Consider the following 121,896-nt stretch of genomic DNA (forward strand, 5'->3'; position numbering starts at 1 on the left):
ACTTCTTTATTTTACCAGAGGATAAAAACTTAGTGATGGAATAGTAGGATCTGAGAACTGAAAGAAATCATCTATCTCAATTCCTTATATGGCTGAAGAAAGTAAGCTGAAAATAGGCTAAATAACTTTTGTAAATCTTTAGTCACTCTAATTTTTATACAGCTTCCCTCCACATAACTGAAAATATCAATGAGAACAGATTTAAACCTTTTTCAGTATAAGAACAACAAAGACAAGAGCTAATATTTATTGAACATCAACATATGCAAGATACTGCTTGAGATGCTTTTTTATCTCCTTTATCTCTTTATATATTTTATCTCATTTAATCTTAACAACAACACTACATGTTGGAAATGTCATCATTATCTTGTAAAAGAAAAAACTCAGTCATTGAAAGGTTGTCCACAGGCACTGATTATGTAGCTATCAAGTAGTGGGTCACAACATTTGAACATAGGTAGTCTAGTTCTCTAGATCCTATAGACTCTCTCACCACAATTAAATCCCTTCTCATAAGCACAATATATCTAACCCTATCTATTCCAATTAAGGAAGCATATGTGAATATGCATGAGCAAAATTTGTAACCTTTCTATTCCACTGAAGGAAATATTTATGACTATGTATGAGCAAAAGTAAAGTTGTAAGACTGTGTGCATGCCCACTGTGTGTGCACACATGTGTGTAAGTATGTATGAAAGAGGAGAAAGAATGAGAGATACATGATTTGACTTAAAATCAGGGTCTATTTATCAAAATCATTTCAGGTTTTTGTTTAAAAGTGAGGAATGTATTTAATTTGAGCTCAATCTTTATGCCTAAATATTTAAAGAATGGGATTTTAAGGACAGTAGTCCTTCTCAAGAGGTGATCTGGAACCTCAACTTTTATGAAACCTGAGAATTTCTCTCATTTTTACTGAATAACAGCTTTTATAGAGATCTAAAAGTAAGGTTCCTTACATTTCTGTTCACTTTTGTGATGATCAGAAGTCCTAGTTTCCCAGATCATTCATATCACAAGGACACATCACCATATTGTTTTATACATAATCTAATGTGGTTCTATTAAATTTCATTTTCTATTAGCCCAAATATTTTCACTCTAATCTCTGAAGTGCATAATCTTTCATCATAAAGGCAACATGTGCCCTCAATTTCCTTTCTGAAAGTTTCCTTCACTTTTGGGTCAACTGAATCCTGGCTGTATGCTGAGTCTCTTTTTCACTGCAGCCCTCTGAAGTGAAGAATGCATTTTCCCACATCCTATTCACCTTAGAACCTAGTGGTTGAAGATGTTCCATTTATCCTGTTGCTATTCGCAAATCATCTGGTATTTTGGCATTGTAGTTGAAAGTACTTCCACAAAAGATAATTTCAGACATTTGATGAATGTGATGAGTACATGATAATTAAATGGAATCTCTTTGTTATGAGGCAAATATTTCCAGCCACAAGTATTAATTTAATCATATAATGTAACTCATACTTTTGCATACTGATGTCTTTATACACAAAATATTCTGCCAGTTTTGTCTTCTGCTATAGTGATAGCTCACATTAGAACACAATAGGATCAATACAATGACAATTAATTATAGTGTAATACTATTCCACCTAGACATACCAACTCACTCTTGATAAGTCCCAGAAAAATATGTAACTGTAGAGGGAGAGCATTGCAATTTAAAAGTAGGATTCTAGAGTGCAAATTCCCAAAACCCCAAAATGATACTTTTTGTTTTAGCAAGGGAAAATAGACATTTCTAGAGAGTTTTTTTTCCATAGACAGATAAAACTTTGGCAATTATAGAAGAAAACTAAAAAATAAAGTTCTAATGCCCCCAATTAGTCAAATTGGTCAATCCAAAATTATATTTTAAGGATTGGCATCTTTTTCATGTTCTAAGTCTGTCCCATTTTATGTTTTCACACACACATTCAATTATATATAGTCAGTGTATATTTTGTATATTATATTTAATATAATTTTATGTGTATTATAAATGAATTATATATATATTTAACTCTACTTCCTTCTTGCCTACATAACTGATAGAATAATAGATCTTGTTATCATTCAGAATTTTTTCAACCCTAAAATCCATTTCTAAACCTATTCTTCTTTCCATTTCATTATATCTATCATTCTTGTCTTCATTCCAATTATACCTTTTTACTAGCCCCTGTACTGTATGAATGGGTTATTTTTCTTCCATATCTACAAAAGGCTAAGCATATTATCAATTCAATGGCTGTTTTTATAACAACTTATTCTCCTTAACTCTCTAGTCTTCCATTATTTTGCTAAGAAAAACTTTATCCCCGATTGATTCAAGTTTTATCACTTCTACCTTACACATAAATACTAAATGTAGCTGGAGAAAATTATACATTATCTTTAGTTGGTTTATAAAAATATGATTTCTGATGCCAAAGGGGAAAATAATGAAGAACAGATGTTAAAACAAATAATCTTGCCTCTGGAAACAGGAAACAAAGTTAGTGTTATCGGTTGCCCATTCATTTGTATGTGAAAGAGGAGCCAAATTACTGAAAAAGTGGAAAGAGTGTGAGAAATGTTGTAAACAGAAAATGAATATGGAAGAAATAAAAATTATCTTTTAATTTTTATAGGAAATATAAATTATTTTTAACTACTTTTATCTCTATTTCACCATATGTGTATGTCCGTATATGTATGTGTGTTTTAATATGTACCACATGCAGCTATTTTCTGAGACAGAGCAAGAAAGACAGATGACATTTACCCTCAAGAAATTTAGGATTTATGAAGGGAGATCAAAATTGTAAGGGTTGGAATTAGACAAACCTTTATGCACTTATATTTGTGATAAGCGCCTCAAAAGAAAGGCAGAATGTATAGTGAAGAATGACATGACATGTCCTGGAGTCATTTCCTGAAAACTGAAAAGAAAAGGTTGGCCTTGTTAAAAAGAGAATATCACGAAGTAGGAGAAAATATTTCAGCAATAAAGGCTAGCATGTAAGAAGGTAATGAAATAAGTGTTTGCAAATAACTTAAACAGAAAAGTGTCACGAGGCTGGTAAGCAAGAAGAAGGTTGTTTCACAATGAAACTGGGGTGTTTGGCAAGAGGTATGTTTAAAAGTATGTTTAGACTTTTTAAGAATTTGGAAAGTGTGCTGAAAAGGCATTTAAGCACTGCAAACAAGTGAGTGAAATGGAAATATCTACATGTGAGCAATTTAATCTAGTTGTTCTATGCATAATTATTCTACAGAGAAGACAGCATCATATAGATAGACACTAGTTAGTAGGTACTTGAAATAATCCAAATAAAAAAGTGATGATGGATTCCTTAAAGAGAGTGCAGGTAAAAATGGTCTTTCTTTGTCTCCTGTTATTCAGGATGTAATGCCTGAAAGTTGTAGCTATCTTGCAACCGGCCTGAAGGGGAAGCCACACCATGGATGGCTGAGCAAGAGATGGAAAGAACCAGAATCTTTGATAACACATCACTGAATCCTTGAAAAAAAAAAAAAAAAAAAAAAAAGCCTGAAGCCAACAACTGAGGTCCAGAAAAAAGACTTCTATGTAGAGAAAGGACTGTAGTAAAAGCTGTCCAAGTATAATTTCTGAGAGAATGAGATTTTTTCAGGACTTAAGATTTGTTTTTGTTTTTGAGTGAGAAAAAACCTTAAATGGTTTAAGCAATGCCTTCATAGTTTAAAGAATAAGAGATATTTTCGAGAGAGTGGAATGTTTTGATTAGAGATTTTGTGGGTGACAAGTTTTGAATACTGATAAAGGCCAAACTACAAGAAAGGGTAACTTCACTAAGGACAAAGTGGTCAAAGGGACAAGGGATTTGAATTGAATAGATGATCAGTGTGAAATTTGAACAGATTTAGGATGGTAGCAAATAAAATTGTGGGAAGGAAGAGTATGTGAGTTCAAGTTAAATAATGAGGAAAAGTGACAAGGATCTAAATAAGTGACAGACATAAGAAGGAGAATGTAATTGTATGACCATGAATCTCAATAGAGGTGGAGGACACATCAATATAATTGGAATGGCAGTAATGTCAAGACCTGGATGTATATGAGATATGAAAGAATGCACTGATCACACTTGAAAGAGCACTAAGTAAATGGTGTTAGTGAAAGCCAGTTGACACTTGGCGCTCACAGATAGAAATAAAATTCATAGGTACTGCAGAAAGGACAGTTAAAAAAAATTGTAGCAAAAATTCTGCAAGACACAAGAGAAGATTTAGCTAGGATGGGGAGGATACAAATATTGGATACAATGCAAGAAAGACCAAATCATTCTAAGGATTATTGTAGACTAGAATATAAAAACTAAGAAGGGTGTTACTACATTAGTCATTGACTCATGATAGATGCATCAGAATTCTGGTGGATTTCTGCTTGATGATGTCTTGAAAGATTTGTTTTATGATAAATTGTCTACATTCTGAGAAAGAAGTCCTGCTGTGTGTTATGGAGAGAGGTATAATTTTCTTCTGCAGGAGTTGGCATCTGCCAGTAACTGTGAGTGGCTGGGAAAATATGTGTTTTATTGGTCATTGGAAGAAATTTAATGTCTCTAAGAATATTACCTATAGATATCAAAATAAATTAAAATTAGATTGTCAGTACTTTACTGTTAAAAGTCTACATACTAAATATTATTGATATGATTAACATGTCATTATATTTCAGTGTAGAATTTGTTAACCCTCTCTTGGTGTCTGCTTGTAAGAGGAATCAAGCTAACAAAAGCACCAATTTCCAATAACATTATTAGACAAAAAAGCATCATAGATCCTAAAGATAATGGCATGGACAGCATGCCAATTACTTTTTAAATTCAAGTAAAGTTGATAAGTTTGTTGAAAAAAATCTCCCACATAAGTTGAATTCATGTTTAAAAATTTCCAAAAAAATTTAATTCCAAGTCCTTACATCTTCACAGCTGGATCCCAAAAATGTAAAGAAAACATAACACCAATTTCAAACATTTTTTTTCCAGAAAGTGAAAAAGGAAAAAATCCTTGTGTTTAATTTTATGTGGGCTGAATAAACTTGGTACCAAAACCTGATAAAGATTTTTACATGAAAACAAAATGTATGCCAGTTTCTCTGATATATTTAAATGCAAAATTCCAAGCAAAATATTAGCAGATGAAAGCAATATATATATATATATGGTAATATAATACATATACATATATATGGTAATATAATACAATTATTTTGGAAATACAAGGTTTATGTTCATTATGTTAACAGAATATAAGAAAAATTGAATGATATCCACAATAAATGCAGGATATCCATTTATGATAAAAATTCAGCAAACTAGGAACACAAACTTTTTAAACCTGATTACAAACATCTCTAGCAAAACATCACACTTAATTAATTATTATAAGTTTTCTCCTGGAGAGTACTGGAATGATATGTCATATTTATGTTGGAACAATCAATATTAAGATATGCCTAATTGTCTATTTTAATCTATAAAATTTATGCATTTCTATATTAAAATATCAAGGATTATTTTTTGGTGATAAAATTTTTAAAATTAAAATTTATGTAGAAATTCAAACTAAGTTAGAATATCCAAGATAATCTTGAATACAAAAAATAAAACTGCAGAATAAAATATATTAAAGAGCTAAAATAATTAAGATTGTATCATGAAGGACAGATAACAGACAAATTGTATAGAATAATCAATCCAGGGATGCCTAGATGGCTCAGCAGTTGAGTGTCTGCCTTTGGCTTAGGGCGTGATCTTGGAGTCCCAGGATGGAGTCTCATCCTGGAGTCCCAGGATGTCCCTGCGTGGAGCCTGCTTCTCCCTCTGCCTGTGTCTCTACCTCTCTCTTTTTCTCTCCCTCTCTCTCTGTGTCTCTCATGAATAAATAAATAAAATCTTAAAAATAAAGAATAATCATTCTAGAAACAACACACAGTCACATGATAGATCACTTATAACAAAGAAAATGCTGCAATACAATAGGATGTACATAGGAAGTACTGAAAAATCAATTTTTCAGTAATTTTGCTGAATGACTTGCATATTTACTTGGACCATTACCTCACGCCATATGCATAAATCAATTCCAAGTAGCTGGTAGATCCAAATGCGAAAGACAGTACAGTGACAGTAGAAGATAAGAAAAGGCATTATGAGCTAACTTCATGACTATTAAAATTCTTAATCTAAATGAAACTAAACTACAGTGTCAGTAAAGTATTTGCAATATGCATATATTTACATATATATTTCCTATAAATATTTATATATCACATATAAATATAGAAATTGATATGTATCTCTAATAAATTAATTTTAAGGAGCATATAAAGAACTAGGCACTATACAAAAGGATATATCCCAATGGCCAAAAAGAAAAAGAAAAAGAAAAAAGAAAAGGTATTCAATATTAACTTTTTTGAAAAAAATTAAATTAAACTCTGTACAGCTACCAAAATGGCCAATATTGGAATATATTAAAGATACCAAATTTTAGTAAGACATGGAGAATGATAGGGAAATGTGAAAATAGAAAACCTATTCATGCTTGTTTTAGAGGTCATGTTTAAATAGTATTGTTAGCTACTTTATTCATAATAACTAAAACCTGTCAACAATGGACTGGATAAATTAATTGTTGTATAATGACAGATAAAATACAACTATGAGAATGAAGCAAACAAACAAAAACCAAACTAACCAACCAAAACAAATGAAAACCCAAAACTATTGTTATGTTTTACAACATGGATAAATCTCACAAACAGTGGTAATCAAAAGAAGACAAACACAAAGAAATTTATTGTATAGATCTACTTATATAAAGTCCAGCATAATAAAGACTAATAGAGTGTTAAAGTTTAGTTTCTATATAGTAGCAACTGTAATGAGACAGAAAAATGACTTCTAGAACACTAGTAATGTTCTAATTTTTTTTATATGCATGGTAATACTTGGGTTTGTTCTCCTTATGAAGATTCAATCTACTACGCGCTCATGAATTGTGAACATTTTGTATGTACGTATTAATTAAACTTTTATTTAAATTAAAATGAATTATTACAGCAAAAATTCCACAGCTACTTTTAGAGTGAGAGAAATTTATCAGAAGATTCCAATAGAATTACTATCTTCTCTAATTGTCCAACATGGTTTTTCATGAGCATTACTAGCCGTGTCAAGGGAATGGATTTATCAGTTTAGCTTGAGCTAATCAAAATTCATTCCCTGGGGAATATGGCTAGATGACACAAAACAATATTAAGGTTCTGTTAACAAGGAAAAATTACTGTAATGGGTTTTCATATATCATATAAAAATTTATACTCTCATGTACAATTTTATAATAAGACACTTTTAGCTTTGGTTTGGAGACAGAGATCATAAGATATACCCTAGGTAGATGATCTGATTTATGAGCACTCACATCTTACTATTCTCTTTTATAAAATAGCACCCTCTTTATATGATCCCTTCTGTCTTTGTCTCAACACTGCTTCCTGGAGGGTTGTTTAAAAATATATTAATATATGTATTTGAATGGAAAAGTGTGTTTGTATTTCTGCAATGAAAATATATTGCCCTGCCTGTACCATATTTTATTTGTAATAATTTTATAGTTATAGAGATTAATGCCTTACCTATCAGTTAACTTGGTTCCATTTTACTATTTTTCATATTGTGCATATTTGCTACTTTATTCAGTCAGCACAGACTCTGCTATACACAGGACCAGTTTTGACTCAATTGAGTGGTTACTGAGTGGTTTATAATGGTAACTAGTTCATTACACACTAAAAATAATTTCAATGTGTTTGCATGGAGGTGTATTAACAAAATATAATTTAAAGAAATTTATATTTGTACCTGCAATTCTAATCCCCAGAGGTGAGGATACAGTCAATTTTAAATTTTCTTATATTTCATTTGTTTAGCAAATACTTATAAAGAAGCTAATATATCCAGGTACTCAACTAGGTCTCTAGGATAGAATAGTGAACAAAAAACAAAACAAAAAAAAAATGTCACTCTCTTTGTAGAGTTTACATTTCAATGGAAAAAGGCAGACAATAAAAATACAAAAATCCAGTTGAAATAGTACAGACCCTTCTAAGGATGGAATATTTCTGATGTGTTAAAAGGAGGACAACAACAATGCCATTTTAAATGAAGTGGAGTGATCAAGAGGGAAAGTAGTAAAATATGAGTTTAGAGAGTAATTGGGGGCCACCTAAGGCCATTAGAAATTTGACTTTTCTGCTCAGTAAAATAAATTTTGAGAAGAGTGAGATAAATTGAATTCTATTTAAAAATCATCAATTCAGCTGCTGTGTTTCATAGAAAGTATGAAAGAAAGGGCAAACATAGGAGGAGCTGTAAGAAGATTACTTCAGTAATCCAGACAAATAAGGATAATGTTGCTTGGAGAAGGATAAGAGAAGGATAGGTAAGGCGTTGTTACATTCTACATGGAGTATTTTAAAGACAGAGCCAATAGAATTTCCTAATGTATGAGGTGTGAGCAGAAAAGAAAAATGAATGACAATTTTTTGGACTATAAGTTGGAAAAATGAAGATATTATTAAATGAACTATGGAATGAAGTATTGAAAATATAGTATGAGATGGAAAATATGTTGTAGTCATTGGTCTATAGATGGCATTTCATAGTATGATAATGAATTAGTTCATCAAGAAAGTGAATGGGCTTGAGGATAGATTAGCACCAAGGACTAATAACTATAGAGCATTTCAATTCTAAGTGGAGAACAATAGGAAGAATTCATAAAACTACTAAGACAAAGTTGAGTAGTGAAAAATTTGGAGTGGCATGATGTCATTGAATTTTAACATTGGGTATAATTTGCATGGCACCTTATGCTTACATTTTTTTAAATGTTCAGTGTACTTTATTTTTTTAATATTTTATTTATTTATTCATGAGAGACACAGAGAAAGAGAGGCAGAGACACAGGCAGAAGGAGGAGCAGGCTCCATGCAGGGATCCTGACGTGGGACTTGACCCCGGGTCTCCAGGATCAAGCCCTGGGCTGAAGGCAGCGCTAAACCACTGAGCCACCTGGGGCTGCCCTTATGCTTACATTTTAAAATCATATTTAATCCCTAGCTTTGTCACTTTTATACCTTAATACCTTATACTGCCATATTAAAATACAGCTTTTAAGAAGTAGTGAGGTAGTGAAATTTTTGTTTTATCCTCCAAACCCTAACTAAATTTGCCACAATGACCTTCAAAAGGGTGTATATAAAATCTGTCTTGAAAGTTGAATGATGTCTACAATACTATTTGCTAAATTATATAGTAGAATACCAGTTTAAAACTCTTGTTATGGTAAAAACACATTTTATATATGAATGTCAAAGAATCTAGGGCAAATACAAAGTTAACATGTGATACATTCTTGAAGGTGTATTTTTGTGTATTTTTTCCTGTAATCTACACTCTTTGAAAAATGTAGATTAAAAAATCATTGTCATAAATGAAACAGATATGAGAAAATATACTTCAGGAAACAAAACCAATTGTTAGATAAATATCAGCAAGAGACTATTAACCAAAATAAACAAAGAACTCTTAAGACTCAATAATAATGGGTGTATGGCTGGCTTATTTGGTAGAGCATGCAACTCTTGATCTAGGGGTTGTGAGTTCAAGCCTCACATTTTGTGTAGGTCTACTTAAAAAAAAAAAAATAAGAAAACATCTCAACAGTAAGAAAACAAACAACCTGATTAAAAAATGGGCAAAAAACCAAAGAGATACCTCACCCAAAGATATACAGATGGCATATAAGCATATGAAAAGATGTTCAACCTCATGCATTAGGAAATTGCAAATTAAAGCAACAATGAACAGTGTGATGGTTTCTCACAAAACTAAGCATATTTACCATATGATGTAGCAATTGCTCTTCTTGGTATTTGCACAAAAGATTTGGAAATTTATGTTCACACAAGTAGCTGTACATATGTGTTCATAGCAACGTGATTAATAATTGTCAAATCTTGGGGTGCCTGGGTGGCTCAGTTGGTTAAACATCTGCTGTCAGCTCTGGTCATGATCTTGGGGTCCCAGGACGGAGCTCCGGATCAGGGTCCCTGCTTAGTGGGGAATCTGCTTCTCCCTCTCCCTCTGCTCATCACCTCTGCTCGTGCTCACTTACTCTCTCTCTCTCTCTCTCTCTCTCTCAAATAAATAAAATCTTTAAAAAAATGATTGTCAAATCTTGGAGGCAACTAACATGTTCTTCAGTAGATGAAATGGATGAATAAGCTGTGGTACATCAATGGAACATCATTCAATGCTAAAAAGAAATGAGATACCAAGACATGAAAAGATATGGAGAAAACTTAAATACATATTACTAAGTGAATGAAGCCGATCCACAAAGGACGGTAGAATTCTAATTACATGACATCCTGAAACAGGGAAAACTATGAAGACAGTAAAAAAATCAGTAGTGTCAGGGTTTGGGAGAAGGGAAGGATGACTATGCAGGTTAGAGGGGAGTGGAGGGCAGTGAAACCAGTGGATGTGCCACTATAATGGTGGATACATGCTATTGTACATATTGTACACAGAATGTACAACGCTAAGAGTGAACCCTGATGTAAATTAAGGACTTTGAGTGATAATGTGTCACTATAGGTTCATCAATTGTAGCAAATGAACCACTCTGGTGGGAGATGTTGACAGTGGGGAAAGCTGTGCAAATGTGGGAAAAGGGGATATTTGGAAATTTTCTGTATTATCCATTCCAGTTTGCTGTGAAATAAAAACTGCAATAAAAATTAGGTTCCATTAAAAAGTCAATCAATAAAGATAATCCTTTGATGAAGATTTAAATATTCAAATTGTAGTTAGAGTGATTTAAGCCATTTTATATAAAACTTGCCTCAAACAAATGGATTATTCATAAAAAAGGCTCATGGTGAATTAGCTGAAGGGTTTCTCTAGGGTCATTATTTTTTTAAAAAAGTGCCTAAGAAATCCATTTTTCTACCTATTTAATAATCTATATGGGAGAAGTGGTCTTTAAAATTGTTCTAATTCTCTGAGATATGAAGAAAGTAACATTAGCTATATCATTGGAACACTTGTTTTCTTACTTCCAACTATCTGCTTTGCAAATATATCAGTGTACAAGAGCTTCATTTATTAAATTAAAAATATAAAAGAAATACTGTTTAGCAAACATCAGTAGTCAGACTCCAATGGTTATCCAAGATTTGATCTGCTTTAAATGTATATGTTCATCTAATGACTTATTTTTTCCTTTATGCTCTATGATCAATGCACTTTTATGACATTGTACTTATTTGCACGGTCTTAGAGAAGGCATAGAAGCTAATTGCAGAGGTGAATCCCACTCACTCATAATATTAGGTCTTATTTCCTCTGAAATGACAATTTGCTTCTTTGAGTCATGGAGATCTTTCAGCTAAATACTTCTGATTGTTTATTCATTGTGTTCCAGATGCCTTTCGGGATTTGATTTCTGACTTGAATGACGTATCATCCTCATTAGTATCTCTCAGATAGCACTCTCCTTATTAATGTCTTAGACAAATATAGTACAGGCATCCCTCAGAGATATTGAAGGTTCAATTCAAGACCAACTGCAAAAAAATGTATCATAATAAGGCAAATCAAATGAATTTTTTTCCCAGTGAAGGAATATAAAAGTCATGTTTACCCCATGCTGTAGTCAATTAAGTGTGCAATAAAAATTATGCCTAAAAAAGCAATGTACATATGTTAATTAAAGAATACTTTATCACTAAAAACTGCTAACCATTATTGTAGCTTTCAGTCATTGTTATATTTTAGCTCATGGAGGGTTTTGCTTTGGTATTGATGGCTGCTGACTGATTAGCATGGTGGTTGCTGGAGTTTAGGATGACTGTGGTAATTTCTTCAAATAAGGCAACAGCAAAGTCTGCTGCATTTACTCTTCCTTTCTTGAATGATTTTTCTGTAGTGTGCAATGCTGGTTGATAGCATTTTACCCACACTAAAACATTCTTTAAAACTGGAGTCAATCCTTTGAAACCCTGACACTGCTTTATCACTAGCTTCATGTCATAACCTAAAGCCTTTGTTGTCATTTCAACAATCTTCGTAAGATCTTTACCAGGAATAGATTCCATCACAAGAGAACACTTTTTTTGCTCATCCATAAGAAGCAACTCCTCATCTGCTCAATTTTTATCATGAGATAGCAGCAATTCAGTCCCATCTTCAGGCCCCTCCTTCTATTTCTCTTTCTCTTGCTATTTCTACCACATCTGCAGTTACTTCCTCCACTGAAGTCTTGAGCCCCTCAAAGTCAACTATGAAGGTTGGAATCAACTTCTTCCAAATTCCTTTTAATATTGATATTTTGACCTCTTCCCTGAATAACAAGTGTTGTTAATGGTATGTAGAATGAAGAAGCCTTTCCAGAAAGTTTTGGATTCCCTTTGCCCAGATCATCAGAAGAATCACTATGTATGGTAGCTTTATCTTACAAATGTATTTCTTAAATAATAAGACTTGAAAGTTGAAGTTACTTCTTGATTCATGGGCTGCGGATGAATGTTGTGCCAGCAGGCATGAAAACATTAATCTCATTGTACATCTCCTGCAGAGCTCTTGGGTAACATTGTCAATGAGCATTAATATTTTGAAAGAAATATTTTTTCTGGGCATATCTGATTTCTGTCATCCAACAAGTCCAATTTAGCATAATTCTTAAAGGCCTTAAGATTTTCAGAAAGCATTGGTTTCAACTTCAAGACATCAGTTGCATTACCCCCTAACAAAAGAGTCAGCTTGATTTTTGAGGCTTTGAAGCCAGGCATTGGCTTTTCCTCTCTAGCTATGAAAGTTTTAGATGAAATCTTCCTGCAATAGAAAGCTATTTCATCTACATTGAATACCTGTTATTGAATGTAGCCATTTTCATTGATTATCTTAGCTAGATCTTCTGTAAAATTTGCTGCAGCTTCTATATCAGCACTTTCACTTTTATGTTATGAGGCTTTTTTTCTTTCCTTAAATCTTATGAACAAATCTCTGCTAGCTTCAAACTTTTCTTCTGCAGCTTCCTCACCTCTTTCAGCCTTCATAAAATTAAAAAGATTTAAAGCCATGTTCTGGACCTGGGTTTGGCTTAAGGGAATGTTGTGGCTGGTTTGATCTTCTATCCAGATCACTAAAATTTTCCCCATATCAATAATTAGGTCGTTTTGCTTTCTTATTCCTGTCTTCACTGGAGTAGCACTTTTAATTTCCTTTAATAATTTTTCTTTTGCATTTACATCTTGACTAACTGGCACAGAAGTCTTAGCTTCAGCCTATTGTAGCTTTTAAAATTCCTTCCTTCCTAAGCTTAATCACTTCTAGCTTTTGATTTAGCTTTTGATTTAAAATGAACGAACTAGGGGTGTTGGAAGGGGAGGAGGGCGGGGGGTGGGAGTGAATGGGTGACGGGCACTGGGGGTTATTCTGTATGTTAGTAAATTGAACACCAATAAAAAAGAAAAAAAAAAAAAGAAAAAAAAATAAATAAAATGAGAGGTGTGAGGAGTACCTAGGTGGCTTAGTATCTGAGTATCTGCTTTTGGCTCAGGTTATGATCCCAGAGTCCTGGGATTCAGCCCTGCATTGGAGTCCTTACAGGGAGCCCCTTCGCCCTGCGTCTATGTCTCTGCCTCTCTCTCTCTGTGTCTCTCATGAATAAATAAGTAAAATCTTAAAAAAAAATGTGAGAGGTGTATAACCCTTCCCTTTACTTCAGAGTCCATACTAAGGTTATTAATTGGCCTAATTTTGACACTAGGCCATTATGTCTCAAGGAATAGAGAGGCCTGAGGGAGGAAGAGAGATGGGGAACAGCTGGTCAGTGGAATACTCAGAACATACACAATATTTATAAATTGAATGTGCTATCTTATATAGGTGTGGTTTTGATGCAATTACAATAGTAATATCAAAGACCACTAATAATAGGTATCTATAATAAATATAATAACAATGAAATAAGTTGAAATATTGCAAGAATTATAGAAGTGTGACTCAGAGACACAAAGCGAGAAAATGGTGTTTGAAAAAATGGCACCGATAGACTTGCTTTGTGCAGGATTGCTACAAACCTTCAATTTGTAAACAAAACAAAACAAAAGACAAAACACAAAACAAAACAAAACCCCTCAGTATCTGCAAAGCAAAACAAAATGATGTATGCCTATAACTTCCCATAATGGAGTTGCATAAGTACATAAGCGCGCACATAAACATGTGTTCAACATCTACACTTCTTAGAGCAGATGTGCTTAGAATTAATGACTGGCTTTTTATATTACTTCTAGCTCATCAAGGGTTAACCCATTTATGAAGAGAAATAATCTTAGATGTGACTCTATAAAAAGAAAAAAAGGAAGCGATGTAATTAAAATTCACTGTAGAGATGTTTTCAACAAGGAGGAATTCATCATTTATATTTGGGATATAAATAATAAGTTAAATCTGGTTTGAAAAGAAAGGTGTAGAAGGTTTCCTTGAGATTGTTTTATGCAAGGTCAGTTCAGTTACAATAAAATATGTATTATGCTTTAAGAAACCTTAACTATATTTGGTATGCTTTTATTAGAGAACGTTGTAGTGCTTAATTCACAGATTAAATTCTAAGAATCTAGATCATTTTTGAGCTCTGCCTTTTCTTCATGTACCAGAAGAAATGAGATCACAAAATGAGACCACTACAGTGGTGCCATTGTTCTTGATTTCTTCTTTTACTTGTACTAGGTTAGTACTTATCTGCTCTTCTATTCCTGAGAAACACACAGGGATTAATTATAGGGATTGCATTTTCTTTTCTACAGTCAGACGCATAGATTAGAAAGTCCTCTTAAATTGATATACACCTCTCCTCTCAATGCCGGATTCTAGTAAAGCTAATTATCCAATTCTGGCATCTGCAAAGAGAGTTGTATATACTGAAGGCAATCTGCATAAAAGTGATCTTTGCTCCTACTAAGATACTAAGAATTGTGATTCCTGGGAATTTCAAGATCTGAGAGCTTTCAGGACAATGTGTTAGTTGTAAAATTGTCAACTCCGGTTCCAGTTCCTTTCCCATATTGGTGTGTAGGACTTGGAAATATTTACAGCATCCTGAGGGTGCTGAGATAGCCCTGAAGGATGTTCTTATAGCTTGCTACAATACTTAAGGATGTCCTGGAGGATGCTCTTAAAGTTTGCATAAATTGTTGTTTTGTTATTTTAGGCCATTCCTTAGGAGTCTACATTGCCACCAAATAAATATCTTTTCAGCTCCAATTCCAGTGATTTTCCTGACATGCAATAGATGTTTTGAGTTTTTATTTTTTTGGGTCCCACCTGAAAGGCAGAAAGTGAGGGATTTTTTTCCTTTTTTTGGTGAGAACACTTATTTTAATACTTATAAGAAATGTATTTTCTTCCAATGAAAAAAAAATGAGCCAAGGAATGCATATAATGTTCCCTTTAGTTACTTGCAGGAATAAGTAATAGTTTAAGCTGAAGAAGGTGACATATTGAATTTATTTTATTTTTATTTTTCTAAAAATATTTCAGATCAATTTTGAAACAGAAAATTATCTATCTGATGAATTTTACTATAGTTTGCATCCACAATCACTGCAGTTTTCTTATCCCTTGAGTTACCACAGGGGTTTTAAAAACTATCATTGAGGTTTCAAGGGCCAGTGATTTGGAAAGTGTTCTGCTAAGCTGCATGTGCAGATCATGGATATGCCACTACTCATGAAAGAAAATTAATAGACCATCCTAATGACCCTCTGATTTTCCCTGTTGTTCAAGCAGCTGATTCAATCCCCAACAGCTATAATTAAACAGAGCAATCTGTCAAGGAAGATAGCTGCTCTTGTTAATTCTCTAAACCACCATGTTGGCTTTTCCTATTGTGCTCTGTGGCTGACACACATTCTTGAAAGCTTTTTGCCAGAGAAAACTGCCAGAGGGTAAAACTAAACAAACATCCTATGGAATAAAGCTGAAGATGCTGGTGAACTATAGCATCACCTCATGATTTTTAGTTTTGTAACAGACTGTCCTGCATCAAATACAATAGTGTGTGTAAGTAAAAAAAAAAAATAAATTCAAAATTAGAATAACAAAAACAATGATCCTGGCATAATGTCTTCTGTAACTGAATTTCATGATAGATCAGTTGGAAGTTATTCTTTTATAATACTGGGGACAGATGTTTTAGCAGTTTGTTTTCTTGAAAACTATTATCAGGTACATCAAATTCTGTTGTTAAAGGAATACTTCCTATTCTTAAATGGACTCCCAGTTTCCCTTTTTACTAGATTGCAGCCCTCACTTATAGTCCATTTTACTCAGGCAGCTCCTCCATGAGAACCAATTTATATGAGATACAGAAATAGTTCAGTCCAGTAATAGGGCCAATTTTATGTGCATATTTCTTAACATATAGCAAAACACTATACAGCACAGTTACTATGAAATGTTTGTGTTTGCTTCAGGGTGGGTAAATAGCAGTGAAAATCAGAAAGAAGCTAAATCTCTCCAACTAGGATAACTTCTAGGAATTCACAGACCATACATATAAATGAATTGCTGAGTTGAGTTTGCAGTTAGTGATTTTATGATAGCTTTATGATTCTGATTGAGGGCATCACAAATAAAATGAGAATTAAAAAAGCTGCCTCTTTCTGAGTCACATAGTTTTAAGAATATGAAATTATTATTCCTATTAATTCACATAGGTTGAGTTAGTTTCCATTGTCCTTTTCCCTCTCGCTCTTCCTTCTCCATATTTCAGTTTCCATGTGATGACAAGTGGAGTGTCATTTAGTCTCCCTCTCTACTTCTACTACCATTGTTTGTCACCTGACTACCTTTACTTTTGGCCTTATTGAAAATAAAGAGAAACAGGCAATTATTGGTTATAGAAATATATTCCACATCACTTGAAAGATCAGAACTCACAAACAGAAACTCCATGCATTTCTCTTTATCTGTGAAAAAGATTTTTCTCAATTTCTCTAAAAAATCAGAACTTTTTGCCTTGTCCCATTTTAGAGACATTATCTTAGTAAAAAACATATTATTAAGGACATTCCATTATAGGAAAAGAAAACTGACCCTCTAAATAAAATATATGTATTTCATACATTTTCACTAGCAATGTAACTGGACAGAAAAATCAATTTTAATGAATATTTTTCTGGGCATTTTTGGGTCATTTTGATTGCACTGTGGTTGTTAAAACAGGAAGGAAATGTTGGCAGACACAAAGTGACACATAAATTCATTTTTCATAAATAATTTTAGAACTGCTGCATAAACTTTCATCTTTAGTAAGATAAATCCCCCATAAAACAATTTTATACTATCTGATATCCTGACTGTCCACGCAATAGATTTGTATGAGTAGTGAGTGGCTTATTAGTTTTGTCAGTGTGCACTTTAATGTTTCTTAAGTATTCCAGATAAAAAAGAATTTTTTTTAGATAAATTTCTCCAGAGAAAACAGTATGTAGGAAACACTTGAAAATTGTGTGTATACAGCATCTATTTAAAATCTAAACCTGAGCATCTTACATTACTCTCTAAGGCCTTTTGAACAAACTGTAAAAGTGAGGATACTGCAGCACTCAAAATCATAATCAACCAAAGTTGTTAACTTGTTTTTCTATATCTTCAATTCAGTTTCAATCTGTCTAAAAGATTTTTAGACAATCTTTTCTTTCATTGCTCCTACTTAGGGTCATTGTTGTGTTAGTAATCACTTAAAACTACTCTTTTCACTTCTTGGTAACCACAAAGCAAAACCATGCAGTAGATACAAAAGACAAAGAGAAGGGAATCAAAAACTACTATCATCAGTTCACAAAGGAAGTCAGGAAGAGAAAAAGAAAGGAATAAGTGAATTACAAAACAGCCAGAAAACAATTAATAAGATGGCATTAGTAAGTCCTTACTATCAAAAATTGCTCTAAATGTAAATGATTAAATTATCCCATGAAAAGATATAGAATGGCTGAATGGATTTAAAAAAAACAAAGCAAAAACAAGACTCCACTCCATGCTGCCTGCGGGAGCTCCCTTCAACTAAGGCTCAATGTGAATGGATGGAAAAAGACACAACGCGCAAATAAAAACCAAAAGAGAGCAGGGGTGTCTAAACTTAGACAAAACAGCCTTTAATTAAAAGCTATAATAAGAGATAAAGAAGGCCATTATATAATAATAAAGGGGTTAATTCATCAAGATGACCTGATAATCATAAATAAATATATGTACCTAACATTGGAGCACCTAACTATATTGCAGAAATACTCAGAGATCAGAAGGGAAAAATAGAACAATAATAGAAGGGGTTTCAATACTCCTTTTTCAACAATAGATTGATCATCCAGGCAGAAAACCAGTAAGAAAATATAGGACTTGAATTATATTTTATTTTTTTTAGTAAGCTCTACACCCAGCATGGGGCTTGAACTCACAACCCCAAGATCAAGAGTCACACGCTCCACTGATGAGCCAGCCAGGCACCTCTATGAACAATACTTTAGACCTATTGGATGAAAATAAAATATTACATACCAAAGTAGCAAAACACATATTTTTCTGAAGCACACATGGAACTTCTCCAGGATATATCATATGTTAGGTAACAACTCATGTCTTAACAAATTTAAGAACATTGAAATCACACCAAGTATCTTTTCTGACCACAGTGATATGAAACTAGAAATCAAATAACAGGAGGAAACATGAAAAATTCATAAATATGTAGAAATTAAATGCAGTGTTAAATAACCTGGGGGTCAAAGAAGAAATCAAAAGGGAAATCCAAACATATCTTGAAACAAATGAGCAGAAACATAGCATACCAAAACTTATGGAATGCACAAAAGTATTCTAATAGGGAAGTTTATAGCAATAAACGCTTACATTAAGAAAAAAATCTCAAGGAACTAGAGAAGTAGAAAGTAGTTCATTAAGGAACTAGAGAAAAAGACAAACTAATTTAGCAGAAGGAAGGAAATAACAAAGATCAGATGAGAAATAAGTGAAAGAGAGACCAGAAAAAAAAAAAAAAAGCAATAGAAAAGATTGAGAAAGCTTGGATCTGTTTTTTGAAAAAATAAATAAAATGGACCAACCTTTAGCCAAGCTAACAAAGAAAAGGGGAAGACTCAAAAAAAGCATCATAAATAAAAGAAGAGATATTACAACTAACAGAAAGACAAAGGATCATAAGAAACTACTCTGAACAAATATGTGCCAATAAGTTGGATAACATACAAGGAATGGACAAATTTCTAGAAACCTACATAACCTACCAAGACTGAGTCAAGGAGAAATAGAAAATGAGAACAGACCAAAATGAATAAGGAGAAAAAATTAGAATAAAAACCCTTAAAACAAGTTAAAACCCAGGACCAGATGGTTTTTCACTGGCGAATTCTACCAAAAATGTGAAGAATTAACAGAGTTATTCATAAATTATTCTAAAAAGTTGAAGATGAGAAAACACTTCAATTTCATTTTATAAATGAGCATTATCCTAACACTAGAGCCAGATTAAAAAAAAAAGCACTATAATAAAAGTAAACTACAGAACAATAGCCCTGATGAATATAGATGCAAAAATTCTCAGCAAAATATTAGCAAACTGAATTCTACAGCACATTAAAAGGATCATATACCAGGTCAAGTGGTATTTATCCTTGGAAAGCCACTATGATTCAACATATGCAAATGTAATATACTACATTCCTAGAATGAAAGATAAAAATCATACAAATCATCTTAACAGACTCAGGAAAAGCATTTGACAAAATAGAATTCTTTTTATGCAAAAATCCTTCAACAAATCAGATATAGAAAGGAACTTACTTCAACATAATAAAGGCTGTGTAAAACAAACCTATGGATAATATACTCATCAGTGAAAGTCTTAAGGTTTTTCTTTTAGATCGAGAACAAGAAAAAGTTACCCACTCATCACTCTTATTCAGCTTAGTACTGAGTAATCAGGCAAGATAAAGAAATAAAAGCCACCCAAATCAGAAAGCAAGAAGTAAAATTGTCATTATTTGCAGATGATGTGATCTTATATAGTAAAAAATCCTATAGGCTCAACCAAAAACTGTGAAACCAATCAGCAATTCAGTGAAATTACAAGGTGTAAAAATCAAGAAACATACAGTGCTTCTGTATACCAGCAATGAAACATCTGAAAAAGAAATAAAGAAAACTATCTCATTCACAATAGCATCAAAAATAACAAGACACTTCAGAATAAGTTTATCAAAGAAGTCAAAGATCTACATGGCGAAAACTATGAGATTTTGGTGAAAGAAATTAAAGAAGGCACAAACAAATGAAAAGGTATCCCATGTTAATCAATTGAAAGAATTAATATTGCTAAAATGTGTTAACTACCAAAAACCATATATAAACTCATATAATCCTTATCTAAATTCCAATGACTTTTTTCACAGAAATAGAAAAAAAAACAGTTCTAAAATTTGTATGGAACAAAAGACCTTGGACAGCCAGAATAATTTTGAGAAAGAATAACTAAGTAGGATGTGTAATATTTCCTGATTTCAAAATATAATACAAAGCTATAGTAATTAAACAGTATGGCACTGGCATAGAAACAAACGCATTGACCAATAGAATAGAATCAAGAGCCTGGAAATAAACCCTCTATATTTATTCAGTTAATATTTGAAAAAGGGAGTTAAGAACACACAATGGGAAAAGGATAGTCTCTTTAATAAATGGGTCTGGGAAGACTGGATATTCACATCAAAAGAAATAGAATTGCTGTTTTACAAAATTTAATTTGAGATAGATTAAAGACTTAAATCTAAGGCCTGAAATTTTAAGACTCCTAAAAGAAACGGAGAAAAACTATTTGACGTTGGTCATGGCAATGATTTCAGTTGTGACACCAAATACACAAGTCACAACAGCAAAAGTAAATAAATACATCTAATAAAAATATTCTACTCAGCAAAATAAATAATCAGCAGGATGAGAAGGCAACTTATGTAATGAGATAAAATGTTTTCAAACCATGTATCTGATGGGGGTAATAATCAAAATATATAAGGAACTCATACAACTTAATAGCAGAAATCAAGCAATCCAAATAAAACATGGGCAGATTACTCGAATAGACATTTTTTTTTCCAGAGAAAACATAAGTGGTCTACAGGTGCATGAAAAGATACTCCATATCACTAATCATCAAAGAAATGCAAATCAAAGCCCCAATGAGCTCTTAGCTCATACTTGTTAGAAGGGTTATCACAAAAAGAGAAGACATAAGTTTGATGAGGATGTGAGGAAAAGATAACCTTATTCACTGTTGGTGGGCATATAAATTGTTCAGCCATTATGGAAAACAATATGGAGGTTCCACAAAAAACTAGAAAAAGAACTCTTACCTGATATCCCAATTCTGCTTCTGGGTATTTAGCCAAAGGAAATGGCATCAGAATTTTGAAGACGTGTTTTCCCCCCATGTTAATTGTAGCATAATTCAAAATGGTCGAAGCACAGAAACAACCTAAGTATCTTCTATGGATGAATGGTTAAAGAAGATGTGGTATATTACTCAGCTATAAAAAAGAAGGAAATCCTGCCATTTGCAACATTATGAATGGAAATTAAAGGCATTTTGCTAAGTGAAATAAGTCAGACAGAAAAAAGAAATACTGGATCATCTCATTTATATATGGATTTTTTTAACATAAACAGAGTAGGATGGTGGCTTTCTGAGGCAGAGAGTGGGAAAATGGGATAATGTTGGTAAAATGTACACATTTCTAGTTATTAGATGAATAAATTCTGGGGATCCAATGTATGGCCTGGTGACTCTAGTTAACAATTAAATACTTGAAAGTTGCCAAGAGGGTAGATTTTAAGTGTATACATATACCAAATTGTAATTATGTGAGGTGATGGATGTATTAACTAATCCTATTGTGGTATAATTTCACAATTGATACATATATCAAAATGTCAGGTTGCAGACCTTATACAGTACTATATGTCAATTTTATCTCAATATAGTGAAAAGAAAAAAATTAAGTGAAAAAATAAGATAAAAATTACCAACTAAAGTAATCTTTGATATGTTCACTTAAAAAAACAAAACAAAACACTGTTCTTTTAAAACTTGAGCTATTAGAGTGAAACTTCAGAGAATGGGCAAAAACTATGGAGTCAACTGAGGCAGATTTGGCACAGGAAGAGGAGTATCTTGAGAAATTTAAACAACTGTTAATTTTCAAACTGCTTCCTCCAATTCTTGCATTATTTGACTCTACAAAAGGAGTATTAGGAAAAATATTCATTAGGTTATGTCATGTGCCTACCTCTGGGCTTGGATGGGAAGGCATCTCAAATATGGGCTTACCATATTTCGACAAGATGAAGTAAGACAGGAGGTGTGATGTTAGGAGTCTCGAGTGACTGATGTATGAGCAAATTATCAATAGCAACATCCATCAACAAATATTCACAGTATTCTGTTCTTGAGGTGTTGAGCTTACAAATGTCAGATTAAAAAGAAGAAACGGTAAGAAAATGGTAAGAAAACCATTTTGTTTGTAAGTGTGAGAAATTGTTTTCTATTCATTTCCCTATTGGTAGAGAACTAAGCCCAGAGAAGACAAACATCCTTTCACATTACCCTCAACAAGAATCAGCAAGATACTTCTCAAATGTTTGGTTGTGTGTATAGTGTTTTACTATTTACAAAACATTTAGCACCTATTGTTTTATTTAAGTTTCAATGCAACCATAAGTTTAAGAGTAAAGGCATTATTTTGTTTTGTTTTTGTTTTATAGATAAAAATGACTTGAAAATCAGCAAAACACAAGAAGTGTGAAAAGGACAAACTAAAGAATGGGGAAAATACCATCTCCTTTCTACAGCAGTAGGAAAAAAAAATAGCACAGCAGTTGGTGCTGCATCACTGAGCACTCCATAGGCAGCGAATATACTATGTGCATTTACTGAACTGTTCACACAAAGACAAATCATTGCTGGACAGAAACTTCTAAGATGCTTCAGCAAAAAATCAAGACTTTACATAAAGAAAATATGTATTTACCCATTAAATCTCCTAGATACATGGCATTGTGATCCTTTTTCTTAGTCCATGAAGTTCTTCACCAGGGTTCATTTAATTAACTCTCTTGTGTGCTTGATACTTCTGTAGTCTTTCAGCACCTTTATATTTTGTATATTATTCATTCTAAGCATGTTCCTGAAGAACATTTTCCATGAGTGAACATGTGAGTCAATACTCATCATGCTGTTGTGAAAATGTAAATCCAGTTGAGTCTTGAACAATTTGGGGGTCAGAGGTGTCAATCCCTGCACAGTTAAAAATTCGCATATAACTTCTGACTCTCAAAAGGCTTAAATTAAGTATTAACAGCATACTTTTGACTGGAAGCCTTACTGATAACAAAGCCAATTAACATATTTTGCATGTTATCTGTATCATATGATATATTTTTACAATAAAATAAGCTAATAGAAAAAGAATATTATTAAGAAGATCCTAAGGAAGAGAAAATACATTTACAGTACTGTATTTACCAAAAAAAAAATCTACATGTAAGTGGACCCATGCAGTTCAAACCTGTGTTGTTCAAGAGTCACCTCTAATTCCAGATGTCAAGCCCAAACTCAGATGCAGTTATTTATCTTTCACTAATTAGGAAATGAGAAAATCTTCCTGTAACATAGAACTGACATCAAAACATTTGCCAACATTCACAGAAAACTCATTTTTCACTGATCCTACATAATATAGAACCAAATATATGAATTTTAATCTTATATGTAATAATTTTGTGAATGGAGAAACTACCTTTCTAATCATAATTTTTTTTAAGTTTTCTAATCTCAATATTAAGTCGACACAAAATATTACTTATAAAATTTGTATTTTAAAAAGAGTAATGAACAGCTATACTTACGATCCAGTTTAAAAGACTATTATCATCATTTTTGTTTTTCTTTTCTTCTTTCTTTTTTAAAGATTTTGTGTATTTATTCATGAGCGACATAGAGAGAGAGAGGCAGAAGGAGAAGGAGGCTCCATGCAAGGAGCCCGACGCGGGACTCCATCCCAAGACTCCAGGATCATGCTCTAGGCTGAAGGCAGGAGCCAAACCGCTAAGCCACCCAGAGATCCCCTTATCATCATCTTTGAAGATGCTTTATGTCCAGTCTACTTCCCTCCTTCTTCAGAAATAGCCATTATCCTAAACTTCACATATTTTTTCTTTTGTTTTTCCTTATAGTATTATTATATTACTATACACAGTAATATTATAGTATTATCATGTTAGTACTTCTAACCACTTTTTTATGTGCATATTTTTCACCTCATAAAAAAAGAATCATAATGCATTTATTCTTTAAAATACTTTTTTTCCTCTGAACATTTTGAGATTTTTACTTGATGGTACTTATATTTATAATCCATTTATTTATTTTTTAAAATATTTTATTTATTTATTCATCAGAGAGAGAGAGAGAGGCAGAGACAGAAGCAGGCGTCCTGCAAGGAGCCCGATGTGGGACTCGATCCCGGGTCCCGGGATCACACCCTGAGCCAAAGGCAGACGCTCAACTGCTGAGCCAACCAGGCATCCCTAATCCATTTATTTGTACTGGAGGGTAGCATTACACTGTATGAAGGTAGTAATTTGTTACCTTTTTTTGTGAACAGTTATTTGCTAATACAAAGAGGGATACCAAGGATATTTTTGTAGATGTATCCTGTTGCACATATGCAGTAGTTCTTCTAACGTGAATTCCTAGGGATGGAGTTTCTGATTTATAGATATGCACATCTTCATATTTACTTGAAAAAGCCTATCATAATATGTGTCTCTGAAAAGCAGACACTGAGATAAGGAATCAATTGCAAGTAGTTTATCTGGGAAGTAATCCCAGAAAGAATTGAAATAAGAAAAAGAAGGCAGCTAGTAAGGGTTGAATTTTTAGGCAAGTTACCATTGTGGGAAACTGGTGCTTAATTCTGCAGAGAAGCTATAATAACGGGTGTAGAATGTGGTTGGACCTCACATATATCCAGCCTTAAGTGTGAGCAAGCTGGAGTATTTGTACATTAACTCCCCTGTCATTGGCTGAGGGCTATTCCTAGAGCCATTAATTCCTAGCACTCTGGCCTGCCTTACATGCATGCTATGCACACCTGGGGTTAAGTGTGAACAGAGAAAACACTCTCAGATAAAAACATAGAGACGTTGGCAGCTGAGAGCCAGGCTTACATATACTATAAAGGTGAAGCCAAGGAAGATAGCACATCGGCTAAATGCTACTCTTCTCTTTCTCCAAAGCATTGTATGGATTTACATAGCTACCAACATGTTAAAAATATTCAAGTTATGCCATGTTGTCACCAGCATTTTATATTATCAGACTTTTTTCTATGTTCAATCTGTAGAAATGAGATGGAGTCTTACTCCTTGATTTCCATCATCACATAAAGTTCTATTGTGTAGTACTGGTACAGACGTTTTCAAGGAGGTTTTTTGTGAACGGCAGGAAAGCAGTAGACCTTCAGGAGAAGAGGATGTGAAGATTTGTATTTAAAGTAGAGATAAACAGGGGCACCTGGGTGGCTCAGTCAGTTAAGTGTCTGACTCTTGATCTTGGCTCAGGTCATGACCTCAGGTTTCTGGGATGGAGCCCCACATCAGGCTTCACCTTCAGTGGGGAGTCTGCTTGGGATTCTCCCTCTCCCTCTCTGTCTACCCTTCTCCTTGCTGTTGTTCTCTCTCAAATAAATAAATAAATATTCAAAAAATAAAGTAGAGATAAATAATAGTATATGTGTGCTATGAAAAATGAATGACCTAGAAAATAGGAGCATTCATGATGCATAAAATAGAGAAATCTTAGTGAAAAGATTCCTTTGAAAGTGCACTAGCAGAGATTTTTGTTCTTAGCTGGGAGGACAGATAATTCACTCTTAACAATGTGAAGAAATTCCCCAGTGAAGTTATCTGGGCCTTGATTTTTCATTTTGGGAAATTTTTTAACCACAGAATCAATTTTAATAAATTTAGTGTTATTCAAGCTGCCTGTCTCTTCCTGAGTGAGCTTTGCTGGTCTGTTTCTTTTAAGGGATTTTCTACCAATATGGACATTATAGTGCTATTCAGCTACAGATGAATCTTACAAATTTTGCTATGTTGTGTTCATTTTCATTCAGTAAAAAGTACTTTTTAATTTTAATTTCTATGTCTATTTAGAAATGTGCTGCTTCCAAAATATGGAGTAGCTCCAGAGATCTTTCCATTATCAATTTTATTATTAGCCCTAGTTTTGCTTAGGAAAATGTTTTGTATAATTTGAATGCTTTGAAATTATTGAGTCTTTGCTAGTGGCATAACATGGTGTATGCCTTGATGAAAGTCCAATCCCTACTTAAAAAGCTTATGTATTCTGTTTTAGGAAAAGAAAAGTGGGATTAAGTTAGGAGAATTAAAAGTATGGTTCAAATCTCCTATATTCTTAATTTTCTGTTTTTTTTCCCTATCAGTTATCAAGCTGGTGTTGAAATCTCTGACTATAATCATAGTTTCATCTATTTCTCCCTCCAGTTCTATCAGTTTTTGCTTTGTGCATTCTGAGGATATTCTGTTATTGGTTAAATGTTTAGGATTATGATATCTTTCAGATGAAATGATCCCTCTATCATTAGGAAATGCCTCTCTGTATTATTAATAAATATTTTTGTTCTGAAATTATTTTGTATAATACTAAAGCAGTCATTCTAGATATCTTTTGATCACTGATTATTGATAACACAGTGTGTGTTGCTTTCTTCATGGTAGAGACACTTGCTCCCATTCAGAAGATTAAAAAAACAGGGGGGAGGAGCAAGATGGCGGAAGAGTAGGGTCCCCAAATCACCTGTCTCCACCAAACTACCTAGAAAACCTTCAAATTATCCTGAAAATCTATGAATTCGGCCTGAGATTTAAAGAGAGACCAGCTGGAATGCTACAGTGAGAAGAGTTCGCGCTTCTATCAAGGTAGGAAGACGGGGAAAAAGAAATAAAGAAACAAAGGCCTCCAAGGGGGAGGGGCCCGCGAGGAGCCGGGCTGAGGCCGGGGCGAGTGTCCCCAGGACAGGAGAGCCCCGTCCCGGAGGAGCAGGAGCTGCACCGACCTTCCCGGGCAGAAAGGGGCTCGCAGGGAGGTGGAGCAGGACCCAGGAGGGCGGGGATGCCCTCGGGCTCCCGGGGACACTAACAGACACCTGCGCCCCGGGAGAGTGCGCCGAGCTCCCTAAGGGCTGCAGCGCGCACGGCGGGACCCGGAGCAGCTCGGGGGGCTCGGGGGCGGCTCCGCGGAGGGGGCTGCGGGGTGGGAGCAGCTCGGAGGGGCTCGGGCAGAGGAAGAGGCTCCGTGCGGAGGGGGCTGCGCGGTTCCAGGAGCAGCTCGGAGAGACTTGGGCGGCGGCTCCGCGGAGGGGGCTGCGCGGCCCGGGAGCGCGAATCCAACAGCGCAGTCTCCGGAGCACAGGGCGCCGGGACACAGCCCAGGATCCCGCCTCCCCCGGGACAGGCAGAGGCCGGGAGGGCCCAGGACAGCGAGGACGCTCCTGCCCCAGCTGAGCAGATCAGCGGCCCCGCCCCGGAGCCTCCAGGCCCTGCAGACGGAGTTCCTGCCGGAGCTGAATCCAGGTTTCCAGAGCTGCCCCGCCACTGGGGCTGTTCCTCCTGCGGCCTCACGGGGTAAACAACCCCCACCGAGCCCTGCACCAGGCAGGGGCACAGCAGCTCCCCCAACTGCTAACACCTGAGAATCAGCACAACAGGCCCCTCCCCCAGAAGACCAGCTAGACGGACAAGGTCCAGGAGAAGCCAAGGGACTTAAAGTACACAGAATCAGAAGATACTCCCCGGTGGTTCTTTTGTTTTGTTTTGTTTTGTTTTGTTTTGTTTTGCTTTTTGATTTGTTTCCTTCCCCCACCCCCTTTTTTTCTCCTTTCTTTTTCTTTCTCTTTTTCTTTTTTTTTTTTTTTCGTTTTTTTTTCCCTTTTTTTCTCTTTCTCTTTTCTTTCCTTCTTTCTCTCCTCTCTTTTTCTCTTTTTCCCAATACAACTTGCTTTTGGCCACTCTGCACTGAGCAAAATGACTAGAAGGAAAACCTCACCTCAAAAGAAAGAATCAGAAACAGTCCTCTCTCCCACAGAGTTACAAAATCTGGATTACAATTCAATGTCAGAAAGCCAATTCAGAAGCACTATTATACAGCTACTGGTGGCTCTAGAAAAAAGTATAAAGGACTCAAGAGACTTCATGACTGCAGAATTTAGAGCTAATCAGGCAGAAATTAAAAATCAATTGAATGAGATGCAATCCAAACTAGAAGTCCTAACGACGAGGGTTAACGAGGTGGAAGAACGAGTGAGTGACCTAGAAGACAAGTTGATAGCAAAGAGGGAAACTGAGGAAAAAAGAGACAAACAATTAAAAGACCATGAAGATAGATTAAGGGAAATAAACGACAGCCTGAGGAAGAAAAACCTACGTTTAATTGGGGTTCCCGAGGGCGCCGAAAGGGACAGAGGGCCAGAATATGTATTTGAACAAATTCTAGCTGAAAACTTTCCTAATCTGGGAAGGGAAACAGGCATTCAGATCCAGGAAATAGAGAGATCCCCCCCTAAAATCAATAAAAACCGTTCAACACCTCGACATTTAATTGTGAAGCTTGCAAATTCCAAAGATAAAGAGAAGATCCTTAAAGCAGCAAGAGACAAGAAATCCCTGACTTTTATGGGGAGGAGTATTAGGGTAACAGCAGACCTCTCCACAGAGACCTGGCAGGCCAGAAAGGGCTGGCAGGATATATTCAGGGTCCTAAATGAGAAGAACATGCAACCAAGAATACTTTATCCAGCAAGGCTCTCATTCAAAATGGAAGGAGAGATAAAGAGCTTCCAAGACAGGCAGCAACTGAAGAATATGTGACCTCCAAACCAGCTCTGCAAGAAATTTTAAGGGGGACTCTTAAAATTCCCCTTTAAGAAGAAGTTCAGTGGAACAGTCCACAAAAACAAAGACTGAATAGATATCATGATGACACTAAACTCATATCTCTCAATAGTAACTCTGAATGTGAACGGGCTTAATGACCCCATCAAAAGGCGCAGGGTTTCAGACTGGATAAAAAAGCAGGACCCATCTATTTGCTGTCTACAAGAGACTCATTTTAGACAGAAGGACACCTACAGCCTGAAAATAAAAGGTTGGAGAACCATTTACCATTCGAATGGTCCTCAAAAGAAAGCAGGGGTAGCCATCCTTATATCAGATAAACTAAAATTTACCCCAAAGACTGTAGTGAGAGATGAAGAGGGACACTATATCATACTTAAAGGATCTATTCAACAAGAGGACTTAACAATCCTCAATATATATGCTCCGAATGTGGGAGCTGCCAAATATATAAATCAATTATTAACCAAAGTGAAGAAATACTTAGATAATAATACACTTATACTTGGTGACTTCAATCTAGCTCTTTCTATACTCGATAGGTCTTCTAAGCAAAACATCTCCAAAGAAACGAGAGCTTTAAATGATACACTGGACCAGATGGATTTCACAGATATCTACAGAACTTTACATCCAAACTCAACTGAATACACATTCTTCTCAAGCGCACATGGAACTTTCTCCAGAATAGACCACATATTGGGACACAAATCGGGTCTGAACCGATACCAAAAGATTGGGATTGTCCCCTGCATATTCTCGGACCATAATGCCTTGAAATTAGAACTAAATCACAACAAGAAGTTTGGAAGGACCTCAAACACGTGGAGGTTAAGGACCATCCTGCTAAAAGATAAAAGGGTCAACCAGGAAATTAAGGAAGAATTAAAAAGATTCATGGAAACTAATGAGAATGAAGATACAACCGTTCAAAATCTTTGGGATGCAGCAAAAGCAGTCCTAAGGGGGAAATACATCGCAATACAAGCATCCATTCAAAAACTGGAAAGAACTCAAATACAAAAGCTAACCTTACACATAAAAGAGCTAGAGAAAAAACAGCAAATAGATCCTACACCCAAGAGAAGAAGGGAGTTAATAAAGATTCGAGCAGAACTCAACGAAATCGAGACCAGAAGAACTGTGGAACAGATCAACAGAACCAGGAGTTGGTTCTTTGAAAGAATTAATAAGATAGATAAACCATTAGCCAGCCTTATTAAAAAGAAGAGAGAGAAGACTCAAATTAATAAAATCATGAATGAGAAAGGAGAGATCACTACCAACACCAAGGAAATACAAACGATTTTAAAAACATATTATGAACAGCTATACGCCAATAAATTAGGCAATCTAGAAGAAATGGACGCATTCCTGGAAAGCCACAAACTACCAAAACTGGAACAGGAAGAAATAGAAAACCTGAACAGGCCAATAACCAGGGAGGAAATTGAAGCAGTCATCAAAAACCTCCCAAGACACAAGAGTCCAGGGCCAGATGGCTTCCCAGGAGAATTTTATCAAACGTTTAAAGAAGAAATCATACCTATTCTCCTAAAGCTGTTTGGAAAGATAGAAAGAGATGGAGTACTTCCAAATTCGTTCTATGAAGCCAGCATCACCTTAATTCCAAAGCCAGACAAAGACCCCGCCAAAAAGGAGAATTACAGACCAATATCCCTGATGAACATGGATGCAAAAATTCTCAACAAGATACTGGCCAATAGGATCCAACAATACATTAAGAAAATTATTCACCATGACCAAGTAGGATTTATCCCTGGGACACAAGGCTGGTTCAACACCCGTAAAACAATCAATGTGATTCATCATATCAGCAAGAGAAAAACCAAGAACCATATGATCCTCTCATTGGATGCAGAGAAAGCATTTGACAAAATACAGCATCCATTCCTGATCAAAACTCTTCAGAGTGTAGGGATAGAGGGAACATTCCTCGACATCTTAAAAGCCATCTACGAAAAGCCCACAGCAAATATCATTCTCAATGGGGAAGCACTGGGAGCCTTTCCCCTAAGATCAGGAACAAGACAGGGATGTCCACTCTCACCACTGCTATTCAACATAGTACTGGAAGTCCTAGCCTCAGCAATCAGACAACAAAAAGACATTAAAGGCATTCAAATTGGCAAAGAAGAAGTCAAACTCTCCCTCTTCGCCGATGACATGATACTGTACATAGAAAACCCAAAAGTCTCCACCCCAAGATTGCTAGAACTCATACAGCAATTCGGTAGCGTGGCAGGATACAAAATCAATGCCCAGAAGTCAGTGGCATTTCTATACACTAACAATGAGACTGAAGAAAGAGAAATTAAGGAGTCAATCCCATTTACAATTGCACCCAAAAGCATAAGATACCTAGGAATAAACCTAACCAAAGATGTAAAGGATCTATACCCTCAAAACTATAGAACACTTCTGAAAGAAATTGAGGAAGACACAAAGAGATGGAAAAATATTCCATGCTCATGGATTTGCAGAATTAATATTGTGAAAATGTCAATGTTACCCAGGGCAATATACACGTTTAATGCAATCCCTATCAAAATACCATGGACTTTCTTCAGAGAGTTAGAACAAATTATTTTAAGATTTGTGTGGAATCAGAAAAGACCCCGAATAGCCAGGGGAATTTTAAAAAAGAAAACCATATCTGGGGGCATCACAATGCCAGATTTCAGGTTGTACTACAAAGCTGTGGTCATCAAGACAGTGTGGTACTGGCACAAAAACAGACACATAGATCAGTGGAACAGAATAGAGAACCCAGAAGTGGACCCTGACTGAACTTTATGGGCAACTAATATTCGATAAAGGAGGAAAGACTATCCATTGGAAGAAAGACAGTCTCTTCAATAAATGGTGCTGGGAAAATTGGACATCCACATGCAGAAGAATGAAACTAGACCACTCTCTTTCACCATACACAAAGATAAACTCAAAATGGATGAAAGATCTAAATGTGAGACAAGATTCCATCAAAATCCTAGAGAAGAACACAGGCAACACCCTTTTTGAACTTGGCCATAGTAACTTCTTGCAAGATACATCCACGAAGGCAAAAGAAACAAAAGCAAAAATGAACTATTGGGACTTCATCAAGATAAGAAGCTTTTGCACAGCAAAGGATACAGTCAACAAAACTCAAAGACAACCTACAGAATGGGAGAAGATATTTGCAAATGACATATCAGATAAAGGGCTAGTTTCCAAGATCTATAAAGAACTTATTAAACTCAACACCAAAGAAACAAACAATCCAATCATGAAATGGGCAAAAGACATGAACAGAAATCTCACAGAGGAAGACATAGACATGGCCAACACGCACATGAGAAAATGCTCCGCATCACTTGCCATCAGGGAAATACAAATGAAAACTACAATGAGATACCACCTCACACCAGTGAGAATGGGGAAAATTAACAAGGCAGGAAACAACAAATGTTGGAGAGGATGCGGAGAAAAGGGAACCCTCTTACACTGTTGGTGGGAATGTGAACTGGTGCAGCCACTCTGGAAAACTGTGTGGAGGTTCCTCAAACAGTTAAAAATATACCTGCCCTACGACCCAGCAATTGCACTGTTGGGGATTTACCCCAAAGATACAAATGCAATGAAACGCCGGGACACCTGCACCCCGATGTTTCTAGCAGCAATGGCCACGATAGCCAAACTGTGGAAGGAGCCTCGGTGTCCAACGAAAGATGAATGGATAAAGAAGATGTGGTTTATGTATACAATGGAATATTACTCAGCTATTAGAAATGACAAATACCCACCATTTGCTTCAACGTGGATGGAACTGGAGGGTATTATGCTGAGTGAAGTAAGTCAGTCAGAGAAGGACAAACATTATATGTTCTCATTCATTTGGGGAATATAAATAATAGTGAAAGGGAAAATAAGGGAAGGGAGAAGAAATGTGTGGGAAATATCAGAAAGGGAGACAGAACGTAAAGACTGCTAACTCTGGGAAACGAACTAGGGGTGGTAGAAGGGGAGGAGGGCGGGGGGGGTGGGAGTGAATGGGTGACGGGCACTGGGTGTTATTCTGTATGTTAGTAAATTGAACACCAATAAAAAAATAAATTAAAAAAAAAAACAAAAAAAAAAAACAAAGAAACTCACCCACCCCTAAAACACACAGTCATGCACAAAAACACACACATACACCCTCCCCATGTCTCCCCTATGGGTAAAAGTTTACCTTCCAGGTTCTTGGGTTAAGGGACAAATTTTGAAGATAACTACCATAGGGATATTGGGACATATCTCCCCCTGTGCTTATATTTCAAAAAGGTATAAAACTCTGTATTGGAAACTTAAAAGATGATTGTCTTAACTTCTGCTTAGAGAAATTTATTTAAATTACAAAGGTTAAGAACCCTGGAGCCTTCCCTTTCTGTTCCAGATTTTGTTTATATTATGGAGAAAGGCTTCTTTTGTTTTATAAGGAGGGGCAGGTGTGAACAGTTGCCCTTCTATACCAGATTCATATTTGAATTATCTATTATTTCCTATAGTTAAGTTCACTATACAGGTAAGATTATTCCTCTGGGTCTCATCATGTCACCTTCACAGTACTAGGCATGGGGGATCAACTTGGTAAATCTCTGTTCTCTGACTCAGATAACTGCAGTTTCTGTCAGTATCATCTATTATCTATCCATCATCTATCTATCATCTATCTATCATCATCTATCATCAATCATCTTTCATCTACTTGGCATATAGCGTTGCAAATATAGTAACATCTCAGTCGCTTCACAACTTCTGATTTTAAATTAACCTATTTGTTTCTATTTAATGGAGCATTGTAACATGCAGCATATATTTGGGTTTTGCTTTTTCATCTAATCTGATAATCACTGTTCATACCATCAACATAATATCATTTTTTTGCAGCCTAAAGCTCTTTGATAAACATTAAAAATAATAATACAGGTCTGCTAGTGTTAAATTTCTTCAGCATTTCTATGTGTAAGAAGTATTTATTTTATCTTTATTTTGAAAAGTATTTCCTCATTTAATAAAATTATTGAGAGATTTATCTGTTTTTTAAAGATGTTGCTCCAATATCTTTTATTTACCTTTTTATTTTCCTCACAAAACACTGTTGTCACCCATATCTATGTTCTCTGAATGTAATATAATTTTTTCTTCAACTTCTATTAACATAACATCTTTTTCTCTGATTTTAGGCATTTTGCTTGTGATGTACCTTATGTAGTTCCCTTCATGTTGCTTGTACTTGGGGTTTGTTGAGCTTCTTTATTTGTGGCTTTATAGTTTTTAACAAAATTTGAGGAAAAACATTTGCCATAGGTTTTTCACATATTTTTTATCATCGCACTTTTTTTTCCTTGCCCCCTTTTAAGGGAGTCCTATTACATATACATTAGACTACTTGATATTGTCACACAGCTCACTGATGCTCTATTTACTTAGAATAGAGCTACATTTTTTCTCTATATTTTGTCTTGGGAGTGCCTATTCATATGTGTTTAGATTCATTAAACTTTTTGTTTTTTCTACAATATTTTACTTGCTGTTGGTACATCTAAAAATTTTTTTTCTTTCAGTTTTTATCACTGGAAGTTGGATTTGGGTCCTTTTAAAAAATATCTTCTGTTTTTCTCTTTAGTTTTAACATTTTTCCACTAGCTTCTTAAACATATAACATGCATTTATAATAATTATTCATGTGTCTTTGCCTACTAATCTCATCATTTGTGTAACTCCTGAATCTATTCCAATTGATTGGTTCTTCTCCTCACTATGGTTTGCATTTTCTTGATAATTAGAGTTCCAAATAATTTTTTGATGATAATAAAATAATCTATATTGTGCATAATATGTAACAGGTGCAGTGTCTTGTCATCTTAACAAATTAAAGGGGCAAATACTTAGCTCGAATTTTGCAATTGCAGAGACTGATACACAAGTTATTCAACCTTTCATAAAGATCATAAACATTGTGACATGTATTTTTTTTATAGTAAGACTTAATTTATTTATTTAATTTTTTTTAATTTTTTTTTTTATTTATTTATGATAGTCACAGAGAGAGAGAGAGAGAGGCAGAGACACAAGCAGAGGGAGAAGCAGGCTCCATGCACCGGGAGCCTGATGTGGGATTCGATCCCAGGTCTCCAGGATCGCACCCTGGGCCAAAGGCAGGCGCCAAACCGCTGCGCCACCCAGGGATCCCATGTGACATGTATTTTTGAGATTTGAACAAGTATTTTGGAAGTATTTTCCCATGCTTTTTCTATTATGCCACATTATGTTTTTAAATGCAAAATTAACAAATGTAAGTGAAGAAAATAGTAGAGATAGTGATAGTTACCTACCTAAAGCATATTATTGTAGAACACTAAAAATGGTTTCCTTTTCATTTTCTATTTTTATTTTACTTAAATTCAGAGTTAACAGATACTATATTATTATTTTAAGGGGTAGAATTCAGTGACTCATTAATTGCATATAATATCCTGTTACACTCTTAGCAAGAATGCAAACCGGAGCAGCCATTCTGGAAAACAGAATGAAGATTCCTCAAAATGTAAAAATAGAACTATGCTACGATTGAGCAATCTCACTACCAGGTATTTACCCAAATTACAAAATTACTGATTTGAAGGGGCACATGCCCCCCAATGTTTATTAGCAACGTCTGAAATAGCCAAAATATGGAAAGAGTCCTGATGTCCATCAATGCATGAATGGATAAAAAACACGTGATATATAGATACAATGGAGTACTACTTGGCCATCAACCAGAATGAAATCTTGCTGTTTGCAATGATGTGGATGGAATTAGAGTGTATTACGCTAAGTGAAATAAGTCAGTTTGAGAAAAATACCATATGATTTTACTCTTATGTGGAATTTAAGAATCCAAACAGATTAAAATAGAGGAAGAGAAGGAAAAATAAAATACAACAAAAACAGAGAGGGAAGCAACCATAAGAGACTCTTAACTGTAAGGAATGAACAGGATTGTTGGAGGGAAAGTAGGTGGAGGTATGGGGTAATTGGGTGGAGGTCATTAGGGAGGGCACTTGATGTAATAAGCACTAAGTGCGTTCTTGGTAATTTTTAATTAAATTCTGGGCAATAGAAAACTTATTGATGGTAGATTATTTTTACTCTAATAAATACACCTAAACTTTATTCTAGCATGCAAGTTAATTTACTTGAAAATGGTTTGGCCCTTTCCGGTCTTGTTTTTAAGTATTGTGAGGTGAAATAAGAACAGCATGTAGTTGAGTACTAATTTTCCTTATTACTAAGGCACAACCCTTCTGAATACTCTACCCAATGCTTTGTAAGCCTTTCCAATTTGACTTGTGTGAAGTGGTATTATTTCTGGCTCCATGTAAGCTCTGCAGCCTTTTCTTTTAAATGATTATAAGTGGTTCTTTCCTTGGGTGGTAGTTTCTTCAAATCCATATATGTATTAGTACTCAGCTAAAGTCTCTAGGAGGCCCCTCTGCAGATTCTATCTGTGCAGCTTAGTCTTTATTACTCTACGCTGTGAACTCTAGCCTTTTTCTTTCTTTCTTTTATTTTCTTTCTTTCTTTCTTTCTTTTTTATTCATGATAGACATAGAGAGTGAGAGAGAGGCAGAGACACAGGCAGAGGGAGAAGCAGGCTCCATGCCGGGACCCTGACAGGGGACTCGATCCAGGACTCCAGGATCGCGCCTGGGCCAAACCAGCCACCCAGGGATCCCCTGAACTCTAGCCTTTTTGGGTTCTCGGCACACTCAGCATTAGCTGGTCAACTCATATCTCTTCTTAGGTTCCCCTGTCTTTGTCCCAGTTGGAAATTTTCTTTAGGCAGTAAACTAGTGTAATCATAGGGTTCACTTCATGCTTCCTGTCTCTTAAGTATCACTATCTTTAATTCCCTGATGTGCATAGGCTTAAAAACTATACTCTTGGGGATCCCTGGGTGGCTCAGTGGTTTGGCGCCTGCCTTTGGCCCAGGGCGCGATCCTGGAGTCCTGGAATAGAGTACTGCGTTGGGCTCCTGGCATGGAGCCTGCTTCTCCCTCTGCCTGTGTCTCTGCCTCTCTCTCTCTCTCTATCATGAATAAATAAATAAATAAATCTTAAAAAAAACTATACTCTTTTATATATTTTGCAGGTTTGTTCATTTGTTTCAGGTAGGAGAGTAAAGTCAGTCCCTGTGTCTCTAGCTTAGTTGGGAGTAAAAATCAATACTCAATTTTTAATAAATATTTTCATTTAAATTAAGAAAGTTCATATGATCTATATAACATGTGGAAATAGAATAGAGAGGTCTCTGTTAATATAACTTTCTCTAAAAATTAGCAGATCCTGACCCTGGGTAATCGAGTCCTACTGTTCCAACTTTCTTATTGGTCATTTTGAACCATCATCATGTTTGAATATGAAACCAAAGATTGTTTAGGCAGAATGACCTGATGACTTGATGACTTGTAGGACTCCTGACAACACTGATTCCATCTTTGCCTCTCCATTTTGTTCATGCCTATGCAACAACCTCCCTTGGGGCTAGTGTTCAAGGCCTCATGGAGGCTAATGTCAACCCTGACAAAATGCAGAAAGGATTATTCTGATCTTTCCTACAGTGGCACACAGAAGGTTCCACTTTAGATAACCAGCAGAGATCCTCTGGTGCACAGATGGAGCCACCTTAGATAACTAGCCTTAGACCTCACCACAAAGCCCCTCACTCTATAAAGCTATGAATTAAGGTTGAGATTGGGTGGAGAATAGCTGTGTAGCACTTGGCTTGTTTTCTGCTCAATCCCATCAGTAAATTACCCTGAATAAAAGTCTGCCTAAATGGTATGCAGGGGGATTACTTTGTTTTTCAGTCTCAAAGTGCCTCATTTGGAAAGATACTTTCCTGTCCCTCTGCCAGTTTCTAATATGACTAAAGAGTCAAGTTTTTGGAAGACTTCTTTCTTATCAAACAATCACACTTTTGCAATCCTGCTGGATATTTATGTACACAATAAAAAAAACTAGAATTGTGATGAGAACTTTCCGACATGATACTATGAAATTATATTTGTAATGAAAGTTGGCTTTAGACAGAAATATATTGCTTAAGTTGCTTCATAATACACTAAAAAATGTTTTTAAAATGTTAGCCCAAGAATAATAATGTATAACCGATCCTTCTACCATGCACTGCTTCTATCTTTGTAGAAAAAAACTTAATAATGAAAAATATACTGATGTGATATATTTTCATTTTAGAAAAGAGTATAAATTAAACAAATTAATTCTGAAACTTTAAAAATAAAGATTAATTATTAATTTAAATATATTTTCCTAATAGATCTGGTAATAGGGCTCTATCTTCTCTCTTAATGTATAATCAATTGTCACAATGTGGACTTAGTTGGCATGATAATCTGATTTAAGGAAATTACTGATTTACAAAATATCTTCAAAAAATCTTTTTAAGTATATGTACTAGATGGAATGAAATATGAAATAGTTTGCCTTAAGGAAATTCCTTTAATAAATATATCAAAAAGCAGCCCTTCATTAACATACCCAATATTTATTTTGAAAGTCCTAAAAACTAGGATAGTACATTACATAGTTTAACTATTTGGATAAAACTTTTATGTTCAGAAAAAATAAGCCTTGGGAAAACCCAAATCCTAAATTCGAAGAATCTATTTCATTTGCAAATTAACCGCAGATAATTGAGGTTTGAGCCACTTATAATTTTATTAATTTGGAAGAATATTTATCCAGCCATCAATGAACTAGTTATAAATATCCAGGACAAACAGTCCAACAGAATACTTTTAAATTAATATGAAAAATATTCTAGCTATAAATAACTTTGCACATCATCCATTATTATGCTTATAAAAAGAAAAATTTAAATGTGTATATTCAAAAACACATTTCTTTAAAAAAGAAATCAAGGAAAGAACAAACTCACATAAGAGTTGTATCCTCAGGAATCATTGCACATCCCAGAGTCCAGGGTTTCTTATCTCCAGGAACACAGGGCATGAATTTGTTATTCTCTGGAGGCAATACTATTTGATAAATGCTCCTATTAATTGATTCCACAAATTAACTACTAATCCAGAGCTTTTGATTATGAGTACTGCTAATCAATTTATTTGATAGCAAGCTTTCAGCAGTTTGTAAATTAAAAATTGCCTACATTTTACTGGGTTGGCTTAATTAACAGATTTATCCTAGTTGTGAGAAAGCAAGATCTTCACTTTTAATTTCCTCTTGACCTGCTTTCTCTCTCCACAGGGCCTCCTTTAGAGGTTCTTCAGAAAGAGAAAATTAAAATGCTGTCAACAGATTAAAACACTATTTAGCCCAGAGGAATTTTTTTCAGGGTCTGCATATTATGTGGAGCCATTTTAAAACTGCTTTCATGAGGAAAATCTTCTTCCAGATAGCCAGGTTCTGTCAGGCTAACACATGTGGATGAAAATTGTCTCCTGTGCCAGGTCAAAATGCTGACATCATTATTGCTGCCTGCAATATCTGTTAGAAGACCAAAGAGCCTCTGACAAACACACGGACTCTCTGGTTGTTTATTCTTGTGGTTACACACCTTTATCTGCATGGAGGGCAGAGCAAGAACAAAACGTTATCAACCTAAATTTTTATTAAATTGTTCAGAGTCACTCGTCTTCAGGAGAAATGAGATTTTAGAGACCAATAATTGTGCATCTATATCTATCACTTATATCCATCACAGAGCTATTTTTGCCTGATTCTTCTGCCATTTAAATCGGCAGAGCCTAAGTGTTTCTCATTTGTTAAGTGCAAATGACATTTAGAACTTATAACTTGTCAGCATATACTCAAAATTTTATGTGCAATATAGTGAATGGATATTCACTTTTATCATAAATATGAAAATTTTACATAATTTTATATGGATGATACTTGAGACCCTTGCAACAAACATAAAGAACCCCTGTTATAGGCTCATCTCTGGAAATCTGAAACTTAAACAGAAGAGCAATTACTATGAGAGAAACTAAAACATTTTTGAAAATTTACCTTTCTAGATTTTTCTGAGGATACACAGAATTCTAAAATAATCCCAAGATTCCTGTCCCCTGTAGTACATATATCTTGTTTCAGTCATTCAGAAACACATTAATCTAGCTGTTTCTATGAAGGAATTTGAGATAAAAATAAGTTCCCAATTTAAGTGACTTAAAACTAGAGCGATTTCCTCAGTGGGCCTACACTAATCAGTTGAGACCTTAAAAAGTAGTAGGGCTCTTTCTAGTGGAAGAGACTAAGTGAGAGAGACTCAATGAAAAAGAACTCCATTTCTGGATTTGAACATGGAGAAGGCCCTATGTTAGTGAAGGATGGGTGAATTCTAGCATCAGAGAGCAACAACTGGCTGATATTCTGCAAAAAGATAAGGACCTCAGACTTATAAACTGCAAGGAACTGAATTCTGCTAACAATCTGAACAAGCCTGGAAACAGATTATTCTTTAATCAAGCCTCCAGTTGTCAATATCCAGCCAACATCTGACTTCAGCCCCGAAAATCCTTAATAGGGAAGCCAATCCCATCTCTCTCAAACTTCTGTTCTACAGAAATGACCAAAAATGGTTATTTTTTAAACCACTAAATTTGTAGTAACCTGTTATGCATCATTACAAATTGAACACAACATACAATATCTATCATCCTGGAAAGTTATGAAGAATCTTAATGGTGTGCTACTGAAATAGAAATTAAAAAATTGTACAAGGTTGTATTGGAATTATCTGATATTGTCAGTGTAATAGTTTTTCTATTGCTAAGGTACCATTTTGCTACTAACTTTGTGCCTTAAAACAACAAAAATGTATTAGATCAGAAGTTTGATAAAAGGTTAAAACCAAGGTGCTGAGAAGGCTACATTTTTTTTCCCTACAGATTCTAAGGCATCCTGTTTCCTCGCTCATTCAGATTGTTGGCAGAACAATGATAACTCTGAGGACAAAGCTCCGAAAGTAGAGCAGAGCTATTAGCTGAAAGGGCAGAACAAGGAAACAAACAGTATGATTCTTAAGCCTTGAAAACTAATGGTGTTTGCCTGTCAGGATTTCAAAATTGCTTAGGAGTAATGACTCCTTTTTCCTTCTAATATTCTCCCCGTTAGAACCGGAATATCTGCAAATGTTATAGTAGGCCTGCCCCATCATTGTATTCAGGGAACACAGAACTTGTTTTTAAGTTTCACATGTTTACAAATGGAAAGGTTTTGTGCACCAATGTGGATTACACCCATAGTCTCACCAATATCTCATCTATAAGATTTAGATAACGAGAACTGGTACTTTCGTGTTAGATATTTGGATGTGATTTTGGACTTTGAGTTTATCTTCTAATGGATTGAGATTTTTTAGACACCTGGGAATAGGGTGGCTATATTTTGCATTTAGGTTAGACACGAATGTTTGGGGACCCAAGAGTAGACTATGTAGGAATAATAATGCCCCTCCAAAGATGCCTACACCCTAATTTTTGGAACCTGTGAATATGATACCTTACATGGAGAAAATGAACTTTGTAGATGTGATTAAGGATATAAATCCTGAGATGGGAGATTATCCTAGATTATCCAAGTGAGCCTCATCTAGTAACACAAGTTTCAAAAGTGAAGAAATTTTCCTGAGTGAGAGAGAGAAGACAAAAGAAGGAAAGGGAGACGTTCTACAGGTGAAAACGACTCACCCATAAATTGTTGGCTTTGAAGTTGAAAAGAGGCCATAGCTAAGGAACACAGGTGGCTTCTGCAAGCTGGAATTGGACCTCAAATGACAGGCAGGAAATGGGGTTTCAGTTCTACAATTGCAAAAAAGTTATCATTCCTTTTTCCTAAAAGGAAGCACGTTTGCCGCTGAGTATTTTTATCAGCCCGTTTGCTGTCTGTAAAATTTTCAGGATCTGAGATTTATCTTTCTCTTTCGATCCAAGCTGGCAATGTCTCTGCTGGTATAAAATTCTCAAGTCTTTTGGATCTCCTGTGTATGTCATAGTGTTCACTAATTAGACCAGAAGCTCCTTAACAAATCTTTCCTAGATAAGTTAATCAACATTTTTTGCCTTTTGCTAAGATAACTGAAGGACAATGCTTTTTAAGTTTCTGAGATGTTTTCTGGTTTGATTGAGGAGATTTGTGTGTCATACCCTTAACATCTTTAAATAACATTTTATGAAATCGGATACCTTGACAATACAAATTTGTTATCACACAATTCTATAGGTAAGGAATCTGACAGAGGTCTCATGGGGCAAAATTCAAGGTGTTGGAAGGGCTGTGTTCTCTTTTGGAGGTTCTAAGAGAAACCAGATGTGTGTCTTTTTCAACTTCTAGACTCTATCACTTTCCCTGGCACATGGCCCCTTTTTCATTTTATGGTCAGTTTTGAATATAGTTCAGGATACAGTAAATTCCACTGTGGTTGGAGAAACAGTACATCTAGGAAGAGATTTTTAGTTAACAATACAAGTAAGACTTGGGATAAGAAAATCAAGTCACAGGAAATCTCAGGAAGAGGCAATTGTTATGATACTTTGAAGCAGGCTTCTATAGGACTTAGTGACTGATTTAATACAGTGTGAGGGAGAAGAATGAATAAAACTGCAATTTAGGAAATTTATGTTGCTATTAACAATAAACAAGATCATAAAAGATAACAGATTTGGAATGAGACAAGTGCATTTTTTCATTTTAAGGTGACAGCAAACCACCCAGCAGGCATTTGGATAAATAGTACATTTTGACATTTGAGAGAGATACAGCACAAAATGATAATACCCACATTTGTGAATACCATGATGACACAAATGTCGTCTATTTGATTATATTAACCAATACTAGAATATTAGAATAGTATTTGAATTGTAAATTGTAAGATTGCTATGTAGGAGCAAGTCATATTTCTTCAGAATGAATCAGATTATACACATTAAATCTTGAATTGCCAAAGGATTACTGTAGTGGATGAAAGTATCGGTAGATTCACAAATTTGTATATAAAGCTGCTTGAAGTGAAATATGATAAACACAGTAAAAAAAAATTCTGAATTAGACTTCAACAAATCTATTCTTGATATAAAGAGTTGAAGTTTATCAATTAAGAAATATAAAAACCTAACAGAATTTTCCCTAAATGTTTAATATTAAAGTATACACATAAAACAAGATAATTATATTACTTTGTCTAGTAAAATATTAATATTAAAATATTATTGCATGAATAAAGGTATATGCCCCCAAATCCAGCCAAGATGTATGACAGAGAAAGTTAGATTCCTATTTTACAAAAGCATGTTGCTTTAAAAGATTTGAAGGTCTATTTACCATTTTAATGTATTAATTTTATTTTTTCTATTAGCATAAAATTGGGAAAGTGGGAAAAACCCTTTGGATACTTTTATTTGTGCACTAAATCACCTGGAGGGAACCCTCAGAAATACAACTAGTATAAAAATCAGAGCTTATTTTTTTTTTAAGAGTTCTCAAAACAAAACAAAACAAAACAAAACAAAAATAAACAAAAAAAAGAGTTCTCAAAACATTCATGAAAGGGAGGTCAATTGTTCAATATCCTTCTTAAATTCATTTTATCTGTTCTCATCATGTTTTTAATAGATAATTTTCCACTTATGCAGAGATCATAATCTAAGACTACAAAATAGGAGGTATAGTATAAAAAAAAACATTTCTATTCTAATCCTTTTATGTTGAGGATAGAGTGGGATGCCATGAGGGATGTGTAAGGAAAATATTGGTACAAATCAAATAGTTAGTACTGAATTACAATTTAGTGGGCCACTTCATCTCAGTACTTTTTTCAAATAATATTTTTTATGTGACAATATAATAGTATTTCCTACTTATTTATTTCTGAAATTAATTACCTCCAAGGGATTTGAATATTAACTTGAAATTAGTATTGAATTATATATTTTTAATTTATCATAAAGGCATCTTTTTAAAAAATGCTAATACCTGGTTTGGAGTTGAAAATAATTTATGAAAGAAAGTCTTCCTTTGTATCCTCTATTTTTATTTATTTTAATAACCAGAGATAAAACTTACTCGAATGAATTGTTATGACTACTGATCAGCTTCTCTTAATTTTTTGCTTATAAAAAAATAAGCAATGAAATACATGAGACAAATAATTTTCAATATGCCACTTGTTTACTAATCTTTCAAAAATATGAGGGATTAGTGTATTTATATTAGGCTAAGATATATAACACAATGAAGGTTTGTAGTATATTCTCACTTGCATGTAGAATTAGAACAATGAAAGCAGTGCACAGATGCCCCTTGGTAGAAATGGAATTGCTCATGGATGCCAGCAATAATTTTAAATGGACATTAAGAAAAAACATATTGACTGTATGAATGACAAAATGGGTATCAAACCCTGGAACAAATGTTACTAAAAGTTTCTTCCTAGCTAGAGATTTAAGTCTAGATTAGGAAATCAAAAAATTGTAAAAGTCAATTTATGAGAAAATTAGCTGGGAAAATAGGAGTTGGTAGTCAGAGACATTTGCTTAAAATTGAGATTTTGGAGTCAATGGGTATAATCAAGGGAGTGAGCAAATGAGAACTGCTGAAGTATAAAGTCATTGGAATAAATGATTCCTTCTTCAAAACTTCCTCAATCCTTTCTTTTGCTTAATTTCTACTTATCCTTCAGCAAATGCCTTATCAGATCTTATCTCTCACCTAGATTGAGCAAAAATATCCACATTTTTTTTCTCCTAGTTTAGTCTCAAAACTCTTATATATCATCTATATTTTTTCCACAGAGATACATATTTTAAGGAATTGTTCCATTCCATCTAAGTTTTCAAATTTGTAGGATACAGTTTATTCATAGTATTCTTGCACTATCCCATTAATGTCCATGGGATCAATAGTGATGACCACAGTTTCATTCTTGTTATTGTTAATTTGTATCCTCTTTTTTTTTTTTTCCTCCTGTGTTAGCTTGGCTAAAGATTTGTCAGTTTTATTGATTTTTTAACGAACCAGTTTTTTATTTCATTGATTTTCATTTTTGTTTCCTCTTTTTAATTCCATTGCTTTCTGCACATTGGGCCAATCTTCCTGTGAAAATAACTTAAAGTGTTGGTTAAAGTATTATAAGAATGTTAAAAAATATTGGATAACTGACAAGATAATAAGGAAATGCCAAGACAAATCTGAAGTGATTGCAGGAACCCAGAAAGTTAAGGTAAGCAGGAAATGACTATTGACCTAAAAATTTTGCTAATAAAGGTAATTTTAACTTTGGTTTTTATGGCTTCTCCAGGTAAGGACAAGAATGAAAACCCATGGCCCAGCAAATGTGTGTCTGGGTATATCTAACAGGAGACTCTCCTCACATTGAGCTGAGATTGAAAGGAGTTGGGACCACATTTAAAGAATCAATATGAACCACAGGAAAACTGTGCATTCTGCTGTTATTTCATGAAATATTCTATATATGTCAATCAGATTGAGTTATAGTACTGGCTAAGTCAACTATATCATCAATTTTCTGCCTGCTTAACCTATATCAGTTACCTAAAGATGAGTTTTGAAGTTTCTAACTATAATTATAGATCTGGCTATTTTCTGGTTTTAATTCTATTCCTTTTATCCTTACATATCCTTACTGTTTTAAGTGAATGCATGCTAAGGATTGTTATGTATCCTTGGAGAATTGACCCCTTTATCATGATGTAATGCTCCTCTTAATTCGTGATAAGTTTCCTTATTCTAAAGTCTGTATAGTCTGAAATTAATATAAATACACCCACCCTCTTCTGTAGTGTTAGCATATGAAAGGTATCACATTCTCTATCTTTTTACTTTGTTGTTAGTTTTTTATTTTTATTTTTATTTATTTATGATAGTCACAGAGAGAGAGAGAGAGAGGCAGAGACAGGCAGATGGAGAAGCAGGCTCCATGCACCGGGAGCCCGACGTGGGATTCGATCCCGGGTCTCCAGGATCGTGCCCTGGGCCAAAGACAGGCGCCAAACCGCTGCGCCACCCAGGGATCCATTTTTTTTTTTTAATTAAAGTCTAGTTGACACACAATGATACATTAGTTTCAGGTGTACAACCTACTGATCAAGTCTACAGATTAAGCTATGCTATGCTATAGCTCCCATCCGTCACCACACAGTTCTATTACAAGGCCATTGAGTATATTTCTTATGCTGTGTCTTTTATTCTCATGAATTATTTATTCCATAACTGCACCTCCCATTCTTCTTCACCCATTTTGTCGAATCCCCCATTCTTACCTCTGGCAACCATCAGTTTGTTCTATGTATTTATTCTATCCCTTTACTTTTAACTTCTCTGTGTCTTTATACATAAAGTGAGTTTCTTGTTGATAAAGTATAATTGCTCTTTATCTACACTAATGATATATACCTTTAGTTGGTATACATAGATCACTAACACTTAAAATTAAATGGAGTCTCAATCTCACAGCTCTTTCATCTATAAACCAATTACTATCCTGGATTCCTGTTGATGTGGTAATGTGTGTTGGTAGTGGGGGAGCATACTGTATTCTTCTGTTTAAATTATAGTCTCTTAATGGTCATTTGTCCCAGGGCTGTGACTTCTCAAGTATCTCAAGTATCTCACCCTCTTAGGTGAGACAGGAAGCCCAGAAATAGCTGGGGTTGAGGAATTTCTCTCCCACATAGGAGAATGCAGCTCTGGTAAAACTTTTCTTTTGAAGAGTAGGGCTTTATCACTAAGAAGTCCCTTGTTTATTCTAACACAAATTAAGCCTCCAGAAATTATCAAAATCACCATCTAAATTTTTGGACAATGGCTCTTTCTCCAGTTTTTTTTTTTTTTTTAAGATTTTATTTATTTATTTATGAGAGAGACAGAGAGAGAGGCAGAGACATAGGCAGAGGGAGAAGCAGGCTCCCTGGGGGGAGCCTGATGCAGGACTCTATACCAGGATTTAGGGATTATACCCTGAGTCAAAGGCAGATCCTCAACCACTGAATCACTCAAATGCCCTCTTTCTCTCTAGTTTTTAAGCTGCACTTTGTACTGCAACCTCAAATCTCTGATAAGTACATGAAAATCATTAATTTATAGTTTGTCCATTTTGTTTGTTTGAAGGATGGCAGGGAAAACATTCAAGGTGTTTATGTATCAGAGTTGAAACCAAAATTGTTTGCAATAAATATGTCTAAATACAAATTTCATAATTTTAATGTATCTATTCAAAATTTTTCAAAAACTCTCCATTATATATAGTGTACATATAAAAGTCCTTAATATAGTATGCACCTATTTAAGACTTGAGCCTTGTATACCTCTCCAACTAATGTTTTTCACTCATGAAGGGCCACTAAAACCCTAATGTACAATTTACAATTCAATGAATGGTGCATACTATCTCATGCCTACATAATTTGATTATATACTGTTCTTTTTGTCCTCAAATACTTCTTGCCTATTGTTTATGAATCCTTTAACTCCAGCAATATATTTCAGAGCCTCTAAACTTCCTTGATCTTCATGTTTTTTTCTCTGTTATTTATTCCCAGAGCCTGTTGTGAATACTTGCATTATAGCATTTATTTTCCTACTATAATTGATTAGCTAATCTCTGTTCCTCATGTCAGAGGGTAAGAATCTTGAGGAGAAGCATTTCTAACTTTTAATCTCTGTACTATAGCAGTAGCAGAATTACAGCTAATGTTGCCAAGAATATATTTTGAGTGGCCTAAATGATAAAGATCTGCATTTAATTTGGTTACAGAATTGAGGATTAGTAAGTAAATAGCAAGGATTTGGGCTTTTATTACCAAGTCATAAAAAGTGTAAAGTACATAGTTAGTCCTTTCTTTAAAATATATCTTGACATATGTAAAATATACTTAGCTGATTCTGATTGGTAAGGCTTATTTAATCTGAAAAATAAGTGAAAATCGAAAATGTCAATCTAGACACATCAAGGTCAGTGAAGATATGTAGTTTTTTTCATATCATATTTCAGCATGATTTGCAAAGAAGTCTTAAAACTCAAAGAAACTGAGACTTTTTGTCAACCTTGGATATGGAGGATGCAAAGGCAAAAAGAACTCCACGAAATGGGGAAAAGACTATCTGGCTGGCCAATCCTAACCTGTATCAGAAGAAACCAAAGAGAAACAGCAGGTTTCTGGTGAACCAAAGTTACCAGGAACCTCAGCAAGTGGGACCAAATGGAAACGATCTATGAAAGAAGGTAAAGCTTCCTGTTTGGAAAAGACAGCACAAGGCAAGAGTACAAGAGTAAGTATTCAGAAGAAAATCCCAGTTCCTCCATTACATTCGAAACTGCCACCACCCAACTTGCTTCACTGAGACATCCTGCGGGCCTGGTGCCAAGAACTCAAGCTGAGCACCAAAGGCCAGAAATTAGAGTATATAAGCGAATCTGCGAATATGCTTACCCAGATCAGAAGAACATTCCTGTCACCGCAGAGGACGCCAAGATTCTCACACAAACACAAAGAAGATTGATGATGGACAAGGGGGAAATGTCTCTGGAAAGTGCTGGAACAAAGATACCTTCTGATGGAACCTACCCTTCTGAAGTGGCTACCCCCCCTGAGGGTCTGATGCTCTCCTGGAGGGGGTCAATACTATTGTAACAACTTTGGCCCCAGATGCCGTGTTTGCCTCCTGATCCAGAATTGCAGCCAGGGCTGGGAAGATGGAGACAGTGGCATAGCCACAGAAGGCCCACGGTGTCAAGTGGTGTGTGGTCCATGGGAGAAGTATGCCTACAGACACAGAAGGCTGGGTTCACCTGCAATTTCATGCAGGACAAGCCTGGGTGCCTGAAAAGCGGGGGAGAGTATGCACCATCTTCTTGCTCCCCGCTTGTAACTTTCCACCCCCACAGCTGGAGGACAATAAGCTGTGCCCCAAATGTATTCGCAGGAATAAGGTCTTAATGAAAAGCCTTCAACGAGCTTTCAATTGGAGGGAAAGGGACACAGCTGTGATTATAATCAATGGTACAAAGAGAACTACAATCAACTCCGTGGTGACACTGATGGCTGGACTGTAGGCTGCTCACACCCTCCATGCTTCCTGCTTACAGGGATACAGGCTAGTGCATTGCAAATGTTACCCTCCAGCCTCCACTGGGGACTGTGGCTTCATGGGTTGAGATGCAGGGGCTCTTAGGTTTAAAATTGGAAGAGCATTTCAAAAATTACCATTCATTCTACTTAATAAGAAGAAAAAGTCATTCGTACTACCAAACCTTTACCCTTCTGAAATAAAAGTGACCTTAATTTCTTTTAAAGTGGGAACCTGAGCCTCGCCTGGCATAGGGTTTGGGGTGGGGGATGGGGGTGGAGTGGAAAGTACAGGTGTGCTTCCATGCTGGATTTCTCTGCAATTCTAATTCCTCCAGAGACTACTACACCTTCTTAGGTTCATGACTTCAGGCTGTTGAGTATTTTAAACCAAAGGGAAAGCTATTATTCTTTCCCACTCCCAAAAACATACCCTTAATATACAAAACATTTTTGATGTTTTCTTAATAACCTGAGACCTCTATGATGTGTCTCTGGGATAATAATATAGAACACTTTGCCGGTATTATTTTTACTTGTAACTATCATGTGTGTTTCTACTGCTTAAAAATATTTAAAGGTACTTCTGAATCATAAATTCATAATGTATTGGATTTTAAATTGTATATAAAATCATCTATTGTATCTAGGAGGGCATATGCATTGTGGGAAAATTCTTAATATTCTTAACTCAGGATTAAGCCAAAAATCATGATTTTTTTTGGCATAATTCTTTTTTAAAACCACTCAAATGGGGCAGCCCCCTGTGGCCCAGCGGTTTAGCGCCGCCTTTGGCGGGGGTCGTGATCCTGGAGACCTGGAATCGAGTCCCACGTCAGGCTCCCTGCGTGGAGCCTGCTTCTCCCTCTACCTGTGTCTCTGCCTCTCTCTCTCTCTCTCTCTCTCTGTCTCTAGGAAAAAAATAAATAAATAAAATCTAAAAAAAATAAATAAAACCACTTAAAAGAGTTATGAGTAAGATTTTTTTTAAAAAGTGCTATACATTTAATGTATATAATTTGATAAGTTTGATTCATTTAGAATTTTTTTGTGACTTTCCTAAATTTATAGTCCTGTGGTTCTTAGAAAATATTTTTTTTCACTTGTGTTCTATGGCAGTTTCCAACATTGTTTTATTGTTGTGGATTTGGAGATTATGAAATTATCCCCCCCTCTAATGTACTGGAAGGAGTAGTCGAGTTAGAAAGTGTGTAACCATTAGGATATGGACAGATTTGGGCAAGAGTCCTCAATAAATGTTAAAAATGTTCACAAAAACTCAAAGAAACTTTATATTTTTCTCAGTATTTTTCTTAATTGCTTTAGCCTTTTTTTTTAACAGTTTCTCATTTCTCATTTTAATTTCTTGAGTAAATTGGTTTCAGAAATATTTTCTTAATAATTTGCCATATGCATATTAGTATTATTTGTTATAGAAAGATTATTCAAATTTTTTCTCTTAAAGCAGAACAAGTGACTGGGCATAGATTCCTGTAATCCATATTTTTTATTCGATGGTCTAGACATAAAGTCCTTCAGGGTGTGTAGTGAATGCCCAAGCCTTTCCTGAGTTGAGAATTTTGCATTTGAATTACTGAGTCAGCTAGAAGATGTGTTGAATCAAAATTGAACACGATTACTTTCCATTGACTATATATCAACATATGCTCTTGTAAACCATTTACTCTAGCAAAGACTGCAATAAATTATATATAGAAGAAAAGTTTCTTATGTATTTATTTGGGATATTTTAGATAATAGTCATAGAATAGTTTAACTATTAACTATTGGAATTACTCCAGCAGTGTAATAAGGATCTTATTGTCATTGTTAAAAAAAAAAAAAAAAAAAAAAAGGATACCCTTTTTAGGATGCTGCTTATACAGATGGTTTAAATTCAGCTATAAATCAGGAGGAAGTTTAAGAAGTCTATCTATATTGATGATATGTTATTAGACTTAGTATCACATAAGATATTACTCTTTTAATTTTTGTAAAATCACCACCAATAAGGAAGCATATTATTTCATGCATATGTGTCCACCTTGCACTCAGACTTAACCCCAAACCCAGATTTTGTTTGATACTTCTACATCTATCTCCCTTTACACCTTGCCTCCTTTTCAAAACTGCTGTTTTACCACTCCTGCGTCACTACTCTTTTTTTCATGTCTCTTCAGAAAATGGCAACTGTTGAAGCATGCTCTTATGTTGCTCCTTCAGTACAAAAGTTCTTTGTTAGAATTTTTTTTTTAAGATTTTATCCACCCACTCATGAGAGACACAAAGAGAGAGAGAGGCAGAGACACAGGCAGAGGGAGAAGCAGGCTCCATGCAGGGAGCCGAACGTGGGACTTGATCCTGGGTTTCCAGGATCATGCCGTGGGCCAAAGGCAGCGCTAAATCGCTGAACCACCTGGGCTGCCCTGTTAGAATGTTTTTGAAAATGGGAACCTGCTCAAACGATGTATTTGTTTGATTTTCATCAGTACTCTTATTTACACTTACAGGCCCTTTTTTTTCCTTCCTCACAGAAATTCTACGGTAGTATTTCAGAGGTTATTTTGTGAATTTGCTAAGCTAATCCACACACTTCATTTATAAAAGTGGTTTTCAATACTGGATAAACATTAAAAATATCTGTAGAGATTTGAAAAATAATTGTGTTTAAATCCTATTCCATAAATAGATTTTAATTAGTCTAAGGTGTTATAGAAGCATCCAGTTTTTTAAATAAACTAATCAGGTATATTATAGAGAGAATGATTTGTACCTCTACCCACCTCCCATCCTTGCCCCACACAAATTCATATGTTGAAACTCAATTCCTAGTGTGACCGTATTTGAAGGTGGGCACATTTGGAGGTGCTTATTTAGATCATGAGGGTAGAGCCCTTATAAATGAGACTCCTAACCTTATAAAAGGGACCCTAAGAAAAGACAGCCAACTGTGAATCAAGAAGCAGGTCCTCATTAGACACTGAAGTTGCTAGTGTCTTGATCTTGGAAACTTCAAAACTGTAAGAAATAAGTTTCTGTTGTTCATAGGCTAACCAGTCTATGATGTCATAATGTAGCATTTTGAATAGACTAAGATAAGGTGATTCTAATGTATCAATAAAGTTGAGAATCACAAGTAATATAAGGTATCAGAAAAAAGCACCTAATTAGGTCCTTTTTAAATTAATAATGTATCATTTAAAAATATGCCTTCTAAAATAATATGTAAAAGAATTACTATTCTATTTGCTACTGGAAGTTATGGCCATGATCGAATTGCTGATATTATACATAGTTTCCTATGTTAAGTATCAATAAGACCTGAATGAAATATATAAAACAATTGTTTTGGAGCATGGACCTTAGATTCATCCTGGGTTTCCCACTTAGGACATTTTTTAAAAAAGATTTTTATTTATTCATTCATGAGACACACACACACACACACAGAGAAAAAGAGAGAGAGAGAGAGAGAGAGGCAGAGACACAGGCAGAGGGAGAAGCAGGCTCCATGCAGGGAGCCCGAAGTGGGACTCGGTCCCGGGACTCCAGGATCATGCCCTGGGCTGAAGGCAGGTGCTAAACCGCTGAACCACCCAGGGATCCCCGACATTTTTCAAACATATCAGTGTAGGAAAATAAGGCCCAAAGAGACAATGACAATTTTTCTGGACAATGGAAACAGAGATGAGAATTCAGAACTACTAAGGCAACTGGAATTTGGGGGACAGGCATTAGAAAGGAACATTACAAAATAATGCAAAAGTTGCATCAAAATATTCTTTGGATCCTTGGAAAATTCCTAAGCTCTACATGTATAGGGTAAGAACAGCTGCTAGAAAGCTAAGAATGAAATGGAGTTTTGCAAGGTCACAGTGTTGGGGTAACACTACAGTTCTGACCCAGGCTGAAGTTTGGTAGCTATTCTAGATTTTAGTCAATATCTCAGAAAGTCCAAACCTCAAGAAAGGATCACAATGCTACAGAGACAGAACTAAATTAGGTCCAACCGAAGTAAGTCTGAAAAATATGTCAGCACAGATACAGAGGTAAACTTCATGGCTTAGAGAGACAGCAGAGCATCTTAGAGCAGAAATCAGTATTGAATATGCAAAGAAAGGATTCATTAGAACATTTGCAAATAGTTCTTCAGATAAACCACCACAAGAACAAAGAAATTTACTTAAGTGCACATAATTAGAGAGGCCTATCTATCTATAATCTATCTATGTGAGTATACATGTTCATATGTATACACAGACATATAGAAGTAGAGAGAGAGATAAAGTATTTTTCATCTATTTCATATGATAGTCAAAACCTGACCAGACAAAACTAATAATGGAAAGCTGATTTACAAATTTAAATTACAATTCTTATGTGTGATGAATAACGTAAGAAGAGATATATTTTATCCAAGAATGATTCTTTTTTTTTTTCACTCTCCCCTGCTATTTTATTTATTTATTTATTTATTTTTATTATTTTTTTTTATTGGTGTTCAATTTACTAACATACAGAATAACACCCAGTGCCCGTCACCCATTCACTCCCACCCCCCGCCCTCCTCCCCTTCTACCACCCCTAGTTCGTTTCCCAGAGTTAGCAGTCTTTACGTTCTGTCTCCCTTTCTGATATTTCCCACCCATTTCTTCTCCCTTCCCTTATTATCCCTTTCACTATTATTTATATTCCCCAAATGAATGAGAACATATAATGTTTGTCCTTCTCCGACTGACTTACTTCACTCAGCATAATACCCTCCAGTTCCATCCACGTTGAAGCAAATGGTGGGTATTTGTCATTTCTAATAGCTGAGTAATATTCCATTGTATACATAAACCACATCTTCTTTATCCATTCATCTTTCGTTGGACAATGAAACGCCGGGACACCTGCACCCCGATGTTTCTAGCAGCCAAGAATGATTCTTGAAAAAATAAATTCATTTATATAAATTCATTCAAATGAATTCATTTTTACTAACTATAATTGCTTAAGAAGTAATTAAAAAAAACAAACAAGAAAGTTCACTCAGTTATTAAATTCCTGTTTTTCAGTTATTAAATTCCACATTAATAAGTTGCCTCCATATTGGTCTACTTAATATTTTAAGTTTATCAAAGACAAGAATGAAGAAAATAGCTACCATAGGAACAACTTACATTTTTAAAATCTATCTCAAATCACACCTAGTCATCTATACTGCATGTTTTCAAATCAGGCCCAAGTAGTATATTAAAATATAATTAGGTAATATATAATATACCATGTCTAACTTTCAAATTTTTACCAAATGAAAGCTTTATAAGGAGTTTGTATTGAAAAGTTTTGAGAGTTGAACATGAAATGATTGAACATTGTATCCATATTGATATTGGAAATAGAAATATGCTAAAAAGATCTGCACTTAATTTTCAAAAGCTTAAAATCTGGCATCACCTCATTGATCTTATGAAATTTTGGAAATTGTTTGCCCCTATGCTGTTTAATATATATATTTTGAATAGAAATAATACATTCCTACAGCAATGTATAATTTGGAAGGAGAAAAATAGGAGAAGGATGCAAGATATTTAAAATAAAAACTGAATGTGTTATATGTCACACATTTGATATATACATATATTTGTGTAGAGACATCCCTGGCTACCATCTTTTCATATATGGTTAGAGCCAAACTTACACTGTCTACTTATAACTCTATATGTAAAAAAATGGGAGCAAATAAAAATCCTGCCTTTCTATTACTAATGCCACTGTCAGATTTTAAAGTGATCATAGGGTTATAACTAATATATCCCTTTATAGCCAATATTCATCATTTGCTTTTAATAAAGTAACAAAATGTATCTCAGTTATTCAGATGCAGCTTCTAGAAATAGTGATACATTATTTTTATTTATTTATTTTTTTAGAGTGGGAGACAGAGAGAGAGAGAGGACAGGGGTGGGAGACAGGAGAGAGAGAGAGAAAGAAAGAGAGAGAAAAAGAGATTGAGAGAATCAAGCAGGCTCCATGACCAGTGGAGAGCCTGACTTGGGGCACAATTTTCACAGGACCCGGAGATTGTGACCTGAGCCAAAATCACGAGCCAGATGCTTAACCACCTGAATCACCCAAGCACCCCAGTGATACATTCTTTTCTGCAACTTTTTAAACTTTTCTTCAGAAAATTGCTATATATGCTGGGTCTATTTTCCATCTCTGTGTCCTAGCTCTGACCAAGATATACACCTCCATCTCTGGAGTTACAGGTCTGTGTTGACACAATCCTTAATTTCCTGCAAATGTGAATAAAAGTCATACTGTCTATCTTGAACATTAGACTCATATTTCCCATTACAAAATATTTATTAAACTGTACTCAATACTATATACTACACAATTAATTGTGAACATAGAGATTAAAAAAAGTATGTAAGATTCTTAAATTCTTCTGGGAAGAAATAGGTAGGGGAGGTGGGTAGTCCATCCCTACTTCAAAATAAAGACTGAGATGGGTAGAAATGGAGTTAATCACCATTGTAATTTTTCTAAGTGTACATTATCAAGGTAGATTTCTTTATACCCTACATAATAATAGGCATGCCTTTATTTTAAAATAGTCTGTGTTCTCACTAGGAGTTTGTTTGAGATATATATATATATATATATATATATATATATATATAGAGAGAGAGAGAGAGAGAGAGAGTCTGTGTGTGAATCGTTAAATCTATTACTATGGGCCTCTTTTCTGACCCTCAATTTTGTGGTTTAAGCTTTATAATTTAAAAATGCTTATTCTTTAGAAATTTGGGTCTATTACTCAGCTAATATTTAATGCTTTAATATATTTTTGAAAGACTTTTTCCACAAGCCTGCCTCCTCCTTCTTAGTTTTAGTTCTGTATCTTAACATAGTTTATTGCACAAGATGCCTATTTATGGATATTAACCTAATTTTTAAGTATCTACTTGTACTCTTCACTGACTAATTGGCTTTGGGCAGATTACATAACTCTGGTGAGACTATCTCCTTGTCTCTCAAGTGGTGGAACTGGATAAGAAAGCTAGGAAGTTCTTCTAGTTCTAGAGTTCAATGATTCTGTTTTCTTCTCATTTTTGGCCAGGCCAGACTCTTTTTAAAATTTTTTTAAAGTTTTCTACCTGAGTACACATCAGTCTGTTTAATCATTTAAATTGTTCTTCAGTGGATTTGCCCCAATATCTCTGCTTTACTTTGCCTGAGGTGTCTGACGTAGGCTGCAGAATTGTACATATGTTTGTTGATATCTAGGAGAGTGAGCTCTTAAATTGAGTCAGAGGCAACACAAAATAAATATTTTGATGGAAATTGTCACTATAAACTTGATACTGAGGATTTCTCATTACTAAAATTATGACTTCATTAGCATTTTCTCTTTCTTAAGTTCTTTTCTACCACTTAGATTTAGGGCCTATGAAACCTAAATAAGGATAAGATCTTCCCATCACTTCTATCTATATAATATGAATTTTACTTCCTCAGAAGATAATTCAATTTTAAAAAAATCCATCACAAGTAGCAAAACCCTTACCAAAAATTTTCTTCCAATACAAAAAAAATTGTCCTTTTATGATTTTTATTACTCATGTTTTTAGTGCATGGAAAATGCATTATGTTCTACTTATTTTAAATTAATTTAAAACTAAACACACAGTTTATTGGCTATATAGAATTAACTTGATCAGGAAGCAATACAAAATTTTGTTTTCCCTTTTTAAGAATTAAACAGAAAATATATGAGAGGAAAAAAAGATTACTTAAAGGGATCAAATGCCTATTAAAAACTGGAAATTAATATTAACATGATAAGATATTAAAGTAGGACCCAAGGCAAACCAGAAGAGAGTAGCATGATATATTCAAAGTGCTATTCTTCTCCAGCTAAGAGTACTCTATCCAGCAAAGCTATCATTTAGAATAGGAGACATCAAGAGTTTACTACACAAACAAAAACTGAAGGAGTTCATGACCACTAAACCATCCCTGCAAGAAATATAGCGAATACTTTGCAAAAGAGATACCAAAAGTGTCAAAGCCAAGAAAGGAAAAGAGAAATCTCCAGAAACAAAGATAAAACAAGTAATAAAAAGGCACTAAATACATTTCTATCAATAATTACTTTGAATGTAAATGGACTAATGTTCAAAAGACATGGGGTGTCAGAATGGATTAAAAAAGAGGACCCATTTATATGCTACAATTGACTCCTTTTAGACCTAAAGACACCTACAGATTGAAAGTGAGTAGTACTTTCAAAAGAAAGCTGGAGTAGCAATACTTGACAAACTAGACTTTAAAACAGAGATTGTAACAAGAGACAAAAAAGGGCTCTATCTCACAATAATGGGGACAGTCGAACAAGAAGGTATAACAATTTTAAATATGCACCCAAAATAAGAGAACCCAAATATATAAAACAACTACTAAGAATTAATTGAAAATAATACAATAATTTTAGTGGGCTTTTACACCCCACTTACAGCAATGGATAGATCATGTAAACAGAAGATCAACAAAGAAACAATGTCCTTAAATGACTCACTGGGCCAGATGGATTTAAGAGATATATTCAGAACATCCTATCCTAAAACAACAACAGAATACACCTTTTCAAGTGCACATGGGACATTCTCCAGAATAGATCACATACTAGGTCACAAATCAGCCCTCAACAAGTACAAAAAGACTGGAATCATACCATGCACCTTTTCTGACCACAATGCTATGAAAACAGAAGTCAATTATAAGAAAAAATTCGGAAAGACCACGAGTACTAGAGGCTAAACAACATGCTACTAAACAATGAGTGAGTCAGCCAGAAGATCCAAGAAGAAATTAAAAAAAAAAAATACATGAAAATAAAAACACAATGGCCCAAAACCTTTCAGATGCAGCAAAAATAGTCCTAAGAGGGAAATACATAGCAATAAAGGCAAATAAAATCTCAAATAAAGAACCTATCCTTACCTAGAGCAGCTAGAAAAAGAACAACAAACAAAGCCTACTGTCAGGAAAAGAAAGGAAATACTAAAGATTAGAGCAGAAATAAATAATCTAAAAACCCAACAGAATATCAATGAAACCAGGAGCTGGTTCTTTGTTAAAAATAATAAAATTTATAAAACTCTAGCCTGAGACTTATCAAAATGAAAAGAGAAAGACTCAAATTAAAAAAAAATCACAAATGAAAGATGAAAAATAACCAACCCCGCAGAAATACAAACAATTATAAGAGAATATTATGAAAAACTATATGCCAACGAAGTGGACAACCTGGAAGAAATGGATAAATTCCAGACACATATAAACTACCAAAACTGAAAAAGGAAGAAATAGAAAACTTGAGCAGACTGATAACCAGCAAAGAAATTGAACCAGTAACCAAAAAACTGCCAAAAAACAGAAGTCCTGGCCCAGATGCCTAAACAGGCAACTTCTACCAAACATTTAAAGAGGAATTAATACCTATTCATTTCAAATTATTCCAAAAAATAGAAAAAGAAGGAAACTTCCAAATTCATTCTGAGGCCAGCATTACCCTGATACAAAAACCAAATAGACTCCATTAAAAAAGAGAACCACAGGCTAATATACTTCATAAACACGGATTTAAATGGAAAATGTAAATCATGAAAATTATATATTGGTTGTAATAAACATGAGATCAATTTGATAGGAACCGCAAGTATGTGGAATTGAAGAAAAATATTTCATAACAATTGGGTAAGGCCATGTGATGTTTCTCACAATTACTAAATTACTAAACATCAAGATATTATAGTCAAAGAGGCAAAAAGTTAATATTCTAGACTTCATTGAAACTCTGGATTTGAACTTGAACATCATTCTTCTTAGGACATCTCTCTGAAGCTCATTGATAAACATTAAACAGAAAGTATGAATTTAACAATGCCTTTCTTCAGGGTTTATTGAAATTTTTGTTGTCCTGGAGATGTTACCATACTGTTAGGTAACCAGATTATTGGCCAAAATATATCTCAAACTTAACATATTAACACTAAAGTCCTATTATTTGCCAGCACATCCCTTTTCCCTCTTTTATCTAAACTGTCACAGTCTTCTTTATCTTGATAAATGAAAACACTGTACTCCAAATGTTCAGGCCAAAAACTTAGTATCATTCTCATCCTTATCTTTTTATCACATCCCCTCATCTGCTCCCTCAGAAAATCCTGTTGGCTCTACCTTCAAATTATGTCCTGTGTTCACCTGCTTCTCACATCTACCATTAATTTTTACACATACAATCAATACTTATCTAGTCTAGATAATAGTAATCTACACTAACTAGTCTCTCTACATACAACATTGACCTCCTCCCTCTCCAGCAAATGTGAATAAAAATTCATTCTAATACATACAACAACTCCTTGTGGCAGATGGTATTATTAGTTTTATGCCCAGTTTTCAGTTGATAAACTAGCGTACAGAGTTTAAGTAAGAGTGGGATGGCAAATACTATATGATTTCATTTACTTCTGGAATCTAAAAAAACAAAGCAAATGAATAAACAAACAAAAAGCAGAAGCAGGCTTATACAAGTTCAGAGAACAAACTGATGGTTACCAGAAGAAAGAGGAGGCTGGCAGGTTGGGCCAAATAGGTGAAGGGGAGTGAGAGATACAGGCTTCTGGTTATGAAATGAACAAGTCACAGAGATGAAATATACAGTATAGGGAATAGTCGATAATATTGTAATAGTCCTGGATGGTGACAGATAGACTTGTGGTGAGAATAGCATAACATATAGTGATGTTGAAGCACTATATTGCATGGTGTAGACCAGAAACTAATGTAGCACTATGAGTCAACTACACTCATATAAAAAAATAAAGTTACAAAAAATAAATTGCTGGTAAGGGATCACACCACATAGTTTATAAGCAGAGCATGAACTCTTCATCATTACTGTGTATAGTTCTACAAAAAGATAAATATATCAATTCAGTCAATTCCATAAACCCTAACAGAGCAACTGCTATATATATTTGGTAGAGTGTGATTGGATACTGAAGGCTGTATGAGGCAGGTGGGAAGAATCAGGAACCTAATTTTAAGCCAGATTAATGATTTGGAAAATATAAAATATAAGAATGTTAAATGAAGCATTCTAGTTGCTGAACACCATATGATCTCTGATCTCACTTAATTTTAAGTTGACAAGTTGGATCACACAAAGCCGTCACTATACCAGATCTTTTAGGAAAAAAGAAAAATAATTGGAAATTCTGTTCACAATTAGAAATTGTGAACTATGAAGAACATTAAATGAGCTGAGGCAATTTAATCAAAAGAAAAGTGGATTAATATATCAGGTCATAACTTATCACACATTTTGGAAACTGGTGGGAAAATCATGCTGCAAATTCTTGGCACAGCCAGAGAGGATGACAGGTGTAGAAAGGAGATATTGTAAGGCATGACATGTAAGTAGCTGGGGGTCGATCAAAGGCAGGCCAGATACAAGCCGTGTAGACAGCTGGTTTAGGTGTTACTCAAGGTCAGGCTGGAGTCTGAGAAGATGGCTCATATCATGTGACAAAGGCCAGAGTTAAAGTAGCCAGAGTAGGATTCAAGCCTGGAACAGAATTACAGAGCTAACTACCTAAGACAGAAGGTACACTAAGTTAATCAGAAACATCTATTTTATTAGAAGTAAGGTTGCCACACCCTCTCCCACTACCACCCAAAGAGATGTTTACTGAATAGTTACTCTGTCACCATGTGATTTTCTAGCACTAAAGAATTATATGGAAAAGAAATGTAAAGTTATGAGATAGATTTTCCATAAAAATTTCAGAGTTGATTCGATGCACACAGAATCCACAATAATCAAAATAAAACTTGATAGAGTGAAGCAATATCAGACTTAGGAAAGAAAGTACAAAATTTTAAAAAGAGCAACTCATTGTTGAAATCAGGATAAACACAATATTGAAGGTTAACTGGGAATTTAATCATGCTTATTTTGGAAAAGGGCTATCCAAAGACAAGAATGAAGAAGCACACCAGAGAAAAAAGTATGGAGCATGTTTGGCAAATTGGAGAAACTTTTCTCATATCTTGTAGGTAAGACAATAATTTCTTTTAGAAGCTTTGCTTATTTCTAGACAGAGCCCATTTGGAATCTAGTCTATCTTAGAATTCTCAGAACTATCTATCTTCAATCTCAGAACTTGTATTGGACTTAGAGGAAAGATATTTGTCATGACAAGCTGATGATTCTAAAAGAGCCACACCACTGGCCAAGAAGTGGAAATGGGAGCACTTCAATGAGGACCCAAAGGACTTGTGTTCTGTGTGAATTCTATCAAGCAGCATAGATAGAAGGGAACTGAGGATTTGGCAGTGAAAAGATGAAGTAGATGACATATCTTTTCCATTGCTGTAGAATGTACTAATTAGATCCTAGAAGCTTCTGCATCTGAGATACTTCTTTGATTTCTTTGATCCAGCAGAGGCTCTGAGTTTCCCACGTATGTCTAGAGCCTTCCTAATCACTATCGTCTTCAACTTCAGTGTCTTCTGTACTGCCATACTCAAGTATATTCATTTTTTGGAGCCACCAATTTTTTTATGATGCTGTGATGGTATCTTGGCCGTCTTAGGATGAAGCCTGCAACTACAATGTTAGTTCCTTGAGTGTTCTTGAAATCCTATTACTCCTCAGCCAAAGATAGACACCTAGGGTGGTGATGATGGGGCAGTGCTTTGAACTAGTGAGTTTATTATAGAGGTAGTGAAAGCAAACTTGTTTAACTGAAAACCCCACAAAGAGTTACTTGCTCTTCCTTTTCCAGTGTTCTTTCTTATTTATACCTGTGCGTGACTCTAAAGTGTTTGATAATTTAAGTAGTTGTAAAAAATACCTCTCATTTACTGTCTATGTAATATGTATATGGCAGGTAGTTTATCAACTAATTTACATATGTCTGTTGCTGTGATTTGAAATTTCTAAGCCAGAATTGTCATCATTTAGAGTAATTCTAGAAGATCCCACAAAATTAATATCAATATTTGCTGACAGGAAAATAAACATGCAGTTCAGTTGTTATCTCTCCTTTGGACATTATTTTTGAGCTTTTACAAATGAATAATGGCATCCCTCAAATACAGGAATAAATATGTTTCTATCCTTCTAATGATCATTTTACTGCTAAAATGAAAAAAATGATTTTGCTTCAAAACAAAGTTAATGGGAATTAAGTAAATATGCATTTGGATTCATCTTCTAAATAATAAGGCCTTCCCTTTTCAGTTGTGAGTTTGTTTCTGGAGTGACTTAAAGATCAGCCTTTAAATAGTCTTAATAGTTTTATTAATTGTGGGCATTTGTACATTCTGATTGCAAACAAGCTGTAATATTGCTTAATATATCATGTTTTTAAAGTGTTTGATTCATGTAATTTTAGAATTTCATCTTTATTATTATATTCCTGTTTGTTTTTAAAGGCTTTCCTTTATCTTCCATGCCAAGCCATTGTAATCCAGTTTCTGGATTTGACTTGAGCTTTTTAATTGGTGCTCTCAATAACTCATCCCATTCTTTTAACACTCTCACTTTCTCTAAGATAAATGAATAGAAGTTATTTTTAATCTAGATCTCTCTGCTTTGCATTGCTGGTGAATTTTTCTCTATGTGACAGTTTCAACTGAAATGTTTTCTGTAAAAGGGTATAATTTTTAGTCAGTATAAAAATTATCTTTTGCTTTCTACTCCATCCTTTATTTTTCTTTTGAAATGCAACTTATTTCAAATTTCAACACTTTTGTATACTTTTTGCTAAACAATGGTAGGGAAGAGTACATGCTTCATATTCTCTGTAGTTCTTACTCATAATTTTATAGAAGGAATAAAATTATAATTTAAGAAGAAAATGCCACCCAAAGATGATAAGAAAATCATTCTTTCAATAAAAATAAAAAAAAAAATTAAAAAGGGATCCCTGGGTGGTGCAGTGGTTTAGTGCCTGCCTTTGGCTCAGGGCGCGATCCTGGAGACCCGGAACCCAATCCCACGTTGGGCTCCCAGTGCATGGAGCCTGCTTCTCCCTCTGCCTTGTCTCTCTCTCTCTCTCTCTCTCTCTCTCTCTCTCATAAATAAATAAAAATTAAAAAAAAGAAAATCATTCTTTCTTTAAAATATTTTATTTATTTATTTTAGGGAAAAAAGAGAGGAGGGGGCAAGTAGGAGGAGGAGCAGAGGGAGAGAGACAAACAGACTCTGAGCTGGGTGCAGAGTCCAACACAGGGCTCAACCTCATGACCTCGAGATCCTAACCTGAGCCGAAACCAAAAGTTTCGATCAACCAACTGAGCCACACGGGCTCCCCTATAAGAAAATTATTCTGTCATTTTATTAAATATATGATGACATTCTGATCTTTGGAGATTGCAAAATATGTGCAATTTTATCGGAAAGTCTGCATGTATTCCAATATATTTAAATATGAATCTATGTATACATGATTGCCCAGATAAATATGAATTCACATTTCATAGAAATGTGCTTATGTTCTTGATAGGAAGACCCAAAGGTGAGACCTGTGAATATTTCATAAATCATATATATACCTTTAAACACAGAAATAGGGAAAAGCTCAACATAAAGAATATGGTATAATGTTGGGTAAATAAATACCCTGTGTATATGCACATAGTTGTATTTATATATCATCTATTTGGAAAGATGAATTCTGAGTTTGCTTTTGAGTAAATTGGGGATAAAGAAAAGAAATAATCACATTTATCTTAGGGTAAAACATAGGCTTATCTATGTTGCTTTAATCTATTGCTATAAACATGTTTCTTTTGACATTTAAAAAAGTTATAAAACATAAAGTACTGATAATGATTATTTATATATTTCACATTAATTGCATTTGTTTGGATGTCTCTAGTTGTTTTGCAGTAAGAATTATAAAATCTTAGTGGTTTTCTCATTGGGGCACCTGGGTGCCTCAGTAGGTTTAGCATTTTCAGGTCAGGTCATGAGATCAAGCTGCTCATGGGCTTCACACTCAGTATGGAGTCTACTTAAGATTCTTTCTTCCTCTCTTTCCCTCTCTGCCCCTCCCCCTGCTCATATTCTCTCTCCTCTTTCTCAAATACATAAATCTTTTAACAAATAAGAAAAATAAAATCTCAGTGGTCTTCAAAACCAGAAGTATGTCCCTTTCCCACACTGTGTGTCTGCTACCCATTGTCCAGAATGGTGAAATAGTTTGGGGCCGCAGGATATAGTTTTCTAAGAAGAGAGCAAAGGAGTAATAGTCAATCAGATTATGTTTCTTAAAATTTCTAACAAGAAGTGACACGTATCACTTCTCATATTTCATTAAAGCACGTTAGTTTTTCACACCTGAGTTAAACACGGGCAGGATGAATACTTATCATCTGGGGCAGGACTGAAGATATGGACATTGAAGTAGGTTCTTCTCTCTGTTGCTTCCTTACCCTCTCAAATAAAATGGCTGATCCTCTAAGGCAACAAATGTACAGTAGATACATTATAGCCCCCATGCACATCCCCACTGATATACTTCGTTTCTAAAAAGTACAAAACAAAAAAGTACAAAACATGTATTAAGTGGGCTCACAGTGTGATTTAGGCTTATTGCATATGTTTAAGTGCAAAGTATATGTGGCACACTCTATGTTTACCATAAGTACATATAAAATTTCCATTTGCCTCCAATTTATTTAGCCAATTAATAAAAGGCTTTGCTTTAAAACTTTATTGATATTTTGGCATTGTTTAAAATGTTTATTTAGTCCTAAAGTATAACCATTGTTGTATAACAAAAGATGTCAAAATATACTGTTGTTCAGGTAAAATCAGAATGTGGTCAGAATACATGTACCACTCTTAATCATGTCTTGGATATTGCAGAATGTGGACAAAAAAAGAGATATATTTTATCCTGAGTAAAGCATATCCAAATTTATGGATAATCTGTGATATTGTTCCCTAATTTAACATTTCCCCTTCATGGATAATTTTATTCCTCTTAATATATTATACAACATGATGGCTTTTAAAATGTAATGCTTCAAAGTTTCAAAGGGCCATTTTATATCCTAATACTTATCGAGCACCGAAGCATGAAAAAGTCTCTGAATTTTTCTACAGTAAAGCTGCCATTATATCGAGGGGCAGTATAGGCACAGCAAAAACAATCACCTAAGAAGCAGAAATCTAACTCTGTAACCTAGCAATCTTCATATGCTATTAATAAATTCTTTGTTCAGGTAGAAATTTTATTTATCAATGCCTTAATTAGGTTTTTCTAAGTTTAGTACATAAAACTTCTATTGAAGTAAAGTTTAGATGGGACACCTGGGTAGCTTAGCGGTTCAGCGCATCTGCCTTCAGCCCACCGTGTGATCCTGGAGTCCTGAGATTGAGTCCCACATTGGGCTCCCTGCATGGGGCCTGCTTCTCTCTCTGCCTATGTCTCTGCCTCTGTCTCTATGTCTCTCATGAATAAATAAATAAAATATTTTCTAAAAATGAAGCAAAGGATAAAATGAAGCAAAGGATAGAATGATGCTTCCTTTTATTTTCTCCTGCTAAATGAAGTGATTGCTATAGCCAAGGAAATTTTTAGATACCTAGTGATACACAAAAATGGAGGGATATATTTAAAACTGGCTGTAAATAGATAATACATGATATAATGCCTCAGTAAAATAGGGAAAATGTACTATTATATGAAAAAGCACACATTCAAAGGCATATTATTATAAAAATGAATAAAATAGTTTGCCAGCACTTTTCAAGAAGGTGATAATCAGAATGAACATTGATAGGGAAGAGACAACCTGTGCTATTTGACATATTTTGTCAAATGATGGTAAAATCTGACCTTTAGTGGTCCATAGCTAAGTTCATCTCTCACTACCTAAACCTTGCATTTAACTGAGGAGTGCATAGGAAATATACCCTATAGGTAAATTCTAAGACTGACATGATACAAGAGAAGAATAACACACTTAAACAAATGAGTTTTTCTTATGTATGTTCAATAACTCTCTTGAGTGCCTTTGTGCCAGACTTTGGCCTAAGTGTACCATAGTGATCAAACAGACATGTGACCTGTTCTACATGGAGTGTACATCCTAGTGGGTTAACACTTATATAAAAAAAAACCAAGAAAACTGTAGGCCACTAAAATTAGTATTTGAAGTAAAAAGGAAACCTTCAGGGTTTCCAAATGTAATACAAAATAATGGGATAAGGGAGGAATGTTATTGTTACTATTTTTTGTTATTCACAAGATTGAAAAGATGGAGGAGAATCAACTGGATTGAAAAAAAATTTAATTAGACTCTTTCAATAATTATTACATTGATGGTAGTAATGCAAAACAGCACAATTGTGTATTCTTTCTTATATAATTATCAATTTAACTCATGACCTGACAATTCTACTTCTGGGTATCTACCCTAAAGGATAAAACTTATATCCTGACAAAAACTTGTGAGCAAATGTTTGTAGTAGCATTATTTTTAATAGTGCCAAACTGGAAACAGTCCAAATGCCTATCACCTGGAGAATTAAAAAAATAAAATATAAAATATTCAAATAATGATATATTCTTCAACAATAGAAAGGAAGAAACTACTGATAGTTGCTATAAGAATAAGCCTCAAGGCATTATGCTAAGTGAAAGAACCCAGGCACAAAAGACTTCATATTATATGATTCTGTTTTATTGGAAATGTCTAAGAAAAGTAAATCTGTAAGAAAACCTATAAAGAAAAGTAGATTAATGGTTGCCAGTACTGAAGATAGGAATGAGCACTGATTGCAAAAGGTCATAAGGGATATTTTGGGTTGATAGGTTTTAAAACTGTATTGTAATGATGGTAGCTTAGGTCTTTAAATTTATTAAAAAGCTATTGATTTTTCCACTTAAAATGGGTGAATTGTATAATATGTAGGCTATGCCTTATACGTTAATAAATTTGTTTTAAAAAGGAAGTAGGAACAAAAAGTAAGTCTACTTTTTAATTACATAATGCAATTAGCATAATATAGGATATTGAATATTTTCAAGTATAAAGATCCATAAAAACAATCTTGCAAGTAAGTATATTGTTGGTATAAAATTCAAATAACAAAGAAAATGCAAGCGGAGAATGCTGATGGACAATTTAATGAAAATTGTTTAAGTATTTAACTGGACGTTAAATAATGTATATTGCATTCAATTTATAAGATGTAATATTATTTTCTAAAAATTGGTAACCAAACACAAATTAATTACAGTACTTAATTTTCATTTTATCCTAGCTCTTTTAAATGCTTTAGTTGTAAGAAGTTAGGTTAATAACAGTAGAAAGAAAATGAAAGAAAGAAAGAAAATGTCAAGAAGAACTAATGATCACACATTGATTAAATAACAGTTGAGGATATGTTGCTACCTTTGCTAATAAATTAACATTTTTGTTAAACTGCTTTACTTTTACATTTTGCCCACCTAGAAAATATCACAAACTGTGAGCCTTTCAAAGTCATTCAATGTAAGTCACTCTTCTAGTTTGTACTAGTAGTAGAAAGTCCCAATCTCGTGGTCATTAAAGGTAATAATTACACTGCTTGCAATACTGGTCATATAGAATGTTTACTTACTGAGTACCTACTAGGTGCCAATCAGAAAGCTCAGTGCTTTATATGAAATTATTCACTTAACTCTTAAATAACATCTTTGGGAGGTCAGTGAAGAAATCAGAAAAATGAGGATCAAATATCTTAAGTAATTCGCTCTGGTCCCACAGTTAGGAAATCTAAATTTAAATATTCAAACTCAAGTGTATTTGACTCTAAAACCTGAATTTCTAGATAACAGACTTAATGACATCTACTTCCTGTTGAAATCAGTATTCCTCTGAATTAGTTAAGGTCTCAAATAATCAACATCCCCATTTTAGAAAAAGAGGTACTAAGGTAGATAAGCACTGGAGTGTTTGTGCCATATTCGTGTTATATACGATTCATACAAAAGAATAAATGTGATATCTGAGTACATTATGAAGCATAAGGATAAATTCAATTACAAAATATACTCAATTAAGGGGCAGCCCGGGTGGCTCAGTGGTTTAGTGCCGTCTTCAGCCCAGGGCCTGATCCAGGAGACCCAAGATCAAGTCCCACATCAGGCTCCCTGCATGGAGTGTGTGTGTGTGTGTGTGTGTGTGTGTGTGTGTGTGTGTGATGAATAAATAAATAAAATCTTTAAAAAAAAAAATATATATATATATATATACTCAGTTAAGAAGTAAAAAACTAATAACACCTGAAGATACCTCCTATATGCTTCTCCCTTAGCCTCTACCTTTGTATCTTTCTCTTCACTTTTAAAATGTTAATTCTTTTTGACTGAACTTTATTATAATGTTACAAGACAGTATGTATTGTATTCTGCAACTTCTTTTTAAAACTGAACTGTCCAGGGTGCCTGGATGGCTCAGTAGGCTAAGTATCTGCCTTTTGCCCAGGTCAAGATCCAGGGGCCTGGAATCAAGTCCCGCATTGGGCTCCTTGCTCAATAAGGAGTCTACTCCTCCCTCTCCCTGTGCCCTTCCCCCCTTCTTGTGCGCTCTCTCCTATACTTTCTCTCTTTCTCTGATGTAAATAAATAAAATCTTAAAAAAAAAAAAAGAATTATTTTCTATTTCTATTCCCTCTTCTGTTAAATAATTGATCTTATTTTATCTATTTTTTCTTTTGGGGTATTTTCTTCATATTGATATTTGATTTACTTATGAACTTATGAATTTTGAATATCTATTATATTAGTTAAATATTTTCTTCTTTGTAGATTGATGCTTTACGTTCTTTATAATACTTTCTCAGCAAATTATCTTTTTTTATTTTTTTAAAGATTTATTTGAGAGAGAGGGAGTACATAAACAGGGAAAGGGGCAAAGGGGGATGGAGAGAGAGAATCCTCAAGTAGACTCCCTGCTGAGTGGGTGGTCCACCATGGGGCTCGATTCCAGGACCCAGAAAGCTGAAATCAAGAGACAACTGCTTAACTGACTGAGCCACCCAGGTGCCTCAAGCATTTTTAAAATTAAATGTATTAATATTTTCTCCTATGATTTCCACTTTTATGGATTGTTTAGAAAATCTCTAATTATTATAGATAATATGTCTTGTATTTTCTTCCTAAGGATTTTAAACTTAACTGTAGGTCTCGTTTTATTTTAAACATGTTAAGCATATAATATATTGTTCAAGTCAGGTTATACTTTTTGCAACATTTTACTATGAAAACATATAACATTAAGAAACGTTGAAAAAAGTTTTATAGTTAACATCCATATACAGCATATATCCACCACCTAAATACTATCATCATTATTATTTTATTTTGCTTTATCATTTATCTATCCATTAATTATTCCTTTATTCATCTATCAAACCATCTTATTTTTTAATGAATTTCAAATGGTTCAGGTATCAGTACACATTTTCTTAAATAACTTCACCATGAGTACCATTAACTAGAATTTAATATTTGTTCACAGGTTTTTTTCCTTTGAGTTAAAATTGACTTGCAATGACATACAATGAAATTAGTATATAAAAGTATTTTAGTATATTAAATAATTTGGTGACACTTGACAAGTGCATATACCTATGTAATAAAAAAAAACTTTTTTTTTGAGAGAGAGAGACAGAGAGAGAGAGAGAGAGAGAAAATGTGCAACTTGGTTGGGGCAGAGAGAGAGAGAATCTTAAGCAGACTCCATGCTCAGCATGGATCCAGATACAGGGCTTGATCTCTTGAGCCTGAGATTATGAACTGGGCTGAAATCAACAATCAAGACACTTAACTGACTGAGCCACCCAGGCACCCTATAAAAAATACTTTTAAGATGTACAATACAGAAGCACCTGGGTGGCTCTGTGGTTGAGCATCTGCCTTCAGCTCTGGTCATGATCCCAGGGTTCTGGGATCAAGTCCCACATTGGGGTCCCTGTAAGGAGCCTGCTTTTCCCTCTGTCTATGTCTCTACCTCTCATGAATAAATAAATACTATCTTTTAAAAAAAGATATACAATATAAACCACATCCCAGAAAATCTTCTCTTGCCTCTTTCTTGTCAATCTCTACTCCTAACATCATGGAACAACCACCATTCTGATTTTTTCTACCATATATTAGTGTTATCTGCTCTGGAAATTTATATGAATGGATTATACAGTGTGGAGCCTTTAGTGTCTAGCGTTTTTTGCTCAGCATAGTACTTTTGAAATTCATCCTATATTGCATAAATCAATAATATTCTATATTTTATTGCTGAATAAAATTTCATTGCATGAATATATCATAATTTATTTAACCATTCACTTAGTTATATCCATGTGGGCAATTCTAGTTTTTCAATATTGTGATTAATCTCCTAAAACCATGTCTTCTAGTAGACAAGTTTTTACTTCTTTTGAGTAAATATCCTGGTGTAGAATTTCTGTGCTTTAGGAAGGGTGAATAGTTAGTTTTATATAAAAGTATGAAACATTTTCCCACAGTGGTTGTACCATATTGTGTACTCACCATGAATATCTGAAAAGTTCTGGTTACTCCACATGATTATATTAGATCTTGAAATTAAGTAATGTAAATCCTCTTCTTTTTCAGGATGATTTTGAATATTATAAGTCCGTTGAATTTCCATATAAATTTTAAGATCAGTTTGACAGTTTCTGCAAATATGCCTGCTGGCATTGAGATTGTGATTGCACTGAATGTAGAAATCAGTTTAAGGTGGATTGAAATAATAATAAAATTGAATTTTCTGATTCATAAAATTTGTATATCTCACAATTTATTTGAGTCTTTAATTTTATCAGTAATATTTTGTTGTTTTTAGTGTACAGGATTTTATGAATGTTTTGGGGTTTGATACTATTATATTGGAACTGTTTTAACTTTCATTTTGCAATTTTTATTGCCAGTATATAAAATTATAATTGATTTTTGTATCTACTAATATTTCAAAAGTGCTGTATTACTACACAAAGTTGTTTTGTAGACTCCCTAGGATTTTCTATGTAAGCAATCATATCAGTTGCAAAACAAAACAATTTTGATGCTTATTATTTCTTTTACCTGATTCATTGTAAGGCCAAATATAAGTGAGATAAGTGAGCGTAGGCATCTTTGCTCTTTCTCATTTTTAAACAGCTTATTGAAGTATAGTTTATAAAGAACTGCATATATTTGATGTGTACAATTTTATGGTTTTGTACATATGTTAATATATATGCTACCATTACCGCAATCAAGGTAACAGATCTATCCAACATCTTCCAAAGTTTTCTGTGTGCCCCCCCCTCAAGATCTTTCTTTTTAAATACTTAATGTGAGACTTACTCTCTTAAATTTTGAAGTGCACAATACCATATTGCTAATTATGGACACTCTGTTATATAACAGATCTCTAGAACTTATATTTTATGCATAAACTAAAACTGTATACCATTGAATAAAAACTGACCACTTCACTCACCCCGCAGACCCTGGCAACTGTTATTATATTTTTTGCAACTTTGAGTTTGACTATTTTATATGCTTCATGTAAGTGGAATCATACAGTATTTGTCTTTCTGTGATTGGCTTATTTCACATAGCATGATGTCCTCCAGGTTCATCTGGGTTGTCACAAATGGTAGAATTTCCTCTTTTTAAAGGCTGAATAATATTCCATCATATGTGTATATATGCCGCATTTTCTTCATGCATTCATCTGTTGATGGAAATATGTTTTTCCACATTATGGCTATAGTGAATAATGCTGCAATGAACATGGTTATCCAGATATCTCTTTAAGATATAGTTTCAGTTCTTTTGGATGAATGCTTTGAAGTGAGATTGCTGATCATATGGTAGTATTATGTATAATTTTTTGAGAACACTTCATATGATTTTTCATAGTTACTACACCGTTTTTCATTCTTATCAACAGTGTGAAACATTTTCAATTCTCCACCTTCTCACCGACACTTGTTATATTTAGCTTTAAAAAAAAATAGTCATCCTAACAGGTATGAGGTGATGTCTTATTATAGTTTTTATTTCCATTTCCCTGTTGATTATTGATGTTGAGCATCTTTTCATATACCTTTTGATTATTTGTATGCCTTCTTTGGAGAAATGCCTATTCAGTTCCTTTGTCCATTTTTAAATTGGTTAATAAATTAATTTTTTGTTATTGAGTAATAGTAGTTTCTTATATATTTCTGATATTAACCCCTTATCAGGTATATGATTTACAAGTGTTTTCACCAAGGACATGAAAAACTTGTATGCTGAAAACTACAAAACACTGATGGAAGAAATTATAGAAGACACAAACAAATGGAAAGACATGCCATGTTTGTGGATTAGGAGATTTAATATTGTTAAAATGTCCATACTACCCAAAGCAACCTACAGATTCAATGCAATATTATCAAAACCCACTAGTGTTTTGGAAAGAAGTAGTGAAAACGATCCTAAAATGTATACAGAACCACAGAAGACCTCAAATACTCAAAACCATCTTGAGAAATAAGACCAAAGCTGGAGGCATCACATTTCTTGATTTCAGAATATATTACAAAGCTACAGTAAGTAAAACAGTATGTTGCTAGCATAAATATAGACATATAGATCAGTGGAACTGAATTGAGAGCCTAGAAATCTACTCACATTTATTTGGTCAACTGATTTTCTTTTTTTTCTTTTTAATAAATGGCAATTGTACAAACACTTTAAAAATTATTTATTCATGAGAGACACACACAGAGAGAGAGAGAGAGGCAGAGAGACAGGCAGAGGCAGAAGCAGGGTCCATGCAGGGAGCCAGATGTAGGACTCGATACTGGTTCTCCAGGATCATGTCCTGCGTTGAAAGCAGGCGCTAAACCACTGAGCCACCCAGGCATCTCAGGTCAACTGATTTTCAACAAGGAGGCCAAGAATACAAAATGAGGAAAGTATCATCTCTCCAACAAATGCTGTTGGGAAAACTAGATATCCACATGCAAAAGAATGAATTTTTTTTACACGTACATTGGATAAAAGCTTTATGGCATTGGTCTCCACAGTGATTTCAGGGATATGACTCCAAAACTATAGTCAATAAAAGCATAAATAAATAAGTAGAATTATAACAAGCGAACAAACTCTTGCACGATAAAAAAAATCAACAGAGGTTTAAAGCAATCTGTGGAAGTTAGTGAACATAATTTTGATAACTATGAAAGATAAGTGAAAGAAAATAAACACAGAGATAAGAAGAAAAAGACCAGGCTGTCTGCTTCTCCCCCTTCGACAGACAACTGCAACTTCTGGTACAGTACTAGCTGTATCCCTGAGACACAATGGAGAAGGTAAAAGTAAATGAATTTGGCCATATTCAGTGCCTGGTCACCAGGGCTGGTTTTAACTCTGGCCAAGCGGAAATTTTTGCCATCAATGACACTTGTTTGACCTCATGTACATGGTCTACATGTTCCAGTATGATTCCACCCACAGCAAATTCCATGGCATAGTCAAGGCTGAGAACAAGAAACCTGTCATTAATGGAAAGCCCATCTCCATCCTCCAGAAGTGGGATCCTGCCAATATCAAATGAGTATGTGGTGGAATCCACTGAAATCTTCACCACTATGGAGAAGGCTGGAGCTTACTTGAAAGGTGGGGCCAAGGGAGTCATTATCTCTGCCCCTTTTGCTGATTCCCCCATGTTTGTGATGTATGTGAACCATGAAAAGTATGACAATACCTTCAAGATTGTCAGCAATGTCTACTGCACCACCAACTGCTTGGTCCTTCTGGCCAAGGTCATCCATGACAACTGAGCATCTTGGAGAGGCTCATGATGACTGTCCATGCCATCACTGCCACCTAGAAGACCATGGACAGCCCCTCTAGAAAGTGTGGCATGATGGCCCTGGGACAGTCCAGAACATCATCCCTGCTTCTACTGGCACTGCCAAGACTATAAGCAAGGTCATCTCTGAGCTGAATGAGAAGCTCACTGTCATGCCTTTAGTATTCTCCCTCTGCCCCCAAAGTGTCAGTCTTGGATCTGACCTACCACTCAGAGAAAGCTACCAAATAAGATGACATCAAGAAAATGGTAAAGCAGGTATCTGAGGGCCCTCTGAAAGGCATCCTGGGCTGCACTGAGGACCATGTTGCATCATGTGACTTCAAAGTGACACCCACTCTCCCATCTTTGATGCTGGGGCTGCATTGCCCTCAATGACCTCTTTGTCAAGCTCATTAGGAAATGTCATTGTTATGACAATGAATTTGGCTGCAGCAACTGGGTGGTGAACCTTACTGTCTGCATGGCCAGGAGAAAGAAACCCCTGGACTACCAGCCACAGCGAGAGCAAGAAGAAGACAGAGACCCTTAGCTGCTGAAGAGTCTTTGCCCCAACTCATTATCCCTCAACACATTGAAGGGCTTGGGGAGCCCTCCCTTGTCATATATCATCAATAAAGTACACTGTACCCAGCCAAAAAGAGAAGAAAAGGAGCAGTACACAACACTACTATAAGTGAACACTAGTAGACACAATTAAAGAGCTACAGGACTGAATCATATCTGGCATCTACTAAAGAGGCAGATTGCTTTTGAAGTTTGAACATTCCACTATGCCTGAACAGAAGTGTAGTAACATAATGTTACTACATATCTTTTACCTAAATAAGATTATCTACCAAAAACAACAACAACACAAAGTGGAGTTAAGCCAAAAACTGCTATGTCCCTCATCCAAATACAATTATTTATATATCAGCAATTGGCTAGAGAGCAGTGAAATATTGCATTAAAATTTGTTAAACACAAAAATTGAAAGCAACTGTATCTTATTCTATATAATTTAAAAAATTATAGGCTCCAAGTAAGCTACTTTTGATAAGTAACAAGATGGTGCTTTACAAAATAATAGTGCATGAAAAGAAAAATTTCAAGAGTTAAGAATTGTGGAAACAGGAAAAATAAATTTCATAGGTAAGAGAAAATAGAAGTTTTTCTTAAAAGCCACAGACTCTGTGGGATGTGGATAGTAAAAAGTAGTAGAGTTGAGCTTCCCAACTTTGTTTTTTGAAGTCAAAAAGGACTTTGGAAAGTCAAAATGATTTCCAAGATCACATGAGCTTAGCAACTGTTGAGTTGAACAAAATTAATAGTCTTGAGGACTTTTCAGATGCTGTAATAAACAAAATAGCAGTGTATATGATCAAAAATAGATGATAAAGTATGAGAATCCTTTATCCTTACTTAGCTACATAATGCTACCCATTAATCCATTCATTAAACAGAATGCCAATTAATATGCTTATTATTAGATAACAATTTTTTCTGGAATTACGATTTGGAAAGGACTGCTGTGAAAAGTATGAATTACCACAGATAACAAACATTAGTTAATCTTTGCAATCAAACCATGTAGCCACGTACGATGCCCATTTCTCTCTTGGACAAAAATGAGAACTCGAATATAGCCATAAATTGTATTTAAAATTACCAGCTTATGATTTGACTCCTTAAGTGATGTTTAAGTGTTGTTGGTTTTTTTTTATTCAATGCTTTATTTAAAGAAATAGCTTAAATTATAATTCTATTCAATGTGCTTGGATGAGAGGCATAGTTAAAATGTCAGTTTCTGAAACTGAACTAAAGAGAAAAAAATAATCACAATAAAGCAACAACTGGGAACTTAATAGTTCTGTGGCAGCAGCTGCAGCTGTCTGAGAGACACACCATGGCTGTGCTGTCCATCACTGTCACCAACATGGACTTCATCTTACCCTGGCTGACATGGTGGTATTCAGTAGGGTGCTTCAGAAACCAAGATTGCTGACCCAGGCTGAGGAGTAGCTATGCTGTGGTGGATGGTCAATCTCTAGGAGCATCTGCTTACTTTTGGAAAGAGGCAAGGCTGATGCTACCTTTTGCCCTGAATTCAAGAAACTAAAGTTCTAAGTGAATCTGGGCTTTCTGAGATCAAATTTTTGGAAATGACAGAAGTTATTAACTATCTCTATGGGGATTCAGAGCAGTAGATCTGTGACCCATTCCAGAAGTACTCTGAAGAAGAGAGAAGCATTTGGAGTTTTGGAGGCAGGGAGTCTTTTGATCCCAGAAGTACTTCAATGCCTGGAAGTGGTTCCCAGGTCATGAGAGATTTGCTGCACAAAAGCATGTGGATGGTAGTCCACTCAAGGAAAGGAATTTGAATTTTCTTGGTAACTGAATAGCTTTACTTCCGCCTTTTAAGAGGAGTTAAAAAATTAAATCACAGAATGGATTAAAATAAAATGAGGCATTTTTTTTTTCTTTAAAAAGAAGGTTCCAGTACTTCTTAAACAGAAGATGGGGCAGGTGAACATAGAGTAGTAAAATTTTGTATCCAGTAAAACTGGATGATGTGGGGTATAAAGGATTATGTATGCAATGGTCTGTGACAATGTAGGAAGCAAGATGAAGCATACAGTAGGCTGAGCTTTAGCATGTTTGCAGTCATGCTGTTGCTCTTGCTTCATGCCATGCCTTTGCTCCTGCATCTTCCTTATCTAGCTGGGAAACCCTATTCATCAAACATCAACTTCACAGAGCCTCAAATTACCTTCTCAGGAAATGTCAGTTCCTCTGGTCTCTATACCTTTGGGGTACTTCATACACCAAAAAAAAAAAAAAAAAGATTCCTAATATTGTCACTCAAATATAAGCAAAATGTGAAGAAATATGTGAAGAAATACAGTGAATTAATTACTCTAGCCCTAGCACATAGCTAATCATGGTATAATAAAGTATTAGACTTAAGTATGTTCAGGGACACAATATGAATATCATGAATGAAAATAAATTGTGTAGAGAGAAAAGGACACGATATATAACCCAAGAGAAGCTTTCTGGCATCTCTTTCATTAGTTATATTTGATTAATCGATTATGGCATATAAACAAGGCTGTGTTTTTTTAAAGATTTTATTTATTTATTCAAGAGGGAGAGAGAGAGAGAGAGAGAAGCAGAGAGAGGCAGAGACACAGGCAGAGGGAGAAGCAGGCTCCATGCAGGGAGCCCAACCTGGGACTCGATTCCGGGTCTGCAGGATCAGGCCCTGGGCTGAAGGTGGTGCTAAACCACTGAGCCACCCAGGCTGCCCAACAAAGCTGTGTTTTAATGGAAGTTTATTTAAAAAAATATGGGGCAAGCTATATTTGGTCCTTAGGCTATAGTTTGCTAGCACCTGTTACAGAAGATAGAATTTTATTTTTATTTTATTTTATTTATTTATGTTTTTAATCAGAAGATAGAATTTTAATTAAAAATTTGCAATATCTGCTTTAGTAAATCTATAATTTTTGCATAGGTTGTAATGATCTAAGTAAAATGTCATCAGTCATATGTGAACATTGTAAAAATATTCTTTTACACAAGAAATATAAATGATTGATTCTATAACAGCAGCCATAGAGAAAACTACCACAGTGGAAAGTTAGTTATTTGAAAAGATAAAAAAATTGAGAAACTCTATAAAAATGTGAAGGAGAAAAAAGGGAGAAAGGAAATGACAGTATTAAGAATTAAACTTGGTATATCACTATATGTGAAAGGATAAAATGAGAATACCACGTAACTTACAGCAATAATTAAGTGAAAGAAAAAAATCTCTAAGGAAAACATAGATTAATGAAAACAAAAAAATAAATGGAAAAGTTGAATAGTCTTAATAGTTTTATACCTAACAAAAGACTGAATTAGTAAATAAAAAAATTCTTACACAGATTTCCACATATGGATGCTTTTGCTAGTGAAATGTTTATGGAAGAAAAAATGCCAGTTTTCACTAAGCATTCTTAGGACACAAAGGACAAACCCCTTCCCAGTGATTTTTTAAAATAAATATAAAAATATTTCCTTAACACTGTCCCTCAATAATGTCTTGGTTGAGCCCCTACTTTTCAGTACATGCTGGGATCCTTCATCACACCATTTTTGACAAATTCCATAAGATTTCAGTTACTCTCGATTACTACAATGGTATAGTTTTCATACTTAGAACTCAGACTTTTCTATTAAAATTTCCAATCTTGAGCTTTACTCAGAGACTAGAGCACAGGTCATCTCCACTTATAACAAGTTGGTAAATAGGTGGTATGAACTGGGAGAGATGCCCCTTGCCCCCACTAAGATCTTGGGTTCTTTGCTCTTGGGCTCTGAAAGGGGATATAAGGAACAGAAGTCTCTTTTCATGGCTAGTCAGTCAGTGTTGAGGAAGAATTCCAGGACTCACATGGCTCTGTCTGCTTGCCTGGTAGCCTCTGGTGAAGTAACTGTTTCTACAAAGATGGTGAATGGCCTTCCTTGGAATCGTGTTCAATTTCACCTCCACCACTGAGAACGGTTCAGCTCTGCCAGTAGTTTCAGTCTTTTTCCTGGATTGATTATCCCGCTGATTTTGAAATGTCTCTGACTCCTGTTCCTTCACAACCTTTGTGTTTCTTCACATAAACAACAGAAACCACTAGACTTCTCTTCCACAACCTCTAAGATACGTGAAGATACTTATGCTCGTTTCCTGTCACAGATTATGTTCCCCAGAAAGCAGACACTGAGGAGGATACATGTATGCAGAAAATCTACTGGAGAGTGTTTCAGAATCATCAACCAAGATGAGAGAACAGGTAGATACTGGTACTATGATTTTTATAATTATCTAATTATAAAACCTGTGATTGTTCATTTCTACTATGTCCCATTGTTTCCTCAAGTCTCACTTCCTTTTGCATAAAACTGAGCACATCCATGTTGGGGGAATCTTCAACATGTGGCCAATAGGGTCTACTCTGCAGGAGAAGAGGCACTTCTTAATAATATTTATAGACCAGAATATATTTAATATTAAAACCTAAGTCATTACAAGGCAAGAATCTTATAGACCAATTTTCCTTAGAAATATAGTCTCAAAAAATCCTTGGCAAAATATTGGCAAGTAGAATATAGCAAAACATGGGATGAAAAATATATAATGACCATTGGAATTGAATTCAAGAAATCAAGATTGCATAATGATCAAAAATTCAATCAATGTAATTTTCCACGTTAACAAAGTTAAAGAGAAAAAAAAACAATCGCTCATCACAAAGATTTGACAAAAATCATATGGTAAAATTCACACTTCATTCACAATAAAATTTTTCAGCAAAGTAGGAGTTGTAAAGAACCTCTGCAATCTAAAAAAGTACCTCTTTAAAAACAAACAAAAAACAGCTAAAATTGTAGATAATGGTAAAATACTGAATATTTCCCCTTTGTGATTGCGAAGGAGAGAGGGCCTAATATTGTCACTTCTATTAAATAATTTGTTTAGGAGTATTAGCTAGTGCTGTAAGGTGAGGATAAAAAACATAGAGATTAGAATGGAAGAATTAAAACTGTGTTTATCACAGAAGATATTTTTGTGTTGAAAATCTTTAAGAAACAAACAAGAAAATCTTTAAGAAACTTATAAAATCACTACTAGATTTAGAGTAAAGGATATTGGTAAGAATGTAGGATAAAATCTAATAGTGATTCACCTAGTAAAAGCGAAATGTATTTTATAGAGTTGCAAGCACCCAAAAGCAAATGAACAGATGTGCATCTCTATCTTCCATCCAAATGGAGAGAGAAATACTTCAGTATTTCATTATTAACTCTGGTGTTTATCATGTTCTGGGGTTTTAGTTTTCAAGTTAGGCAACTCACTTTATTTTTTTTTAAATTTATTTATTCATGAGAGACAGAGAGAGAGAGGCAGACACACAGGCAGAATGAGAAGCAGGATCCATGCAAGGAGCCCGATGTGGGACTCAATCCTGGGACCCCGGGATCACACCCTGAGCCTAAGGCAGACGCTCAACCACTGAGCCATCCAGGCATCCCAAGCAACTCACTTTCTATTCCTATTTCACTGCAGGTTTTTATAATAAATAAATACTAAATATTATAGAATGCTTTTTCTAATTCTAGAGAAATGATGCGATTTCTTCCTTTTTTGGCTTATGTGTTGAATTAATCTTATTAACTTTCCAACCAAACTTGAATTTCTGGGAGAAAAAAACAAACCTAGACATGATACATTATCATTTGTATGTATTGCTGAATTTGGCTGAATGATTCTGTGTCTATGATTTTCCATCTATACCCAGTACATCTCCAAGATTGAAATCGGCATCTAATTTTCCTTTCTCATGCTGATCTTGTTGGGTTTTGGTGTCAAGTTTATGTTTATCTGAGAGTATCTTTACCCCAATTTTCTATTATTTAGAAAAGTTTCTATAAGTTTAGAATTATTTCTTATTTGAATTATGTTAAATTTACCCTAAAATCCCTCTTTATGACTATTCAATTTCTTGAATATTGACTATATAATTCAATTGTCAACTGAAGACCTAATCACACATTCATGGAACCCAATGAGCCTCAGGCAAGATTGAAAAAAAAAATTCTACCCCTAGAAGCATATAGTGAAACTGCAAAAAAATGTTAAGATACAAAGAAAAATCACTAAAACTATCTAGAAGGAAAAAAAAAACTCTTCAAATGACTATTGACTTCAATTTCTTTTTTCTTTCTTTCTCTTCTTTCTTTCTCTCTTTTCTTTCTTCTTTCTTCCTTTCTTTGTATTTTTATTAAGATTTTATTTATTTGATATAAATAGAGAGAGCACAAGAAGGAAGCGCAGCAAGGAAAGGGGCAAGCTGACTCCCTGCTGAGCAGGGAGCAGGATATGGGGCTAGATTCCAGCACACTAAGATCATGACCTGAGCCAAAGGCAACTGAGCCACCCAGGTGCCCCTCAATTTCTTTAATAGTTATAATATTATTAATGTTTTCTCTTTTTATAGTCATTTCTACAAGCAATATTTGTTCTAAATTTAAGTTGTGACATATATTTTCATAATACATAACTGGGGGGGCACTTGACAGGATGAGCACTGGGTGTTATTCTGTATGTTGGTAAATTGAACACCAATAAAAAAATAAATTTATTAAAAGAAAAAAAGAATGATATTCAAAATATTTTAAGACGATAAAACAACATAAAGATAAAAACAACATAAAGATATTTATAAATAAATGACACTGAAATACTCAGTTTTAGTAATGTAAATAGTAATTTAGCACCATAACTTACTAATATATATATTAGTAGTTTTATATATATATTTGTGGTTATATATATATATATATATATATATATATATATAAAACTACTAATTCAGTCATAGAAGTTATTAGTGTAAATTATTGATCAAATCATTCTAATATAATCCAATTCTTTTGTTAATTTTTGGAAATATTAGTGTCATCTTTTGTTTAATATGGCTGTTACTAATTCATGAGACTCATTAAACTGATATTCATACCATCATTTGTTGCCTCCACAGTAACAGCTTTTCCTAATATCATTAGTGAAGAAACAGCAATTCCATTTAATAACAGTCATTTAATAATAACAAATCTCTTATAATAGAGCTGTACTCAATATCTTATTTCTCTAAGTTACTATATTTGTTTCCTCGGGCAGCTCTACAAAGTGTCACCAACTAAATGGCTCAAAACAACAGAAATTCATTGTTTCATGCCTCTGGAGACTGGAAGTCCAATATCATGGAGTGAGAAGGAGTAAGCTCCCTCTGAAAATTGTAGGAGAATCTTCCCTTGCCTCTTCCTAGTTTCTGGTGATTTGCTGGCAAACTTTGGAATTTCTTGGTTTGCAGTTGCATTAGCTCTATTCTCTGCCTTTGCTTTGGTAATTTCCTGTGTCTCTGTATCTTCACATGGTCATTTTATCAGGGCACCTGTCACATTGGTGTCCACTCTATTACACTGTGACCACATCTTTCCTAATGAAGTTCGCAACAACCATATGTGAAAATGATGTTGTATTCTTTTTGAGCAACACAATTCAACCTGTAAGAGTCACCAGCTTATTGTTTTGGATTGTGTGGTAAAATTTATTTATACCTAATTCCTCAGCTAGTAGAGATACACCATGTTATAATTTAGGTATGGCTCCACTGACCCCGGGCTTTACCTTCCATTCTGACAGTTGAATTGTCACTCCTTTTGGGGGTATTTTTGTCTTTTTTCCTTCTGGATACTTTCAGAGGTTTCTTTTTTTGTATCTAATCTTTTTGCAGTTTCACTACATGCTTCTAGAGGTAGAATTTTTTTCATCCTTGCCTGGAATTCACTGGTTTTCATGAATATATAACTAGGTGTCTTCACAGATTCTGTTTTGTCCTTTTACTTTTCCAGAATTCCTGTTAGGCATATGTCAGGTGTTTAATCTCCTTTCTCCATAGTCCTTAGTTCACAAAACTCCTGCTTCCTTGCCCCTCTGTGCTGCAGTCTACATAATTTATTTTGACCAATTCTCCAGTTCTTTCTCTCTTCAGAATTTTCTGATCTTTATATCTTTAAGTAAAGGTTTTAAAATTTAAATTTAGTTCATAATTTTATACTTGTTATTTTTTAAGATTTATTTATTTATTTATTTATTTATTTATTTATTTATTTATTCATGAGAGACAGAGAGAGAGGCAGAGACACAGGCAGAGGGAGAAGCAGGCTCCATGCAGGGAGCCTGATGTGGGATTTGATCCTGGGTCTCCAGGATCACACCTGAGGTGAAGGCAGTGCTGAACCGCTGAGCCACCCGAGCTGCCCCATGATTTTCTACATGTGATTATATTTTCATTTCTAGAAGTTGTATTAATTTAGTTTCTCTTTAAGATCTGATGATTTCCAGTGTTTCCAATTTCCTGTTAATGTATTATATTGTATTATATTGTATTTCTTTAAATATAGTGATCATGTTTATATTATGGTTATTTGATTATTTTTAAAATATCTAAAATATTTGTCTGGTTGATTAGTCATATCTATTGTTTGGTGCCAACCATAATGCTTTGTTAAATATGCTTATTGAACTTTTTGCTTTCCTCATAACAATAGTTATGAAAATTCACCTAGGTACACAATAGGAAATTCATTTAGCATAGACATGCATACCTTCAGTGTAGAATGACAGGATTACTCATCTAGAAAACTTTATTACATTTATGACTAAGGTTTTTAAATACCCAGGGAATGGCAACATGGGTGGCAAGTTCTTATGAGGAGTGAGTAGGGGTTATAATTTCATAGCATTTTTTTCTCTGTTTTTCTTAGCACCTAGATAATGTTCCCTGCAGTCATTTGGCTCTATGGCATATTGGCTGTCAGATGGCCCTTGACCAGAGAGTGCACTCCTTTGTACTTCCTATTTAAGCACCTTTGGTTTGTCTTTTTTTTTACTGAGCACTCAAGCTAGTGATTTCTAGGTTCTGAAAATATTCTCAGGTTAAAAAAGTTTAATACTCTCCTTACTTCCTAGACTCCTGCTTTACATTAGATATTTGTACAATTATTTCTTCCTCTCTTAGCTATAATTTGATATTGTAAGCAGCTGTTAAAATATATGTAATCCAGTATTTTAGTTGTTTTCAGAAAAAGGATTAGTCAAAATACTATTTCAGTCTTATTACTGAACATATGATTCTTGTTTATTTTTTTGTCAGATAACTAATAAAAAATCTGAAGCAAAGAAGTAAATGCATATGTACCAAGCGGTAAACAGTCACCTACATGAGCCCTATTTAATCATTTTCTTTTATGTAGTCATACAAGATGCCAAACATAACAAGGCAGTAGCTAGATTATACATTTTAATTATTTATATCATTTTGTAATAAATAATTTACATTAAACATACTGAAAAAATGTTTTAAGGAGGATCGGTAAAATTTATATAGAAAGTTGGCAAAAACGCTAAAATAAAAAAATATTCTGGTCTTTTATTTAGATATTTCTTCTAACCATAAATTGTAAAGAATATTTAGCTACATTAATCATTCATTAAATTATGAAAAGCATTAGTATTTCTTGAGAACGAAAGATGTTTATTTAAAATTTTTTTAAATTTATTTATTTATTCATGAGAGACACACAGAGAGAGAGGTAGAGACATAGAGGGAGAAGCAGGCCAATATGGGACTCAGTCCCCAGATCTGGGATCACACGCTGAGCCAAAGGCAGGTGCTCAACCATTGAGCCACCCAGGAATTCCAAAAGATGTATACTTTAAATGGGAAAGAACTGACATGTGGAAGACAGAAACTTCATGAAAGTAGTTATCCCCTTGAAATATTTTTGGCATCATAGATATTAAACATTCACTATAGAAATAGTGTTGTGAAAAGTTTCTGTGAATGCATTCCACCAATCATTGACCTATTCCAAATGCATTTTTTAGACATCCATTAAGCATATCTTTCAGGAAGTTTTCCCTCTTCAACCCTTTTGCCTCCCCCACTGTGTTATTCTTTTTGGTGTTATTATTTTCTTTTATTTAAAATATTCTATCGGGGCGCTTGGGTGGCTCAGTGGTTGAGTGTCTGCCTTCAGCTCAGGGTGTTATTCTGGGGTCCTGGGATTGCGTCCCATGTCTGGTTCCCTGCATGGAGCCTGCTTCTCCCTCTGCCTGTGTCTCTGCTTCTCTTTCGCTATATCTGTCATGAATAAATAAATAAAATCTTTAAAAAATAAATAGAAGATTTTATCTATTTATTTAGAGAGAGCATATGAGTGGGGGGAAGGGCAGAGAGAGAGAGAAACTCAAGCAGACTCTATGCTGAGTGTGCCTGATACAGGGTTTGATCTAGTGACCCTGGGATCATGACCTGAGCTGAAACCAAGAGTCAGATGCTCAACTGACTCAGCCTTCCAGGTCTGTTGTTCCTATTTTCTTTCATAAACTTAATCAACACCCAATCATAAGTATTATTGCTTTACTTTTATTATATCCCAGAAATTTAGTAAGCATGTCATTGCATTATTTCATTTAAAAGCTAAAGGAGATCTGAGAGTTAATCTTTTATTAATACATTTTAAGGTGAGGGAAATGAGTTAAAGAACCAGTCTAATGTCACACAGTTAATGAACTGAAGATATTAACTGAGTCTTGTCTGATCTCAAAGACTGATGCTTTGCTGCCTCCATAGTAATAGATGTGTGGTACCTTTAAAGAGAATTAAAAAGTAAAAAATGAGTTTAACAGCATCACACCAATAAGTTCTCCCTCCTACACACATACATATTCACAAAAATCTCTTTTTCACAACTGTCATCTAACTGAAGCCACCAACCAGTGATCAGTGATTCCGTTTTAAGTTGCGTCACCTTCAGAGAAATAGTGCAGAAGCCAGAAAGTAATTTAAAAGGAATTTCAGTCTTTACTCACACATGCCAAAAACATTGTTGGAACTCTTAAGTCATAGCCCTGCTAAATACTTCAAATATTCTCTTTTCTCATCTTCCCGAATTCTCTTAGATACTTCTCAGAGTTTCTCCCTTCCTCTCCTTTATTATACAGATTAGCAAAATTTCATGTGGCTTTTCCTTGTGGACCTCCTTCTACCTCTATGGTCTTTACTTTCTTTTTTGTTTTCAAATTCTGAACTGGAATATTTGCATTAGGCTGTGAAGGAGAGTCTACCTTCTGGGAAATGAAAGAGGTTAGATATACATGCATGTGTGTGTGTGTATGTGTATGTGTCTGCTATAAAACATAAGTTGGGTGTGGTAATGCCTAAAATAGAAAAAAAATCTAAAAAAAAAAGAAAAAATCTGGAGTAGGGGCTGAAGAAAAAAATGAGCTTGAAGTTGCTGTGGCCATTTTGCTTATTTTACAGGAAAGCCTTACGAATAAATGAAGTGACTGAATCTAACCTACAATTTCTTCTCTGCAGAAAGGTGACCATGGCAATGGAAGATATGTTCTTTAAGGCATTTCTTCTGCTAAAACCCTAAGTGTTCTTCCCTCTCTATTTTAACTGTGTAAGCAATTCCATAATATGTACAATTAATTCATAGATATTACAAATGAATAATTTATTTTATAATGCAGCTACTTCAGAAAATATTTAATGGCATTTAGTATAAAGTTAGACATTTACTCACCAAATCCCGACAGTATATCTCCTAGATTCTTAACTAAAAAAGAAAAAAGGAAAACCGCAGGCACACACAAGCAGATTTGTAAATGTTTATAGTACCTTTATATGAATAATGGCCCCAATACAAAAACAACCTAAATGTTCAACAAATGATAAATGAATAAATCTTAATACTTCACACATTAGAATTCTACTCAGTCCTTAAAAGGAATAAGCTACTGACACATACAGTGATATGCTTGAATCTCAAAAGTATTATGCTAAGTGAAAGAAGTCACTTAGTCACAGAAAATAAATAACTATATGATTCCATTTAATGACATTCTGAAGATTCAAAATTATAGAGACATAAATTAGATGTGTGTCTCCCAGGGTCTAGGGTTAGTTAGGAGATTAGCAACACAAGGGCTGAAGGGAGTTCTTTGGAGTCACGGGACTATTACATATTTTGATAGTAGTGGTAGTGACATAGATTTCATTTGTAAAAAAATAAAAAATAAAAATGAATATTTTAATTTGTCACATATATAAATGTGTGTATTAATGTATATCTTCAAACTATTTAAAATATTTTTGATATTATCTCTAGATACACTTTTAACTCACATAGAATAATTATCAACAACTCCAAAGTTTTCCAAATTCTATAGTATTCCTTGAATTAAATTTAGGAAGCTTCCTAAACATACTAGTTTTCTGGTCCCTTGTGTTTTATTTAACATATTGTTACCTCAGTACCCTAAAGTTATGAAATTCTTTTCTTACATAAATGTTTAAAATGGAGAGCCCCAATCCACTTTGTGGTGCCTGAGTGAAAAAGTGCTTTCACAACACAGGAATACTTGGGCTTGCCTCTAATGAGCAAAATTGTACCACTGGACTAGGATTTGAAGAAAATGAAAGCCCCTGTCTTCTTCTTGGTCATATTCCCTTAACAGTAGAACAACTGGAAGTAGTTTCAGTAACTACAACCTGGGACATGGGAGGATTGAGTGTAAAGTGAACAAAGTTATGAGTCAAATGTCACAGATTTGCTGCTCTTACCCAGATTTCATAGATTTTCTTGAATAAATTGTTTCTCAAATTATTTATGCAATAGGACAATTTCCAGATAGTTTATATAGGTATTATTATTGTTTAAAATAATTTTCACATGAAAAAAATTTCCTCTGGGCAGGAGGAAGGGATATTTAGGCATATGAAACTATTTTGTATGACACTGTAATGGCGGATACATGCCATTATACATTTATCAAAATATATAGAGTATACAACACAGAGAGTGAACCTTAATGTAAACTATGGAACTTGTTAATAATAATGTAATGATTTTTGCTCATCAATTACAACAAATAGAGCACACTAATTCAAGATGTTAATAATAAGGCAAACTGTGTGGGTGGCAGGGGGAGTTGAGAAAAACTCTACTTCCCACTAAACTTTTCTGTAAATCCCAAGGTGTGTCTATTAATTGTTTTGAAAAAGTTTCTAGTGGCTTTTAACTGCTTTTTTTTTTTTAAGCTTTAAAACAAAATTTGAGCTATTCACTTTTCTTGAAGTTCCTACATGCTGTGCTTCTTATCTCTCTTTCTTCATCTTCTACCACATTTTACCTGTCCCAAATATCCTCCATTGTGTTAATCAAATAAAATAGAGCTTTCTATTTCAGGATTTCTACAATTGCTATCCCCTTGGAGATGTTTTTACTGTAAATCTTCAAGCCTTCCCTTCATTTATATGCCTTCAAAGAAGACTTTAATTACCAATTCATCTGAAGTTCTTTTTTCATAGGACTTATCAGTAGGTGGTATTTTCTTACATATGTTTCTCATGTTTCACCTGCATTAGAATTGAAATTTTATAAAACCAAGTACCTCATCTGTCCTGTCTATATCTATCACTTCACAACTGTTTCACAGTCTAGAATAATGGCCATTATGTGATATTCACAAAATTAACATTTGAATAAATTAATAATTACAACTTTATAGGTGAGAAAAATAAGAAAGTTTGACAACTTGTTAATGTCTATTCAGCTGGAATGTCATAGGAAGGCAATCTTTAGTTTCCTGCTATCTCTTTGAGCAATGGATATTCCTCTTTAATAGACTTTGAGGCAGTGCACCAAAGGATATTCATACCATTGTTGAGATAATTTTAGGGATAGAGAGGTTTTAATAAAGACTGTCATGAAGTTTTTGTCAATTAGGGTATAAAAAATGCTTAATTAAGTCACAGTGAAGATGCTATTCTGTAATATATATTAAGTTAAAATATATGAATTTTTTTCTTAAATACACTGTATGTTGATTTTCATTTACATACTTTACAAATCAAAATAGAATCTCGTGATTATGGTCTACAAATACTAAGATCTCCACATTTATTGGTCTGGGTAAGGACAAGTTCATCCCTATAGCCTCCTTGGTCACCTCTAGTCTCTGATGTCATTAGTTAAAATGTGTTTTAACAAGAGAAATTAAAATGCCTAGAATTTTTTGACCTGAGGATTGAATGGTTCTACTTATTAATCAACAGATATTTGAGACCTCTTGTGGATAAATTTATTACACTCTGGGCTAAACAACAGAAAGTGATTTATTTCTTTCTAAGATTTATGCACATTTAGGGCCATTTATATGTTAGAGTGAGATAACTAATTCGAGGAAAGGCATAAAATATATAGTAAAATTGTTAGATTCATCCTTAATTTGATGGGTTTGAAAACTTTTTGTATCATTTTTCCTACTAAAAGGTCTAAATTAAATTTGGGAGGGTATTTCATTAACTTTAAATCAGTATTTTCAACAAAATTGGACTATGCATAAATATAAAATATCAGTTTAATTGATATAACCACTTATACCAAGATAATACATATGGGTTAATTATCATCTGTTACCTATATTATAATATAGTTCTGTTACCCCAAATAATTTAAGTTGATTTTATTGAGATAATAAACATTTATTGATGAAATGAAGGGCCTATCATACATAGTGGTATAAAATTTTAGAATCTTCAAAACTTGTTACTGCTCTAAATCTTCACAATGGGATTTGAGTGTCATTGTCATTTCATTAACATTGCACATCATTTTATACTTCAATTAGGTAACTGCAGATCTTAATGAGATTTTAGTAGTAACAAAATGCACTATCATAAAATTTGTGAGCTCTTATGGTGAAATTAAGCTCCAATGCTTGTATGGAGTTGTAAACTTCTTCAGACAGCTCAAGGAAATGGGGACTTGTGCCCATGGCTGACTTAAGGCGAAATTTATCTCATATAGTTTCATGCACTCTTTTTGAATTCTTTACTCCTTCTGTACAATCAATGACCACATCGGTACTTGAGCCACAGGGCACTTGATGTCCAGGGATCTCCTTTCAGGTTAAGAGAAAATGGTAATCCCTAAATATCTAATCTATTTTCCTTATTTTGTGTAAAAAGACACTGAAACTCAGAGAGGCTCTGATCAATGCTATACAGCTAAGGTGTTTCAGAAACAGGCAGAAAAATGAGTTTTGTTGATTCATATTGCCTGTATATTTGTGTTGTGACTGTTTCAAATCAAAAGTAAGCAATCTGTAACAATATTGTGGAAATTCACTGGCCAAAGGTCAAACAATGAAAGTTTAAGATGTTAAGTCCAATACCATTTTATAAAGGGAGGGAAAGAAATATTCATGAGATCAATATAGCAGTGGTTATATGACACAAGGAAAGAAATTGGATGATGTGTGTATGTTGGGAGTGGAGGGAGGTCCCATGCTTTGTCATGCTTACCAATACCTCCATGTTACTCCATCAATATTAAATATGCATTAAAAAATATCATATTACTTGACTCCTCAATAACAATTGATGAAACTGATCACTCCTACCCTTAGTTTTCAGGATTTCACACATATCTGATTTTTTCCTCTTACCTAAGTGGTTATTTCTACTTAATCTCCTTTGGTCTTTCCTCAATCCCCTCATTTCTGGATATTGGAGTGCCCAGGGCCCAATCCTTCCTTGGATTTCTTGTTCTCTTGGTGCTCACATTTAGTATGGAACTCCTAATTGTATCTGCCACCTAAATCTGTTCCACCCATTCATTTCAGTCAGATGAAATGCTGTCTCTCTAGATGTTTCGACTAAAATTTTTGACATGATATTCAAATTTTCTCTTTGTTTTATAAATTACATCCAATCTATTAGCAAAAATATATGCAGATGCTAAGCACCTCATCGCTGTGTCTAAAGCTCTCAGGTTGATACAAGCTACAAATATCTCTTCCCTGCATTCATACCTCATTTCCCTGTATCCCCAGTTACTTTCCCACAGGCTATTTTAAACAATACATCCAAGTTATTATATCATTCCTTTGCTTAAAGCCATCCAATCATTTACTTATTTCTTCAACAAATATTTATTCATGCTACATTCAGTCATTTATTTAGTCATCAAATATTTTCATGTGGTAGATATTCTTTGGATACTTGGCATCTATCACTAAGCAAACAAAAGTGATGCCTGCCATCATAAGCTTACATTTAAGTAAGGAAACACACAATAAATGAGAAATGTGACTTAAAATAGAAATTAAAATTTTAATTTTTAAGTAGATCAGAGTAAGGGGGATCCAGAATGCCAGATCATTCATAGTGGAGAGAGGCCCAACCAGGCTGTAGTATTACTGTAGATGGTTAGAGTAAGTCTCATAGAGAAGGTGAGATTTGAGCACAGATTTGAGAGAGATTAAAAACTTCAGCATATATCTGGAGGAATAGTGTTCTAGGCAGAAGGAACAATAGGCTCAAAGGTAAAAAGGTAGGAGCCTGATCAATGTGCCTGCCCTAATCATTTGCTCCTGTAAAACTACTCCCTGACACCTAAGTTGTATTCCCATGCTCTTGCACAAGGGTCTTCATTCCTGCTGCTCCTTCTTCTTTGAAAGTGCCTTTCAGGGATCCCTGGGTGGTGCAGTGGTTTGGCGCCTGCCTTTGGCCCAGGGCGCGATCCTGGAGACCCGGGATCGAATCCCACATCGGGCTCCCGGTGCATGGAGCCTGCTTCTCCCTCTGCCTGTGTCTCTGCCTCTCTCTCTCTCTCTGTGACTATCATAAATAAATAAAAAAATTTAAAAAAAATGAAAGTGCCTTTCAGGGTATTTGCAAGGCTTAAGTATGAAACTCTTCCATATTTTTGCTCAAATTCACCATCAGAGAGATCTTCCCCTGACCACATTATTTAAAATTGCAACTTCTCTTACCAGGCACTATCCAATTCCCTTCTCTGCTTTAATTTTGACTATTCTCCTCAGTTTAATAAGTTATACCATATAATTTATTTGTCTTACCTTTTGTCTCTCAGTCCAAAGGGTAATCTCCACAATTGCAGATATTTTGTCTATTTTATTTATCGTGCTATCCCCAGCACCTAGAAGAGCATCTGGCACTACCTCTTTGGGGTACTCTGTATTTTTTTAACTTTTTAAAAATTTGCATTTATTTTTTATTTATTTTCTTTAAATTTTTAATTCCAGTATAGTTAACATATAGTGTTATATTAGTTTTAGGTGTACTATATAGTGATTCAACAATTTTATACATTACTCAATGCTCATCATGATAAGTGTACTTTTAATTCCCTTCACCTATTTTATTCATCCCCCCCCCCACACTTTTACTCATGTCTCCCTCTGGTAACCACCAGCTTGTTCTCTATATTTAGAAGTCTGTTTTTGGTTTGTCTCCTTTGTACTTTGTCAATTTGTTTTTTTTCTTAACTTCTTGTATGAGTGGAATCATATAGTATTTTTCTTTCTCTGACTGATTTATTTCACTTTGGGTTACTCTCTATTTTCATATCTAGTGAATGGAATTATTGAAGCATTGGATAAATAATCATTGAGTGAAAAAATAAAGGCTGTTGGGCACCTGAGTGGCTCAGTTGGTTAAGCATCTGCCTTGGGCTGAGGTCATGATCCCATGGTTTTGGGACTGAGCCCTGTGGCAGGCTCCCTGCTCAGCAGGGAGTCTGCTTCTCCCTCTCTCTTTTCCCTTCCTCCCTGCTCCTACAAGCACTCTCTCTCTCTCTTTCAAATAAGAACATAAAACCTTTAAAGAAATGGATGATTATTTTAGAAGCCATAAATTCTCCACTAACATTACCCATCAAAATAAAACAGATAAATACTATGGTTATATAGGACGCTAACATTAGAGGAAGCTAGGTTAAGGGTAGATCACAACTCATAAGGTTGGTTAAAGCCCTTGCATTTTAAAATATTTAAATGATAATATTATTATCAGTTGGATAGGTAAAATATGACTTCTTGGAAGGGGATCTTCTTATCATTAAAATGTATTGTAATGCTGATCAAGATTTTTTAAGGTAATTTTTTTTAATTTTTATTTATGATAGTCACACAGAGAGAGAGAGAGAGGGAGGCAGAGACATAGGCAGAGGGAGAAGCAGGCTCCATGCACCGGGAGCCTGACGTGGGATTTGATCCCTGGTCTCCAGGATCGCGCCCTGGGCCAAAGGCAGGCACTAAACGGCTGCGGCACCCAGGGATCCCCTCAAAATTTTTTTAAAGATGTTTAATACTTGGGGCATCTGAGTGGATTAGTTGGTTACGTATCTGCCTTCAGTTCAGGTTATGATCCTGGCATCCTGGGATTGAGCCCTGCCTCAGGCTCTCTGCTCAGTGGGGAGCCTGCTTCTCCTTTTCCCTCTGCCCTCCCCCAGTTGTGCTCTCTTTCTCTCAAGTAAATAAATAAAATCTTAAAAAAAAAAAGATGTTTAATACTTTACAAAAGTGGCTGATAATTTTAATCACACAACAAAGTTCTGTCCAGCTCCCTTTTCAAGTTTGAGACACTTCTGTTTCCTCTAAAATTCTATAAAATTTTTGGCAGTATTTGTACTCTTGGTGGAGTACCAGCCTTCCTGAGTAAAATGAAACTAGGAAACATAGGAAGTATGGAGTCCTTTGGTTGGTGCAGTCCTATATGCCAGATAGATTTCATATGTCATGGCTTTCATAATGCTAGGACAGTACCTCCCAGCGGTCGTTTAACAACTGTGTGGTCATAATGGAATAAGGTACAGATACTACCTATTTTGAGTTGATTTTTGTACATGGTTAAGGTAGGGATCAAACTTCATTCTTTTGAATTAGTTGTCCCAAACCCACTAAAAAAAAAAAAAAAAAAAAAAAAAAAAACTGTTCTTTCTCTTATCAAATTATCTTGGCATCCTTGTCAAAAATCAATTGTTCATAAATGTAAAGGTTTATTTCTAGATTCTAAATATAATGCCTATACCATATACAATCTGGAACACTTTGTAGTAAGTTTTAAACTAAAGAATTATGAATATTCCAACTTCATTCCTATTTTTCAAGACTGTTTTAGCAAATTTATGTCCCTTGTATTTCCACATAAATTTTAGAATGAGTTTACCAATTTCTGCTAAAAATCTAGATTGGGTTTTGTTAAAGATTGTGTTGAATTCATAGATCAATCTGGAATGTATTGCCATCTTAACAATATTACATCTTCCAATATGTGAACATTTAATTGATTCCTATGTATTTTATTTGTTTATGCTGTTGTAACTGAATGATTTGCTTAGTTTTATTTTTGGATTATTCATTGCTGTATATTGAAATACAACTAATTTTTATAGGTTGATCTTATATCTTGCAACTACTGGACTTGTTTATTAGAGATACTTATAAGGACAAAAGTACAATGGAGAGTCAACCTTAGTACATTTACAATATTTCTTTAGTCTGAAATATTAGGTTGTGAAAGCATGCAGAGTGTGTCAAGATATAGAAATCGACAATTGAATAATTCAAGAAGCCATGCCACATTCTTGCATCCTGAGATCTGGAGGATGAGGAGCCCTCTTTGGAAGATCCAAGGAAATCCTTGAGGGAGGCCAAGCCCTATACTACTTGTAGAGAGTCTTCCAAGTTCCTTGGGGAGACCACAGCTGCAAGATCACAGACACTTTGGAAGCTAACAAACTCACTGAAATAGTTGGGTCAAATCAAGTAAAACTGCAGAGTTGAGATACTGGTATAGAAGAAGATGAACTAAATAATTCCAGAATCAATAAAATTCCACAGCTATAAAAAGTAAGACAAACTAATAAGTTGTCATAAAATTAGTGACTATTGGTCTAAATATACACACATTTAATGATTTAGTATAAGACAAACCAATTGAAAATCTTTTAAAATATATCATATAGAAGGACATTTAGTTCAACAGAAGGCTCTATAACAAATTTCTTTATAACTTTATCTGTCTCTACTCTGAATGACTCTGCCATTTATCAGTTATTTACTAAAGCATCAGATATTTAATGATGTAGTCTCCTATACTTTCCCTTGTTCCTTAGTCTTCAAACTTGTTACAGAAAAAAAATCTTTTTTCAAAAGTTATTATTCAGAAGCCCCAAACCCAAAATACATAAAAACAGATTGAGTTGAAAAGTAACTAATACTTCTCTACATAAATGCTCTATTAGCAGTGATATAAATGACAATTGAGAGGCAAGAGATTACATTTAAAGAAGAAACATTTTGTTGTCTTAAAGACATTGTTTCAATCTATTAGAACAAAAATATTCATATATTATTTCTGTAATGTAAATACACTTTGAAGAATCATTATGATACAACGCAATAAGTATTATCAAATGGGCAAAGAGTGTTTGGTGTTATGGAAAAGCAAAAGCACCAGTAGCCACCTCAATCTTAAAGATTTTCCACAAGCAGCATATGTGCCTGAAGACTAAGAGATTTTTGTTAAGTAGGTCCTTCCTTTGTGGAGGGAAGAGCTGTGCTTTCTCTCAGTAGTCAATGATCACTTCTGCAGATACATCCTGTAAATATCACCATTTTGGAAAAATCTCTGTTCTGTTTTTTCCAAGCAATTGCAATTGGAACTGGCTGCCAAATAGAGACAGTAATGGCGGCTACTGCCCTCTTAATAACTCCAAGAACCTCACCCAGCTAAGTTCCAATCTCCTCTATTTTCCCTCTATTTGGTGAAATTCTGGAGTTGTTCTGGAGATAATTTCACATATTGAAGAAATTATGATTAACTCTGGAACAGAAAGGATCGGCTACCAATTTATATGGTTTGGTGGCCAAGTGGGTACCTGAACAGAAAAGGGTCTATCAATCATAGTAAGGGATTGGACGCTTGTTGGGAAGAAAGAGTAAGTTTTTGAATGGTTCATATAGGGAAATGGCATCATCATATGTATGTCCTTAAAAGATACTCACAATGTAAAGCCATTTAGTATATTGTGGCAATGAGAGATTACGGTAAATGATTTGAGTTATATAATTTACTATGGGAACACAAAGGGGGTTTTAAGGAGAGAAATTATAAGTCAGTTGAAGTGAAAAGTATAGATAAGAGTAAAAGGAAGAATAAAGAACCAGGAGCAGCCAATTCTCTACAGGGCTCAAGTGTAATGTAATTTTGTCCTTAGACACACAGTGATAGTCTGATCTGGGAGACTATAAATATTAGCTGTCTAGAACTGCACAAACGATTAATAATAATTAAGTGAAAATAATTATCTCCTTTAAGGCTTTTAAAAGTATGTTTTTATGCAAATTTGATATTTATCCCAATATCTTACATTCTCCTAAAACTGTTGGAGGTTTAAGAGATTTGTGATTTTTATTCTGGAAATTTTTGCTTATGTCAACAAACTGTTATTTCTCAAGGACTACACCAAATTCCAATCAAAAGGCCTGGGGACCAGAACTATCAATATGGTATTTCAAATGATAATCATAGATAGTATCTTCATATGCAGTGAATACGGTTACTGGATTCCATAATTTTTTTAAAGATTTATTTATTTATTTGTTTGTTTATTTATGGTAGACAGAGAGAGAGAGAGAGAGAGAGAGAGAGAGGCAGAGACACAGGAGGAGGGAGAAGCAGGCTCCATGCCGAGAGCCCGACGTGGGACTCGATCCTGGGACTCCAGGATCGCGTCCTGGGCCAAAGGCAGGCGCCAAACCGCTGCGCCACCCAGGGGTCCCTGGATTCCATAATTTAAAAGTGTAAACATAATGATAAATTAAAAATTTTCCGGGATCCCTGGGTGGCGCAGCGGTTTAGCGCCTGCCTTTGGTCCAGGGCGCGATCCTGGAGACCCGGGATCGAATCCCACATCGGGCTCCCGGTGCATGGAGCCTGCTTCTCCCTCTGCCTATGTCTCTGCCTCTCTCTCTCTCTCACTGTGTGCCTATCATAAATAAATAAAATAAAATAAAATAAAAAATAAAAGTTTTCCAAATGAAATGAGAAAATAACATGAATATTGAAATATTACTTTTATGATATACTACCTCTTTCTTTTATTATAAATAGGATGAGTGAAATACACTAAAATTAATATTTTATTTTTAATTTAACATTTTAGAAATTATTTAAAATGTATCTCTAAATACCTCTTTGCATGCCACTGGAAAAATATGTGTACTCTAACAGTTTGCCAACTTAGATATTTTAGAATAACCTTTGGTCACACGATTTAGGCTTTTTGATTTCATAGAAATTATTGTTCAAAGACAATTCTAGCATTTGTTTTTTACATTTCTGAATAAATCCTTTTCCTGGACAGCAAGTTACGTATAGATACAATTGTGGGTAGACAGAGAGAGATACAGTTATTGATGTCGATATAAATTGTTACCAGAGTTTAATCATATTCCATTATTACAGTAAATAACTCTATTTCCAAACACCCTATGTATTTTCATAGAAAAAGATCATAATAGAAAATTAGGTATGCTTAGAGAATTGTCAAAAGAGCTTGGAGGGCATGAGACAGCGGAATATATTCTTTTTGATTAGGAGGCTATGGAAATTACACAAAACCAGTTCTAATGAGTTCCTCTTTCTGCAGTACCAAATTGAGTAATTCACTCATATAGGAGCTTGGGAGTTCATACAAATTTTGTGTTGCCTACCACTGCCACAGGAAATTAGTGGCTTCTCCTTCACCTAGGACTTTCAATCTTATGTAAGTACCTCTCATTGGTATAATCTAACCCAGAATCCCACTGACAAGAGATTCTGGGAAGTATATTTCCAAGATTTCTCCCTTGTAATAATGTAGGAGAGAATAATGCTGATTTGCTGATTCACAATGACACAAAGATATAGAAAAATTAAGTATAACTATACAGATACAGAAAAAGTTAAGTGACTAAAGTTTATATATTTGAGAGATATTATGACCAAAAATTGAATGTATTTATTCAACAACAAGGAATCTCTCAATCAACAAATGTATGTTAAACAAGTACCAGTTATTATTCTTAGGGCAACTGCCCAAATAATTGGCAATTCAGGAATTTTTGATCTTATAAAAGAAAAAGATTAGGGAGACAGCCAAATTTTTGTTTTCTATTTACTGAAAAGGAAAAATGAAACAACATATTCAGATAATAAGGAAAATAATTCTGTTATATATTTTATGTATTTATTTTAAAGACTTATTGATTTATTTATTTAGAGAGAGAGAGACAGTGTGTGCAAGTGGGGGGAGGAGAAGAGGGTGGGGAAGGGAGAGAATCTCAAGAAGATTTCCTGCTGAGCACAGAGTAGGGCTAGATCTCTCCACCCTGAGATCATGACCTGGACTGAAATCAAGAGTCAGATGCTTGCAATGCCTGAGTGGCTCAGTGGTTGAGCATTTGCCTTTCGCTCAGGGCATGATTCCGGGGTCCTGGGATTGAGTCCCACATCAGGCTCCTTGTGTGGAGCCTGCTTCTCCCTCTGCCTGTGTCTCTGCCTCTCTCTCCCTCTCTCTGTCTGTCATGAATAAATAAATAAAATCTTAAAAAAAAAAAGAGTCAGATGCTTAAGTCATGGTGCCCAATCAGGCACCCCTCATGTTATATATTTATTTTATTTTATTTTATTTTATTTTATTTTATTTTATTTATTTTATTTTATTTTATTTTATTTTATTTTATTTTATTATTTTATTTTATTTTATTTTATTTTATTTTATTTTTTAAATTCAATTAGCCAACATATAGAACATTATTAGTTCCAGATGTAGAGTTCAATAATTTATCATTTGCATATAAAACCCAGTGCTCAACACATCACATGATGCCCGTCACCCAGGTACCAAATTCCCCTACCCATCTCCCTTCCAGCAGACCTCAGTTCCTTTCCCATAGTTAATTGGTAATGATGTTTATTGTTTTCCATTATTTTCTTGCTAAACTATGTTTTTATGATAATATTCCACGTTCTTAATTCCAAAATAGTTTTATTGCTATTTAATTAAATTGAAGTCATATTTACTTCTGTCTTTTAAAGCAGCATTATATTTCATTGAGTTGAATTATAAGAGTTATTCTATTTCTGCTATTGTTCTACATTTAGGCTCTTTTAACACTTTTGCCAAGTAATAGATTTAGGCATATAATATTTTTATTGTTTGGAATGATTGTTTTAAAAGTTCCTAAGATGGTAAACACAAATACTTTCATGGCATTTGATAAACATGACATTATTTTAATTTATATTCACCCTATTACTAAGATATGTTACCTGACTCATTGACATTAGGTAATTTAAGTTTATCTTTATCTTGTAATTAATATAACAAATGATATTCTGCTTTTTATTATGTACATTATTCACACCTTCATATGTATTCATGGTTCCTGCCTGATCACAGAGTTCTTGTAGTTAGGATATTTGCCCTGCTCATTTTCTACCATACACAGTGACTAAATCACAAACGCTCAGTAAACAAATATTAATCCATTTTAATTATGAGATCATAAAATATGGGAAGCTAAAAATAAAACTCAGATTATTTGGATGAAGAAATATGTCAAGGAACTCTTTCTTGCTCATCATGTATTTCCACATTATTCCTTTTAAAAAAAAAAGATATTTATTTATTTATTTATTTATTTATTTATTTATGAGAGAAAAAGAGAGAGAGAATCAAGGGAGGAGCAGAAGGAGAGGGAGACCAGCAGACTCCATGCTAATGTGGAGCCTGATATGGGGCTTGATGTCATGACACTGAGGTCACGACTTGAGCTGAAATCAAAAGCTGTATGCTTAGCTAACTCCCAGCTACTCCTCAACATTATTTTTTTATGTGTTCTTCTAGATTTTTAATGGCTTTTTTTCTAATATATTTACTTTCATTTTGTTGTATACGAATTAAAAAAATGACCTGTAAACCATATCTTGTAATACTTAAATCTAGTAAGATAAATAACCATTTTAGAAAAGTTAAAAAAAGAATATTGCTTTAAATAGTTTGCATTTGGGTGTCATAAATTAAAATACAGAAAGTTTGTATGTAGCTTCCCATAGTGAGATTGAGGTGATTCTAAGAAAACTATTCTTGTGTGCCATCTCTGAAACTTTAAGAATCTTGTTCAGTTTAATAACAGAAGGAAGGAAGGAAGGAAGGAAGGAAGGAAGGAAGGAAGGAAGGAAGGAAGGAAGGAAGGAAGGAAGGAAAATAAAGTAGGAAAGAAAGCAAGAAAGCAAAAGAAGGAAAGAAGAAAGAAAGAGAAAAAGGAAGAAAGAGAAAAAGAAAGAAGAAAGAGAAAAATAAAATTTACTTTGAGCTATCTGAAGGAAAGAAGAAAGAAAGAAAGAGAAAAAGGAAGAAAGAGAGAAAGAAGAAAGAAAAAGAAAATTTACTTTGAGTTATCTATGAGTATTACATGCTCTTCCATTTACATATGAAGGCTAGGTACAAAATATAACTATTTTCACCTTGAAAGTTAATCTTTATGCTTATGTTTTCTTCTACTATTGAAACATACTACATTCCAAACCTACTCTCTGATAACCTTATAAACTAAGCTTTTACCACAGAGAACAAAGAGACTTTTTTTTAAAGATAGAGACAGCAGAGTAGAGGGAGGTGCAGAGGGAGAGAATCTTCAAGCCGACTTCCTGCTGACATAGGGTAGTTGGGTAGGCAGAGGAAGCAGCTTGATATCACAGGACCCATGAGAGCATGACCTGAGCCAAAACCAAGCGTCAGACACTTAAATGACTCAGCCACCCAGGCATCCTGATTTTAATTTTTATAGTTAAGAAAAAGTATTGGGGCACATGAGTGGCTTAGTTGGTTAGGCATAGGACTCTTGGTTTTGGCTCAGGTCATGATCTGGAGGTGATGAGACTGAGGCTCCCATCAGGCTCCATGTTACTTTTCAGAGCTTAAATTTTTAGGCTCATTGTTTAAATGATTTGATAATCCTAACATATCTATTTTAATAGCCAAACTGTCCTTGAATTCCATGTGCACACAAAGCCTGTAATCCGTCATTCTGTTCCATTCCTTCTTACAGATAAAGAGAAGTTTAACAGTAAGGTTATCATTTTCTGTGACTACATGGTTTTAAATGGTGTCAGCATCTCAGAGCCATATAGCAGACCTTGAAGGCTCTTCTGTTTCTTTAAGGAAATCTCAAATGATTTCTGGGGAAATCATTGAAATTCAAGTGAGGAGTTGTTGAGCCATTTTAAAAATGCTTAGATGAAGTCGAGAAATTAGAGTGGACAAAATTGAAAACCCAGAGATCCCAGCAGGTGGTTCCTAAGTCTGAAGTAGTAGAGGAAAGGACTAGAAGAGCATAATAATGGTTAGACACAAAAAGACTATAGAAAAAGTGAAATATTATGGATGACAGGTTATTTCAGGAACAAAGTCTGTGATTATACTGTTTACTGTAATGTCATTCTTTTGTGTAGTTTGACTGCCATCACTAATCTGCATTGTTTTCAGAAAGGGATAAAGTACTATTTTCCTTAAATATATAAAAAGGAAAGCTGTATTTTATTTTATTTTTCATGGGGGGTGGGGTAAGGACAGAGGGAGAAGGAGAGAGAGAATCTTAAGCAGGCACCATGCCCAGTGTGAAGCTAGATCTTGCAACCTTGAGATCATGACCTGAGCTGAAATCAAGAGTCAGTCCCTTAATCAACTGAGCCACCCAGGTGCCCTAAAAAAAGATAAACAATATTTTAAATATCAACCTTATATAACATCTTAAAATTAAATATGTTCATCTAGATTCAACCAGGAGATACTCACAAATTGCATAGTATATATTTCTTCTTGCTTATTTTCTGGAATATTCCATTGGAAATTTATTGACTCCCCCCACCCCCGATCTCATCCAATTACCCTTATCCAAAAAGCAACTACTTCACTTTTAGAACTTATTTTGTCTGATGTGAACTTCCTTTTACTAAAATATTATATTCTACCAGTTTTCCTGGGAAAATGCAAAGTTTAATTAGGTGAAAAAAGAATATTTTGGCAACCAGTTTATGTAAATCTGAGCAGTTATCATGAGAGAATAAGGGATGGAAGAAGAAAGAAGAATATAAGATTTATAAAAAGAGCCAAATGCTTGCTATTAATTTTCAAAAGTTATCATGTTTATTTTCCTGGAGAGTAAATCAAAGAAAAAGTAAGAAATATCACATCCTAGCATTTTCAAATTCAGTATTTACTAGGTGATTTTCTATTTCATTTAAATATTGTAATATAACCTCACATTTCTAACACAGGTAAAAAATCATAAACATATTTAAAAGTAGACATTTATGGTCTGAGTATTCACACATTTCAATATACCACTACCCAGGGTGGCAAAGGTTAAACTTTTAAATATTTTCATATATTTTAGAATGCATTTCTGCTTTTTGTTTCCCTTGATAGAATAAATATTGGAATAGTATCAATAAAATTCTATAGTCAAATTATTATTTATTATAATTTCATACTTTAACTGGAGCAAAAGCTATCCAATACTTGTATGTTACATGTGTCATTGCAAAAAAAATTTTTTTCAAGATAAACTTATTAGAATTAACCTAAGAATTGGATCCTTATTGAGTGGAGACTAATAGTATACTGTTTAGCAGGTCATCAATTCAACAGATTCTTGAGAAATGAATTTGTTAAAGTCAAAAGTTAAATAAAAACAATTCCTTTTATAGATAATCAAGAATTATCTAAGTCATTAAATGTCAGACAAATCTAATATTGAGGAAGTTTAAATGGAATCATATTTTAATCCTGAAATAATTTAAAACTTCTTTCAAAAGGCCAACATTTCTATGTTGTCAGAAGATTATCCAAGAGACAATTCTCCAAGGGCCTCTCACCTTTTGCACATCTCCCAAAGAAAAGGATAAGAGGTTCTGTCCTACATTATTTTCTCATAGATATTTGTACAGCAAGCCATACTGGAAGATAGAGATAGTGCCACCTCTGGAGCAAAATTCAGAATTGTTTGCTGTCCAAGATAGTAAAGATAATGTCTTTCCTCTGAGGCAAAGATTGAGCAGATTTACTAGTGGCTCCCTAAAATATTGGGGTTTCCTAAGTTCAAGTCCCCTTGGCCAGAATGCAAACCCACTATATGTGCAGCACCTCCACCTGAGCCTTCCTTTTCATCACCGTCATGGGATACGAGGGACAAAGAGAACCAACATTCACATAATGCTCAAGTCGCTTGCTGTGCCATGAGTACAGAGTCCTTTATTTCTGACCCAGAAAACTTGTGACCTTTGCTAATATCCATGGAACTCTGGCAGGCCGACTTGTAGCATGCAAGCTGGGTGAACTTTCAGACCCTTTACAATTATTGACAGTGGGTAAAATCCAATTCTGCAATTGTGGATATGGACTTCTGACTTTAAGAAATTACATTTTGAGGGATGCCTGGGTAGCTCAGTGGTTGAGCATCTGCTTTAGGCTCAGGGCATGATCCCGGAGTTCTAGGATAGAGTCCCACATCGGGCTCCCTGCATGGAGCCTGCTTCTCTCTCTCTGCCTCTCTCTTTCTGTGTCTCTCATGAATAAATAAATAAAATCTTAAAGAAAAAGAAATTATATTTTGAGATCTTGTCCATGATAGTTATTTACCTGTTTCCTACACACATGCACACACACAGAGACACACACACATCTATATTCAGTATCAGAATTTGATAGCATATAGTCTGATATGCAATTGTTCCCAGTGATCTGTCCTTTCACAGACCTACCTGATGCCTGTAGCTTCATCTAGTGCCTTGCACATAGCAGGTGCTCAATTTGCAAATGAATAAATTCACCTACTATATCACCTTGCTTTTAATTTCTCATAATGTTTCTATTACCTCACTGATTCTATGACATTTATGTTTCTATAAACATGTGTGTTTCTATAAAAAATACATCTATATGCATTTCAGTGAGTTTCTAGGAATCATTTTAACCTATATTAAATTTCTGTTCATATTGTAGAAAGTTTTTGATTGGTATAGATATTTCTGCTTATTTAGAGCATTTTGAGTCTAGTCCTATACCACAATATATATGTGTATTAACAATTTTTTCTGCTCTTCTTTTCAGTAAGAATGAAAACCACTTTTGAATATCTTACAAAAAGCTGATGTAAATCTGTTAGTCTGGGCTTCACCATGCCAAAGCCTATTAAACTGATACTGACTTATGTAGCAACAAATGTTAGAAATGAATCCTTTTGTGTTAGCATGTTTTCACAACTATTTCAGAATTATTTAAGTGCTAGGGAGTATTTTGAATCCTATCATGGTACCATCAAGCTGTCTTTAAATCTGATTAGGGATGCTTTCTGTGATAGAGATAATTCAATGCAGGCAATAATGACTTCTATAAAAAAAGTTCCACTATGGCTCAGTTGTTGAGCACTTGCCTTTGGCTCAGTTTGTGATCCCAGGTTCTGGGATCAAGTCCCACATCAGACTCCCCGTAGAGAGCCTGCTTCTCCCTCTGCCTATGTCTCTGCCTCTCTCTCTCTCTGTGTCTCTCATGAATAAATAAATAAAATATTTCCAAAAAAATTTCAGCTATGAATTTATAGAACCACATAATTTCCTCATATTCATCTCCTTTATTGTGATGAAATAATTATAAGAAGAAGAAATTAACTTGCATTTATGTAACAAAGGATACTTTAGAAAAATATAGTAATTGACTTTAAATTTTTATTCAAATGTAATTGACTTTCCTATTAGTTTCAGGTGTAAAATATGATTTGAATTGTGAAATGTAGAGAATAGTGGCTAATAATGCTGCATTATATATTTGAAAGTTGCTATGAAAGAAATTTTTCATTCTTGATTGATATTAGCCTTTTTCAAAAAGGTGGGTACATTTCAAGCATATATTAAAATGTCTCTCTAGGAGAGACTAAAACGTATGAATTAGTGATGCACATAAATATTGTATCATAAGGTCTATTATTTAAAAACCTAAATTATCTACTAATAGTTAAGTAAGTTTTAAAAATTCAAACACTAATAACAATAAATATTACAGTCTTACTTCCAAGTTCCCACTGTTAATGGTGTTATATATGTTATGCTCCAAAAAGAAATCAAGCATTTATATATGCCTCTACTGTAATAATTGCTACAGCCTAAAATAGAAACACTTATTCTTGCAGAGTATTCATGCCTGGCTTACCAAGTGACCCTCAAAACTGCTTACTCAGATCCTGAAAGGATTCTAACATTTTATATGAATATTAAAAATACCAATGTATAATACAAATGATTCCATATTTTCCCCCCCTCTTAATAATATATCTTGGGTGTATTTAATGACTGCATAATAATTCTTTGTATAAATTTATCATAACCTAGTTAACCTGTTACATTGCTAATTTTTGGTTTGGGGGTTCATTTCTTTAAAAAATAATGCCACAGTAATTTCTCTACCTATAGTATTATATTTTTTCTACCTATACTATTATAAGTGTATATTTATTCATACATTCTTCTCTCTGCCCCTCCAACCTCATGTACCCATGCACATGTGCAAACATTCATTGAACTTTCTATTATGTGATATAAATCTCATTTTTGGTAAAACACAATCTTCAGTTTTGAAATGTGGGGCTTTAGAATATGAAACATAATAAAACTTCACCTTCCATATCTATGTAAAAATATTTAGCAATTATAAGATAATCTGTCCCATTTTAATTGATTGGTGTGTACTAGTTTGTGTGTGTGTGTGTGTGTGTGTGTGTACTCTGCACTAAAGTTCACCCTGTTCTAAGTTCACTTTCCTAAATCATTATCTGCTCTTAATAGTATCACTCACATTTCTAATAAAACAGCTTACTGTGCTTTTTCTTTTAATTAGCAAAATTTTGGCGTTGTGATCCCCTGGAAATGTTCTTAATTAAAGTGTAACACGATGCCAAAAGTAAACAAAACTTACTGCTTGTAAAACAGCAAGTAATTTTATTTAATATAGGATAAAATGTAGTTACCTTAAAAATAAGAGGTAAAAAATTTAAATAAGGTATATCACAGTTAAATTCTTATACTTTGTTTTTAACATGACAAGAAATGTGTGGGAAATTAAGAAAGGGAGACAGAACATAAAGACTCCTAACTCTGGGAAACGAACTAGGGGTGGTGGAAGGGGGGGTGGTGGTGAATGGGTGACAGACACTGAGGGGGGCACTTGACGGGATGAGCACTGGGTGTTATTCTGTATGTTGGTGAATTGAACACCAATAAAAAATAAATTTATTATTAAAAAAATAATAAATAAATAAATAAATAAATAAATAGAAAATGGCAAAAAAAAAATAAACATGACAACCATCAAATTCCATCTTTAAAAATAACATTTTTAAACCATAACACTTAACTGTTTTTTTAAAAGATTTTATGTATTTACTCATGAGAGACACAGAGAGAGAGAGGCAAAGACACAGGCAGAGGGAGAAGCAGGCTCCATGCAGGGAGCCTGAAGTGGGATCACGCCCTGGGCTGAAGGCGGCATTAAACCACTGAGCCACCGGGCTGCCCCATTTAACTGTTTAAATAAATGATTATATCTAATTTCTTAAGCTAGTATTAATATAATGAAATAAATATATTCTAAAATGCGTCATATCAAAACACTTCTGAAAATTGGGGTGCTGGAGTGGTTAAGCATATGCCTGAGGCTCAGGTCATGATCCTGGAGTTCTGGGATCAAGCCCCACATCAGGTTCCTTGCTCAGTAGGGAGTATGCCTTTCCCTCTGCTCCTCACCTCACTGTACTCTCTCTCTCTCTCTCAAATAAATAAATAAATCTTTTTAAAAATTACTGAAAATTTAAATATTTCAAATTTGCCAGAGTAGCTCACCATTTCAAGAAATCTAATTGTTTTGATTTAAAAGCAAAAATAATTTTGCATATGATAGTCATTGAGGACTTACTACATGCTTGCCAATCCACATTATTTCATCTAACAGGACCATTATCTTCAAAATTATTTTTAACATAGGTGAGAAAAAGTGGTAAGTCATTCAGTGTCACAGTTAATATCAAAGCTGATATTTTAATGCAGTTTTTTGAATGCATTACTCTGAATTAAGCTTCTAAATGAGCTTCAGTTCCTTTTTGTGGTGTTAATTTTGCATTTCATTTTTTATCTTTATCCAACAAGTTTATTACAATGCAGATATATTACAAATACAATCTTTTGTGAGTCAATAATAGTCTTTATTAGATTTTCTAACCTTAATTTATTTTATTTTAGGCAGAGAGAGAGAATCCCACGTAAACTCCATGCTGAGTGTGGAGCCAGAAGTAGGGCTCCATCCCACAACCCCGAGTTCATGACCTGAGTCAAAATCAGGAGTTGGACACTTAACTGACTAAGCCACCCAGGAGCACCTAGCCTTAATCTAAATGATATAGTCTTTATATTATTCTTCAGGTAGTAGTAGAACTTGAGACATTTATTCTAGTGAGCACATATTCATTATTTTCTGTATTTTTAAAGTCAAAGCAAATGAAGCTCCATTTAGTAATGCACTGGATCCCAGAAGACATGACTACAATTTTCATGTGAGCAGTGAGTTAAAATTTGTTTTAAATGGCAGAGAACAAATGTATTTCATCTCCTGCTCTTGTTATTGAGTACTTGAGTAATCTACTGGCTGATTCTTACAAGTAACCTGATTGTGAATATATTTCTAAATATATAGAGTACTAATAAGTAGAGAAAGTAGCTGTTATGCATAAAATGGATTGTTCCATTCTTCTTTTATAAGGAGGATTACAAAATCATCTCATTATACAGCATATGAGAAAGTAAAGAACCTGTTGCAGAAATGGTTGCCTAATGGTTGTTAATATCTAATTTTACCATGTCATTTAGCTTTTTTTTTTCTGAACTCCCTCTACTTTTACAATAAAGGAGATAGCTTCTGATGGCATCCTAAATCTCCAAACAAGTTTAACTTCAAAATTGGTGCATTCTTATATATACATATATAATATATATATACACATATATGTCATGTCATATATATAATGTATATAATAATGTATATAATGTATATAATATATATACATATATACATATATGTATATGATATAATGTATATAATAATATATAATAATGTATATAATATAAATATATAATGTATATGATATATTATGTATATAATACATATATATGTCATGTCATATATATATTATACATATATAATGCCATATATCTGATATATATATATCAGAAAAAAATATATATATATATCTTTCTGAGACATTGTGGATGCTGGAACCAGACCATAAGACTTTTCTTAGTACTATTTCTCGTCACTCCAGGTCACATGAGTGGATTTAATCATATACAAAGAGAACACAGGTCAGAATGGAAATATTGGACCTGCCAATTACCCATTCAGAAAGCAATTAAATGTTGTAAAAATATATTTTTTTTCTCTCACTTTTCTTCTGTTTGGAGTCCAAATCATTTCTGGACACAGTAAATAACAATGATTAAGAGGTTTTTTTTGTTTGTTTGTTTTAAGTTTCTTGTGAGCATGACATTTTGGACAATTTAAGAAAAGAAAAATAAAAGATGGAAGAAGTATAAAAGAAATAAGGAGGAGGAGGAAGAGAAAAAAGGAGGAGGAGGTACAGGAGAAAGGGAAAGAAAAAAGGGAAAGGAGGAGGAGGAAAAAGAAAGAAACAGCAGCTTAAAATATACTATCAAAAGGCTATATATGGGGCCACCTGGGTGGCTAAGTTGGTTGAGTGTCTGACTCTTGATTTCAGCTCAGGTCGTGATCTCAGGGTCCTGAGATTGAGCCTCATGTCAGGCTCTACATGCTGGGCATGGAGCCTGCTTAACATTCTCTTTTTCCCTCACCTGCCTCTCCTTCCCTGCTCAAGAGCTCTCTCTAAAAAACAAAACAAAACAAAACATACATCAGGTAGGTGCATTCTTGTAATAGAAATGAATAAATATGGGTTAAACTTTTTTTATTTTAAACAATACTCATTAAACAAAATGGAATAAAGAAAGGGCTAGCAATAGCAATAAGGAAAGGATAAAATATATAGTGGCAAATGTAAAAAGAAAGAAGAGATTATTATTTTGTTATCATATAAAAAGAATTGAGATCCAAAGCATTAAACGGGAAAAGGAGTTATTTTATATGATTAAGAATGCATCTACAAAGAAAAGAAAACATTTTTGCATTTGTATGTAGCAAATAACATGGGATTGAAATACATTAAAAAAAATCCAGGAGCAATCCATAGATAATCTGATAAAATATAAATCATAGTATATAATATAACATTTTAAGCAAAATAATGAAAAAAACCAGAATTGAAGATTTAAACTATAGCATTACCATTCCTGGTTTAAAGTGTGTATAGCATAATTTGTTCTGAAAAGTAATTTTAAGCATCTGTAGGGGCATTGTTTGTTATAGCAAATATTAGAAAAAAAACATAAAGTCCAAAAATAGAGGAAAATTTATAAACATTACAGTACAAAATACCATTCGTTTTTTTAGCCAGGCCTCGGGTCTCTCATAGCCAAATTAATGCCTAAGAAGGTTGAGGATTTTGTGGTGCTTTAACGTATGCTTTGTTGCATGGAAATTTTCTTGAGGTTGATAGGTGACCTATATCAATTTAACCCATTCTGTGATCAATTTATCCTAACACAAGAGTCTAAGGTTAGGTGGCTCCTGCTCTAACAACTTTTAAGCGTTTGATTCATGCCCACCAATTATATGGCTTTGGCTTCCGTTAACAATAGATCTATTAGTCCTTTCATGAGAAGTATTCTTTATAATATGGAAGACTTGATAGCTTTTAATAGTGTGACTTTATTCTACTTAGATTTTGATGTGCCATGGGTCAATCATTCTAAATTTCTTGTCTTAATTTATTTCCTCAAGACCTCCCATGGTTTATGTACCTCAAAGGTAAATCCTGCCTGATGGCCACCACCCACTGCAGACATTGGAATTCCTTCTTCTTAAGTCTCATCTTAAGTCCCATTATGGCCACCACTCACTGTGGACTCCTAGTATAATTATTCCAGAAACTTTCCAGGATCTCACAACTTTTCTGGGAACCTTAAAGAATGCTGAATTCTTTCTGGGAAGTTAATATTTTTAAAATAAAAATTAGAATTAATATTTTATTGTCACATAATCAGATGGCAGTTGGATATATAGTCCTCATGCTTGATCTTTCTATTTTGTAAGTAAAAAATAAATAAATAAACAGCCTATAGCTGGTTATGTTTTAGAAAAAGTGATGAGATTAATTCTTTAATGGTAGCTTCAAGTTTTTCCTTGGCTTTAGAAAATCCACCCACCATTTTCCCTTTTTTAAAAGCTGGAAAGTTTGGCATTTGATTTCACACACTAAAAGCAACCTTTGAAGCCAAAAAAATGTGCACTTACATATAAATATAATAATGTTACATAAATCTATAAATTAAAAACATAACGTTTGTTTGGATCAGAGAGCTGCACACAAGGGAGCAGAGTTTAAATCTGAAAGGGACTGACCCACAGCCCCTGATATTGATGAGAGGAACAGAAAGCTCAAAGGATATATTGTGCATCTCATCACATTGCAGGTAGCTAGCAGTCAGCTTCCGATCCTACTGCTCATCACCAAAGACTTAAAAAATGATAAAAGAATATAAGATTAAGAATATAAGATTAAGTGATGCAAACAAATTTTATCTAACACTTCAAGGACAGTCTTCATTCACAGAACTGCCTAGAATGTAACTGTCTTTACTGAAGAGTGTAAGTAAATATAGAAAAAATGATATAATTAACAAATTATCAATTTACAGACACTAATGTAAAAAAAATGTTTTAGGCAAGTATCCAGAAACAGACACTGAGCCATTGTGGGAATAGCAACTGGGAAGCAGGTATTCATATAGCTGGAAAGCATCAAGCCAGATTAATCAGCTAACATTCCAATTAACCATAAAAACTGAACTTATATCTCCCCATATAATGCCAAGGAATGTATACATTCCTTGTGATATGGTTTAAGTTGTTTTTAAAATGTTTAATCTAAGTATGATCATGAGATAACAAAATGATTTAGAATGTGGAACGTTTTATACAAGTGGCCTGGGCTCTTCTGAAGTTATCAATGTTATAAAAGACAAGAAAGTCATGAGAATTAAAGACTGAAGATACATGCAACCAAACACAATGTATAATTCCTGGTGGAATCTTGTATTAGAATAAGACTGGGAGCTAATTTTATAAACAATTGGAATTTAAATGTGGATTACATTTCATATACTATTATTGAATCCAAGTGGATTCTTGGTGTGAAAATGAGCTTGTGGTTATGTAAGAGCATATCCTTGATCTTAAAGGCAACTGGATGAAATATTTAGGAGTGAGTACCAGCATGTCAGTGATTTACTGTTGAGTATTTAGCAAAAGAGAAAAACAAATTTGTCAAATGTTAACAATTGGTGATTCCTAGTAAAGGGTAAATGAGTGTCATTAGAATAGGACTTTTACTGTAACTCTTCTATAGGTTTGATATTTTTCAAATCTATAAAAATAGGGCAAATAATCAAAAACAAAATACAGAATTTTATACATTCAAAAAGTTGTATCTTCATGAAACCTATCCATTTTGTTACCAAGCCTTAGCTTTTATGATGATTTTAATATAAGCAAAGACCTTATTAGAATTAAAAAGTTTTTATAAAACATTTAAGAGTCTTATTTTCACAACAATCATAAAACAGAAATCGACTTTCACAAACCCAGAATAACCCCTCCCCTCACAATAGCCTTTACAAATTACCTTTCCCGGTTTCATCTGAATATGAAAAAGGTTAGAGCTTCATTCATAATTCCTTTTAATCTTTAAGCTCAATTGAAGACTATACCCACTGTTCTTTTAATGATATGAAATAAATTAATTCAATAATGAATTAATGTTTTCATAGTAATTTTGGCAATATACGACTGAAATTAGATTTTAGCTGAAAGGGGAGGGAGACAATTCCCAATCTATACTCAGAATAACGTATTATTTCTTGGAGTAACAGAAAATAAGAAATGACAAAGAGGAAAAAGCTATAAACTTTGAACCATGACACCTTTGAAAATGGCATAACACTGTTAAAAGTATAAGGAAAATTGTAATGTTCAGGTGTACAATGAGAAGTCATTACTTATATCCTTTTGAAGACAGGAAGAGGAGTGGAAAGTTTACTTTGTGTTATTTTGAAAGAGAAAAACTGGCACTATTCTTTTGCTTACAAATTGAGAGCAAATAATACTTAATACTCCTTTTATTTAAATTGATAGATTACCCTGTGAAAATCCATGATAGGATTCTTTTTTTTTTTTTTTTTTTCATGATAGGATTCTGAAAACGTTTTACAAGTTCACTTATTTGGGCCATTAAAATGATGAAAATATCATCCTTTCTTACAAGAGTCGCATACACTTGAAGCGACAATTTTTTTCCCTTTTCCTCAGAGTGGCATAATTCTTAAAAATGTTATCTCTTTCAAAAAGATAAGTAATGCACACAATTTTTAGAAAGTACTCACATCACAGAACTGCAATCAAAGTCAACAATTATGTACTGATTGGCACAAAAGTTTGAGTGTTAAACGGATTCTCCTGTTAGGATCTCTTGATCACAGCAGTACTTTGCTATATTAGGCTTTCAAATTAAATGGTCATAAGTACTATCCTTACTATATAGCAAAATTCATGTTAATCTATTGAAAATAAATATATGCTCATTTGGCACCTGTTGGAATAGTGGTTTTAAAACAGTGGGTCATAGTCTGATGACATCAATTTAATGCCTTGAAACTAGCTTTTAGAAATTATAAAGCAGGATAAGATAGGATAGGATAGGATAGAACAGGCCGTAATACTTCTACATACATCATAAATAGTAGGCATAAATATTGTTAGTGAATGACTGTGTCTTTATGTGTGTGGTTTTGCAATATAAAATATCTTACTCTTGGTTTCAATTTAAAAAGTTGAAGGCAATGACTTGAATTTTCATAGGGTGAAATAGAGACTGCTACTTCCAGTGATTGTACATTAGAATTGCAAATTTTAATGAAAAACGTTTCAAAGCATGGCAAGATTTGTTATAAATCTTACTAAAATAAAATTGTGTTTTTATAGATATTTTATTAATATTTTCTCAAATTATGTGTAAAATATACTCTTATCACAAACAAAACTAGAAGAAATATACAGTCTAATTATGGGTTAGAACGAGCATCTTATATTCAAAAGGTATTTGTATTTTGCTGTGGACTGTATTATTTAAATATTTTTCTATTGGGCAGTTAATACTCATTGATTTGTAAAAATATAGATATCTATCCTATATTTTGCAAATATTTTCCCAATGTGTCTATAGTGTTTGAATTTGTTTATTCAGGCACTTTTAAAGTATAGGTAGTGAAACTTATTATGTCAGTTGCTTCTGGATTTGTCTCTTTAGGGCCTTTGCTATGTTCAGATTGTATATTTTACCTTCCCATCTCACCTATTAATACTTACAGTTCCATTCAATACCCATGTTCTGTCTTTCTCTTAGCACCAGTATCATACTAGTGTAAACCCTATTAAATAAAGGTAGATTTATAAAATATTTTTATGACAAATAGGGTTAGTCTTTTAATACACTACTTTAGATATATTTCTGGTTAGTTCTGCTTATTTATTTTTTTATATTCTAATAACTAAAAACAGAATGTTTTTGAAAGTGTAGCATAAAAAGTAGACAAAATTAAAACTGTACAGCTTGATGAATGATTAGTTTAAAAAGATTCTGGTAATAGCTCAATAAAACTTAAAAAAAAATACTCAAATAATCAAACCAAGATCATGGTGTAGGGCATTCCTCACCGTTATCAGCCCATATAGGAAACAAATATTCTAGTATCTATAATAGGTTAGTTTTGACTTGCACATGAATGCTCTTAAAATGGAGTAATGTGTTGTGAATTTGTGCTCTTCTTAACTAATGGCTGTGGAATCTATATAAGCTGTTGCATTTTGCATGATTTTGCTCATTTTCATTGCTTTATGATATTGCATTAAGTGACTATACTGAATGTGGAATAGCATATGGATTGTTTCAGTGTGCGAATTACATGAATAGTATTGTTATGCACATTTTTGTATATTTTTTTCAGATAGTTTCTCCTCGTGTTAATTTTGATAATTTGTGTTTTGCAAGACTTTGTCCTTTTTCATTTAAGTATTCAGATGTATTGTCATTTAGATAGCATTTTAATTTTCAAATCCCAGTGCTCATTGCTTGGACCTATTCTACTCTTCATCATCACTCATTCTCCTGTGGAAGTAACTTCCACATTCCTTCTCTCTTTTTTTTTTTTTAAAGATTTTATTTATTTATTCATAGACGCAGAGAGAGAGAGAGGCAGAGACACAGGCAGAGGGAGAAAGAAGCAGGCTCCATGCAGGGAGCCTGATGTGGGACTCGATCCCGGGTCTCCAGGATCGCACCCCAGGCTGCAGACGGTGCCAAACCGCTGCGCCACCGGGTCTGCCCCCACATTCCTTCTCTAGCCTGGGAATCTTCTTTGCATTCCAACCTCAGATGTCCATCTGCTTATTCTAAATCTCTACTTAGGCATATAAGAATCTCAGACTTAACAGCTCTGAGTTTAAACTCCGCTATTTCGCCCTATTTTTTTTTCTTTTTGAGATTTCATTTTAGCAAATGTCAACTTCCTACCAGTTGTTCAGGTTGAAACCTTGAGGTCATCTTCCCACCCCCATATCTGTAAACTTTCCTACGTTGCCCTCATCTTTTCTAATGGTTCTTTCTTACTATTCCTCAAAAGACAGAACATGTGCCTGTCTTAGAACCTTTTCACTTGATTTTCCTTTGCTCACAAGACTTTTTTTCTTTACCCACATGAATCAAATATTTCTCAATGAATTTCCGTATTGTGTTTAAATCATAATCCTATATCAGGCATTCCATAATTTCTTCTCTGATTTATATTTCTCATTATCTATATTACATATTTAATATACTATGTAATATAACTATATATTATATAATATACCATATATTTTGTGTATGTATTCATTTATTTTTACATATTTATGTTTTTGCCTATCTGCATGTCTCTAAAATAGTAATTCTCACAAATATATTTTTTAAGATTTTATTTATCTATTTATGAGAGACACACAGAGAGAGAGGCAGAGACACAATCAGAGGGAGAAGCAGGCTCCATGAAGGGAGCCTGATGTGGGACTCAATCCTGGGATTCCAGGATCAAAACCTGAGCTGAAGGCAGATGCTTAACTGCTGAACCACCCAGAGATCCCTTCTCACAATATTTTAAACTTTTTCATTATTATATTTGTTATGGTGATCTGTGATCAATGATTATGACTTTGAAAACTCAGATGATGGTTAACCTTTTTCTAACAGGAAGTAGTTTTTAATTAAGGTATGTTCATTGTTTTTCAAACATAATGCTATTGTTCACTTAATAGACTGATATAAACATAACTTTTATATGCCCTGGGAAACAAAAAAAAAAAATCATTTGACTCACTTTGTTGTGTTATTTTCTTTATTGGATGGTCTGGAACCAAATATACAATATCTTCAAGGTATGCCTATACTTTCCTTTATATCTTGAAACATAGTTATAATAGCTCCTTTATTATCCTTGTCTGCAAATCTCAACATCTAGGTCACACAGTGTTATCTTTTATTTATTATTTCTTTTTTGAATTAATTATGTCATTCTATTTCTGTAGATATCAACTAATTTTAGACTGTTTCCTTTAACATTGCAAGGGTATTTTTTAGAAACCACAGATGATTTTGTGACCCTGGGATGACTATATTTTAAAATTTATTTTCAAAGACCTATAAGTTGGCTGAACTTGAACTATAAAACTTCATTTTCACTTTTAGCCTGTTTAGAGTTTTCCCTATGCATGATGGTTCAGAGATTAGCCAAAGATTTGGGCAGAGATTGAACAAGTAATTTAGGGATCTCCTCTCACCTTTCCTTGTGGTATTTCTGTTACTTTAAGTGGCTGCATTTACACTGAATACCATCCTATGTTCCCTCAGGTCAGTAGGACTGCAGAGTTCTTGTTAAATTTTAACCACACTGAATAGTGAAAGCTTGAGGCTTCTCTGGATGAGTCATAAATAATTTGACCCCATGTCATTCCCTTCCTCTGTGTATCAACTTTCATGAAATATCTGCTTGCTTCTGTCTTTCTCCCCTGCCTTAAGGAAATTGCATATGTTTTGATGAGTTTATAGTTACTATCTGCTGGAGTGTTGGTCCAATGGGAGTTTATTTGGCCATGACGGGAGCATAACTCTATAGGGAATGACAATTATAGGAACCTGAAATTGTTTCAACATAAAGTAACATAAATCTGGTTAGATCAAAAATGAAATTGATCTTATTTCGTTCACAACATCTAGGTCTACAGCTGAAAGAATTTTTTTTCAGCATTTGTTTTTTGAACATTTCCAAATTTTACTATCACTTTTTATGCTTCCCTAACTAAGATTTGATATATATTGTGAGAAGAAGGTTTTAGATCAGGGAAACTGGTCTTTAGTAGAGTCCAGAGAAAAGCTGAACATGGTTGAGGTGTTAGGACAAGTGATAATACATTGTCCAAATAACTTTGAGCCTAACTTAAAAGATGTTTTGCTTTTTACATTACTAATATAAGCCCCTTAATTCTAAAATCCCTATGTTCGTGTGCAAATTCACATTATTGACACCAGTTAGGCAAGAAATGGACATATATTTATATATACTATAGTTCTACAAAGAATACTGTACTTTTAGCCATGTTATTCATTTTGCTTCATCTCTATTATCTAGGCTCTAATATTTGACTTTTGATTCTCATCATGATTATAATTAATGACTACAGAAAATAACCAGTATGTTGCAGTGACATTTTAAAATAATTTTATTAATGCTAAATATTGAATCAGTACCAAATGTACTCATTATCTTGTTTATTTTACATGCATTAGTTTTAGCCATCCTAAAACTCTGAAGGCATAGTCATATCAATTTATCAACTTCTTAAATAAACAAAACAAAACAAAACAAAAAATACTAACAGTCACAGAAATTAAGTAACCTGCCCATACGATGTAGCAAGTAACTGGTGAAATCTTGTTCAAACGAAACCTATGGGTTTTCAGTTGCAGTTTACCAGATTTTATTCCCAGAACATTTATTTTCCTTTCCCTCCCCCTTCTTTTGATAGGGCAAGGGTGAATGAAGGGCAAAAATGTAAAAAAAAAATAGAGCATAATATTTAACAATTTATAAGAAATTAACAGATTGAGGTTTTAAACCTTACATTTTAAGTTGTTAATCTCAAATCAACAAAATACCCAAATGTATTTAATCAATAACACTTAATATTAATGTAGTTATCTTGAGTTGGGAGAGTGTGTACTTTTATAGTTTTTGATTTCTCATCTTTGTACAGGGTATACAGATTTATGATGGATAGCTTGAGGACTGAATATGAAATTAAAGAATTTTAGGATTTAATGAATTTAAAAGATTGAGAATATAATCTGTCAACTCAGCAGTTTTACTTCTCAATGTTTTATGATAAAGTTGTATGATATTGACTTTTTACACTGGATTAAGTTCAAAATTTTTCAACTTGATAATTTACCAAAATAAAAAATGAAGTCTTCATTTTATTAAAAACAACTTTGTCTTCTGGAGAATTTGCCCATCATGTCCTCTGGCTGTATTTGTGGGTATTGTCTGGGATAATTTTCTCTCTTTGGCCATTTATATATCTCATTAATTTTATGAAGAAGCTTTTTAAATTTACTTACATGAACAGGAATATGTGTCCCCAGAGTTGGCTCTCAGGAATTGAGTATGGTCCCTCCCTCTCTCCTGGTGCCTGACTGCCCAGCACTGGCATTTATACATGCCCTGAGGGCTCTACTCACATGTAGACAGTCACAACTATCCCCCACTCCACTTCAGTGGTGCTGTTAATGGCCAACTTCAGCCACATGCATATCAGGATTTATGTGGAGATCTAGCAAGAGATGGTTCCTTTGGGGGAAAATGTTTAATGCCACTTGTTTGGGATATAGAGTGACATCCAGCCAGGCTTGGAAGTACTTTTTATTGTAAAGGAGAAAACATATGGAGAGAGATAAGAAATGATAACAATTTCAAAGCCCAAATTAGTGAAATATATCAACAATAGTAACATTTTTAATTGAAAATATTGAAAGAATTACTGTTGAATGGATAGAAAATGGAGATACAAAGGACAGAAATATTGACCTGAAGAGCAACTTTTCACTCAACCTTGACTCTGCTCCTGATGAAGAAATTGAATCCAGTCCAGAAACACTTCTACCTCCAGTATCCTCAGCCAAAGTAAACAAAACTGTAAAGAATCAACAGACTGGATTCTGTTAAGAATGACCTTCCTCCAATAGATAGCAGAGTGGTTGGTTCTGCATGTGTATGACGTAGTCAACTTCCTGGACAGTCTTCCTCTTCAAAACCTAATGCACATAGAAATTCTTGCTGTGTAAAAAAGGTAGAAAAATTACAAAAACAAAACAAAAACAAAAGAAGAGAAAGAAAGGGAAAGAAAAAAAAAAGACTACAACATAAAAAACTTAAGTGCGCCTGATGTTGATGCTACAAACCCAAATTATAAAATTCTGTATGATCAGAGACTTTAAAGGGATTGTAGGCCATTGACAACAGAAGATCCTATTAATGAACATAGGATATGTATTTGTATAAGAAAAATGACCATTCAGTAAAAAAAGAAACTCAAATGAAAGATCTTGATGCAATCATGATCCCTAATACAAATATTGTGATGGTATATAAACTTACTCTTAGTTTTGTGTCAATAAAGTGCCTAGAAAACCAAACATTGGGTTTTGATTCTGCTTTTGATGACTCAGCTCCTAAATGAAATGGTTTACAGGATTACAGTTAGCTCACTAGTGGAAATTGTATTTGAGAGGAGAATGGCTATCTTCCTTGCTGAAAGTGGAAAAACTCAAACAATGGGAAGTGACTTCTCAGGAAAGAACCAAAATTGTTCTAAAGGAATTCGTGCATTAGCAGCTTGAGATTTTTTTTTTTTAATGCCAAAGCAGTCAAACTATAAGAAGTTAGAACTTCAAGTATATGCAGCTGTTTTGGAAATTTATAGTGGAAATGTATTTGACTTGATGAACAGGAAAGCAAAATGAAGAGTGCCAGAAGATGGAAAACAGCAGAGTCAAGCAGTGGGATTAAGGGAACAGGAGATCAAATGTGTTGAAGATGTACTGAAACTCACTGACATAGGCAACAGTTGCAGAACATCCAGTCAAACATCTGCCAGTGCACATTTATCTTGGAGCCATGCAGTGTTTCAAATCATTCTTAGAAGGAAAAGAAAACTATACAGTAAATTAATTGTCTCTCATTCATTTTCCTGGAAATGGAAGCGGAGCTGGTCTTCCAGTGCAGACAGGCAGAAGAGGCTTTGAAGGTACTGAAATTAGTAAAAAGCCTTTTAAGCACTGAAGGACTACATTAGAGCTTTAGGTAAAAATAAACCTCCTACTCCTTTCCAAGCAAGTAAACTCACTTAGGTCTTGAGAGATTCATTCATGGGTGAACATTCTGTTGCCTGCATGGCAGTTACAAACTCTCCAGTGATGGCATCCTGTGAAAATACTCTTGATACATTAAAATATGTAATTGTGTGAAAGAATTTGTGCTGCTGGGATGTTCATTTAATAATGCATGGCTCACCAAATCAGATTGAGGACTTAGAGGCAGAAGGGGGAATGGGCAGTTCCCATTAGAGAGATGGTGTAAAACTTCCTTGTGAAAAAAGTGAAGCAGAGATTTCTCTACAATTGCTTACTTTCCATGAAGCTATCTCACAAATAGAAATGAACATAAATTGCACAAGATCACAGGAGGGCAGTGTTCTAGGAGTTTATTCAATGTTGGAAGATGACAAGTCTCTCATAGAGATGGCTGAAGAGATAGATTATGATGTAGATTTATATGCTACTCAACTTGGAACTATTCTTGAGCAAAAAAAAAAAAAAAAAAGAAAGAAAAAGGCATTTTAACTAAGCTATGGGATAAAGTGAAATCTTTCTGTGTAACTCTGTAAGAACAATCCAGATCAAGCTAAAGAGATCCCATGCCCTTTAAATCAGCATTTGCTGCTGAAGGATCCCCAGAATCCACACTATTGTTACATAATGTTTATGCTGTAAGAACGATTTGAAAGTTTGCAATTTTTAAGTCTCTGTGGAAAATGTCTTTCCCTTCATCTGAATGACATTTGAATTTTATGAAACACTCCTTTGTCTACAAAATGCTTCTAGCCCAGGAGATACAACCAAAATTTGGGAATAGTGAAGTACTTTGTTTCATTTTCACAAATTGTGATTTCCTTTGGGGATCTTTTCAATTGTATTTTCTATATGATGAAGTAAGATTGTGGACTTGATCCAGTAGTGATTAGTAGGGGGAGGCCACAGCATTTCCTTTTAACTCTGTTCAGTTTTTGTAGCAAGACTGAGCAGTTTTAAATCCTTTGTCTGTATGGATACCTCATCAGTGATTGTACATACCTTGCCCATTCCTAGGGACAGCTGTGCTCACGTCTCCCTACTTTGTGCCTTGACAAAGACTATTTTTTTTTAAAGATTTATTTATCTTTAGATAGAGAGGGAGGGCGTAAGAGACAGCACAGGGGGAGGAGCAGAGGGAGAGAGAGAATCTTAAACAGACTCCCTGCTGAGCATGGAGCCTAAAGTGGGGCTCCATCTCATGACCCTGAGATCATGACCTGAGCCAAAATCAAATCAATGCTCAACTGACTAAGCAACCCAGGTGCCCCATGATGAAGGCTATTGATTCTAAATATCTGATGCACAGCCAAGATAAATTACATTTATTATTTGGCATTATAAATTACCTTTATCATATGTACATTTTTACTATATTTGAAACATTTTTGTGGATGACTAATTTTTCAGGATGTGCCACATCATTGAATGGAACTAAAGTCTGTGACAGTGAACATAGATGCTGATTTATTCCATTATTTATTTATTTATTTATTTATTTATTTATTTATTTATTTATGATTTTATTTATTTATTCATGATAGAGAGAGAGAGAGAGAGAGAGGGGCAGAGACACAGGCAGAAGGAGAAGCAGGCTCCATGCTGGGAGCCCGACGTGGGATTTGATCCTGAGACTCCAGGATCGCGCCCTGGGCCAAAGGCAGGTGCCTAACAGCTGAGCCACCCAGGGATCCCCTATTCCATTTTTTAAATAAATTTAATTTACTTATTCATGAGAGACACAGAGAGAGAGGCAGAGACATAGGCAGAGAGAGAAGCAGGCCCCCTGCAGGGAGCCTAATGTGAAACTGATCCTGGGATTCCCGGGAATCAAGCCCTGGGCCGAAGGCAGATGCTCAACCACTGAGCCTCCCAACCGTCCCTGAATTATTTCATCTTATAAGAAATCTGAAAGTATGTTTTTAAAACCAATAATACATCGTTTTAAATTTCTTAGCATTTTCTTGGTAAAGAAGTAGAATATAAACTCGTTGATGTGTAATAAAAAGTGAAAAATTTTAAAGTTTCCTAAAAGTACACATACCTAAATTATGCTAACTTAATATTGAACTACTTTTTGATATGATCACTTTACATAAAAAAATACTATTACAAATTTGATATAAAAGTTTCTTTGTGGGCAGTTGAATTATCTTATTGAAATAAAATATGATGAAAAATATCAAATTGACTTGTAGATTTATTATTTTTTACTTATGTTCCTACTACAAAGTCTAATATGCAATGGTTATTTTGTGATTTATTCTCTGAATTGCAATTTTTGAAAAAAAATTATATCTCGATTTCCTATTATGTATATAATAAAGAATTGACAGTGGAAGAGATGAGTTGAAGAGTTTGAAATAAAGTGATTTTGATCATCACAGGAAGA

The 121,896-nt window shown here is 34.3% G+C and overlaps 2 pseudogenes; both read left to right on the top strand.

Annotated features, from left to right (window-relative positions):
* The first annotated feature begins 48,467 nt into the window (after positions 1 to 48,467).
* Positions 48,468 to 49,308, top strand: LOC140640666 (developmental pluripotency-associated protein 4 pseudogene; annotated as a pseudogene).
* Positions 49,309 to 57,694: 8,386 nt separating this feature from the next.
* LOC140640667 (kinesin-like protein KIF2A pseudogene) lies at positions 57,695 to 119,996 on the top strand (annotated as a pseudogene).
* Positions 119,997 to 121,896: the final 1,900 nt, after the last annotated feature.

This window comes from Canis lupus, chromosome 9 (assembly GCF_048164855.1).
Source record: "Canis lupus baileyi chromosome 9, mCanLup2.hap1, whole genome shotgun sequence".
NCBI classification, from domain to species: Eukaryota; Metazoa; Chordata; class Mammalia; order Carnivora; family Canidae; genus Canis; species Canis lupus.